Source organism: Homalodisca vitripennis, chromosome X, assembly GCF_021130785.1.
Source record: "Homalodisca vitripennis isolate AUS2020 chromosome X, UT_GWSS_2.1, whole genome shotgun sequence".
Taxonomy (NCBI): domain Eukaryota; kingdom Metazoa; phylum Arthropoda; class Insecta; order Hemiptera; family Cicadellidae; genus Homalodisca; species Homalodisca vitripennis.
Window position 1 is genome coordinate 86,461,382 of NC_060215.1, and position 139,774 is coordinate 86,601,155.

At 35.4% G+C, this 139,774-nt stretch overlaps 1 protein-coding gene across 1 annotated transcript; it reads right to left on the minus strand.

The window, feature by feature from the left end:
- Positions 1-368: 368 nt before the first annotated feature.
- Positions 369-89,745, minus strand: LOC124369309 (ribonucleoprotein PTB-binding 1-like). Its single transcript, XM_046827254.1, has 8 exons — positions 89,289-89,745; positions 16,045-16,339; positions 12,863-13,110; positions 11,683-11,865; positions 10,384-10,477; positions 9,933-10,043; positions 6,592-6,758; positions 369-5,206 (listed from the first exon to the last, which is right to left on the minus strand). Exons 1-8 carry the CDS (start codon positions 89,544-89,546, stop codon positions 4,391-4,393), a joined length of 2,172 nt encoding a protein of 723 aa, XP_046683210.1. The 5' UTR covers positions 89,547-89,745; the 3' UTR covers positions 369-4,390.
- Between the last annotated feature and the right edge of the window lie 50,029 nt (positions 89,746-139,774).

Genomic DNA, 139,774 nt, shown 5'->3' on the forward strand with positions numbered 1-139,774 from the left:
GAGAACAGTAACTCATTGTCAATGGTAATAAGTATTTATTTCATGTGGATATTTTAAGTTTTCTTATATTTTATAAACACAAAATTAAGCATTGAAAAATATTTTACTATCCTGGAAAATATTGCAGAAGGAAAATAAATTTTTATTTAATTCAATAGAATATATTACTTTATAAAGAGTAAATTCGTGCTTTGAAGATCTTGTCAAATATTGAAATTTATGCTTTTCTTTGTCGTAATCCAAGACAGATTTACCAAATGTTGTGAAAGAAAGGTTAACGAAACTGTCTGCAACCTTAGTCTACCACACAACACACTAAATTGTTGCAAACAGTTTTGTTATAGCATAGCTGATAGGATACCAAGAGGTGAAAATCAAAAATGGTTTTCTTTAATCAACTAAAATTTATCTGTATTAAAATAAACAAAAATTAACACATACTTGACAAAGCAATTCAGAAAGTTATAATAATATGCAATCAAGTAATACAGATACAAAAGGATAGTAGTTGCTATGATAATGTACAGAAAGCACATGTGAAGTGACAAACGGAACCGTCCTATGGTTGTTTAAAACTACTTAACTACCCTTAAACTAAACAAAATTATATACAACTGATGAACAATTCTCATTTATTCATACACAAAGTAACAAATGAGCGAATTAATTCTTTGTGCTTAAACATCAGTTACTCTCTCTTTCATAAAGCTACAATCTTCAAACATATTAAACATTTAATGTTTTAAAGTGTTGTGACACAAAATAACTGCACTACACAGTTATATACTAATTGCAAGAGGGTTCAACATTCAATTTTACTCCAGTTAAACTGAATTTAAGAAATATCCAAACAGATTCATATTTGGAAAATTTATTAAATATTAATAAAACTACAGTAAAAGAAATGTTGTATTATACATTTTGGTTCATAGTTACAAAATTACTGATTATTGATTAATAATTCATTGATATTAAACATGTTTCTTGGTGATTTATTTACTTGGTGGGATGTTTTATAAAAAAATTAAAGTTTAAATGAAAATTGTACCAGTCAGACATTCTGAAAAATCATTTGTCAATGGTGTTACATTCATTTATATGAAACTTTTATATTATACGCAAACCATTAGAACTGGATCTTTCTATGAGCAAGAAATATATGAGCGTGTGTAATTGTTAAAACTACTTCATGCAATAAAAATCCTAATTTACTTACGTGTTTATATTTCAGTACACTTAGTTGTTTAATAGTTCTTCAGAGTGTGATGAACAAAGACAAGAAAATATTTAATAATTATAAAAGCCTCCCACTTACTGGAGACAAACATACAGAGTGTAAGTATAAAAACGTAGACAAACATCAGTATAATGTTTAATAGCTTTAGTACAGAGTTAAGACCTCTTTCAAAATTTGAGTCATTTAAATTAGGACCGATATTCTAATTGAACTATGAAACTTTTTATTATTACTAATCCAATCAAACGACCAATATTATGTTTGAGTTAAATGATTGTAACACCAAGAACTCAAACATGTTATGCTCTGTTCAGCTGTATATATGTACAAGCTAGCATGTATTTTAATACTGAACAACCAAGTATTGAAAAAAATATATAGGAAATTCAGCATGACCAACATAATTTTAACAATCTTGTGTGATTATTATTACATTTTTACATACAGTACAGTCGCACTTATCAGACCTATGTGTATCCGAGAGCCCATTTTATTTGACAAGGTAAACTGAAAGGCCGAATAATGGATTGAGTAGAACAACATGAGTCTGTATTCTTAAACAATACTAGATATGTACTGTACAGCACTTTAAATCACCACAAATATAAATTTAATACAGTATAAAAGTATAAGGGAGTAAGTGTGTGACACAATGAGTGTTGAGGCGAAGGCAAGTGAAAGTGCATTTTGTAATTTCCTTCTGCTCATTCGTCTAGCTACACTATTTTTGTCATTCCCACCCTGCCATCCCAATACATTTCAGTTACTGTTGTAATCAGGAGTCAGTTGTTTACTAGGGTAACTACGAGGCACTATTCTAGATCATTTGGCTTCTTATCCTATTTTGTCTGTTAAATTAAAAGTTTTCTTAATTTTATAGTGCCTCTTACATCTTACAGTTGTATAATGCAGTTTTGCCACACTATAATCATATCAAACTTAAAAACAAAGACAAGTGAAATGGTGTATTTCCAGTCTGAATGTTTAAAATTGTGTTTATATTGTATAGTATTTATAAATAAGCACAGTTATACACATCTCAAGAGTTCTAGGCTGTATTACGTTATGATATTTTTTCATAAGATAAATCCTTAGTATCCTACTTAAGGACTTACAAGATTCCATAATGCCTGTTTAGGTTGGATAAATGTGACTGTACTTTATGTATTCGGCAGGTTATAAGAATATATGTTATAATGCTTCATGTCTCACAGTTTAAAAATTAATTTTCTTTCTTATAAGGAAAAAGTAACTATAAATCATTTGAATGTTGTCAATTACAGCGAAGCAGGTAATATAGTGGAGGGTATGGAATATGAAAATTTGAAATATATTAATTTAGTGCAAAGGTCAAACATGAATCAATTTAAATATCTTAAATACAAAATACTGTCAAAATCCAGCAACACATACAAATCTTATCTGATCCACTAATATATCTGTATAAAATATTAACACTCATATATATTAAAGCTTTTGCATTTTCGCATGGCCGCACATTCCAAAAATAAATTTTATAGGAAAATGCCACACAGTAACATTCACATTATACAATAAATTAAATTGCAGAATATATTTTACTGATAGTACAATATCTTTTAATTTATAACTTTATATACGCATAACAATGATCTAATAAAATAAGATAAACAAAAGTAATCTGTAAAAATCAAGAATACAGTGATTGACACAAATGGTCTGTATGTAACAAAAACTATTGAAACAATTAATAACATAATTATTAAAAATGTATCCATAAATAATATTTTAAATGTTGGTCTGTAAATAAAACAACACATTTCTTAATCTATAAATAGGAAATAGTGCATAGTCAAACATTATGATTTATAAAAAAATATTTCTTCCATAAATTATAAATATAAAACTGTCTTATTGTGATTGGCTTAATTTATATACAAAGACGTATCCAGCACAATCAGGCTAGTTAAATCATTGAACCCATTCTTTTACCTTAGAAAAAATGGAATTTATCTAACTGACGATAATAAAAGCACTAGAACGACTTCCAATAATAATAATGGGCGTAATAATACAATACGAACAGAGTAGTGTGACACAAAACTAAATTGTACCTTACACTGCTCTGTAAGTAAATTTAACACTTTAAACACACATCAAATATAGTACAGGTTTTGTCTTAACCATCTTCAACCACTTACAGCCTACATAAATACAATGCATCTTCTTGCCTGCAACTTTAACAATTCAAATAAGAATGAATGAAATTGATTACAATACACAATATAAACAAAGGAGAAATGAATGTATAGAATGTGCGTGTATCTTTAACACATGTCAACTAGGATTCTATTTAAACTAACAGAATATTGAAAGAGTACTAATGCAAGAATTTTAAGGACAAAATCAAACACCTCTTGACAGGAACAGCACAAGTAAAATAGAAGATAAACAGACAGAAAAGAAAATAATAAGGATTTACAAATCTTGTTCAACTGCAGGCTTAAGGCATGTACATAGTGAAGGCTTTAGCACATCTGTAATACACAATGTACAGCTTCCAACAAGCTATGCTTCAAATATGCTTATTAAGGCAGTTACACTAAAAAATATACTTATATCAATATTTTTATAAATGATCAAAAATATCAAATCCTTGTGTAAAACTAAGTTTACACCATTTTATAATTTTAGATATGCTACAAAAATATATATTTATTTCACCAATAATAGCTGAATGAACTTCCCCAACCCCTCCCCTCCCTTACCACTGAGGACAGAATCAGAAGAAGTATACGACAAACGATTGCTAGGGAATAAATAGGCAAAATAATACCGGTACAGCTTTCTGTAACAAAAAGTTAAATTTATTATTGACTCTCATAAATAAATAAATTTATGCAAAGTCCAATACGTGAAAAAATAACAATAAAATGCTATAATCGAGTCGACATCACAAACAAAGAAGGCACTTTACACAAATAGGTACGGATGGTCATATGTTGCAATCGTAAGTCCTACACATTACAACTAAACCGTGTTGATCAACCCTTAATTAAATTAACTTGAGATCATAAAATATTAAGGCCCTTAAAACATTATCTGACTTAATCGGTAGCAAAGCACCTGGCTCAACATCGAGGTTACATACAAGTATGTACAATAGTAAATATTTCAGTTCTTCTTCTTTCTCTTGAAGTAGGAATCAGCATAGTGTCCACCGATGCCTTGTGAATGTTGACCAATATAGTTTCCTTCAGGGCTCGGTTCAGGTGAAGGAAGCAACCGTCGTTTCTGGCCAATGGGAGTCATCATAGGGTTGGGTTGAGGGGACAAAGCCGGAGACTGGGACCAGAGAATCCCCGGGGATCCAAACGGGGAGAACAAAGGTTGAGGAGAGGGAGGCAGGAATGTGGGGGCCCATGCAGGGAACATGTGAGAACCAGGGGGCTTCACCTCCATGAAGTTGACAGGCTTAGGTGTCATGGGCACAGGAATGGGACTGGTGAGCAGAGATCGTGTGAGATGAGGCAAGGGCTGAGCCCAAGATGGATCCTGGAGAGTTGCAAGGGTTTGGTAGGTGAAGGCAGGAGGTGGGGGAGGCACTGGGGAAGGAGTGGCTGCAGGCGGCTGGCTCATTGAATGCAGACCTGTGAGTAACTGTTGCAGATTCTGCGGGTTACTAAGCAGGCTGATAAGACTCTGGTGTAGGTCCACAGGCACATTAGGAGGACTCTCTCTGATGAAGTTAGGAGGGGGAATGTTGTAGGGATGGCCTGGAGGCTCTGGTGGGGGTACCGGGAATGATACAGGAGCCGGGGGAACACCTCGAAGTTGCCCCAGTAGGCCAGCCCAGTAGTTGGGGGAGGGTTCCTCCTCAAGGGGAGGGGCTACAGGAAGAGGAGGAGCCACTTCTCCTGCAGGAGGACTCAGACTCAGACGCCTCTGAGGAGGTGGTGGTGCCATTGTAGGGTTTGGAAGTAATGGAATCTGCAAAGCACATAACACATATGAGAAAAATAATTATTACGAACGTGATAAAATTTCATACTAAATCACAAATTTCAAGTTTCATTTTACAGTGAACTAGTTTTTATTCTTACTTGGTAAATATTGTTTTATCTGACAATTATTTATTTAAAACTAAATCCCTGTCTTTCTCATCAAAACTATCAATAAGTCATGTAAATTTGACCTCAAAACAATAAAATAAATCTTTATTTTAGTCATAAAAACAAAGCTAACACCTGAAAATATATTCTTAGTCCATATATTTAAAACTCATAAAATCCCATATTTCAAACTCTATAATATAGATTAATGTTTAAAGAATTGACTATTGACAAAGTAAACAACACATATAAAGTTGTCAAATTAACTAATGCTTCTAGAAGCTCTTTTTGTATATATTGAAAAAAAATAAAAGGTACAAGTTAAATTGTTTGCTAAATTAGTATAATTCGTATAGCACAGAAGATAGGATTTGAATTTTTCAACAGAGAAAAATGATTGACATTATAAGCTTAAAAGTATCATTTTACATTCACTTAATTATCATTTTACATTTCACTTAAGTAAATTAAGTAGGGTCATAATCAATCTCAAATCAATCAATTAATGTTAGTATTGGTACAGCAATAATTTTGCAAATTTATTATGATGGAATTAGATTCAATATTATTGATAATTTTCAATTGATAAAAATGTTTTATATTTAACTATAATATGATGCAGATATCAACTTATAATATTTTTTGTGTGTATATTAATTCCAGTTACAATTTAAAACCTCAATCAGAGCACTTGAAAATAATTGATAAGATGATTGGATGGAGTGATTGGATTTAATATTTTGTTCACAGCTAGTACACTTTATGTTTTAATGAATTTATAAAATTTTGTAATGCGATCTGTACATAACATGTTTGTTCTCTTGAACAGTTTACTTATTTCGAGGGTAACAAAAACAAATAATATAATTAACAAGTGGATTTTTATTTGAAACAAATTGAATGCAATAGAAAAATCTAAATGGCATTTCAATAGATTGGATCGCTATGTTAATTTTGTATATTTTTTACTTATTATAATCTACTTTTACTTATTATAGTATTATTTTAATCTTTACTGTGAATATTAAATTTGTATTTCATGAGTTTTTATTTACTATAGGTAACTGTAACCAATGTTAAATGTATCTTACAATTTTACAAAACAATCTACAGTTTCATTATTTTAACTTTATAATAACTTCATTTTAAAGTTTTATGTAGATTTATTGTTCAACTGAGAAAATATCAAATGGAAAGTTGTAGTAATAAATTTTTATTAGGTATTCTATTCTAATATACAAAGTGATTTTGCATAACACTCACCTTAGTGGGTGGTGGAGGGGTGGGTTTGAGGAACTGAGTTGGACTGGGTCCTGGAGGAGGAGGGTGCAGACCATTCTTTGGAGGCGGAGGCGGCGGCGGTGGAATCGTAGGTGACTTTCGCAGCTCAGCTACGCCTGATGGGGAGTATATAGGCTTCCTTCCATGATCTGTACAAAACCATCAAATTAAATTACAAACAAAATACCATAGAAAATTAATTAATATTAGGAAGGATAAGTCTGATGCGCTACCTGATTTTCCTTGAAAGCACTACTACTTCTGTCCAGATTGGACATGTACTCTGTAATGAAATCTACAAGCTGTTTGAACTTATGTATATGACCCTGTTAATCTTTTATTTGAAAATAATAACTAACTACGCTTTTCTTAGTTAGGATTTAGAAAGGGAAGATATACGATTGATGCTGTAGACAGACTGCTAAGAGAAATTCTTTTGACATTTGAAAATAGAGGCTTTGCTCATGTTAATTTGTGTGACTTGAGCAAAGCTTTTGATTGTGTAAATCATGACGACCTATTATTAAAGTTGAAATAGGGTATCTCTGGTACACCTCAATGGTTTTTTTTTTTTAATCTTACCTTAAAAACTGTAAAGGTTCACACCTGGCCAGTTTATAGCTAAAAGTAGAACCTATACTGGGTGCAGAAAAAAAGACAATGTAGTTCCTATGTCTGGGCAACTCAATATATATCTAGGAGCAGCACATCACTAATCACAAATGTTATAATGGGGTACAGGAACAACCATATCGATAGGTCTAGTTTACTGTGGAGGATGATTGTTGAAGTAGGTGGAGCTGTATTAGGTTTAAAAACTTGAAAGCCTAAGCCCGAAGAAGAATCACCTCCTTTGACTACCAGAGCCTGAAACAGAGAATGTCCTACTTCCAAGATGGCATGACTATGATGGTGCACACTATCCCCCCTCATCGTGGCAGTCACAGTTCTTTACCTTTACACATCCTGATTATCCTGTCATTATAATAGCTATGCAGAAGTCCTTATACGATTACAAGCAGTGAAAGGTTTCCTAAGCTTCTTATCTTAAGAGAAATAGGAATAAGGTTTAACTAGCCGCCATTTAAAAACTTGATACATTTCCAAAATGTATACAAAATTTGTTTAAAATAATTAAACCAGTTTTATTTAAATAATAAATTATTTTAAGGAATATTCAAGGTCTCTTTGGACTTTGTTTTCACATTACATTGAACACAAGATGAATATAGGATGTTGGTGGAATGGTTTGGGGAAGTGGTCAGATAGTGATGATTTTGTTTTGGTTAGGCAACAGCCAGTCATCCCTGCTAGCTTGAGCAACAAGACAGTTTCAAGGTCATAATGAACTGAAACAACTTTGTTCCACTTTTGTAAATACATGCTTTTCTTAAAAATTCCATTTTTTCAACATTTTTTATTTGAGGAAGTATAAAGAGTAAATTTAACTTTATACTTAAGCAGCATGGCAGTACATTTCAATTTGTTTGTGTATTGCAAATAAAATAATAATGTATTTGCAACGAATAATAATGAAGAAGACATGGAAATACAACAAAGGATAAATGCAGCACACAGAAGTTTATCAGCATGCCACAAGCTATTAAGCTCTCGACCATCACACAAAACCAAACTCCGTATATATAAAACCATTATAAGACCAGTTCTGTTATATGGCTCAGAAAACTGGGCGTTAAGTAAAAAAACAGAAAAACGTTTGATAGTATTTGAGAACAAATTATTGAGAAAAATCTATGGGCCAACCCTTGAAGATGGAGAGTGGAGGATAAAACATAATGTAGAGTTGAGGCAACTATATATGGGCCCAGACATAGTGGCCGAGGTGAGAAGTAGGAGAATGAGATGGGCTGGCCATTTACTAAGGAAGGAGGACAACTCCTTAGTCAAGAACGTCCTTGTAAACAATCCAGAGGGCAGAAGACCACCAGGAAGGCCCAAGTTGAGATGGTGAGACCAGATCAGAAGAGACATAAGAAAACTGGGAAGAAGGGAAGAAGAGGCAATGGATAGAGAGATCTGGAGGCAGTGTGTTGGCGAGGCAAAGTACCACCTTGGGTACCAAGAGCCACAGCAGTAAGTAAGTAAATATTGCAAATAAAACATTAATGGTGTAGTAAAATACAACTAAACCATTATAAGAAATCAAAGTATTTGTACCACTACGTTAAACTTAGATTTTATGGGGAAAAATTTTTTTGGGAATAAAATTGATATAACGAAATTACTTAATATTGTAACAAAATATTGTTTAATTTAAGAAACTGTAAGAAAATATTTGCTATCCTAACTTCTGTATTCTATAGAAATTTATAATATTATAAAATAGTAGGTTTCAGAATTTTTGTGTGTACATTATTAAACCTTATTATAAAGGAACTAAAGCCATTCAATGTACAAATTGTAATTTAAAATTTTGAAATAACATCATATGAATTAAAATTGTTGTTACAATTGATACTAATTGTTATTTATAATATAAGAGTAATTTAACCCTTTTAGGATGAGGAGACTATACATAAGCTGCCTTCGAACATATGCAGGAAAAACAAGGAGATGTATATATAGTCACCAGTGTTTTGTGCAAGTCACGAAGCCACTATTTACGACCCTCCACAGTTTCTTTTGTTGTATAATAATTAATATTAGTTAATGTTTGAAAACTGTATGTATACCAAACGTTTAAGGAGCATATCAGATTAGTTTTTCTTACACTTAAATATGTTACAGCATCATATTTTTAACAGCTGTTAAGCCTACAGAATTAAGCCACGTTGTTGTAGCAATTCAACTGATATGTTGTTTTGCAGTACATATCATTTACCTTCTCTAGTGAATTGAATTGGTTTGGTTAGTTTATATAAGTCCAGTGATTTCAACATTTTATATTCTGTTTTATTTATATTGTTTGTTTATGTCTGTGTACTTACCATTGAAATCTGGTTCCAGGACCTGTTTAGGTCTAGTGCACTTTGAAATGTATTTTTTAATTTAGCTAAGAAGAAAATTTGAGTTTTGTTACCAGATCAATAATTTTTGTATTAAAAATGTAGTTTATGAAATACTGATAACAGTTCACTTTTGACTTAAGAACTGTAAGTGTTGTAGCTATTTCGCTCTAACAGAGCAAACCACACTACCACAGCTGCTCAACAGTGAGACTTTACCTGCTTCAGCTTAAGACTATTCCTTTACTATTATTGAAACATAAGTAAACCTAAAGGTACTCAAACAACAACCACTCTCATATGTTCACATAACTTTCTCTCAAACCGTATCAATCAGACATACACTATTATACATACCCTGGATAGAGCCTGGAGGTGATGGTCCCTTTTTCTGACTGTCTGGAGGCAGTTCCCCATTTTGTGCTGCATGAATCTGACTAGCGATTATAGTCTGCAGGTTCTGAGCAACTGAAATCAAGCAATTCCATAATAGCTATGGCAAATATAAGTACAAAAGGTGATAATGTTTATTATTCACATATTGATAAATAAAGTAGGATATAGATCAAAATGATAAATCTCTACACATGCATTTGAATTTATTCTTTATTTTTTCACCTGGTTAGTTGGTGTTGGCTTTTTGACTTTTTGTATAATGTGTAGTTATAGTTAGTTATTTGGCACCTTTTTTAAAGATACTTAAGGCTGTAATCACCAACCATTGATTTTTGTTAATCAATACAGAAAACTGTACCAAAGTTTATTTCTATTTAAATGGTACAGCTATGAAAAAAATAGTTTGACTTACAGATAGGATTCTGCTTAAACAGTTTCTGCAGATTCTGCATGATAGCCTGGCCGGAAGGATCAGGCAGCAGTCCAGCTGATCTACCTGAGGGGCCCTGCAACAGTAATATTGGCATTCATTTTGTTGCTAAAGCATTAATTTGTAAAGCATAGACAAATAATATCCTATATGGATTTGGCCCTTAGGTAAGGTAACACCTCTAAACGCAACCAGAAAAATGTTAATATGGGCAAAATTTTAATTACCAAGAGTATATCGATAGTGTAAAAAAGGGTTTTATTACTTTGAATTTATAGTATGAAATTTTATTAGATATTTATTGATAATTTTTCCTTACAATCAAGGAATGGCCAATAAAATAGAAAAGATATTAAGGAGACATAATATAAAAACTGTATTGAAGACAGCCTAAAAGTTGAAGAACTGTTTGAGACCAGTAAAAAACACAAAATTCCACTGTGTACACGAAATTACATGTAGTTGTAGTTTATTCTATGTTGGAGAGATGAAACACTTAATATCATAACATACAAGATACACGAAACGTCAAGATACGAAAAAATTAGGGGATTAAATGATAATTATTAAAAGTAATTATTCAAGTAAAATCAGATAAATCTTACAAATAATCAAGAAATAACTTCAACAAAGATAGCATGAAATTGTGAAAAGGCTGGCAGCCTGTGATAATGAAGCCATATTGATTATAGTTGGTTGTTTGTTTATTAAGCTTCAGCCGATGATGATAAAGCGTGTGTCCGATGATGATACCTTTCAACTCATTTATACAGACAAATGCTTTATTGGCATCAGTGTAACACCTGGTCACTGAAGATCGCTCTTCACATTGAGGCCGAAATATTTAAAAAATTAATTGTGTAACCAAGGTGTCAACTGGAAAACTTGAATGTTAGTAATTTAGCATAGTTAATGTTCTTCAAGTGTACTTTCAAGTAATATATCTTCCCATCATAACATTATTTTTTTATTTTCTTATTATAGCGAAGCAAACTTAGAAATGAAAAAAACAAGTTTTTATGGAATATTTACTTGTTAGTGAGAAAGGAGTATTATACTTAGATAAATATGTTTGTTACTTGAGTATAGCAGGTATCTTTTCATGTTTATGAGCTTTTCACAAATACCATTACAGTTGATTATTCTTATGATTTTTTTTAATATTGACATAAGATCACAAAATTTCTTCAATAAAACAAGCAAATGACTAACATCCTATTAAGGAAATCAAGTTTAGGCCAATGAAAAACGATCAAGAGTTGGTTGTAGATGAAGACTCACAGTGTCATTGAGCAGTTTGAGGTAAAGATTGATGGCACGAACGCCTGGGATGTAGTAACTAATCCTAATGTTTTGGCCATGCAAGTTGTAGCCGTTGAGGGAGGTCTGGGCTGCCTCAGCATCTTCCCAGTTGCTGTACTCCACCAGTCCCCAATCTTGGGGGCAACCGTTCTTCAGGGCAATCTGCAAACATAACATAAATATTCCTAAAGTTCTCATAAAATATCTTCACCATTTATGACATGAGCTATTGCCGGTGTCTATTCAACTCAGTTCTTTATTTTATTCATTACCAGCAATGCCAGGAACATGTTTACAATAATGCTGGATATGTGTACAATAATCTTATTAAGTTAAAAATTACTTATCAATTGTATTGACCAAAATAAACCAGTTTCAGATGATTAAACCATGAGTAATGAAAAATATATTGAACATAAAAATTAAGTGATGGCTCCCAACATAAATACTTACAGAATGGTAGTAGTATGAAATACTTTTTGAGATATGGAGCACAAAACCGCCAGGGGTTTAAATCTTTTTTTATTCTAATTTCTTTTCTTTTATACTTGACACTAAGTTGTATTTATGACCTTCAAAAGCAAATGATTTCCTAAATGAAAGGTACTATTAGTATATATGTTTATAAAAACTAACACAAATCTCTAAGACCTACTATATTCCACATATTACAATAAGAATTTTTGTATGATTGACAAATATTATTTACAAAACTTTTCTCTTGTAGAAAAGACTCCAAAGAATTTGTAACACACTTTCTTATACACTGATTTATTGATTTCTCTGAGAGAACTACCACTCATGATAAACTTACCCACTATATTTTAAATAGTTCATTATTTTATGGTGCATAATCAAAATCTAGAGTACATGCTCTTATATAAATTAAATGTATATATTTAGTGCACTAAAGTTGAATCAAGAGAAAGTTAGTTTTTTTACAACAGCAACAGAAACAAATTGTAGGTTTTCATTGAGATGATATGTATAAGGATATTTAAAATAGATTTAGACTACCATTCACACTAATTTTGAAAGATACATTACAATTAAGTGATATCATTATGAAATTATCTTACTAGTAAATATGTTTTTCCAACTAAAAATAGGAGAAACAGTTTTAATATTACATATAGAGCTGTTGAAACCACTGCTTTACCTGACAATAAGGTGGGTTTACAACTGATGAAAAAATCTTGCGGAACTCGCTCATGTCACGGAAGTTTTTTGGAAGACAGTCTACGTAGAGGCACTTGGAATGAAGAGATTCAAACGTTATGTGGCTTGAGTCCAGCCAATCACAGACAAGGGTCCATCCGTTTATTTGTTTTCCGTCAAGAATGTTTTTTGCTTGTATCGAAATTTCATTTGTAGTGTATTCCACAAACCCATAACCTTTGCTTTCACCTGTAAAAGAGCAGATACATTTAAACATGAAAATTTTGTTATGTGTAAATTTAAACATAATGCTTTACTACATTTGAGTAATAAAAATATATTGTAATTATTTTTTTAATTATATTGTGTATCTAAATTAATTTTCATTTATATCTTTTCTATTTACTTACATCAGAAATAAGATTCTCCAAACTAAAAATTAAATAATTATAAAAAAATAAAGATATATTTCTTATGCCTTAACTTTGGTATGATGTAGAAATAAAGTTTTTAAAAACTAACTTATTATTTTCATCATGTAAAGTGTTGCTGTCCAGTGACTATAGACTATTCACCTGGTTAAATACACCAGATAATATATTCACTTTGGTACTTTAATACAACAAACACAGCACTGTACTAATGATGTGTAAACAGAAAAAAGACTGTGCCAGATTGTGTGGAGTTGATAACATCTGGGGCAGCAGTTGTTTGATCACTAGCCAACCCAACATTTGTGTATTATCACTGCCCATCCATCCTGGCCTGCCATTGTTATGTTCTCTTGTTTGTCATCTGCATTCTCTTCTTTGTCATTTCTACTGATAAACTTAGGTAGCAATGAATCTTGTGTCTTAGTTTGTAACTGATATTTTGTGATTACAGGCTGATTATATTACTCAAAAGCCGACTGCCCTCAGACTTTGTGCATAAAATAATATCAAAACATATAATTAATTATTTGGTCAAAGAACAATGCAAGATGTCTTTTAATTTATGTACATCACAAAACTACTGTGCACACAGTAATGCATGTTAGTTTTCTCAATATGATATATATATATATATATATATATATATATATATATATATATATATATATATATGCTTTACTATAAAAACTACACATCTGATGAAAAACTTCTCTGGAGAAAGGGATACTACAAGATTGTTACCACCGCCAAGAGATTACACAAGGTACGATCCTTAGACTATCACTTAACATAAATGTATGGCCAAAATTAATGAAGAAAGCGTTTACAGATCAATACTGTTTTCATGAGCCAAAACTCTTGAGAAAGCAAACTCATAATACAAATTTAAATGAATTTTCAGCACATTTTCATAACTACCCAGTTTCATATTACTTTCATAGCTACATAATCTTCAACAAAACACTTGTATGCTACTACAAGTTTCAGTAGTTTCCACTAATGGTATATAACTTCTATTAGTTGAGATAATAACGGGTGCTGTTACATAATTGTTTCTCTAAATATCTAACACTTATCTCTATATTTAAACACTTTTAAATACTATCAGTATTAAAAGTGAATGAGCCAATTCAGTACAGCACTGGTTACCAAACTAAAATAAAAATCACACAAAACAAGATTTGAACCTATCTTCTCTGATTTCATTTCAATACCCTTCTGACTTAACTTTCTTTATAACCAAATTCTCCTAGTCTATTTCAAAAAGACATTCCAATAGGATCTCAAATATGTTTCCGTTCCTTCAAATCAGCATAGTAAACTATGTTTTGACTTTTTTATATTGTTTTGTATTTATGATTCTCATTTACTTTTACTCTCAGCACTGACAAAAGTACAAGATGGTAGAATGAGGTTTCAGTTTTCCTCCTCTATTAGTGACTCCCCAGTTCCTTCCCTCAAGGGGCAGGATGAGGGGGGAGCTTGGATTACCCCTCTGCCATTTAGGGTGAGGGTGAAAAAGTAATTACTTTAGTCCCATACTCAACATGACTAACACAAAATTGAAATCAACAATGGGTATTGCTTTTCTTACCCTTAGTCAGATGAGACTTTAATATGGAACTAAATTTGGTCTTAAAGCGGGAAAGATTGTCTTATCAACATAAAATCATTTATGATGTGCATTTTTTGTACGATATTGTGATGTTGCTATGACTGTTACACCAGGAGACTTCATAACTAAAATAATAAAAATTACTTTAAATTTATAAAAACACAAAGAAAACATACTTAAAACAGTATTTTGATATTTATAATTGCACAAAGTAACTAACATAAAAACTATCTATACTTTTGACTGCTATGTATTGAATATTAAGAACCACTAACGTTTTGATAAGAATTTCTAGAAGTCAAAAGTGGAACACCAACTGTAATAAGATGTTGACATGTCAATCAGGAAATAATTCAAAGGAAGAGAATCTTTAGATTACACCAGAGGTTTTGAAGTTTAAATGTTCTCACTAAAATAATGGGAATTATCAGATAATTTAATTGCAAAGATTTTACTCAAAATAATACAGTATTAGTTTTGGAGTTTTTTTGCGACACAGTTTTGAACCTATGTATACGATGCTGAGTGGATGTTTTGTGAAAACATTATAATTTGCAATTTATAAGTTTGAGTTAGGAATCTGAAGCATACCAAAGAATACAAACACTATAAACACCCTGCCTCAATTGGTTCTGAAGAAGACTTGCATACTACTGCTGAGCATTACACACTGAACTGCACAAACTACCCATTTCTTATCATATGTCGTATTAGGAAAAAAATGAAATTGTAATAACTTGACACTAACTAAAAGTATTTTCAGCACATCGACAAAGCAAAATGAAAAATATTCTGCGTACAGTTAAACTTAGCATGTTTATTTCAAAATTACAGTATGTTAAGAAGTAAGTTGAAACAAAGATAATGCATACGAATGTACAGTTAAAATAGTTTTATATTTGATTAAAATACATTATTTGATCTTTAATTACAATATTTGTCACTCTTTAAAAAACTATCAAACTTTTTTATTAATTGTTTCAATACATATGAATTCTGCAACTAATCTGAATTTAATTTAGGTATCCTGGCTCCTTCAGCCTTAAAATAAGTCATGTACTGTCGTCAGTGAATTCATCATTGCACATCCATAGTTGAGACTTAATACAACTAGTTGAGGTGATGGAAACTGACCAGTCTTCTCGCTGATCATGAGGAAGCAGCGACGCACCTCCCCGCAGGACTTGACTAGAGTGTGGAACTGTTCCTCTGTGTAGTCTGCAGGCAGCCGAGCCACACATAGCATCAGTTCTGTGGCTGCCGGACACACGGGTACACACTGGCCACGCAGCAGGAAGCTCCTCTCACGATCCCATTCCTCCAGCATCTCCGGGTCCTCCAACTCTGCGCGTGCCATACTGGAGCCTGCTCCACTTGTTGTCACACGGATGGACTGCACCGGAAAGTCACTTAAGAGCTCCCTTATCTCCTACAACATTCGAGCACATGGCCTTTAGTAATTTTGTAAATTCCAACAATTTACTAACTATTGTTGTAAGTTAATTAACAACCAATAAAGATCTAAACTGCTAAGAAAAATTAATAAAATACAGTGCATCAGTTAAAATACATAAAAAAACGGCGTAATACATTTAGTAAATGGCAATGAAAACAAAAATGTTTAAACAGAAAGAAAACATAACAAACAGAGCTAACTAAGCTTCATGCTATGTATAATATAATATAGTATAATTTAAATTTAAACAACAAACAGCCTACCAAGTGTATTGACAACCAATTAAGTTTATATCAACATATTTATCAATAAATAACAATTTAACAATATTTAAGCATTACTAGTTTTTCAGGAAAAAATTATAACTGTTTAAATAACACAGGCTTTTCCTGCAACATTGTATTGTAAGGTTATGTTTAGATTATTGTAATATATTATACACAAAATTAAAATAAACAGATATAACATGACACACTAATAAAAAATAAGACAGGGATTTAGATTCTTTGACCTCGTACAAACTTTTGGTGTAAACTTCTCTCCTTGTGCTTTTGTAAACTATTGAAGTGGATTTTACAACTTTGGCATCAGACATTTTTAATGCAATATTTCAATTCCCTAACTAAAAAGAGCATTAATATAGGAAATAAAATACTCTTTTTGTTCCAGAAAAATCCAGTCCCAAACAAATATCTACAAGATTTCCTACACAGTGACATTTTAGAGTTTTGTATTTTTTCACTTATGAAATGTCTTATGAGAATATATATTTTGTGATCGGAATCGATTTGCAACTGTAAAAGTAGTTCATTTCATAGTATGCTATAAGGAAACATTACTTGTACTGGAAATATACATACAATTATTTATTTTTGAAACTCTAAATAACCCCTTGGGATGTACTTAAAACTTGTCTGGAATGATTCTAGAGCTTTGGACCTGGATGACTCATCACATCACAAGAAAGCAGCAAGTAATACAGGATTACTTCTTTACTGAAAATTTTCAAGGCATTGTTAAGTGTTTGAGGAGAGGTAACAGTAAGTCGTCTCATATCAAAGAATTATATAAAAAATGTATTAGTTCCATTACGACGTGTGTAGTGCGGTAAATATAAACGTTCTAGCCTTGTCATGTGACGACCAAAAGTGACTTCCTGTGTAAAATTCGTATGTCAGTGGTATTGCCTACAGTCGCATCGAAGTGATGCCCATAAAGTCTCTGCGCGGGGAGCTGCGTTGTAAGGTTCGAGGCGATCTGAAATTCCCGCAGACGAATCGAGGTAATCCCTATAACGTCTCTGCGCGGGGAGCTGCGTTGTAAGGTTCGAGGCGATCTGAAATTCCCGCAGACGAATAGAGGTAATCCCTATAACGTCTCTGCGCGGGGAGCTGCGTTGTAAGGTTCGAGGCGAGCTGAAATTCCCGCAGACGAATCGAGATGATCCCCACAACGTCTCTGCACTGGGAGCTGCGTTGTCACATTCCAGGCGCTCTGAAATTCCTGCAGTCGCTTCCAAGTGTTCACCACAACGTTTCTGCACGGGGAGGTGCATCTTTACTTTCCAGGTGCTCTGGAATTCCTGCTGTGTTACCGGAGATAAGTGTATACAACTCTTCATCTCTGGTACTAATAACGTGATTTATTTTTTACATTAAACCACATATAGAGCACTTAACCTGCCTACCTTTTCACACCAATTGCGCGTGTACATATGGCATCAAACATTTGACTTTTTTTCTAAGCTGTTTGTATAGTATCGACTTTAACTACATAAATATTTTTTATGTTCCTATTCCATTATAATTTAGTGCCTACATAGACCTTTACATCTAATATATATATATATATATATATATATATATATATATATATATATATATATATTTGTTTGTTTGATATGTTTTGACGTTTGCAAAGTTTAAACATACAGGGAAAATGATTAAATATATAAATACCAATAACAATATAAATTATAGAAAATATGGGAAATGGGAAATAAAACCATAACAATTTTAAACTGGTGGCATTACAGCTTACTCTGCTTCAACGGATAAGAAAATTTTAATGCGTAATGTAACATGCCCCTAATATATTTGTTAGTTTCGGTGTTATCCTTACAAACAGATATTCTATAATTCTCATTATTGTATACCATAAATCCGTTGTTATCACAGGAAACAATTAGAATTTGTTTTGAATAGCAGAAAAAATAAAGTTCTGTTGTGTTTGCTAGAATAAGTATTTTTGCCTAGCTTTTGTAAGGAAAGATATGTAACAATGTTTTATGATATGCATCCAAATATGTTTAACTTACGGAACTCATATTATTGTTATTGTTGATATTATTGTCATATTTTTGTCATAATATTCAACAAAAGTGAATTATCTTCCCCGTAGATGGCAGCTAACAACTAGGATGAAGCGGTCAGGCTTCTGTCTCCTTAGATGACATCTAATATTGCTGCCCAGGGCGCTCTTCTCATTGCCAGTCAATGAATACGACAACCGTATAATGCTCAGGTATATATAAAATGTTCTTAATTGAGACTATTTTGTTAGATGTCATCTAACAAAAAGCCGGGGGGATTAATGAACTGTCAAAATGTTCTAGTATACGATAAGAATGTGGGGCCAAATCAATTGTAATAATAAAGCCGGAAAAACTCGTTATGGTCTATACAATAACATGTATAACATTCTCCTAACAAGTTGTGCAACAGTTTTAATATTTAGGTTTTTATCGAATCCACTGAAACAATGGTAATGGTGAACACGCGCCATGATATTTTTCTGTACTTGTTTATTGATCTTTGAATACGAAGACAAGAGTGAAAGTCAGTGTCATTCAAGTTTTGGTGTCTCAGATTCAACAGGAACCCAATTAATTGTGAGCAACAATATCGGAGCCGGAGCGACGCGACGGGAGCAACAGGACGTGGGCCACACACCCGCTACTGCGCATGCGCCACCTCCTCCCTCGTCTGCACATGTTACTTCCAGGCCGTGAGTTTCAATAATGAATAATAAAGCTTTGACGAGAAACGTTTTAAAGCCCTCAGATCACTGCTTAAAATAAAGCAAAACAATTGACGTTACACGTGGTCTAACATTTGATGTCTGTAGCAAACTTTTCCTTTAAGCTTTCGGGATTAATGCGTAGATATTATTTTGTAAATATTTATTATTTACCCTTGAAAAAAATATTTGTTTAGTAGTCGAGGTAAAACTGCAGGGGGTAGGTATCTTATGATACAAAATTGTTGCGTGTGGACGATAAGTACATTTTAGAAAAAATCCTGGACTACCGGGTTCGATATACGATACAGGTAAGACCACGTGCTAAAGGTAAGTTAGATACACTGGGTGGCGTGTTCTAATTTGGTAATCTAAAACTACTTAAGATTTCGACTGTACGGCGAATCTTAAGTAGTTCGGCGCTCTATACAAACTAGATCGAGTCACAGCAGAATTCAGCTCAGACGGAATATTCAGCCACAGTGAACGTGTTAAGTTAAGAGTGCAACGATTGTAATACACGTAAAGGTTGTGCTAAGGTAGGATAAGATGTGCTTAGATGAACTACGGTTTACTTGGATAGTGAAAAATACGGTGAGTGGATGAGTGAAGAAAATATGCTGAGTGTGTACTTGTACACCACATGGACCATGGAACATAGTGACAATAGGACAGAGTCAGAGAACCTCTCGATTCTGTTGGAGGACACGGGCAGGTGTCCGAGCCCTGCCCCTGGCCCTGTGTTGCCAGGACCACTCTCTTTATCGCACCTCATCGTCCATAGTTGCCACACCACAGAATACTACCCCTCTCACGAGTACGTGAATCTCCAAAATATGTATACGTACTTAAGTCATACAATTTTATATGACGGTTAGGAATGGTTTTAATGCGAGGGAAACATCAGCCTTGATTGCGGCCATGTGAAAATAATTCACTTATACGAGGTTGTGGTGGGGGGGGGGGGGGTAGAGAAAACACTCGGCGGAGATAGGCGAGTGGTAAATTTGATTGGGCCATGTGTCGACATGTCATCTACCGACATCCATCCACTCCGCTGTTACTACCACTTATAGTAATGGTGAGCTCCTCCATACAAACATTTGCTATAATTAATTAATGTTATGAAAAACGTGTTATCCGTACCGCAATACGCCTACTATTTCAAATAAATCGATGTTTACAAAATAATCGAATTTTTAACTGCAACAATTAAGATTTTACTCCAAGTTTCACAGTTATGAAATATAAAAATACAATTAAGTACACCGTTAATCCTCGTAATTTACAATGATTTAATGACAATTCTTAGCGATCATTCTTAAAACTGTACCTGGACGACTTTTGCGTTTTTGTTTATTAGCAAGAGTGGAATTTAGAAATATTAATGAAAACTTGTTTTCTAATGGAAAAATAAGGTAAATTTTCAAAACCCCATCTATTTATACACTTACGGGAGTTACATCAAGCTCCTTTATGGATAAAAATGTTTCTTTGTCATATAATTTTAAAATCTGCGAAAATCGAAAATAGTACGATCTTGGGTGTTGCTGGGAAGCGAGACATTAATACTGAAATAACGGATAACTGTTTGAAGATCCATTAATAACGACGACAAAGTTATTATAATTGGCCAGACAAACTGTGGAAATAAACTCGTCTACGATGTTGCACAGTGTACTAGTATATCAATCATTAAATGCAATTGAGGAAGAAAGTTCAAGAAATATTTTCAGTTATAACGCAAAAGTTTGTATACACATTTCTAATTTCAAAAAAATGGGTTCTGATATTACAACCACTTTTAATACACTGGGTCAACCTTCAAAATAAGAATAAATGTTAATTCTAATAACGATATTTTGTTGATTGAGTACTGTATATAACTATTAAAACCAACAGCCGAAATAAAAACAATACTGCAGACTTATATAGTACTTAACGTACTGTACTTATACTGTATACATCTGTACGTGTTTATCATAAAAGAACACATTTTCAGACCAACGATATTGGTGATATCTGTGAGGACCAAATAACTGTAAAATTCCTTGATGTTACAAATAAAAATATTTTATATTCGAACTAAGGGAATGAAGGTGTCAGACCTACAGTGACACACCACGTGTTTCCTAGACACCTCCATAAGCACACATCAGGCCAGTGGGGGGGGGGGGGTGGTCAATATAAGACCTACCACCGTGTCTCTCACCTCCCAGCTCTACCGCACAATAGACACCCTATTAGCTTAAGTGGCAAACTACTTTTACACTAAGACTTAATTAGCAGTCTAGAACTATTTTTGCCATTTTGTGCTATTAACATTTTTCTCACTTAAAATCTGATTATACTGGAACCATCTTGATTTTAAACCAAAAACAGTGTTAAACCTTTACCATATCATTCCTTTACTCTTCGTTGTAGTTTTGAGTAATATCCCATTTTAAATGGCTTTTTTGTGTTTCCGACATTACGAGTACTTGCACGTTCAAAAAACAATAGGAAGCAGAAGTTATTTCAACGCTTAATCGCAAAAAACAGAACAGCCCGACAACGGTTGGAAGTGTTTCAATTGTAATTTTTAAATGATACACTTTACAAATCTTTAGGAATGAAAGTAAGGAGGTCTGCTAAAGATTTATCAGTGTTTTTATTATAAAAATCTGAAATTCGTTTCAGTGAACTCAGGTTTTGGTAAAATACTGGTTTATTCATATCATTCTAAAGGTTATGGTTTTTTTTTTTACAAAGAATAAAAATATTGCATAACCGAATCCAAGTGTCGAACACATAGGCTTCAAGAGGGGATTTCGTGGATATTTTGAAAAACTTTAGCAGTGCCAAACCACTGTAGTAATAGATTTAAATATATTCATGACATATTTATGTAGTTTGTTTTAATTTACTTCATGATAACTGTATTATTTAGTTTTGCAATGCGACATTAATTACACACTACATCTATACGGCGACGCCAATACTTAAAAAACTCAAAATAACATATTTCATAATAAAATAAACTCTGTACGATCTAACCCAAGTATGAAATAACGAAATTCCAACGACCATACGTCTTCGGGTACAAAGAGTGTTAAAGGCGAAGCCGGGTTCAAGGACCTTTAAATGGAGATGTACGACTCCATTCATATGTACATTATGTATTGTTTGAGCAGTTGAGTAGAATTCGTAGTTTGTGGCGGCCATCACGGAATATTCTTAACTCAAAGTCGCCGTGCCGTTGCTTGCCGTTACCTGACCGACGCGACGTGTTGTTTCTTGCCGTCACCTGATGGATGTGTTATTTGTCGCCGCCTGTTCGTCTTCCTCTCGCTTGGCGTTACCTGACCGACACGGAAGTCGTCCTGTTGCTTGCCGTTACCTGACCGACGCGACGTGTTTCTTGCCGTCACCTGATGGATGTGTTATTTGTCGCCGCCTGTTCGTCCTCCTCTCGCTTGGCGTTAACTGATCGCCGTGCTGTTGTTTGCCGTTACCCGATCGAAAATGGAAAAGATTCTGTCGACGTGTCACTGTAATCAGGAACTGACGAAAATGTTTCAATAACGTAAACCAAAATTTAGCAAAACCCAAGAAAATAACTTAGCTGCATTTGTGTAAATAATACAGGAATGTTTTTTTTTTCAATATTAATAACACAAGTGGAAATATATATTTTTCGCAGCATATTAAGCCAAAATATTAATCAGATTGACGACTTTTACCAGTATTACTATTAATACAAGTAACATAGTCATGACTAAAAAATTAATAAGTAAATAAAACAGACCTGAGACAGAATCAAGTGCAGCTCATGGACAGACAAGCTTAGGCCTACTATAACATACACTTTCTGTTCCCTAACTCTGGGGGAGGGCATCCGGATGATCCGAGTTAGTGCTACACATAGCTCAAAAATAGAGTGTGATATAAGAGTTAGAAAATCACATTTAGTTTGCAAAGATGTTTTAGCAGTGGAATGGTATAGAAATATACGTGACCGTTACAATGAATAAGTAAAACTAAAATGTTGTAACAAACCAATCTATTAAGTTGCACAAAAACAAAACAAATAGACGCCAACCGAATGTAAGGTCATTTAGTTTAGGGTAATGTTCTATTTTTAATAAATCAATTTTACACATTTAGGAACATTTACAACATCCCGTGTAAATAAGACGACAGGTGACAAATAACACAGTACTGTGAATGTAAATGGTAACGTTGAGTGTTTACGTTACAAAGATGCGTGCTATAGACCACACATGCATTATACAACAAATGCTAGCCGAGACGACACTAGAATAAATTAATAACTGACTGGGTCCGCCTCGGTCATGTCGCCGTCCATCGCGGCCCACAGCGAACAATACGGTGATTTACAATACGTACAGTACACGGTGCAGTTGGTACTCACTTTATTCCACGACAACATGCATATTCTGCAAAGAGACGTGGTGACTGATGAAGGTTTTGCAGATTTTAGTGGCGTTTGTAACCTCTGCTAACATTCATCGAGGCGGTATGGCAAAACCTGAACGGTCATCATTCGGAAGTGCTCACGCATTCGTTGCAAAAATTAAGTGTATAGATAGGGATGCACTTCATGTTGCTGAAGGATGGCATTCCATTACTCTGTACGCTCTCTGCAAAGGAAATTCTCGACGGCCAATCTAACACAGCTAACTCTTTCTCAGAACAGTTTTTGAAGCCCCTTCTGAGTGTGCCGAGGAACAGAGCGTACCCCAAACTTGTAATTTGATAAAATGACTTGAATTTTGAACAAAAGAGGGGTTTTTGAGAACGCGAGGAAGAACGTGTGTGTGCCGACCACAATCTACAAGCGTGTGCCTCGTGGGATAAAATCGGTGATCGGTGATTTCTCAAAAAATGTAAGGAGATAACCACCGAATAGCCAGAGCCAAATTTGTTATTATGTAAGGTGACGTGTGGTGCGGCGTGCTGTAGTGGCAGCAATGACGGCCGGGCTGCAGACGGTTGCGGTGGCAAGCCTGGCCAGAGTCCACTGAACTTGACGAAGGTCACAGGACCCTTCCCCCACCTCTGCTACAGCACCGTCTGTACCAGTGCCATGCCGCTGCCACAGAACATTTGGCTACCCCGTCCTCCAGTCCGCGAGCCCTACAACCGACCGGCAGCGGAGCGGCAGGATGAGGATACGACACGCACCGGTGCTGCCGCGTCCCGCACATACACTCACGCTGTTATAACGGCGAAGTCGACGCAGTGCACAGCCATGACATTCCACATGTGGCCCTCCCCTTCCCGCAAAACCGGAAGGGTCTCTTCGAATAAAATGAACGACTACAAAAAATTCCAGTAACCTTCATATAAACTCACAAAACATTTTCCAAGATTCTAACGCACGCCATCAAGACAACGGTAAATTTTATTGTAAGGCTTTAAAAATTATTATTAATTAAACATATCTTGAAGAATGCTCGGAAAATTCGATAACTGTATGCTGCCCACACTCAACCAGTTTGAGCATTGATCGCTATAGAATAATTATAATTCATTCTAAACAGGTGTTTTCAAAATGTGTTAACTGTTTCTCTGCTCATGTTAATTGTATTTCAGTGAGCTCATGATAATTTCAACGCTGTACCATAAATAAAATTAAAATAAGTTTCGCACGTATTGTGAAGTTGTAATAAAATTTAATAATTTTAAACAATGAATTGTCATATAAAATTACTGTCTATACGCAATAAACAAAGGAAATAATACACAATAATCACCAGAAGCTTTTTCTAAATTTTATGTAGGCCTATAACATTTCCCGAAGTTTATGTGCACATTACACACTGAGTATGCTCGTATAAATTATTGCCTTTATAACGGTCTCTAAAGAGCCAACTATTGTTTCCGCTTCCGTAAGTCCGGTTGTCCAAACGTGTAACAGTTGTAAGTTTAGTTGAAGGCGGTACAAGGGTGGTTGGCTGGGTAGAAGATGGCTTTCGGTAATTTAGAGCCCCATTGGAACAAATGGATGGCCTCCTTTATAGAAACCTACAGCTGAAAGCTTTTCCAAGTCACTGTCAAGGTTTTTTCTTCAAGTTACATTTTGTTTTATCTTTTCTCAAAGCGTCCATCATTAAAGTTTACACAATCAAGCCCTGTAAAAACAACTGAAGCTTTGTGTATTTTTGACGCCTACGTCATGCCCTTTTGTGAATATTAAATATTAAATAACATTCAAACACTGCAATATTTAAAACTTTAACTGCAAAATTAATGAACTTCTATCGGGTTTAATTTTAATTAAATTGGGAATGAATAGTAAAACAAATCTTTTACCACAGGCTGGCAGGATATTTCATTAACTCGTTGTTACAAAATATTAACACTACAATTCTACGAGAATTTTTAACCAAATGAATGTTTTTATTTCACGGCCGGATTTTCTGAGTTTGAAACAGTACGATATCTTAACCTTACAACTTAACACACTGATTGAAGTAACATAAGCACCACAATAATAGAATGTAAGGGTGAAATATAATTGAGTTTGAAACAGTACGATATCTTAACCGTGTAACTTAATCAACCGATCGACTGAAGTTCCATACACCACACTAATAGAATGTGAGGGTGAAATATAATTGAGTTTGAAACAGTACGATATATTAACCGTGTAACTTAATCAACCGATCGACTGAAGTTCCATACACCACACTAATAGAATGTGAGGGTGAAATATAATTGAGTTTGAAACAGTACATTATCTTAATCGTGCAACTTAATCAACCGATCGACTGAAGTTCCAAATACTACACTAATAGAATGTGAGGGTGAAATATAATTGAGTTTGAAACAGTACATTATCTTAATCGTGCAACTTAATCAACCGATCGACTGAAGTTCCAAACACTACACTAATAGAATGTGAGGGTGAAATATAATTGAGTTTGAAACAGTACATTATCTTAATCGTGCAACTTAATCAACCGATCGACTGAAGTTCCAAACACTACACTAATAGAATGTGAGGGTGAAATATAATTGGGTTTGAAACAGTACATTATCTTAATCGTGCAACTTAATCAACCGATCTACTGAAGTTCCAAACACTACACTAATAGAATGTGAGGGTGAAATATAATTGGGTTTGAAACAGTACATTATCTTAATCGTGCAACTTAATCAACCGATCTACTGAAGTTCCAAACACTACACTAATAGAATGTGAGGGTGAAATATAATTGAGTTTCAGAATCGGCACCAAAAACTGTGGCAATTTTCTTGAAAACACTGCCAATTCGTTAATAAATCGTGCATTCAAACATACAAAAACGCGTAAACAAATAACATTTTTAACTACTATAACAATGCATAAATAAATTAAATATTGCAATTTTACAATGAATAATTTTGACCGAACCTGGAATTTAGGACGTAAACTAGCTCAATCCCAAGAGAAAAGTATGCTGAATGGTCAAGTTCCGGTTAACCTTAACAAAAATAAAAGAAAGAAAGAAAACTCTTTCCTTAAATTATAATGTAAAGGACAGCTTGCAAGCGCCGGTAAATATCCCATGGTGTTACGCGTCCCAACTAAAGCACCAGTACCTGTTGAATGTACGGATTTAGACCGGAACTCGTAAATTACGCTATTGAGTGTGGAGTGCGAGTACAACGCTTCTCTTGAACAAAACCAGTTGTTTATTTCGCGAAAAATTCACAAAATTAAATAAGTTTTCACAAAGAGGCAAAGTTAAGTCCGCAATATAAAGCGCGATAGACATCATAGATCAATGAATAGCAAAATAATAAAAGCAAAACAATGTTATAATTTTATACTTTTCTTTCATTATCGTATAGAGCTATTTTGCCTAGTGACAGATTTTCCTATGTTGAAATGCTATAAAACGCATAAGTGTATCACCACTTCTCCGTGAAAAGATACGAGATGACTTTAAGTCAATAAACAGAAAAATATTCGTATATCAAAGTAATAACTTTTAACAACTATAGCATGTGACCGCTTTAAGTGAGAATCAGTTGGATGTGGTCTTGTTTTATAAGTTTCTTGTCTAAGATTTTTTTACATTATTACATTTGACTGCACGAATAGGGATAGCGAGAAAAGCTGGGAACCGAACTTTGTGTGGAAGAGGAATATCCCAGTGGGAATGTCGAACAGTGGGATGTCCACGTTTCGAGAATGAGATGGAGAGTGGGTGGATGGCGGTGGATGGTGGCGGTGGGACGGGGTGGCAGTCACCCTCCCACCCACCCACAGACGCCAGGGCCGGTCGCCGCGACGCCTATTTAATTGGATATCACAAACAACAACATTAAGTGGTGGAGCCTTCCCCACCCAGTCCCCCTCACATCCCTCCCCATATCTCTCTCTCTCTCTCTCTTTCTCTCACTCCTTGTCATTCCGTCGACAGTCGCCAGTCGTTCATCTTGATGTCGATATTCTTTTTGTATACGATAAAAGTTTCAATCTTCTACTTTTTCTTGTATGGCGACAAGCCATGTGAATCTATGTCAGTAAATGCAGTTCCGCATTATGCTTAGCTTACTTCAATCAAGTTACCATCGATAAATATAAATATAAATTTAGTAAACTCGCGGTAGTCCGATACAATCAGACCGCACTGTCGGACTATCGAGAAATTGTACTAGGAGGCCGCATTACGAGTTCTCAATTCTGAGATTTAACTGTCCCACAAACTAACCTCGCCGTCAATGAATGAGCTTGCTCTCTGCTGAAGACACCAGAAATCACAATACACGCATTAATCTCAGGAGGTCGATTAGCTCGATTGCATTATGTCACAGAAAAAATAATGACTCGACGACAACTTACAAATTGAGTGTTTTTACTGTTGCAGCTATTACTTACCTCTTCACAACTAGCGAACTTATCAAATAAAAAAATAGCCAAATTAAGGTGTTATTTCGATTCCTGACTACATTCTAGTTTTCACACTAGAAGTAAAAAATTTTATTTGATTTAATTTATGACAAACAACAACAAATTTCTATTATGTAACGAAGTATTTTTACGAGTTCAAAAAGTAAATCCAAAAACTGCGGACCCACATTTTAACGGGAGTTTAAGAATACACAGAGCGTTTAAGTCGATCGTAAAGCTTCTCAAACCTCTATATCTAAAGATCTTGCAATGAATAAATGTATCCGTAATTTGACGGATTTTAATAATTCAAATACGTGCTCTCTCTCTCTCTATCTCTCTCCTTACTGAGTATAATTTGACGTACAGGCCGGTGATGCTTCTATACATCTAATCAGAGATCCTATACTCACAATCATAGATGTATTAAAACTGATTACTTACAAGGTGGAAAGTAAATTTAAAAAATGAAAAGGAAGAAAAACGATAGCCTACCTCTTGTGTTGGGCCGTGCACAAGTCGTCAAGCCGTTTCCAGACTATTTAACGCTTCGTGTTTGTCGAGGTAGAAAAGTAAGCTTGGGTAGATACGAGATACAAACTACGCGATGGCGGGTGACTATCCAAGCGCTTTAACACCCCGTTATCACAGGCGAGTGGTTACGTCACTGTGCTACAGTGTGCTATGTAGTGCTACACGACTACGACACTTCTTCTGTTGATGCTGTCCGATACATTCCCATCCAGTATTGTCCCACATCAATCCGTTTCCGCACTAATTAACAGCTTGTGTTTGTCGACGGTACGAGATACAAGCTAAGCGAAGGCGGGTGACTATCCAAGCGCTTTAACATCACTTCTCACTTCAGTGATCACACGCTAGTGGTTACGTCACTCGTGTTTTCGGTCAGCCGTATAATTAGAATTTACAAATATCATTTCATTCTATATTACGTTGATACGAATTATCTTATAAAAGTATATTACTACAATTGTTACAAAGCTGCAATTCCTTCTACAGCGTTCTAGGCATTGTATAATTATTTAGAGGGGAGATATTTAAAATTAACACTTAATAGTATGATAACGATACAAAACTATAACAATGAGGATAACAAATGTCGTCAAAGAACCTAGTTAAACCGTGTACAAATGTAAAGCAATTTTAAATTTGTTTGATTTATTTACAGCTAATTTTAAGCATAGGCTACAGCTGTACAATAAACATAGTATTTACTTAAAGCTCGAAGAAGTTAAATTACGTATTTGCTAACATTGATGAATCGAATGGTTTTGCTGTTATTATATACAATTATATTAGACTTTTACTTTAACGTTAATCGTTCCCGTAAGCGAATAACAACTAGAGCTCATACGAGTTCATTCGAAAAGTAGGAGGGTAACAAGAGTATACTCGTACTCCTAGGGACCCACGGTTATCCAGCTCGCGACTCCCGTACATGGCCAAGCAATTGGCACGAGGAACGTGACTTGCCTAAGCGACATTGTATGTTAAAGTTTAACAGTTTTTAATCTGTCAACTGAGTGCAATAATCAATGCTTATGGTGGTGTTTTTTTAATTCGTAAGTCATGGCTCTATAGTATAACTTCCCTTATGGCAGAAAAAGTACAAAAATGTTGTTGTTGCTCCACGAGGAATTGTAAACATTTCAAGTAGGATGTAAGTTTGTAGTCTGGTCAAGAAATAAACTGATCATGATTAAAATGTTAAATTTGTACAGTATGCACCTGAGTTCCAGAAGGTGACATTTTACAATGATTTATGACTAAGATTATATTTTTAATGAAATATAATTTATGAAAAATAAAAAATAAAATCGTAACAATTTTCTTTGGTGATTTTTTAAAACAAATAAAAATATATGAAGCACTTATTCGAACTGCACATACACCCAATAAAAAAAATGTCCCTATATTGTGCCTCAAATTCGACCACTCCCTACTAATGAATTAATCAACAATTTTATTCTATTTCCTTTTTTCAAAAACTTTATTTTTAAAAGTTAATAAAATATATATTCCAACCGGGAAAACGACTGGATCATCTTAAACAGAAGGTGTGTACTTACAGAAGGTTTATTAGTACTTAAAACACGGGTTATTGAGTGTTATTAGTACTTAACACACGGTTTGTTGCGACAAACAATAGAGTACTTAAGACGCGGTTTATTGAGCATTATCAGTACTTAACACAGGGTTTGTTGAGTGTTATTAGTACTTAACACACGGTTTGTTGCAACAAACAATAGAGTACTTAAGACGCGGTTTATTGAGCATTATCAGTACTTAACACAGGGTTTGTTGAGTGTTATTAGTACTTAACATACGGTTTGTTGCAACAAACAATAGAGTACTTAAGACGCGGTTTATTGAGCGTTATCAGTACTTAACACAGGGTTTATTGAGGGTTATTAGTACCTAACACACGGTTTGTTGCAACAAACAATAGAGTACTTAAGACGCGGTTTATTGAGCATTATCAGTACTTAACACAGGGTTTGTTGAGTGTTATTAGTACTTAACACACGGTTTGTTGCAACAAACAATAGAGTACTTAAGACGCGGTTTATTGAGCGTTATCAGTACTTAACACAGGGTTTGTTGAGGGTTATTAGTACTTAACACACGGTTTGTTGCAACAAACAATAGAGTACTTAAGACGCGGTTTATTGAGCGTTATCAGTACTTAACACAGGGTTTGTTGCGACAAACAATAAACAGTATAAATAATAAGGCCAATCAGAATCACTTGAGATGGACAACTGTAGATTGTATCATCGTAAGTATAGTTACTGCCACGTTTCCAGGCATCCATTAAGTAATTGATTGGCCCACCGCCGCCGCTATTCAATACCTTTAACCAATACATAGATTCCACTTTAACTGAGAAATATCTGTCCCGATTTTTCTTTGATTTTCAATACTGCAACTACTTCTTTTAATAACGATATCTTTAAACTATACAAACAATCTACAACTATCAAACCACAGCAGTGCGCCGCGCCGTGCTGAAATCGACAACTCATTTCTGTCGCGACCCAATTCCTGCTGAAACTTGGTACGAAATGTTTACCTTTGATAATCTAGTTTATATTCCTTTTCCATTGTCACGTATGGATGGACGTGAGAACACAAGGAAGTTAGTGTAAATGTTTTGGTTCGCTATGGCAGTGCAGTCACGGTAAAAGCGAAGTAGCCCAATGTACATGACTGTTATTATTATATACAGGACTAATGCGTGTTATTACTACTATACAGTAATCAGTAATCTGCACACCCACAACACAGTTAATCTTGGACGCACCCTAATTAACTAACAATTACTATGCACCCTATAGTATGCTCGCAACGCAGTTAACCCTATAGTGTATGCTGAAAACACAAGTCAACCCTGGAGTGTGCGCTGAAAACACAAGTCAACCCTGGAGTGTGCGCTGAAAACACAAGTCAACCCTGGAGTGTGCGCTCAAAACACAAGTCAACCCTGGAGTGTGCGCCCAAAACACAAGTCAACCCTGGAGTGTGCGCTAAAAACACAAGTCAACCCTGGAGTGTGCGCTCGAAACACAAGTCAATCCTGGAGTGTGCGCCCAAAACACAAGTCAATCCTGGAGTGTGCGCTCGAAACACTACCAACCCTGGACTCACAACACGGTTGCTAGACACAGCAACCTTCTGCCAGTCGAAATACCTCATTGTCACTGCACGTGGAATAATAATATTACGTAAAATACGAATTTGTATACATCGCACCTAATCTGTATTGGACTGACCTCATGAATGTATTTTATTTCTATTTTATATCCGCAGACGCTAAAGTGCATATAACATTTTTCCCGTCATTATTGCACTATTTGAACAACTCAAGCGTTATATGTATTACATTACGACGTGAGCCAAACAAAAGTATACTTTGTTTGGACTGGTTAGTGAATTTTGTTAATTTTGAATTACGACTTGTGGTACTAAATATTGATTTTTAGGGTTTAATACCTAATTTTATTTGACAATATAAATGCAATAGTGGAAAAAATTTCGAATGTGAGGTGAAGTTGTACGTGTAGTCTACGTTCTTCCTCTAGCATCGTGTCTGATTGTTACACGCATTGTAGGGTACAACCACTAGAGACATAATCCATGGACATGTAAAACACGTTGGAACTAAAACAGATGTTATATTAATCACTGAATACAATGCGGAGTTACTATGGATGTGAGCTAATCGTTACGTATACTGCGGTATTATGTAAGCTAACTGTTTCATACAATTTCGCATATTACTATGGGTTTGATTGACTTATTGCATACATTATCGTGACTAATATCGTTGCATACATTATACTGACTATGGATATGAACTGTTGCATATACTGCCGTACTACATATGATGTACGCTACCTTGTTGCATAAATTGTACTAAGTAAAGTTTCCATTACATATATAGATTGACAACTAATTAACTAACACATTTATTAGAGTTGTGCATATGTTTACCTATCTACGAGTCTTGAATCTCATAGCGTATCGCCAACATATCAGTTCTGTACTTTATAAATACGCGTATACAACAGGGAAAATGTAATTTATAAGAGCTAATGTGAGCTAGCTTGTTGTAATATACGGACGAAAGCTAACCGTTGCATACTCTGCTGTACTACTGTGAATACGACCCAACCAACTTGTACTGTAATGGTAACTAACGATACACATGGAGGGAAGATCCAATCACGGACTTGATATTAAGTTACTGGGAGGAAATTACGTGTCAACCCAAACTATGTTACCGTACAATACGTACATACAATGTTGTCTATATCTGTACGCAGGTTGGTGTACTCACCTTCTCCTGACTAGCATCATATAAAACCCAACCTCTAGGCAGAGTAAAACCTCCTAGGGTTATGACCGATACCACAATGTAAAAATGCAACGGAGAATAGCATGTAACAAAATTAAACTGCGTTATTTATTAGATTAGAACTTTTAATTTGTATATGACGCTTGCAATACAATTATTGTTAATTGTTTCCTGCAATAAATAATATCATTATTATTATGTAGATGTGTATATGGACAGCTTCATTTTTTAAATTAAACATACAACCAAAACAACGTGAAGTGCACGAATTTCGATCGTTCATAACTGTCACGAATTTTTGACTGAATTTTAACTAAATCGAGATGTCGTTGATATGTGCAATACATTTGTAACCGTCGACACTAACGTTCATAAATTAGTTTATACTTTGAAAACTATACATTTGCATAAATAACTCTTGTCAGAGTTTGATGTTTAGACAGAGAGTCACGTATAAAATGATTGCTTGTTAGAAGACGAATGCTTTACGTAACCGTCAACTTCACTTATGTTAAGGTCGAGTGATTGCAGGCTATCTCTACAATTATACTTTAAGATTGATCGGGGTGGGAAATAGAAGCGGCACTTTTATTTTAATACGAGAGACAGAGTGCGCAAATGTGTATAACAATGAACAGTAAAGTGTAACTTTCTAAGGTGATGCACTTGGGATTGGGGTAAGTTTTTCGTATTAAGATATCTTTAGTCACAGCCCTCAAATAACTATAATTCAGTAAAGGATCTCCTTAGATTACCTGTGTTCAGACTATCTATAGTGAAAAGTTTGTGACAGAATTAGTGAAATATTAACCCATTAAAAAACCGACTGCACGACCGACGCAATTGTGACACATATATAATCAATATAATATACAAATATTGTTATGAGATTGTTATTTCACCATTCATTGATTTCAGGGTGTGGAAATGCTAGAGGCGGCGAAAAACTTAACTGAATATTGTTGAACAAACTCTTGAATGTTTACAAAAATATGGGTGTGTTCCAGCAGTCTCTTATTTACGTTTAGTCGAATGTTTAGTCACTACGATAAAGTATTCTGTAAATATCCTGACGAACCAGAAACGACACCACTGACTGTTTGCTTGGTAATAGAAATGGGTAAATTACGTAGCCATGGTTCGGCGGGTAATTTTCATCAGTATACCGCGTGTGTTGAACTGGAAAGAGACTTTTTTTTGCCATTCCCACGACTAAAATATTGAAAACTGGTGTTTAAAAATAATAATAATATAATACAAAATAAATAAATAAAAATACTTTGATACATTTCTATTTATAATTTTACCGCAATAGTTGAAACCTAAAAGACACATTTGTATGTATCTAACATGCAAGTAAAAGAATAGTGTAAACATTCCTGAATAAACTTACAGTCCTAAACATTTTTAATTACTTTATATCTTGTGCGTGACCATCTACATACATATTTAGTGCTCTGTTGGTGACCGACTGTAGGCGTTGAGTATGTTGCCATCAACACATACAGAACATTACTGCAGTGTGGAGCTGTTTATGAAATCATCTCCCTTACAGGATTGTTCAAAGTTATTATTTTAAACGTGAAATCAGCGTTACTAACAAAAATTGATGGATCAGAAGCCGCCTTTTTAAAATAGTATTACTGTAATTTAATAATGTATGAAGACTGTTTTTGCCACTTTTTCAGCCAACCAGCGAGTATACCATAACAAACTGCGGGTGCGTAGGGTGAGGGTAAATGAATTTGAGGTTGCTGGCGCGTAGTTAATAGACACTAATTGAGCCATGAGGACGGAGAGGGGATTATGTAGGGAGTGTTAATATTTTGAGGAGTTAGGCTTTGCCCCGGGGGCCGAGTCGGCTCTCTGCGGCAGTGTGTGCACACATCCTGTACACTTAGAAAATGTACGATATCCTGTTACCAATAATATAAGTATATGATCGGTGTATTAATTACTCACCATGGTTATTTTTATATTTTGTAATAATTCAGAAAGTACGATTACATTGGTTTACACCATAATTTCCTTGATGCATTGTGTTTCGGATGTTTTCATCAATAGGGCTCACAGTACCTTTTAATACCGCACAACGTAATGGGGTTTGATTGCTTTAATACCGTACATTGTATTTGTTTACTTGATTTGGTATTGTTCCTTAATCTAGCCACTGTAACCTGCAATACGAACCGAGTGGTCTTTTCAATTCATCGTCAATACACTTTACTACAAATTAAAGAACAAAGTCTATCAACTGTTGTTGCCGTTCAGACAACTCTTACCCTGCAGCTTTAGTACACCCTTAAAACGTTTATGGTACATTAAGGTGGAGTTTATAACTTGCCGGGTGTTATTTAACAATCCGTTTAGGATTCTATTGCCGCAAAGTCGACGAAAGACAGCTCGGTTGTAATGAACATTGACAGGTGAACTTCAGGTCTTAATCCCGCTCGGATTAGAAGATGACTGGCTAAAGCGTGATGAGGCTAACGGAACTGCGGCCGTGGCTCGTCATTACGTTGGCAATATATCTAATGGTCAGTTGGCGATGTGTTGGGCGTGCCGTGTTTACCTGTCCGGCGTGTCCGTGTCCGTGCACGTGTCTCCGTGTTGGCGTGAGCTCCGAGCTGGCGAACACTGTCATATAGCTCACAAACGACTGAAATAAATTGCAATATGAAACGTTCCCCGCAGATTTCACAATTAAGTTTTGAAATGTTACTGACCACGTGTGAACGAGTTGAAATAGCTGCGGCTGAGATATATGTAATGAGTAATTAATTGCGGAGTATACTATGATTGACAAGTACACGGTAACAAGCTGGGTCCTAGGTTGAATTAAAAAAGAAAAACTACGCGTGATGGATATCAGACGTTCAGTGGTCATATATTAGTGAAATACACTTCCTAGAAACTCAATTCTTAACCGGTTTGTCAAGGATATACTGAATAAACTTGTACTGGGATTTCAGGATAAATTTAGTCTACGTTATTATGTAAGTCTCCTTCACGAAATGAGTTGCTAATTCAATTTCAAAAAGTATTTATGAGAACTCTCACTTTGCCCAACAAAGTTTAGTGTTACAAAGTTCCAAGTGATCCTTAGCTCCCCTGGCAAAATCCGAATTATTAATCGTTATTAAAGACTAAGAAAAATATATCAAATAACCCATCGGCGACATTCAATGTTACTTTCCATAAACTAAGTAACGGAACGTAAGTACTGACTTCCTTTTGTTAGTCATCGATTGAACGGTTTTAAACAATTTCAATATATAAAGGTGACGTATACTACATGACTATTGTTTACTAACACCATCAATGAATGGTATAAGACGATGAGTTAACACTACAAGCCAAATGAGCCAACGCTTATAAAGACTTACACGGCGAATACAACGGATGGCTGGTCCAACTGCTACGTAAAGTGAAGGCGTAAAAGGTTTACGATGTTTAACAGTGAGAGTTTCTTGTCAGAAAGTCGATATCTGCTCGTGTAAGTGTCTATCGATTGGCTAATTCCTTCTCAATCTCCCGACACTGTGCATCTTCTAGCAAGCTTGTTCCGTAAAACCTGTACTACTACATTGACCAAATCCAGTAACAGACCGAATCAAAACGAATACAGTGTAAACTAATCCTCAACTATCAGTTTGTCTTTTACGAAGCTTTTTTTGTATGAGTATTTTACAATACTGAATTGGATTACGAAATTCAAGGTGAATGCACGACCACATAGTACACGAAACGCGATCACCTTCGTATGTCAACAATTTCAAAGCACATACGTTTCTGCATTGAATGATCGAATGACTACCAGCAGGTTCTTCCATAAAAAACCTCTAGTGGAGCAATTAGAATGTTTTGTGGGAGAGGATGGGCATGAAATGTGTAGTATTACATGGGATGTGTTTTGGCGGTACACTCTCTGTAATTATTGCAACAGAAAACCTCTTTTAATCAAGTTGAGAAGTCCTGAGAAGTTACTTAAACTTGTCATTAGGTCAATTATGGTTCAGAAGGTTCTTAAAACGAAACAAAAGTTACAGCCTTTGTTGCAAAAAAATATTAGTATTATCAACCGAAACCCACAACAAATTACACAGCAATAAGGGATTTCGCTTTTTTAGGGAGAACTGACCTCCAAGATCGCCCCTTGCATTTACCTCAAAGCAAAAACCTATTTGTTTATCACGAGTTTAAACATACCGTACATTCAGTATCCTAAATTGTGCACTACTAAATACAACTAGACCTAGGTAAGGTATGCCTTGAAGAACCCTACTGACAACTAAACTGTTGATAAATATCTGTGAAGGTGGTCATCATGTAGTTATGTTGTTCAGAGAATCAAAATTAACTATCTGGACATCCAAACGCATGAAATCCGTTATCCACACAGAGGCACGTGAGGCTTTAGCACTACTCTAATGGGTTTTGGCTTTACAAAGATCTTGAGTACCAGCCTCAACATGGCACTTGGCTCGGACATTTTGCAATTCAACACTTTCGGGCCAAAATTGTGGCAGAACTGTGTTTCTGTTGTATAAAACACAAGGGAGTCAGCTCGAGGTCATCCTCCCCCCCAAATTCGTTTAGAGATCTCAGAATGTCCCCAAATATATCGCAATACAGGATATCCAAGACGACTGGACTAGAATGCCACAGTTCACCCAGTTGGCATCTCAGCAGCGGTGGACTCGGCTCGCCGCCGCGCCAGGCCCGACTCCCCACACGACCCATTTGCTCCTCATAAAGCCTCGCCTGCCCATCTGACCGGTGTGCCCGACTCGCAAAAAATGAGGGGACTCGCTATAAATACACGGCTACACAGGTAAGATAATTTACCGTGGAAAGATCATAAATATTCTGCGCCGAGACAAAACAAATATGAAGTTGTTTTGAACACTCCGTAGTCATATTAGTTGTAGAGCAGATTATAACCACAGAAAAGTTCATTTTCGTCCATCTTAATTACGTTCACGTTTCAGTCCTGACCCAAATCCTGATTGTGATGTCGGTTATAAATGGTAATGTTTTGAATTACATGTCAAATATAATGGAATCCTTACGGGCTGGACTACGCCTGAAGAGCAGTACTAACCCCATATCTGACTACAGAGTCGTCAGATACTATCGATACAGATACTGCTAGTTAATCTATAATTAGGTCATGGGATATGACCCTCCTTATACTATTATCAGTTTATTCCTGTTTAAGGACATGCCAAAATAGTGTTTCTCACTGTCCACTACTACAGATATTGTTCAGGATTGCGGATAATGACAAGTATTGAAGTGAGGTTACATATTATATTGCTACGGAAGACGACGGCACGGTCCCATGTGGCGAGTATGGACGGTATCCGGCCACTGTATTAGTACTGCGCTCATGTCTCCAAGGAGTCATTCGCATACATGATAGGAGTGACCGCCATAGTTCCCTCGAGGGCTGAACCGTTCATGTCCTTTCCTCTGGCCGTTGGGCCAATTCCACAGTTTCTTACACTCAACGCTTCCGGGTACACATGTTTTACTTGGCAAAGCTCCGAGTGCCGTTCACCAATAAATGAAAATGAACCGTTCAATTTCTGCACCCCATACTGATTCCAGTCTTTGTGTCTTTAGGTGGAACAGAAACTGAAACCGATGTCCGAAAAAGACGTTATCTTGATTTGATCTAACGCTAATTCAATAAACTATGTGTACTAGTTAGCGTAAAAATAATGTTTTAAACTCGATAAGCGCGATAAAATATGGACAATTCCAGAAGAAAAGTTCAATGCCCGTTTTGAAAGGATACCATAAGTCCAACAATACGGCATATTTTGATATTGTGCTCAGTAGATGAATGGATAACATGAGAGGACAGATGTAGCCAAATTTTTACTAGATTTTATATTGATATATAGATTGTGGGGCAGGTGGTTCCCCAATCAAATGCTGTTGCAGAGATGTTGCTGAAAATTTGCTCACCATTGAGTGGATGTTTTTCTATTTCGATTGAATGCATTTTGGAATATGTGCAACGATAATATTTTTTTTAGAAAGCCGAAACGTTTGTTTTAGTATAAAGGAACATATCCTACCAGATAATGATCAAGCAAATATTAAACATTTTAAATGTACTTTAAGGGACATTCCGGGCCACTTTTTGTTACGAGCATGGAGGAACAGTAATGAGTGCCGTAAGAATGGAAGAGGACGAACAGTACAACGACAAAAGAATTCCTCACCTGGCGGGAGAAAATAGAACGACCATCCCGAGAGCACCGAGGCCATTAAGGATGCCAATTCAGACCAGAGCATAAGTCGATCTGAGTTTAAATACAGATCTAATGGGCATTGGGTTGCCAGCGATCGGTTTGGAGTAGGCGGGCTCGATATAGATTATACTGTACAAGCCATCAAAACCCATTTAACCGATATCCTCCTTGAGCTCTTCTCACACTAGCGAATCCGTCGTCAAATGTGGCTTCTTTTATAAGTTTCCTCAGAATCTAAAGTTTCGTGAATCTGTTGATGCACTGATTGGTAAGGTACTTCACGGCACAGTTGGGAAACATCATCTCTTACCATCTTCTACTTCTTGGTTTTATATACCTGACGAAGGATTGAAATGGCCAAAATTGGACAAAAATATGAAAAGAATACTTTAAAACTGCTATAATTTTCATAAAGATAGATTTCATCAGTCAGGATTTCACATATATATTCACTCAATTGGTACAGAATAGTTTACAGAACAACCATTGTATAAGTTATGGGCTCAGAAGAAGGGGTTCTTTCTCGTTCTACATTTTTTGGTCTTAAGACACAACCATCCCAGAATGCAGAGAATGGGGTTTCTGTACTGTATTAAGGATCTGTATTCCTTTTAAGCCCCTCATAGACCCCAACAAAATTTAAAAAATATAAACCAACTAATCTCTATTACTATTACTTTGCGTTGTAAAGCGTCTGCTCCAGTCAACGTGTTAAATTTAAATTCAGTGGACTTGGATGGAAATAGAAATGTATACACTTTTTAGATTAGTTTTGTAAAACAATGAAAAATAACAAGTTGTCATGTGACATAACGTAGAAACTACATAATTACAAATTGTATGTGTATTTCTATAAAGATTTGTGACCATGAAAGACTTGCATTATGAGAATTTGAAGTGTTAGGACGGCGGGAGTCGCGCACTCATTTGTAAAGCACTCAGCGTCACACTAAAGTGGTCAGGACAAATGAAACGAAGAAAAAGCACTGACAACCGTCAATCCAACAAGCCATATGGCGCGGGCGAGCGCGGGCTGCGAGAGCCACAGTAAACAAATGTGCTGTCTCACTACTAATCTCTTTACCAGAGGAATAGAAAGAGCCTTTGTTTAAAAGATATGAGCTCGTTTCTTGCGAAAATTCTTGGATTATAATCTTCAAAGAGAGTTCTCTAAAGTAATATAGACTAGACTACGCTACACAAGACGATAATGACTGTGTTCGTGACAAGGCCGTATCCTGGGTTACGTGGAGGGGAAGCCAACTATAAGTTAAGCAGTACCAAAAACTAATTGAACTGTTCAGTATTGCTTTCTTTAACATGGTGATTATTGAACAGATACCGTATCACCTTTTAAACTTTAAGTCTACACGAATGTTTTGCATTTCCAGAAGAGGATCGCTAGAACATCTCCGTTACATCATTGGGCAAGCCTACTGTAAAATTGTTGAAGTAAATTTTTATTTGCAAACGCAAAACCATGTTGCTTCGTGTGTTGCTAATGTTTGATCTAAGTAATCAGTTCGTGAGTTTCGTAGTGCTGTTGCTGGCGGAAGTACTTTTATTTGCAAACGCAAAACCATGTTGCATCGTGTGTTGCTAATGTTTGTTCTAAGTAATCAGTTCGTGAGTTTCGTAGTGCTGTTGCTGGCGGAAGTAAACTTTTATTTGCAAACTGACAACCATGTTGCATCGTATGATGCTAATGTTTGTTCTAAGTAATCAGTTCGTGAGTTTGGTAGTGTTGTTGCTGGCGGAAGTAAACTTTATTTGCAAAAGCACAACCATGTTGCATCGTGTGATGCAAATGTTTGGTCTAGGTAATCAGTTCGCGAGATTGTTAGTGCAGGGTCTGGCGGAAGTAACCTTTTATTTGCAAACGCACAATCATGTTGCATCGAGTGATGCCAATGTTTGATGTAGATAATAAGTTCGCCAGTTTGTTAATGCTGAGTCTGGCGGAAGAAGCAAACCGTATGCCGACCGGGACCGGGGACCGGGACCCGGGTCTGTGGAAGGGAGCTGAGAGGGCAGCCTAGGACATTGGCTTGACGGTCAAGGTCGACACATGCTGCGCAGACCCTCACTCTGAGCAAAGCTAGCTCTGCAATAAACACAAGTCGGTCATCAATGCTAGCACCAGCATTAAATACAATCCTATACCGATCGTTTTCCGCCGGTGTTATTGATGTAATTTAAATAATTGTTAAAGATGGACGTATACCGTTGTTTCCTCGACACATCTAAGAATCAGGCACAGCACAGATTCTAGCCATAGTCTAACCAATACTAAGTAGAAGACCGAATGTTTTTACGAAAGATATAGGTAAACTATGTGGACTTGAAAATAGTTTCAAGAACAAAGCGATTGATTTTATTTCCTTTGCTCGTTTGGCCACATAATTTGTATATCACCCACAACACACCCGAACTATAAACATATTTTGGAAGAAACTTATATGATTTGAAGTAATCTGGATTACACTGAAAAGTAGAAGACGTATATGGTATATTAGAAGGGTACAGTTAAGCCCCAAGATAAATAATCGAAGGAACGCGAGTCTCATGTGGCAACCATCAAATTATCTGTTGAAGTTCAAACTAAGTTTTAGCTGAGAGACGACAATATGTTATCTAAGTAGAAAAATCTATTTCAAAAATAAATTAAAAAAGAAATTGATGCATAGTGGTGAATGCGCTACTAGCCAAGTCCAGTTGTCGGACGGACCTACTACGTACATGCAGTGCGGAAGCACTTGAGATGAAAGTCATTACTGCGGTGTCAGATAGTAAAACTGTGGCTATTTCAAGCGCGTGGTCTTGGACGTGGACGTATTGAGACACATGTCCACCCATGCGACGGCCAAGCTATCTTTTGTGAGCTACGGGACACCTCGACCGTCATTTCTCATCCCATAACCACAACTAATTACCTCTCCCACTCTTTAGTGCACACGTCAAACTATATTTCTTTGTCATTCTTACTACAAAATCGTTTAACTGTCGAGTGTTAGTGGCGTTCTACAGCAATTCATTAGTCATTTTCGTATACATATTTTATCACGCATATAAATTAACATTGTATTTCAAGAGTACAAGCATAATATGTTTCCTATTCAGAAGGCACGGATGCTACAGGGAAAATTCATAATTTACTTTTAAACTTTTCAGTAAATCAATAAGGTTACGCATTACACATTTCGTTAATCTTTTTATTTGACCTCCCAAAGCACAACACACTGCGTTTCTTCTACTGTTGACATATTTTCCGAGACTGAGCCTTCAAGAGCTAGCTATAAGGTTACACCGACTTCTTTCCTCCTCCACAGTTCTCGGATAGTGTTGTACCAATGGGTACGGGCCCTTCCAAAGTTATCCAATATGGTGCTCGGATTTGTTCCATTGGACTTTGTGATCAGAAACAACGTTTAAGTAGTGTTTCATTATAATTTCTCTCCCAATTCTCAGCCCACTGTGCCCCCAACATTTAAATTTACTAAATGAGTATTATTATACCAGCAGATATTCTGCCTGGTGTATATATCAGCATTGCTGTTCTGTTCTACAGTTTAGAGATGCAAAAAAATTCATTTGGCCAGATCTTCCTCACATGAGAACCGTAAGCATTAAGGTAATATACTGTATAACCTAAATTCTAGTAGCAATGCAGTAGTTTCCAGACATACAGACACTATAGACATTCTAAATGATAATGGGAGACAGGAGATGATCCTGGACCGAGTAATGAGTAATCGCTCAGGCTTGGGAGGGAGCCAACAAGTAACCGCGAACTAAGGCAGCGGTTTCCAACCATAGATATTCTAAAGGATGATGGGAAACAGGAGATGATCCTGGACCGAGTAATGAGTGATCGCTCAGGCTTGGGAGGGAGCCAACAAGTAACCGCGAACTAAGGCAGCGGTTTCCATACATACAGACACTATAGACATTCTAAAGGATGATGGGAGACAGGAGATGATCCTGGACCGAGTAATGAGTAATCGCTCAGGCTTGGGAGGGAGCCAACAAGTGACCGCGAGCTCGCCGTTTAATGGTCTTCATTAATACATGGCCCTCCCTCATAGTTGTAAAACAAATCGTATAACGCGTGCATCCATATGTCAGCGGTAAGCTGGCGTGATGGCTGGATCTCATCCAAGAGACGGTCCTCTTGACTGCACAATCCTCGATGGCCTCAACGCGTCGTAAGGTGGCCGGTGGTCGTACTTCAGAAGTCCCAGATAGAAAGAGCTTCAACAGGACAGTCTAAGGGGTCAACCTCTGCAAACCTCTTCACGAGCATATAGGCACCCTTAAGCTAAAAGAAGTTATTAACCACATTTCACATGTGAATTAACTGTGAAGATGTATGCGTACATCTACTGTATACAGTGCTGCTATCAGAGGACTAGATCGACTGTGTCAATCCAGATGAATAAATGGTTCCTTTCTTTAAAACTGCACTTCTTGTAAAGGTACTTTGCTTTCACTATTAGAGTAAGAGCTAACACACCTGGTGACAAACAATAGGTTTGTACAAATTTTACTTTTAACAGATCAGCTCACAGGTGACAATAAGTTTTAGAAGATTCTACTGGAGGCGGGTTATTTTCATATCTCATTCTAATACACGAATATTCAGTTAAAAAAACATTATTAAGTATTCTACCTCCATTTTGGCATTTCTGAACCATCGCGTCATTTAAATTAAACGCGTCATCTTAACCTAAGCTAATATACAAAACAGTCCAACAACTTCTGGCAACCCGTCTCTGGTCAGTATTCTACTAATCTATATCCCTATATTTTTCTCTAACCACAAAAACTGATACACAAGCAAGCAAAAGAGTAAAGTATTTTCACACACACTTTTTACGTCTAGTCACTCTGAAATAGCAGAAATCCTGTAATCGAATTGTATAACTTTAATCAATCATAAGCAATTTTGTTTACACGTGACCATGGTTGTTGTGTATATCAACCAGATCTGTCACACCCATACAACTTATATCATGATGATTTAACATGTCTGGAGGACATTGATTAATTCTTGGTGCGTTCTTTGAAGACGCCCGTGGCCCTTTACGTGTCTATATAAAAATAAGCAAAGCAATGGTTCGGAAATAAAAAATGTATGTGGCCATACTCTGACATAACTATGTTTTAAAATAATTAATATTCACAAGGTACAATCTTAGCGAGGTATTCTGCAATAAAACCGACCACAAATACTTATGAAATAGAATGAGACATGGAAAATAATAGGCTGCAAGTGGATTATTGTAAAACTTATTTTCCTCTCTTAAGTTATCTATATATAAAAGTGAGTTAAATTCACCTATTGTTTGTTGGCTCACTTAAAGCATAGTTCCATTACAGAGGTTGAGGTTCTCCAATGGAGGAATAAGGAAAGAATCCATTTGTTTCCATCTGGTTTGACGCAATCGATCTAGTAGTTAAGTGATGGCACTAAGCGATGGTTGGGTAACAGTTGCAGGGTTGAATCGCGTTGGAGAAAAATGTACCAAAACCAATAGTAATGAAACCTTTCATTGGAGACCCACAACTGTGAAGCCACTTTAACAATATGTGTAAATTACGTTTACATACTGAACATGCAGTATATCTTACGGATCTAAGAAAAGGGTATTACGAGTGATTCATTGGAATCCGGGAGAAATATAACGGTTTACAAAACTGAGCAGTGTAATACATACTGGCGTAAGTGATTAACTCATTTCTCACCGAGTCCCTTACATCTATACTATGCCCTTTCGCCTAGACGATAAATCATTGTGTATCTGAAACAGCTTGGCATTTAGAACATGAAAGCAACTTGTAATAGCCAAACACAACATTTAACTAATTTTACAGTTTAGTAACTTGCGCCTTATGACCATGAATTCTACTTACAATATAATCAAAGATAACTTTAGCTAATTTCACCAACTTATAGCGTCTTGCGTCTTTGGAACACGAATACTACTTATATAGTGTAGCCAAATTTAAAGATGGCGGAAAATTTATACACTTTAATGGTAATTCATTTTCCAACAATAACGTTCTGATTATTTTGCCGATTGGTGGCAAACATACGTAGGCAGTTCGTGTCTCTATACCTAACTCAGATATTATTGACCCGTGTTAATTATTTATAACTCTAAGCTGATTAGAATACTGAGCCAGTTTTCTAGAAATCGTGATTTAAACCATAAATCTTCCAAATGCCCTGATCTTTTAAAATGTCTACTCGATTTAACGGATGTGTTGTGTAAAATCAATGTTAGTGCCTGAGAGCCGTACTTATAGTTTGTCCTATGAATAAATTCCCAGAGTGTATCCATAAAAACTCAAAATCCAAACACAGTGTTTTATAATATTTCTTTGTTGAACTTTATTACAGTTGCATATCTCATTTCATATTTAAAAATATAATTTCGCTTTAACTACTGTAGATTAGTAATGTCAAAACTGCACGTCATTGATACACTGTACTTAAAAAGATTTAAATCATATGTAAAACAATTGAAAATAACCATGTGTTGAGATGACGTAATGTGGAGAGTATGTACCACACTTTAAAAGGTAATTATGCAAACGTTTAAGCTATTTACAGGAAATTATAATTATTTTATATATTTCATTGGAATACAAGTCCAGTTTCGTCGATAACTGCAACTTGGTTTAACTGTTTACTGAATGTTCTAAAGGGCGAAGTAACACCATCACGAAATCACAAGTGACTCAAGATTTGCTTGGAGTAATCGCCGCATCGGTCTGAGAATAGAATATTGAAACACATATCGTCCTAAGTGTGAGCTTGTTGCTGCTGGCCTCCGGTCAATCAACATTCGGCATTCCACACAGCAGAGTCGGCTGTATCAGTCATTACATCGCAGATATCATAGCATCACTCTGAGAATAGAATATTGAAACGTATATCGTCGTAAGTGTGAGCTTGTTGCTGCTGGCCTCCGGTCAATCAACATTCGACATTCCACACAGCAGAGTCGGCTGTATCAGTCATTACATCGCAGATATCATAGCATCACTCTGAGAATAGAATATTGAAACGTATATCGTCGTAAGTGTGAGCTTGTTGCTGCTGGCCTCCGGTCCATCAACATTCGACATTCCACACAGCAGAGTCGGCTGTATCATTCATTACATCGCAGATATCATAGCATCACTCTGAGAATAGAATATTGAAACACATATCGTCCTAAGTGTGAGCTTGTTGCTGCTGGCCTCCGGTCAATCAACATTCGACATTCCACACAGCAGAGTCGGCTGTATCAGTCATTACATCGCAGATATCATAGCATCACTCTGAGAATAGAATATTGAAACACATATCGTCCTAAGTGTGAGCTTGTTGCTGCTGGCCTCCGGTCAATCAACATTCGGCATTCCACACAGCAGAGTCGGCTGTATCATTCATTACATCGCAGATATCATAGCATCGGTCTGAGAATAGAATATTGAAACACATATCGTCCTAAGTGTGAGCTTGTTGCTGCTGGCCTCCGGTCAATCAACATTCGACATTCCACACAGCAGAGTCGGCTGTATCATTCATTACATCGCAGATATCATAGCATCACTCTGAGAATAGAATATTGAAACGTATATAGTCGTAAGTGTGAGCTTGTCAATCAACATTCATTCTACACAGCAGAGTCGCTGTATCAATTAATACATCGCACATATCATAGCATCAGTCTCATAATAGAAAATTGGAACATACGAATATATGTCATGTGTGTGCTGTTACTGCTGATCTAATGTGAACGCAGCGTATTTTAGGATGTTAATTACATAACAAATCTTATTCTGTCTACTTTTAATCTTCCTTCTCAATTCAAAAAAATAAATCTTGATGTATTATGTTGAACTTCCTTCTTTTACGATGTAGCATCCACACACATCCCTAAGTTGTCGCCAGACGGTTGGGGGTTTAGTTCAATCATATTCATATATCACGTCCTCTCTCGACATGTTGCTAGTCTTCTACATATTGATATTGCATCTTCTGTCTCTCTGAATACACAAATTCCGAAATCAGTACTTCAAACAGTCTTGTATTATGTCTATCATCCTGGCTTCTTTCGATACGCTGAGAAAGAATATTGCATCTACTCCCTCTCTCGATGGCTGGTTTCAGATACCAACGCAACATAATCACACAAATGTGACGCCTCTGACGATAAATCTTCATCTAGTTTTTTTTTCTTAAGACGTAATTAAAATAGTTCATCATACAGGGTTTGAATGATCATTTTCCGCGCAAGTTCGATGAACTCAAGCATCACTATGGCGTAGAGCTCAGTTACAAACGTGACTACACTAATGTCTGAAACGAAATAAGAAAACTCGAGTGGAGTGGCAGTAGGGGCTGGAGTGTATCTGGTTGAATTGAAGGAATGTAAAGGAACACACACGTATGAAGTCGATAGTGTTCAGTCAAGTGGTATTCATCAGTCGCGTCGGGTCGGATGCGGTGTAGCGGCGCGGCGCGGCGCGGCGTCTGTGCACTTATCATATAAATAGTCCGTAGTCGGCGCCGTACTGTGGAGTGGACGATCCTTAGTGGTCCTGCCCTAGCTATCCACCCCTTCACCGACCCCACACATGCAGTTTCATCTCAGTCATGACGAGATCTTAAAGTGTAATATTTAAGCATTGTACATCGACAAATGCATGAACGTTATAAAAGTCTGAAGATTTTTCACGTTTCGACGAACAGGCCTGTTTGAATGACTAGGTTTGCACATTTTCTTCATTATGTAGACTTCCGAACCACACAGTGACCTAAGCGAGCACGTGAAGCGACTGGAAATCCAGAAGAGATGCCCCACTGGCACTGAGCACATCGATATTCCGGACACCTCGTCTTGTCCGAGAGTGGAGGAAGGCGAACAACAAACATTTGAGGATGAATGACTCCGGGTGCGTATAATATCGCACCGTATCTGCGAGCCGAGCCGTGGGAGACGAGGTCGCAACACTGACCTCCCGAGACGCTCTTCTGCTGGCGGCCGGGGCCGAGCTGTGTCAAGGTGAGTGGGCTCCACCGTCGACCGAGGTGGCCAAACACTCGCCGAACAATGGTAACTACGACATCACACACTGACACAGCATTACGGTTAGTAATTGTCTTGGCGTTGTACGTTGTACGGCACGCATGCCTCTGAGGAGGTCCCACTATTATTTATGAGGCCGCTGCAAGTGCCAGTGTTTATATGAAGAAATCGCTCTCGACTTGGTTACTGAGGTGATGTGTTCCAAAATTATTGTGTGTCGCAGGGAATAGAGAGACAAAAATCATCTCGTCCAAAACAACAAATTAACAACAGCAAACGTCGGTTGTGGTTCACATGAAATGTATTGTTCGGCACCACTGATCAATGGATGTGATGATGTAGCTTCCACCACCTGGAAATGTAGCACGTGGTCTCAGACTTAGCACAGAAGGTTTTAATGGAACTTTGACCAAACTATCGATTATAAACTCTCAAGCTCCACAGTCATATAGGGATTGCATAGTCTGCAATCATCGAACTTGATATGGAGTTAGGTATGATTATGGAAAGTTTCTATACTAGACAAAAGACCGGTGTATCACTGTATAGGATTCTTGAAATTGAATCAAAGTATGTTGCAATGAATATTTTAAAGTAGGAAATTTACCTTTCTCACGTCGCTTCAATTCCGATTACATCGTCGGTGATTGGTTTCTGGACTACGCTACATCGTGTTGATGGTAGACGTAATTACTGCTATTCTAGGACTACAATGAAGGTCCAACTCCATGACGGCAATAGGGTCCAACGTTTTGACGACAATGAGGGTCCAACAAGACTTCTCTAAGAGAAATACTTTGTTATCTAATATCATACTTGCAAACTACGAGTAGTTACCATACGTGCTGCTATCGAAGTTGCCAGAATAAGAAACTGTCAAAAAACTGACGTAATTTACTCATAAACCACCGAAGACCGTGACAGAATCTGCCAGAACAAATAGTTCGCACCACGGTTACAATATTACAACCTGCAAGTGTTACCGCAAGAGGTGCGGGGGGAGTCGCTCTTCTAGTTACCTCACCACGGCCACGACGGTTACCTCAGTTACCTCACAGCCAGAGAGAGACAAAGAGAGGGAGGGGAGGTAGTGCCGTCTCCCTCTCCCTCTCTGTCTGCTGTGGCAGTGAACTCCTGTCAATGGCAACCGGTGTCCTCGGCATAAGCGCCTCGGCCCGCAGCCACGGTCACTCTAACTCAAGTTTACACTCTAATTGATCGCAGTTAAGTCAATTCATCGTCACGATTCTCTAAGTGCGATTTCGTTCTACAAAAACGGTCGTCACGTCGAAGGGTACATATCGGTTTTAATGTAGTTTTAATCACTTCTTAAAAACAAATATTTTATTTAATGTTCTTAATCGAGTAATCCTACAGAATTGTTTACTAAAATGTCGTAATTTTATTTCATTGACTTTTTGGCAGGTTTACATCAATCTCCTTTCCTGACATTAAAACTAATAACAAAACATTGTAGTCAACATCGTGCTATTTAAAACTAGTACAATTAATTCACAAATATTAGTTATATGGCAGTAAATATAACAGTTTTACTTTAAAAATCAGCTGTTAAAAATCTAAAACAAACAAAAGTAGATTGTGGTTAAAATATTTGCTATATAAACTGTAATGTGATGTATTAGAACTTGTATTTAAATGCGCGTTTAACTTTTATAACGTGTGAAAATAATCGGGCATAACACTGAGGAATAAAATCTGACTGTATTTGTGAATTCTGTAACTGAAAACCTAATATGCAATCTGTACGGATGCGATTGATGCAAAACTCCGTGACTTCATAGACGATCATGTTACCGCAATCTTCCATTCCATAACGTCAGGCTAGGAAGATCCAGGTTCTTCAAAATCGCAACTTCAGGAAACATGTACAGCTGCGATAGGTACATAGCATACCTTCAAGCAATCGTGGTTACAGTTTCCATTTTTATGCGGTATTAAACCACGTCAGGAGTGTGTTATGCAGGCTCTTACAGTATTGATATAAGGAAATTGCAGAGCGTATTTCGAAGAGCAAAATTAAATTTTATTCACATGGAGATGTGTCCGGTAATGAATCATTCGAAAGCTAGTCTTCCAAAATATTTTTGTCACTGAGACTAGATTGATGCAACCATAATCACAACATTATTCATCCCGAGGGTTTGCATGGACATTCATTCATTTCAGTAAAAACAGTAATAACTTACTGTCCCCCATTTTTATTAAACACCAACAAGGGTATTACAATTTTTAAAAAATCACTTTAAAATGACAAACTTGTTAAAATGGTAATGGAATAATGTCTTAAAAGACGAAATTTGACTCGTATATATCGGCTCTCATTCAGTGCAAAATAAATTAGAGAATAGCCATGACTAAATTGTACATAAAATCGTGTAGTTCAGGTTTTAATTATTTCGTTTAGTCAATGGAAATCGTGCAGTGAGAATGAATAATGCAAACGAACACTCCGGAAAATAAAACACCTGTAAATTATGTAAATAACGCGGTGAAAAATCAGCAGGAACGCAGATAACAGTTTCAGGTTGACATAACACTTTCAGTAATAATTTCAGATTTGTGTGAGCCTTGCGTAACTAGGTGCAGCGTGAATTGAGAAATCCAGGAATAAGTGATAATTGTTCGGGCTCATCTAATTTCCTAGTGTCATAATTGCTTGAGTACAATACGAGTCGTGGCTACCTGTTGCTAAGTCCTTGTACGTGTTTTCCATTACAGCCGGAACAAAGTTATATCTTTCTCTTGTTGATGTCATGCATTCTGAAATACCCGTGCAACGGCATTGCATGATATGATTTCGGGCCTTTTACTTATCCATACTGGCGTAAGCATAATATACTTGAGTTGAAAACCGTAAATATAAACGATGGTTTACTACTTACTATGGTAACATGCAAATCAATTTGATTCTCAACTCAAATCTACTAAATACGCCAATCAAGCCTGGCGGACAATCTTTACAATCTTACTTCAGGAGATATAGTAATCATTACAAGTAAACATTTGGTAACACAACACATCCAGGCTGTATTTTCCATTTTACTCCAGCTAGATGCTTATGGTTTTTAAGAGAAAGTTTGGTAACACAGTCCTTCCGGATTGTTTTACCATCTTACTCTAGCTATATACTCATAACTTATAAGACTATATCTTTTTATTTTTGGAGGAATCCCACTTCTTATAAGATTAAGTTTGGAAACAGTACCCTTTCCGACTATCTTTTCCAATGTTATTCCTGGAGATACTAACATATTCAAAAGATTAAACTTTAGTAACTCGATTTGTATTGATCTTAGGCAATGGGTCTACCTAGAGATATGATTTGAGTACAAACCATCGCCACGAGTCAAGGCCGAGTACTGTTCACACGCCAGAACTTAGGTACATATTTACACCACTACCAATATATACAACAGTGTTTAACCTCGAATTGGTTAAGATTACCTTGTACAGTAAAACTGAAATTGGGAATAAGTCGAATAGTCAGCTTCTTCTTGTGAGTAGCTGAATACAAAAACATTCAAAAGATAATACACATACAGATGCGGCTAACATACATAAAAAAGTAAAAAGACACAGGAGCGGAAAACAGTTATTTAAACCGTTAAACCATTTTGTCATGTGCAGCCATCCGTGATACGTATCTGACGGTATGTGCCCAACGTGTTTGGGCCATAATAAATTCTAGGTTTGATACATGATAGCGACTTCGGTGTAATGACGCCCACACGATCACAGCACTAAGTCACGGTGTACGGTGAGCTATTCGGCACACGGCCTCCGGAACGATGCAGACCTCTGGCGCTCAAGTCGGAGATGTACCGCTTGGATACCTTCCAACTGGTGGCAAATTGTAAATTACACTAAACGCTCCACATTTCTAGCGTGTAGCGTGCACCGAGCAGCACTGTCACAACATCTATCACTGCCGAATCACTCCGGCCAGGTCCGAGAACACGACGGTCCGACCGGTGTAACTCCTTTAATAACAAATGCAGATGCATCTCGGCCGCTGACTACAGTTGGTGCCAAATACAACAGGTCTCACTTGTAGGACGTGTGTGCTGCCAGTGTGTGCTCCTGCGGTGGTTCATCACTCGACACTAACTGGATTAGGCTGGCCAATCCTAACACCAGCGGCACAACCCAAATACAACAGGTCTCACTTGTTAGCGTCACGACCAAGAGATTGCTAGTTCTGGACTTCGCTGGGCTCTTTGGATGTAAAACAGAGTTTCAAGAAAACATTGCATTCATATTTAAATAGGACATACCAAAGATATCTTTCAGAAACAAAAGAATAATCGAAGGAATAGAGTAGCGAGAGAGGCCTATTGTTTACTACAGACTATTTTCTCAAAATATACAAATTAGGTCATCAACGCCCTCACATCTCATTTTCGTACGCCAATACGAATTCATTGAATAAGCGTATGGAGGAAACGTATAAAAAATGAAAAACACAGAAATCTACGTATAGATTCCTGGAATCACAAGAGAAACACTATCAGTTTAGATTTCCTGGAACAGTGATGTAAACATACAGCTCCGTATTATCATTTTGCAGCCACTATGGCGTTTGATACTTATAATACATTCGTTATATCCCTACGTTTTCTTAGAGATATACGTTTTCTTTTCAAAATATAGGTTACGCTGCTCACATTATTAATGAATAAACTAACATTTCGTTTGTGATTCCACAGTAATTCGGAATAATATTAATAAACAGATGAGATCCGAGGGAAGATAAAATAGAATAATGGTGCTTACAGACAGCGTTAATCTGCAATCTGGAAATGGCATTTTGATCTTCGCAGGAAACCTTTGTGTTGCTGAATAACGGAGTCCTTTCATCAATGAGTCCCATCGTTGATAGGAAAGATACTAAGGGGAATTAAGACAATTCTCAATTTACATTCGTGGATAATTCTTAACATTAAGTATTGTGGATGTTCATTCCTCAAAATTTCACCTTTCTTTAAAATTCCCTGTGACCATTGGCGAAAACATGATCACAGTCACTCAACGTTATGAATGCAGCTGTTACGACTCATTTGTCAACGTGCCAACATGATGTAATCGCACACCATCAGAACACATCTCCTGAACAGGTACAATGCATCAATGCAACCAATCAATAAGCCTATCAATTTTCGGTAGTTTAATAAGAATAAAAATACACACAGTAGATAACTTCCGGGGAAAACTTTTAAATATCTTTGCCGACTTATACATATAATTTTCAATGAGAAGGGAGTGCAATCGTTTTAATATGTAACACATGTGCTGTTTTATGTGACGAAGAGTTGGAAAATACTTCATAAAAGAGCTTAGCTAACCTTTAAAACCTTTGAATGATCTATCAAAATTTGCAAAAGAATTGTTTGGGAGTAAGATGAAGACAAATTTTGAGATCGTTTAAACCAATTGGTCCTAAAGTAGCTTGCAAGTGAAATTTAATTATTATTATAACTGTCACCCGATCGTTGTATATATAGTGGCAATTCAAAGTATTTGCAATTTTGTTATTCTTGATACTATAAATATAACGTGAGGCTGATGGGAGGGGAACCGTCATTATGAACAGTATCCCGTGGGCATTTGCTAATACAGTCCAGGAAATGAGAATCAATTTACATTAGATGGTAGCATAATCTGCACAAATCGACGTAGCAACCCCCTTGTAGAAAGATTTCTATGGCCAGTCGTTCTGGTTTTGTGGTATAGAAATGAGAGGATAGCGAAAGAGGTAAAAATACTAAATTATAAATTTTAACGAACCATTTTATTCCCTGGACACAATTGGAACAATTAATCGGGTAAATAATAGCACCATCAGGTACACCCAACGAGAGATCTCGTACATAACCGAAAGCGACCATTCCATTTCCTTATCTCGTAGATAAAGAAAAATTATAATTTAATATTTTTAACCCTTTCACTACCCCCTCATTATGTTTCCCACCAAACTAGTGCGATTGACGACCGATTTCTTTCTCAAAGGAAATTCCCTCTATCACGAAAAACTAGTTTGTATCCAGAGCTAGTACAGTAACGCTTTATTGTCGAGTTGTGGCGAGTCTGTCTACTCGAGGCTCGAGGCGGCAAGCAAGGCTGGGGCTGTTGGAGGTCTGAGGTCGAGCGAAGGAAATCAGACCGAGATAAGCTTATCACTATCAGAGCACACAGGGGGGGATGCGACATCCCGCCACCCAGACAGCTTTGGCAAATACGAGAACACACAACGCGTTTGTTCCACTGCCTCCACACCGCATCTACCACGACTACTAAGTATATCAACTACACCACGATACGTGACCTAATAATTGCGTGTCATTATTATTTTTGTTGTCAAAGACTCAACTGATGTTACATTACTTAAGTCTTCTTCTAGGTCTGACTCGAGCGGTATTAGGATATTTAGAACCAATGTGTGTCAACAGCTGCAACAGCAACATCACTCTACCAACTCTGTGGTCTGGATCAGGGTCAATCTAAGAATGCAATAAAATCCGCTGTTCATAGGCTTACATTTTTTATAAATAAATTGAGGCATACATTACATAACTCAAAATAATTATTTTATTTGAACTGACGTTTTAATTTCCACTATCATCATACTGAATCATGCTACACTTTTCCATGTGATGTGAGTCCAACTATTTAAACGGGGTACTGAAAGGCTACATACAAGTTAATAACGTAATCAATAAACAGTAAATAAATAATAAATATATTAATAATATGAAAAGAACACAATTGAAGAACGTAAATCTACAATATTCCATCCTTATAAAGTTGTATTAATTTTTCTGTTCATATTAACTATGATCATTACTCCTAGGCACTTGTGTAAAAGTGTATCTAATATTCGTTATTCTTTGCACATAGCACTTTGATTGTACTTATTTTAATATCAGTCTAGCATTTAGTAGGCCTACGTCTAGCATACCTTGTGAATTAACGTCAAACCTGTCTGTACAGACTCCTCTAGCAACTAACTTATATATTTATTTCATAAGAACAATCAACTTTCAGGAGAACAGTGGTCCTGAAGGAATAGTATACGAGGACCTTACCACAACACTCACAGTAACATAAGTAACACGGTTGGCCGTCGCAACTCAATTGCCTGCCCTGAATCATCCAGTGGTACCGTGGCGTAACTACTTTAATAAAAATAAGTAAAAACAAAAAATTAGCCGTAACACACGGCAGCGTGACATGTTGAAGGAGTGTAATGACAAAAGTTAGGCCGACAATTACGGTTGTGAGTTCGCTTGTGAGATTATACTTAGTTTATATACACCCACTTGCTGTAATTTATTAAATGTAAATAACCTTGATTATAAGTGGGATAAATATAGATCAATACTATAGATTACTAGTCAAACAATTATACTCGTATATAGTGTTAATACAGTGGATGGGCAACACAATAGTATGTTAAGTAGATACCAAATGTCAGGGAAACATCCACGCTAAAGATACACGAAATACAATATTTCAAGAGGACGCCAGAGAAATATTGGTGAAATTGGTCTTTCGCGTTGTTTACAGTTCACGGCTCGAGGCTTCCACAAAGGAGACAAGGAGGCATGAATATTCCATAGCAGAATATCCAACGTCAATCATACTGTCGCTTCGCGTCCTGTAGTATCGAGTTAACTGCTGGACGTGGATAACCATTTATTTTGGACGCGAGGAAAGCGCAGATGAAAAACCAGCAGAAACTGAATTTTTCTTTTCAGTGTCATCTAAATACATTTTAATGAGCACGCATAACACTTGAACGAATTCTTTTTAGTTAAGTGCTCGTAGTCAATTGTAAAACATCCGTTGGAATTGTTACTGCTAACTATAACCGTTACTAAAACTACACTATTAAATGGCACCATCAAGGTTGTATAGTTTGGCCAACCCCTATAATAGCCTTTCATGCTGTTGGATCCGTTTCAACCCTGACAAGTACAGACCGAAACCGATAAAATAACATTTTTAACGAGTTCTTGTCGCTTTTTACGAGTGTTATTTTCAAACAAGAATGTTTTAAAATTAAAATGTGTAATTAATTTTACTGGAACGGAATTGGATATGTCTCTCTAATTTGGACCAACTTGGCTTCTAGCTCGGATCGTACACGCCACATTCAACATTGGCGTTAAAATAAGGAAGCCATAGGCAAAACTAGTAATGTCACTTTTAACTGTAAACAATGTCTTCATTACTTAAGATTGAACGACCCGTTTAAAGAGATTAGAGAAGAAAATCTATTCAATGAGCGAACAATTTTAATGTCCGAATAGATATCTCAATTCTTGTTAATTCGTTGAAAATTTGTAAAACAATTTCAAAACATGCAACCAGAATATGTTATTTGTTCAACGGAGCAAATCTATATCACGTGGATGCCCGTTACGCGATATGTAGTGGGAATATTGAGATTTCAGATCAGTGTGAGAGGGAACAGACACGCGATTCCCCCCCTCAACCAACATACACCATCACCAACCCCCCCCCCCCCAAACAAACAATATTCTACCCAAATAATATATACAACACAATTCTCGTGGCGTTTCTCTCCCTGATTACAGTGTCGTTGATCCAGCTAAAGTACACCGCAGGCGTGATCTATATATTATTTCATAAAATACATTTCAATTTAAATTTATAATTTACTTCACGGAATGGAAAAGTAAATGATTTTCAATTATTAAATTTTACTTAGCATTTCAACAACAGACGTTTAAAAACAAACTCGTACTAGTTGGTTGAAAAGTGTTATATATTCTCATTCAAGTGAGTAAAATAAATATCTCAAATGTACATTAAACAAAAGACAGCATGTGTGCTGCTACACAACGTTTCGTGGACTCACCAAAATATAAACTAAACCGGTACGTTATTACCCTTTCCTGTGCAAATACAAGTGCTCTTGGCACGCTGAAATAGTAATGAGGACGTTAACAAACAAATGTAACACTATCAATGTTTCACTAAAAAGGAACAAGATTCGTCTAGGCAAAAAGTGGTTGACTATTGAAAATATTTGCCACTGAGAAAGTATCAACCGACAGATGAAGAAGAGAGCCAGATCGGTTAGACATGTCCTCCTAGATGTCCTCCTAGAGGGAATAAGTTGAAGTTGCTCTCTAGTTGGTGCCTTCCCAAGTTAGTAAAAGTTACTTGAGTTACTTGTCTTTTCAGTACGAGATTTATCTAATTCGATTACTGATCGGGTATAGGGCAATATCAATCATTTGGTTGTGACGGGGTGGCTTTCTTTTTATTTAAAATTTTAATTTTAAATGTTGTATTTATAATTTTAATCATTTGGTTGTGACGGGGTGGCTTTCTTTTTATTTAAAATTTTAATTTTAAATGTTGTATTTATAATTTTGAATAAAATTTCTTATTCTTAGTAAGTAAGAAAAAAAATTATTTTATAATTATCATTTGTATATTTGATATATGTGACGGCCAATTCTATAGAACACTTAGAAAACCTATATTTAAGTCAGCCGAATCAATAAGAAATTTTATTCAAAATTATAAATACAACATTTAAAATTAAAATTTTAAATAAAAAGAAAGCCACCCCGTCACAACCAAGTGATTGATATTGCAGTATACCCGATCAGTAATAATTTTTTAAAAGATAAAAAAATAATTTTTTTTCTTACTTACTAAAATAAAAATTATTTATTTCTCTTTTAGTTTATTAAATTAAACAATGTTAGATTCAAATTACATGGATTACAATATTACGTGAATGGTCATAGCAGAGACCAGAGCATATGACATGTTTAGAATCTAGTTTGTTTCCTGTCCCACGGAATCCCAAGGAAAAGGAAGTAGTGGAGAAGAATGTGACAAAGAAACTTAAAATAAATATTGATTACAACTCTAAAATAATCACACACATAAAATGGCAGCGCTCAAGGTATAGTTATGTGATAGAAGAGCTACGCCCACTAGTACAGGAGTCAAAGATTAGTGTTTCAATCAAAACAATATAGGTATATAAGTTTCCCGTTTATCTTGAACGTAAATTACTGGACGTAGCTGGATGTAAATTACTTTACTTAATAGTAGGTTTTACCGTAAATTATACTCGTCGAAGCAAATACAAGGCATACGATACCATCTTAGATCAGTCAGGAAAATGCACTTGTAGTTGGTCTGTTTTGGAAAATATTACATAATAATGAACGTTTTTATAGTTTTCCTGTTGTCGAAGATAAATTCAAACAATCCGTGAGTAGTTCGGTTTAGTTTAGCTACTACAGAAACTCTGCCTGAAGGTGACCCTATTTCTTACCCATCCCCTACACCGATGTATGCTGTAGGCACAAAGGCGGGATATATCCGAGGGGCAGGTGGCAAGCTGGCCCGACGATGAACACCTGTGGGCCACATTGCTTGCTTGTCTTTGTCCGTGTCACGGGTGGATGGGTGCTGCCCAAGCCCGACCGTGTAACGCTAGGACTACGATAAACTTGCCCCACAACGCATTTCTTTATGAACAATAACTTGGATGGAAACAACAATTTTTACTCTCTTTTTGATTAGATTAGTGATTAGGGGCGGACATCTATCATCTTTGTTTAATCTTTTTAGAACTAATTTTACACTAATCGCCGTTTTTTTAGTGTTCAATGTGCTGTTCAACTGATGTAATCTGATTAATTACACACGTGATGATGTTATATCATGTAAGCAGCATAATTGTAAATGTAAAAATTCACATAAAACAGATAGTGTGTATGGAGGATGATCTCTTTTCATATACTCTAAGTTACACAAAAGAGAAACACAAAAATACAAATATTTTATTATATGTTATATCTCATGTTGTGTCGTATTGTTTAATATGATAGATGTATATAAACAAATATCATTTCCAGATGTATATTTCTTTTTATGAACAATTTCATATCCTGGTAATTATTTAGGTGTCCTAATTTTTATATTTCAGGCCTTCACCTGCAGTTGCCTGCCTCTTACTCTGAATATTTGTCCTAAACTAAACTAAGTCACTTTTCAAGCAGCTAGCCCGATGAGCCTAAGATCTTTCAGGGCAAGAATTGATGGTCATTCTCAGTCAAATCCCCGACTCTTATTATTGATCAGCACTATGTCTGTTGAGTACACTGCTTTTGTAAGTAACAAAACATTCAGGAGACAAGGACTTCAAATCCCAATTTTGAAAGATAAACAAATGTGAGCCGCGAGCCTCTGGAAGAAATAAATCAAAATAGAGGCCGACGTCATGGCGTGTGTACAGCAGTAGCTATGGTGCTGGCGGAGAGATGGATAATGGTAATGGTATATGCCCGGCTGGACCGTGACCTTCTACTCGACCTGCTCCGGTGGTTGTCGGTTGCCGAAACCCAAGGTCTACTTGTAGGCCTCTACACTAGCGCCTTTGTGTCGCATTAGTTCTGCACTCCATTGTTTGTAATATCTTCTTCTTGTTCCGTACTCATTACAGAAATGCATTATAATTAAGTAGTAGACGGTTCGGGAGTGATCACTAAGTACAGCAGAATCACGCACAAAGTTACTAATATGCATCTCATTTATTTCGTTAAAATAATTCATTCAAAATTACAAAAAAGTCATGGACGATTCTCGTCCCAAAGTGGAGTTCTCAACAAAAATATGATCAATTGACGATATGAAACCGACCGACTTCTCTTGTACCGTTGCTTTTGTAATCGCGTGACGAGCGCAGGGCCGAAGTCCATGGGTACATTGCGAAAGTCACCGGTAAGGACCGTGTTAATTAGTGCCACCTGTTTACGGGAGTCGCCAGCTCGTAAATCTGTCGACCCAACAAAGTCTCGTACCCCGCCACGAGATTAACTCCCCGTGTGTTATTTCTGCACTAGGCTTGTCTCCATCTCTACATATCATCACCACATATTTTATCCCGTACGTAAATCACTTAAGGTCGGCCGCCGACACTTTTGTTTAAAAACATTCGGTATCCCAGATCAAACGACTGATTTATGGCAAAAAAACTCTAATTATTTATTATACTTGGGAGGAATCTTGACTTTTTTACATGTAAGACATTCTAAAAAAACATAATTAATGTGCAATTGTGTCGTTCTGTCTTGGATAAATATTTTTACCTGTAACATCTGAAAATAAAATTTCAAATTCAAATGACTTAATTTGTATCATTTATAAATACAAAAGGGCGAATATAGGGACATAAAGCCCTGTCTTACAAGTGACCCTAAAATAATACATAAAAAGAAAAAATAATGAAATGTTCAGGAGTTGAATTAAAGTGTATAAGAGCTGCAATACACGTTATAGTTGTCCAATAAAATTCTACAGATTTGCACAGTGTACACATTAGATAGCCAAAACACGTACGCATATTAGCTATAAACATACAAATAACAACTTACTGGCGATAACGACACCACTACAAGACGCCTGATTCGATAACGATAAACGATAATTTTTCGATAACGAGTTTAGTAAGTTCAGGAACATAATAATCATGTTTGTTATTTTCTCGACTCTTTTAAGTCAGGCACATTTTGCCTCAAGAGAATCATCCTACAGCCTAAGCCCTATTGTGAACTTAGGGCTACTCGCCTAAGCCCTCTGATTGCCTGGCGAGAGAAGGGATCGGCAAGGTTGTGGTAGAAGAAAGCCTCATAAAAGAAATCAAGATCGTTATAAGAGATTAAAGAAACGGCACCCAAAGGTTAAAGTAGGTCTGACCTGTCTAAGTTATTAAGGGGAAACCTGTTAATGATATTTACAAAGTTGACGGGCGCGGGCGGTTCGCGATTAGTTCACTACACGCAAAGGCCGAGTCCATCGGGGATTGAGCCGTACAGCCCGCCATTAGAGTCGCTCTTGCTGTCGTTACCGTCGCTGCCATTCTGGCCACCACTTCAGTCTCTCTTCAACACCGACTCATACCAATAGTAATAATAGTCATACATTCAATTACTAACTGAAGCCACGCTTGCAACCGAATAGAACATGTGAACAAATGTTACGAACTTTTACAAAACATCGTTGAGAATTTGTTGTTAACAATGTTTGGATCACTTCTTCCACTTATCCGCTCATATGTATAACTGTGATACACAGGATTTAAAAATTGTGATACACAGCTCACTCGAAAATAGGTTATCAGAAACTATTAACAACATTTATCTAGGTACCATAAAAACGTAGGGTCCAGTTCCAACATCTGTGCCCGTATATGAACTTCACATTAGTTTCAATGCATGAATGGACAGTGCTATGTTGACATGTTCTATAAATACAATGGCGATACATGACAAATGCAAATGCAAATCACGAGCTGAAAATAGCGAGATTTATAAGGGCTCTTGGAAACTGGGTGACTATAAACTGCCTATTACACAGTAAACAGAAGACAGTAGATCTTCTTTTTCACTCGATTCTGACCTCACAATTGATTAATCAAATGAAAAACGATTAATATAACTCACATCAATTAATTGTTCAGCCTTTTCCAAAGCAATGTTTACTTAAGAGAACACTATTTACTTTCATACGTACAACGTACTTTGAAGAATACAACGAATTAATTACAATAACTAGGTCTATTTAACCACTAGAACTCCATGAACTCACTAATAAAACACATTATGGACCTATAAAACATATTTGTAATTTTGAAACATACACATGTCGGAGAAAATAAATAGCAACATAGTTGACAAAATGAAGGAACTCCTTTGCAGGCTCTCTTGGCCGACTTTGAGCACAGTGAACTACTGCAGGAAAGGTACCTAATGAGGGTCATTGTTATAAAGAAGCATTATATAAAATATATCCGGCTCGTGACGTGCCTAGGCTTTGGCGGTTTGGGAATCGTCGAAAATTACTAAATGAAAAAGTGAACACGATAAAAAACGGATTTCTAAGTGAGGACAGCCACCAATCACAATGAATTAGCGAAAAGAGTCGAGTGGTGAATGGGCAGTTGGCAAGAGTACAGGATAGAACAGGTGTCCGCGACAGTCACCATTTACTGACGGTAAACCCATGCCGGTTGGCCCGCGGCGCTTGCCATCGCTACAACCACAACATGACTGCTCACAATACTACAATAGGCACCTTCATTGAAAACTATATGATACTGGCAAAAGAATTGTGTAATATATAGAAAATAAACAAGGCATAAATTTTTACTTTCATCTGATCATGTCATAGGTTTTACTTTCGCTATTAAATTACGAAATGGCATCTTCTCAGTAAATATTACTCGATTAACTAAAATGTATCATTTGATTGTGCTTATAGCTTATGTATTCCTTTATCATGTTATTGTGTTGTTAGACTACAGGGATGTTCAACACTTCAGAAGTAATGTTGAACAAACCTTGAAGAAGTCCAAGAGAATTTTAAATGTTGGTCAGTTTCCATCTATTGATTTAATAATAAATCGTATCTAGGACCTATGGAAAGGTTCCTTTGAAACAGCAAATTAAAACAAACTGCAGAACCCTCTAAACTTCTAGTTTTTATAAATTAATTTTCCGGACCAGAATGGCAACGGAACGCTATACCAAAAAGTGTGAACGTGAAGCTAAAAGGTGTGTATTGAGTAAAGCAATAGAAGTTAGTAGCATTGCACTTGATCTGTTGACACAGGGAATTGCGTAATACTACATTGTAAAAAAACAATTTTAATAGTAATACTTCTAGACCTATAATTGAGGGCAGTGGAGACTTGCTCTGATATTTTGGAAAATAATATCAGGAAACGGTTTGGTGGATACTTAACACTCTGGTACAGATGTTGCCACAGAGACATCACTGATACCTGTCTTTGGCATGTTTACGCTATCCACATAGATTATATTTGTTGACAAATTTGTGAAGTCTGGTATAATAGTTTGTTTTTTTAAACAAGAAGCTCGTGTGACAAAATATATTAAACAATATTTGTCAAGACATATATAACATTGTATATTTTCTGAAAGTACTGATTGGCAGGATAGTTTGTCCTTTTTATTAAAACTAAACAAATCCGTTGAATAAATATATTTTTAAACGTCTTGTTAACTCTCTTAAATTACTTATTGTGTCAGGGACATCAGATTGTAGCTCTAATGCAAACGTTTTACACAGATCCAACTGAAGGTAGTATATCGTGTAAAAAGCTGGCTATTGTGTATTAACCCCAGAAGTGTAAAACCAGCGCGGAGTAGCAAAAGCGGCAGAGATGAGAGCGACAAGAGTTCTTGACTCGTAACTCAATTAGACTCGCCGGCTTACAGTTTATTTACGTCGCATTGTCTCGGTACCGTGCTAGTAGCTCGGTCGAGGTACATCCCAATAATTGGGCGATGCCATAAATCAAAAGGAATTAGCAATCCCTTTGTTACTTTCCCAGAATAGCTAGAACCTTCGAATATTACATGAGTGAGTAATCCTCATCTATATAGGGATTAAAAGACCCTTGCCAGGAGAAAGTCGGTCCAAGTTGCTTCGTGCTAGAAAACTATTTACCTCTTCGAAGTACAAGTTTTAAGCAGCAGAGTATATCAAAGTTAATTTTTCTTACACTACAGCTACTGTTGTACATTTTTCGTAGTGTATTTCATTTTAGACTTCGTTCTGTTTGTGTAGTACTGAAATAGACTAACTGTGGCTTTCTCCCAGAGTACTAATTGCTCTTTAAAATACTCTTCTACTATGTAATTTATCAATTTGAATTATGTGTTCTGTCTTCGGACCAAAATTAAAACGGCTTACATTAACAGGCTAGTATCTGAATCCTGTGCATGTTGTTATCGTTTTGTAGAGAACGTGAAAATGGGCAGACCATTAACGTGACAATCAACTATACTGAACAACCATTTACAACCAATAAATCATTGACAAAAAAATAACAGTAAAACATTTACGTAGATAATTTCTTTACAGAATAGTTTCTATATATTGTAATTAAGTGCATTACTTACATTAAGTGTAGTTTCCTTGTGATACATTACATTATTTCCTTGGTAAAATGTTCCAGTAATGTAATATATATTGACTAGTTTATTCAATGTGTATTTAGTGCACGATATTTACTGCTAGTATTCCGCCATGACAATGTTGCTGCGTATTCATTCATAAGTTCGTTTGTAAGTTATTTATTTTATTTATTTAATAAGTTTATTATTCATTTCCTTTCTTTGTTCATATCCAGCTTTTTCTAATAACTTTGGTTTGGGAGGGCACGTGGAATACATTCATCAATGGGAGAACAGTATTAGAAACTGGGTGCAACTTTTCTACTCCCCACTTATGTAGTTAACGAGTAGGTTTGATGTTATCAATATTACATTTCTTTTCAGGCGATCGTAAACCCCTCTTTCATCTCCTGGGTCTTTTACTGTACACAGTACACATGTTAATGGACAAATCTGCTTTATTAACCAAATATCCCCAAATCTTCTTCGCTCTAGTTCTATCAGGTTAGACGTCACATAATCATGGTTGCCTTAATAATGCAATACTATGGCACAGATTTAAAACGCAATATTTACTCTATCACACCGTTCACCTCATCGCCTCCACTGACAGTCCGTCTACAAAAAGATTAAATTGTCCAACAAAGGCAACGATGGACAGCCAAAGCGACAATATCAGAATTTGAATCGAATCGCGTATTTCATTTAGAAACACGAGATAGCAGAAAAAGTCATTCCCTAGGATCCAAAGGTACACAGAAGATGTGTAAAATAAGAGGAAGTAAGGGTATGTCCAAAACCGGGGCCTGGAAAAGTAGACAATTATATCAATTTTTTTCTTGTAACCAATTTTCTAAATTTAAAAATATAACCTCTTTATTAAAATTTTTCAAATAAATTGTCTTCCGAAACTTATCTCCTGAAGATATTTAAAAAATACTACCGAGTGATTGTCAATCTTAGTTTTGTAAAAACCCTGGGAATCGTCGGAATCTAGCCGAGTTGTCGATATTTTGAATGTGGCTACTAAATTCATCTCCTTTTAAACTATGTATACTTCACAACTGTTTTGTATAGTAGAAGTTATCCATTTGAGGCTTCGTCAAGTCGGTTTGTCCAACTCAGTTCTGGTTTAAGTACCTCGACACGTCAACCCTCGACTACAATAAATCTTACGTCAACCCCACGCTACTAATACTATCTGCTTCCTGGAAACCTTTTTCCCTTTCCCCGTAATGGCTTTCTTACTAATTTCATATACAGTTTCAGTCCGTGTTCTAAACATAAACGAACGATATGTTACTGCGGATATATACACATACCACGGATTTGAACACAACCATTTTCTTTCCTCTGAATTTTTATATTTTGTGAGTGTACGTCCGAACACTTTGGAATGACATTTTCTTTGGAATGACATTTTCTAATTCTTTGATGTGTAAAAATTAAATACAGGACCCGTTTCTAATGCTATTTGTTTCAGTTATCCATAATAACACTACCGCGACCAAATAGAATATACTGATCATCTGACAAGACAAGAACGAAGATGTTGGCGGCTTTGACGCAATATGTGACACCGGTATTCTAATCTGCGACACCGGTACGCTAATTGAGCTGGCGCGATATAGCGACACCCCCTGTCCGATCTGTTCTTTCGCGGGGTACAATTACATCCGAGACCCGCACCACTCTCAGGAATACGCACCAACCAATATATGAATGCGGGTAACGTGTGAAGGTGTCATTCTCGGGTGTTAAATTCACAAGTAACACGTTCACATCTTAGCACCAATATGTTCGAGTCTAGCAGTATCTTTAGGTCTATCCAGAAAAGATTAAAGGGCTCAACCTCAAAAAATAATCACACATTTGTTGATTTAAGGACATTTCCCACAGATTTAACGACTGTGGATCGCTTTTCTACAGTTACTATTAGTTAATCGAACCTTTTTTTTAGATACACTGCAGATTTCGTGTCATAGTATCAATAAGTTGGATTACTTAGCAATAAAACTTACTGGTTTTTTCCGAATATCCAAAAAGGTGAAAAAGGAATGTAGAACAGAAAACTCGCATTTCTAACGAAACTAGCAGCTTTATTAAAAAGGAGCTAGAACACATTGGATTTAGGATATGTGAGGACTACAAGCACGTCGCAGTTAATTGTTACTGCAGGCATGTTGCAGTTAATTGTAAAATACGAATAGGATGGTTCGAGATTTCCTGTTTAATTTCTTTCGTGCTGTAAAATTGGAACTTAATAAAGAGAGAGTTAGTAAAGTACAAGTTATAAAGTACTCATGTCAGTAAAAACCCAGAATAATCTACACAAACAATTTTAATTAATTAATTCATATATATATATATATATATATATATATTTATTAATTAAATGAAATATGTATGTAAATTAATTAAATTATATATATATATATATATATATATATATATCATGCTACATGAAGGGACATACGAGTAAAAGTACATTAATTAAAGTACATTAGTTTTGAATGCCAGTGACAGTCCACCATGGTTCTGAAGAAAGAAATCCAACAATTAAAAAACTTTAAAGGGGGTTTAAACCTGGTTGATGGGATCGCACGGTTTGGACATTTATTTGACATTCATTGCATAACATTTCAGGAGAAACCTGACAGCGAAAAGTAACGGAAGTTCTATTTCCGCTAGTTAATGTTTGTAGGCGGTATTTTAACGCAATTCGTGACCAGTTTGGACAAGCACATCACAAAAGAATAGACTCCCATGGTGCAATAAGTTAATTCAATATTTACTATAGTCCAATAGTCCATTACTATTAACTACAGTACAAATATTTCATAATAAAAAAATACAATAATTTACTCAACAATATATATGTATTATACGAGCGAAGTTTGTGTTGTTTCAGAAGGAGGTGTAATCTTGTAGATTCTACTTCTTACGTTTGGAGGTGTCCATAACTAGAAATACATCATATAATAAAATAAAATACAATGATTATAATTATATTCGTTTAGTAAAATAAATATAAATCTATTCTAGATGCAGTAAAAGCTACGATACATACGAAATACACTTACAATAAATAATAATACTATATATCTTTTAACTGAAATACATAAAGCGTTTTCGACATAACTTTTATCCTTTAAACATGGCAGAACATTCGTTAAACGAACAATCTTTGATATGAATATAATTTTCCTTAATCTAATAACACACCGTTTTACTTTGCAACAAGTTATAATAATTGGAGGCACAGGATAATGTTTTATAACAATACAAATAAGAATGTTCGAATTCACAATAACCCGTAGAAAATACATCACAACAAAGGAAACTCAAGACAATAAACTAGTATAGAGCGACAGTGGTGAATCCGCTCGGGTCTCTAGCTAAACTTGTACATGTGAAATTGAAACGTATGAGGAAACTAAAGCCAGTTGCGCCAGTAAAATTCAAGGACTGCAGTCAATTTCCTCGAATTTTGTACTTTAGTTTGGAAATGTTGGAGTCGTCGAGCGAGTGGGCACTCAGAAATAATCCGCTCGCTCGAGCACGGGATCCGAGTACACCAAGAGATCAATGTAAATCAACTGGCAAATAGTAAATTCCAACCGAGGGATTCACCACTGTCGCAGTCGAGGTCAGGGAACAGCTGACTTAGCTGCATAGAGTAAGCCAACAGCGGCAGATATATGGCTAGCAGCTGGGCACAGACATTTACATAGAGTAACAAGTTCACTCGACAACGCGAATAATCAGCCGAGTATCTGGTTCTGGTGGAACGTGGAACACAATGGACAAAGGGACCCACGATACGCCGCGCCGGCCGATTATTGGCTGACTAATTGTGCTCTCTGGTCAGTAGATGAATCATCCAGTTAAACTGCGCGATCTCTAGACGCTATACCGGCATGCACTGCTGTAACTACTTGTGCTTTACGGTCAGTAATGAATCATCTTGTTAAACTGCGATCTCTCGACTTTATACAGGCCAACACTGATGTAAATGTAACACACAAACACTGTTCAAACTGTAACACTGACGCCGCGCCCGCTGAGCATTAAATGAATCCATATTGTGGTGATCTTCGATCTGTAGATTAATTATCTCGTTAAACTGAGCGATCTCTAGATGTTGTAGAGACTAACAGTGATTTACGAGTAACTCACTACTTATGCACTGCGGTCGGTAATGAATCTTCTCGTTAAATTGAGCGATTTATAGATGTAATACGGAACAACAGTGTTGTAACTACTTGTGTTCTATGGCCAGTAATGAATCTTCTCGTTAAATTGAGCGATTTATAGATGTAATACGGAACAACAGTGTTGTAACTACTTGTGTTCTATGGCCAGTAATGAATCTTCTCGAATTGAGCGATTTCTAGATGTAATACGGAACAACAGTGTTGTAACTACTTGTGCACTACGGTCAGTAATGAATCTTCTCGTTAAATTGAGCGATTTATAGATGTAATACGGAACAACAGTGTTGTAACTACTTGTGTTCTATGGCCAGTAATGAATCTTCTCGAATTGAGCGATTTCTAGATGTAATACGGAACAACAGTGTTGTAACTACTTGTGCACTACGGTCAGTAATGAATCTTCTCGTTAAATTGAGTGATTTATAGATGTAATACGGAACAACAGTGTTGTAACTACTTGTGTTCTATGGTCAGTAATGAATCTTCTCGAATTGAGTGATTTCTAGATGTAATACGGAACAACAGTGTTGTAACTACTTGTGCACTACGGTCAGTAATGAATCTTCTCATTAAACCGAGCGATTTCTAGACGTTATATAGGCCAATACCGTAACATTGACTCTCTTGCCCAGAAGCTCGCGCCTTGACGCCGCACCCGACCTGTTCGGATACGTTACTACCGGTAAATAAACATCTCAGATTTACTATTTGTACACAATCCGTGTTCTAAAACAGTTTGTACTAGTGTTTAAGAATAGTACAAACAATACTTAAAGTTATCACATCCGAAATGTTTATTTATAACAAATGTGCCGAGCTATTTTAACATCCGCATCAACACAAACAATGTCACTAAGCAAACAGTCCTAATCACATTAATATTAACAGCGGTTTAATTCAAAACATATTTTATCCTCGTGTAAAAGCTACTTATTAATTACAAGAGCATAACACATTTAATCACTTGGCGTTACAACTAATTCTAAATACAAAGCATCGTAGTTTCATTTAAAGAGAAGAGGTGAATAGCCGGAGAGATACATTATCTGCCCGTACACGACAATGTTCTATTTAATGCTTTAACCATTACAGTATTTCATTGGATTAGTACAACAGATAATTAATTTCTTACATATGAGGCACTTACTAAAATATAAGCAAATTAACACGTATTTTGCCACTGCATAAACTGCTACTAATGGCGCCGCGGCGCTAAAACTCGACTTGAAAAAGTGTGTCAATGAATTTACAATTCGCTTGTTAAAAGTAAATATTATAAATTTTAGTGGTTAGTTTTTAAGAAGAAGCATAATAGACAACAACATGTCTAAACCTGAAATGTGGAACTTTTATCTTTTACAGTGTTGTATTTTTTAATATACTTTAAAAAATTACACGTTTAATGGCTATTTTTTCTTTTAGTAATTTTAAACAAGCGCTAAGCTTTTATTATTGGTAAAGAATATTTTATGAGAATTTCGAAAAACTTGAAAACAGCTATCGTAGAGTTAAAATGACAGAAATCGTCTGGAAAAATTTAACTGAAAACTGGATATAGTTAAATAAACTTTTAAAACAGAGAATAACATCACACTATCACATAAATTTTGATGAATGAAGCATAATTTCAAAATCATTCTTCACAAGTTTCTAGGAAAAATTCCATCACGTAAAACAAAATAATAAACTGTTCAAAAAATCTTTGGTGCAGAAGATAAGTATTACAATGGCACGAACACTTTCAACAAAAACACAATACGCATAGCGTCACTTTGACGACTGTATAACAGCGCGGAGGTAGATCTGACGGCTATAAAACAGCGCGGAGGTAGATCTGACGACTATATAACAACGCGGAGGTAGATCTGACAACTGTATAACAGCGCGGAGGTAGATCTGACGGCTATAAAACAGCGCAGAGGTAGATCTGACGGCTATATAACAGCACGGAGGTAGATCTGACGGCTATAAAACAGCGCGGAGGTAGATACCTGTATATCGGCTATGTAAAAGCGTGGAGCTACTTAACAATCTTACAGCTACATACGGTGTAGATGTAGAGTACATCTGACGGATACGTAACGTCACGGGGGTATCAGTAGATTTGGCGGGTGTATAACAGCGCGGAAGATGTGGATCCGACGGAAATCTAACAGTGCAGGTAGGATAAGATGTAATTGCCGAGGTTATAGTTGTGATAGCGGTGAAGGTCGCTATAGAGTAAGACACGCCCCACTGCCGATCCGTCATGTCGTGCATAGAAGTCGTGCAATAAACCCCGTTGCAACCCTACCCCCACCCATTCCACATGCACTAGCACCACACGGCTCTCTTAATTAAACAGTAGTTATAGTAACGTTGCCACCGCTCCCCCTTTTAAACATAAAAGTAAGACTCAGCGTGGCGGGGACTGATTAGCTGAACGATACCGTTGCAACTAATCCATTCGTGCATTTGCTTCTGTCGACCTAATCTCGTAGTTACATGTTTTCTGTATTTTAACACGCTTTACCAACCTTGGAATGAATCATGCACACGCAACGTTATCGAAACAACAGTCGAAACTCCACATCTACACAATGGGATTTATTTCCCTCCCTTAATATAGATTAGAGCGTTTGATGGACGTTCTAAACACAGCTGAGATAGCAGTGTGGGTGGACTTTGTCCGGCCGGAATGACTCATCTTCTCTGCTGACTTAAATTTCCCGATGAGCCGATTACTATAGCAAAATACCCCATCCTCCAACACTCCAGCTTTTGTAGTACGATTGTCCATTACACTCTCTATTGTTTTCCATGGCGTATATTGACTTTATTTTGATAAAGTATTATTTTAAATTCAAAGCAAATATATTTAGGCAATTTATATAGTATATATATATATATGTGTGTGTGTGTGTGTGTGTGTGTGTGTGTGTGTGTGTGTGTGTGTGTGTGTGTGTGTGTGTGTGTGTGTGTGTGTGTGTGTGTGTGTGTGTGTGTGTGTGTGTGTGTGTGTGTGTGTGTGTGTGTTTATGGTCGAAGGGTTAGTCATAACTTTCTAACTTATGACACTACGTACTTAATTTTGCACATAAATCGTTTACTTTCCAAAACCCGAAACTTTTGACACTTATTTAATAGACAAAATGCCGCAAATTAAAATTTGTTTATTCTGTATTTTATCATCTTATTACAAACTCAATTTAGTACTATTGAATGCTAGATTCCATTGTTTAATCCCAAAGAAATCATAAATCAGACATACAAGTCGGCTGTGCCATAAAACTGAAACCTAAGCACACAATGCTTGAAGAGCAAGGGCCAGCCTTCAAAAATAGTCTAAGAGTAATTTGGGTGTCAAGTTTGACAGTCCTGCTTTTGTTAATTTCGGGGAAAGCTTTCCTCGTTCTGAAGGGTAGCCGACGCCTCAACAACCAGACATCTTCCGGGAACTGTGCGGTGGTCATTTCGCAGGACCGACCTACCCACGGCCTTCACAGATTTCGGTTTTCTCTTAGAAGCGCCCCGACCGAAAGATTTTGCAAAGAAGCATACAAATTCGTATTACAAAGCTTAGCTTAATTCCATCTTCTGGGCGGGCTTTACTGGTGGCTATCTTGATTATAGCCCATACGAATGGTGTTCAAACTTCAAACCCTAATACTATCTTATTTCTTATTGTACACTCACAGCTGGTGTCTCATTTTAAAGATGTGATCAATATACATTTAAATGAGCCACCCCCCTCAACACTACGGTCAAGAGTAAAGGCGTGAATGTGCATGAAGTTTAACATTGTCGTATGGGAGAAAACTTAAGGTTGTTTATCGACAGCCTCAAGTTTTGAGAGATTATTTTTGGGAAACTGTTTCAATTTGTAATTTGTTATCTGTATGTTCCATTAAAACAATCAGACAAAGAGCAAATTCTGTAATAATATTTGCCGTTAAGTTTGGATGATCTTTAACTGGTTTATCTTATTATTACGTATGCTTCTGGAAGTTTAACTCCTCCCTGTCCGTATGATTTCGCCTTAAGTCAGGCCAAACAAGAATAGAATGGCAATAGTTGGGGGTACAATAAAATTGCAATGTCGCTAGTACAGTGGTCCTCGAAAACAGTTTACCCGTGATAACAAGGTGGTAATACAGTAATAGATTTTAGAGACGGTAATGAAATAGTATTATTGGTTAAAGTATTGTTGCCAAGTAAAGTAATATGCATGCTTATAACGACTCAAGTGTAATTTCTCATTTGGAAGACGTGCCGTTATATGTAACGGTCAGTTATTCGTAATCCTCCAGCTGACTGTGAATACCGCCAGGAGCGAACAAGTGCATTACGGACGGTGCCACGGCCGACCGGATGGGGTAGGAATTTTGCTGTTGGACAAGTCTAGAACTGAAATAGCGCGCATTTCACCCACCACGCGTAAAGGGCACTAATTGACGGGACGGAGCTTTCGTTTAGCAATTGTCAGAGTTAATGAGGGTATAAGTGAACCAGCTGGCCTGTCTGGCTTTGCTCCAGTCCTTTTTGACCCATTTACGATATTGTTTAACTCGACTTATCTCGCCTGATCCACGGCGCCATTTAGAGATCTAGTCGAAGATGACCAGAAATGCAGCCGATATTTCCCCAACAGATCCCGATGAGTGGCGATAATAAGGGGAGAGATTTGTAAAATTGCCATGGAGTGACACAAAATTATAAATTTTTACTATCCACAATTTCCGTAGCACTGTATTTTCTCAATACAGTAATGTTTTATCAACATCGTAAAATCTATATACCTTGCAGTTAGTAATGTTACATTTGGAACTGTGCGTTTGTTCAATTACAGAAAAATGTGCTAAAAATAAAAAGAGAAATAATATGTTATTTTGAGTTAAACTACATGCCTGGTGTGTTGCTTAGTAAACTATTTGTCAGAAGAAATATGGTATTTTATTACAGAACCCGAAACTTTACGTCAAAAACACTCAGTTTTTGGTTGGCCAGGTAAAAAAATCTAGGGTCTAGTAAAAGACGAGGGGTTATTTTAATTTACTAAAAATAATACAAAATAAATACATTAAATTTAAACAATTATTGTACAAAATAGTTTTGAGTCATTTACGTTTCAGTGAAGATTATTTAATTACTATAAAGACTTAACACTTAAATCATTGCTAGAATGTCTCCATGGAACTTTAATTTAAAGTGTATGAAACATTACTTTACACTACATTATATTTAATTTATTTATCTCGCACACGTTAGTTTATTAAATTCTTAAACGCTCCTAAAACCTGCACCGTTCACTGTTATTGCATAACTTAATCCTAAGCAAGTAGTATCTGCTGTTCTTATGCCTTATCTATTTCATAGGAATTTTATTAAAATATCTTTTCACATAAAATCTCTTAGTTACTAAGGGGGTTCGGTATGCCCTATCCTTCCCATGTTAATTTGGCCAATTGTATGTACCTTTTTCTCAGAAACCTTTAAAGCTATCATCATCAAACTTTAGGACACTACTATTTAGACCTTTGTTAACATTTAGAGCGGAACAGAAGTTAAAAAAGAAGTTTTTATTTAATTTGTTGTAAATAAAAAATTTATAAATTTTTTGTAAAATAATTTATAATTATAATTTTTTTAATAAAAATTTAAAATAGATTTTTATAATGTCTTCCGCTCTAAATGTTAACAAAGGTCTAAATAGTAGTGTCCTAAAGTTTGATGATGATAGATATAAAAAAAAGAAGTTTTTATTTAATTTGTTGTAAATAAAAAATTTATAAAGTTTTTGTAAAATAATTTATAATTATAATTTTTTTAATAAAAATTTAAAATAGATTTTTATAATGTCTTCCGCTCTAAATGTTAACAAAGGTCTAAATAGTAGTGTCCTAAAGTTTGATGATGATAGCTTTAAAGGTTTCTGAGAAAAAGGTACATAAAATTAACATGGGAAGGATAGGGCATACCGAACCCCCTTAATAAAAATAACTTAGGTGTTCACCTTTTACTTTCAGGTTTAATTTAGTCACTTGAAAATAATTAAATATTTGACACAAAGTATTTAATTAATAATATTGCCTGCTTTGATGTCAAAATGTAAGTACGTAAAGCATGAACACCGAATCAAATCTGTGAAGTTGAATTGTTACTTTCATTTATGCGTGTAAAAATATTGCCCCACTATTATAAAGTAAATTTTAAGTTTCAAAGAGATTTCAATTTAATCCTATTATTAGCTTATAATGGGTCCATTACACGTACAAAAATGACTATTCTCATAATCGACTAACGAATACTAGTAATGTTGTCCAACCAAAATATCGCCACTCACTAACGTAAATTACAGGGGCTGATATAAATATTTAATATAGAGTGCAATGTAGAGGGGGACGTCAAGCGAGCGAGCGCCGTCCGTGCTGGGTATGCAATACAGCTACACATCCTGGTCACCGACATCGTCACTTCAACCACTCGTTCACATCTAATTCTTACCAGTACATTTTCGCTGTTATTTTACTGGACGTATGGCACCTGTACTGAATGGGCCTCGAGTGTTGTTGTCTCATTAACCATACACCAATTTATTCTTTATTTTGCGTACAAGATGCCATAGATTGAGGCATGCCTTATACGCATACAAGAAAGGTATTTTCCTTTTGGTGTTGTAGTAAAATGACTCGTTTTTCATAATACCAGAGTGTTTCAGTAATCGACAATTTTAACGTCAAATAACTAACTAGTAAGATATTGGAAAATATTGGGAGATTGCATATAACAATCTATATAGATTTGGATGCGTATAAATCAGATTTTTATATTAATACTTAACAGGAGGGGTTTGCTGTTTAGCATTGTTCTTAAGAGATAGAAATCTAAATGACCGCCAGGAGCCCGACTCCTGGTAGTTTATTACTTGACGTTATAACGTACAAGTAATACTCTAGCTCTGACAAACATGTTCGGAGGAAGATATTGATTGAACAACTCGAGAGGAGTTACTTTTCACGTATATCTGGACGTGGGCACAGTTGGCAGCGAAAACTGCAGACTGGCAGCAGCGACAGCAGCAGCAGCAGCAAGCAGCAAGCCAACAGAGGCCACTAACCCTGTATAACGGTTAGTGCCCCGCCGCGCCACGGCCTCCTGTGTTGCGCCGCAGGCATTGCAATTCTCGTTCTATACACCCCCTCATTCATGACACCGATGGCATCAAATTCCTCAACTGGGCAATCTCTTCCGTATCAGGAATTGGTTTCTTAGCACTTAACTATTATCCTCAATTTGCACATCTACTTCTCGGTTTGGGCAATATATGTCGATATGTTATACCCAAACGTAATACAGACAATACTAATACGTAATATTGTACAAGGAACAGACGCCCGTTACCTTTTAAATTCTCTTTTATAAAAATGCCATTTTGAATTGAATGTTTTAACACATATAATGGCTTTAAGAACAAAGGCGTGAACAAGTACTTATTACGTATTATCCATCGTACAGAAATATATAAAAATTCCTTTAAATCTTTGAATCAAACACACACACACACACACACACACACACACACACACACACACACACACACACACACACACACACACCACATATATATTTGTGGTGAATTCAATAGACGCTACAGATAATTCAACTTTTTTACCAATCAAACCGAAAAAACTATAGGCCTTATATAAAACTCTAAATTCTGATATTTTTGAATTGAAGTGACTTAAAATTATTAATACAAACAGTAAATAGACGTGTTGCAATAAAACATTATTTCCAACAGCAAGTACAGAATTTCAGAGTTTACCTTACGATCACAGTCACTTCGGTCTAAACATTGTAATAGCAGTCAAGGACAACTTAAAAGGAGATGACAGTGAAACTACTTGCAGAGAGGAGGAGACCGACACTGTACTCGGTTACAAATATAAACATTCTCCTGTTTACTGTTGTTATTAAAACAGCTGGTCCAACGAGATACTGCTTATCTCTTGTTGGAATTGTTGATACGGACTGAACCGCTTCCGCCCTTCCTCCGCCAACCCCATTGTTGTTAAAACGGAACTGAAATCATCTCAAGATGTGCAATTGCTGAATCACAAGAAATGTTTTAAATGTGCATCTCACTACTTCAATGGCCTACAGTAGTTGTCTTTGTACGCGCATAATTTCATGAAGAATATTTTTACTATTTGCAATTACATTAGTAGCACACGGCATACATACGAATATATACAACGTAAAATATTTGCAAAGAGTCACATTTATTCTTTGCCTCGATAAAATTACGCAGTTTTATAATGGGGTGGTTCTATAAAAAGTTCAGTTGCATAAAAGTCTCATAAACGAACATATTCTTGCGGTTACGTGAAAAGAAATGGGGAAATCACCACAAAGTTTTTTATTTGGCAATTTTTCAAATAGTGATATCTTAAAACCCATAGATTCAAAACTGGAATTATGTATAATTCAGCAGAATATAACTGTATACTACCAATTGTATATGCATTTACTGGATCTATATTAACATATGGAATTTTCCTGATGGCATTCAGGTAGACAAAAGAAACAAAACAGTTTCTATAAATACATTGGAATATTTATTTATAAGTAAACAGGAGGAGAATGGCCTAAATCAAGGGCATCGTCGCTGTCTGAACACAGGCGAGGGTAGCGCGGTGGGGGTTCCCAACCCTTGCAGCGATTGTCTCTGGCCGTTTCGGGCTCTGGTAGACAAAGGCTTAATACCTGCAGAATGAGGACACTAGCCACGGTCATCGAACTCAACAAGAATTCTACGTCACCGATAGCCTGTGTGGTGGCGACACACCCTGTCAGTCGGCGACAAGCATGTTCGGTGGTGAAGAGTGTCGGTAGTACAACAGTCAAATTTCTCAACTGAAGTGTAGTTAAACTATAAATCAAATAGCCCCTCTCCTCCATATATATATATATATATATATATATATATATATATATATATATATATAAACGCACAATAGTGTGTGATTTTGCGACGAATTACGCATATACTCGTTTTTTTACACATTAATAATTATATTGGCATAATATAAAATTACATAATAATTAATATCATACGATCATAACCTGTGACTTTTTAAGGTTCTTATTCAGTTGTGAGATTATTTTGAGAAGAGAAAGATTTTGCCCTTTGCCCACTGCAAAATGTTATATTTACAAAAGAAAATATGAAATGTATTCAATCTATAATGGCTGTCGATGACCACGCTTCATATCAGCATTGTCTATATCAGTTCAGACGATTGGACTATGACCGGTTTGTTGGCTGATCATTGCGATAAGATTCGTAAACCGGACAGGATTCTGCCTGCAGTTCCAGAAATAGACAAACGTTGCTATAAAATTTGTGCTTGTAGGCTGTGCAACATTCATTACAACACCGGCCTCAAATTGGCGTAACATAAATAAAAAAGAATCACACACGGTTCACCATTTATGACTTTATAAAAACAATTATTTATTGTTTTCTGAACGAAAATCAATCAATTTAACGAAACACTGCATCGCAATAGTGCACCTGGACGTTCACAGGATATCCCAGGCCTCACTATTGTTTAATTTGATTGAACAAGGGACCACTTACCGGCGGTAGAGAGTGGTTGGCTCTGATCGTGATTGGATTAAAGTGGTGTTAGCAATAGAAATCCTATGCATCTCACATTTCCGTTCCACGGCGCGGCGAAACTTTTATCACCCTGACGTTCTTCAAATACAAATTTAACGAGGATGAAACGAGTAGAGTGTTTTTACATCACGTAAAATACATGATACATAAGAAACCATCGATCGCGAGTCGAATATGACGATGAACTCCCACCGCATTGAGACATTCTGCAAATATTGTACATCGAAGGAAGGTCGGATGGTAATATCGCTCCTCCCCTATAAGCTGGGGCACCCCTCCGTCTCGTGGCATTATATACGTCGTGTTGCCCGGGTCGCAGTGCCGATCCCCCGCCGGGGCGAGGGGAAGGAGGTCGGGGATCGCGGCATGTTACAATGAAGGATAAACCACATCGTGTACAATACTATGTGTACTAGTTACGTAATCTACGACGTGCAATGTAAAGGCACGCGGAATAAACTGTGCAGGGACTCGAGACAAATTGCTAAGCGGAGAACACGTGGGAAGAGTGATTTAATTTGGAAAACACGGAGACTAGTTTGGAATAACCTAATGTTATACTCTGGAAAACATTATAAAACGTATAATGACCCCTGAGTTCAATTCCCTATGATGCTATTACGGTAGAGTGAAAGAAACCGATCGTATTGTCGTAAAGAAAAAAATTAAAACTAATAAGACTAGTTTCATTCCATCGGATAGTTAAAATAAGGGGATAATTCTTAGTAATAACACGAAAGAATATTTAATACTTCCAACCAAGGAATACATTGTGGTGGATAAAACTACGCTGTTTTAGAAAGCTGACGCTGAGCTACATATCGTGGCGAGGCATGGGGTAGCAAAAACATGCTTGTCTCCCTAAGTAGAAGGATATCGTAGTGGTAGCAGAAAGCTTACGTGTTGGAGTTATATATATATTGGCGATGCATGAGGTAGCAATAAACATGCATATATCCGTAAATAGAAGGATATCGTGGTGGCAGCAGAAACCTGACGTGTTGCAGTTACATATCGTGGCGATGCATGAGGTAGCAATAAACATGCATATATCCGTAAATAGAAGGATATCGTGGTGGCAGCAGAAACCTGACGTGTTAAGAGTTACATATCGTGGTGAATAGGGAGGCAGCAATAAGCATTCATGTCTCCTAAGTAGAAGTATATCGTGGTGGTAGCAGAAAGCTGACGTGTTAGAGTTACATATCGTGGCGAGGTAGAAGGCAGCAATAAGCATGCATGTCTCCATAAGTAGAAAGATATCGTGGTGGCAGCAGAAGTGTTTTGTATGAATCATGTGATCAATAACCAACAGTAGCACAGGCAGTGGCGTGTGAGTCACCATTAGGGAGTGACTCAACCGGGGTGGATGGGCTGAACCGACACCTCCCCATCTACAGGCTTCCGTACAGATAGTTGTCCAACACCCAGGGAGGCCAGGACTGTTCAGTCCAGTGATATTGGGAGTGATGATCTTTTAGGAGGGAAGTTATTTGTTATGCACAGTATTGTCTCTTGCGGGAGAATAGATAAGCGACGTAAGGGTATTGCCAACCATTGCTTAAGATGACTCTCCGTATAGTAACAATGACTCACCCAATCTCATATAATATCCGAAAGTCTATAGGGTAAAGTTTATCTCGACGTAAAACTACAATGACGTCACTCATAGTTTTGCGTATTTACCATTGTAAGTTTAAGAAACCCCTTCTCCTCAAACAAACAACTGATGGTTTAGGCTCACCATATGAAGCCGCAAGCCAATGCCCAAATAAATATCGACAGACTAGGTTTATGAAATATTGTTCTTTTCTAGGCATTATTTTTCGACAGTAAGGCCGTCTAAGCATTATCTTAGAATGTCGATGTCGAGATTTGTTATCTAGAGTTGTTATGTTATGATTTCTAGAGTTTCTGTTCATCTAGTTTCCACAAAATACAGATTTTCATTTCAGTTCCCGATCAAAAAGAGTCTCGTATCGAAACAAACTGCGAAAAATGTAACGTATTACATATATTCTACAACTGTCACAATGTTTGTTAGAACACCGGGCTACTAAAAGCTCAATAAATTAAGTAACTGGAGGCAAAGTAGTACTAGTCGGTCTAAGCACAATTATATGACCCTTGGACCACCGCTTTGAAGTTTAATATGTAGGCTACTCGTCTGTCAACAGATGAGTGGCAAAGTAGTCCAAAGCTCGGTTCAGTGAGAGACATAAAGTAAAACGCCAATTGGCACCCCGTCGCTGACTCTTGCTTAGAGGCGGACAGCTCTGCAATTCTAGACGGCTGTTTTGACCGACTTCACGCGTCAACCGATATTTGGTGTAAAAATAAAAGCGTAATATGAATTTGTATTGGCCCAACGCCTTCATGGCTTCCCAATGGCGTATTTACTATTATGGAGTGAGGCATTTCAGAATCGAATCGCGAGTGGCTATTTCAAATAACAGGAGTCATTTAGCCCTGGATCATTTAAAAACTATCTATTTATGGTGTTCGTTTGAGTTTTGAACTATATATTGATTTCGGTTGAGGTGAATAATCCAGACGCAGAGGGGAGGGGGGATTAAACAAGTGTTAAGGTATAAAAACCCCTCGGCCCCCAATCATAATTCTCAAACTACAAACCTATACATGTGAGAACACCAAATTTTAAGGATCATATAAACAAGCCTATAGTCCTTCACTTTTTTGTGTTTGTGCTTTAATAAAATGTTTTGTGTAATCCCATTTAATTTTTATGAGACTATCAATTGTTCCAGAGTAAACAACATTTCTGTCCTGACTCCTGACATGTGTTCAGTTTCAGCTTTTCTTACTTAAGTACTGTAAGTATTTTGAACTGTTAAACCATTTTACTGCCTCTTTTCTACTATTTTACGCCTATGAAATTAGTTTTCAGCATAAACAAAACATGTTATTTTAAACAGTACTATTATATTGATTATAAGCCTTTAATTTTGTTACTTTTAAGCTATCTAGCATGATTTACGATTATTAGAGAAAATTAATTATGCACAAATACAGAACCTAAGTGTAATCAGATTATTGTATTTTTTCAGTGTGCTCTTAAAGAGAAACTGTCATTGAAAGTAATTTTGCATTATAAATCCATATAGTACATAGCGAATATAAGAACAGATTAAAATTTGTATTAATAACAACTATTATGTTGAATATTATACACACTGTGGGATATTATTGAGCCTAATTTATTCAGCTGAGATGAGGGGTTTCTACTGAGGGCATTCTAGTAACCTTCAGCATTCCCAGTGCATCCTAGTGCGAGCAGCGACAGCATTTAACAGGAAATTGCGAAAACGGACACCTGTGAATGCAGCAACGCTGTGCTGAGGCGAGCACGGGCGTCAGCAAGCGAAGACAGCTCCTGGAACGCAACAGGGGTCGTGTGAACCGGCCGATCTTCAATGTACCATCCACACACATACGTACAGTGCAGCATGGAACATGGAACAGTTTAGTAAGCTTACAAAGCTTGACTTTATTTCTCTACGCTGACACAATACACCCTATACCCATCTCTAACGTATCGACAGTAGTTTTGCTGCACTAACTAATGTACTGAGAGTTACACCAGAATCAACCGGTATAAAGAGCTGTTAATGAAGCAACAAAGATAAATATAGCGGGTTTGTTCATTTACCCTGTTCAAAAACTGCTCATTTAATTGCTCAAACACTGTGCCTTATCTGAGAGGTACTACTTCAATTTGATCCAAACTTGCAACACTTAGTTTTTATCCCGGCTAACGTACGGGAGTATGACAGATATGATATCGTATGATCACAACTGTATCACATTGAACTACTTCCATATTAGTTTATATACGATGGCTACATCGATAAAATTAACATATAAATATTCCAGGAAATGTCATAATACTTTCAGAAATAACTACAAGAAAAATAGAGGATGCAAATATTGTTTTAATTTCCCTTTAGTTTATATTTCAAGAAGAGCAAGCGGATATCTTTCGTTCCTTTCTCTCGTACAATAAATTGGTAGGCGAGATACAATTTCCTCTTTAGAAGAACATATTCTATTTTTCAAGACAGAGGAAATAGATCATCAGCCGCTCTATTTCTGATAGGGGTCTAAATGGAAGGGCGATGAAAGAGATAAAAATAACAAACGATAAATATTTCCACAGGTCATATCTTGTTAGGCTGACACATTAAAGCCAACAGTCATGCACTTAATATAATCGTTTTAATCATCTTCAGCCAAGAGACTGAAACGCCTGTGAGACTTTTTAAAATCGTTCAGGTTACATTGAGAAATCCAGTATATTTTTTGGGAGACTGAAAGATTTGATGATGTGGGTAGTTGTTATAGTGAAAATTGAAAATCACATTTAGGCCCTACCGATATTATTTGAAGGAGGTGCTGCTGTTTTTAGAGATAACCATAAAATTTGAACGGATTACTTTACAATTTCGAAAAATAATAGTGATATTCTACGTAATACGCTGCAATAAATATAACCCAGTAGTGTATCAATATTTCAACATCCTAACGATGAATCACTGTAGATAAAAGTCTGTAATTTCTAAATAGTTTTTCGATAATTCGGTCTACGAAAATACAACTGTCTAATTTATGTAACGTGACGCGTTTATTAGAAACCGTATTTTAGGGTAGAATAAATATACATACAAATATTAAGTAATACAATTTTACTATGGGCTGGGCTGGAGTAGGCGAAGGATGAGGTTTCTGTTCCTCCTTATCGCCAAAAGATAGTAGACAGGAATTTCCCTTCTTGTATCGAAATAACTAACTTTCTCAGAATAGATAAGCATTTCTACCACTTTATTCCAACCATGTCACAATTTTGTATTCTTACCAAAAGAAATATAACCTCAACGTACGTATGATATTATTGAATATTATTGTGAAGTGTTAAAATTGAAATTTAATTTATTGTACTAGACTTCCTTACCTTTGTACCGTGCTGTAAATTGCCGACAAAACAATTTTATTTCTAATACATTTAGCTGAGACAAAACTAAAAGGTAAATTTCTCACTAAGGCGAACGGATTCCACGTAATTTACGACCCACATATGAAGGGAAAAATATTCATTACAGTACTAACAATACTAAGTTCGATCAGTGAACATATAAGTGCTGTTATAAGACAATAAGAAATAATATGTAGTTTTTATTATCTTGCCTAAGCGTATATACCTAGAATCGTTAGTAATTACCATATAATCACACAAGTAAAATTTGAGTACTTTAATTTAGCCAAAAATACGCAGACCTAACGATAACACGCGAGTATAAAAACAGCTACAGAACTAACGTAGATTTTACGCCTACCATAATGACCAGCATTTACCCTTATTGTGTTGTTTTTTGTAAAGAATTTTATCAATTTGCTAATCAAAATGTATAACATAGTTAGAGAGGTTTTAAGAAGTTTTATTATTTCTGAGGTGGTTTTTTATTTATTAATTTTTAGGTTTCTTTTTCGAAAAGATGTACTCAGCATGTACTGCAGCACGTCCGATAGCAATCTAGTGATCACCGTGTTACTGAAATAACCAATCGTAGTTGACTGCAGACAATCGTCACAAATCATCAATTGGATTTTGTAGTGCATATTGAACGAAACAGGAGCATGTTTCGTCAAGTCTGCAGGTTGATACTCATTCACAGCACCAGCTGATAACAAAGATAACGCTCAGTCCGAACGAACCGAATGGCCGGACTGGCCAAAATCAATACTCTATACATATCCTCAAAAAATTTGGACATCTAGTGTTTAGACTGGACGCTGTTTTTTTACATACGTGATCTCATTTACAGACGTATTAAATCTGTAATGGTAGTAGCAAGAAACTACTTTTTGCGGCATTATATAAATAAAATATTTATTAATGTCAAATCTTTCAAACATAAATTTATACCATATTAGCTTCGACATTAAGTGGCACGATTGAATACTTAAATACGTAGTTAAATTAGAACTCATTATACGAGTTATAGTTTTTTCTCAACGATAATATATATATATATATATATATATATATATATATATATATATATATATATAAAACCGTATTGATCATTAAAATTTTTTTCGGGCATTTGATAGTAACAAAGTTTAATGATGGTTTCTACACACTGGTAACTTTTCAATTTTTTTATTTTTGAAAAGAAGGGTTCTATCGGTTGGATTTCCACCCGTTGTTTGAGGGAAGAAACGCCATGGCTAAATATCATGCAAGAATTATATCGGGAACATACTTAACATTTCCCGATCATATAGTTGAATGGACAATAAGGCCGATTAATTTAAGTAACGAAACTGTATTAAATATATGGTCTTGGTTCTATGCATGAAAGCACAGGTTTAACTGTATCTAGATCTACACAGTGAATTGAAAGGAGGGAAGTTAACGTGTTGACCACGGCAGACGCCTTGTGGTGAAGAATTGTGTTGAGAATGCCCGGTGTCACTAGTTTAGCGCCGAGTGAAGGTGTTAACTCCTCCATTTCTTTACACCAACATACGAGTAAGACTATATTTCAGCTACTTAGTTTATGGTGCAAACGCCCCTTGTATTACAGTCCTAGTCAAATACACCACTATCGGCCGTCTATGCATTTCCGACGTAACAAACAAAGGAATCGAGAACCAGTCGAATACGATTGAAGTTGTTATCGCACATCTGCGGATATGGCGTAGATAACCACACTGGAGGCGTACCACAACACGGTCACTGCTACACGGTCGTCATTCTGTCTGACTTAAACGGTCGGTTGCCTTGATTTTAGTCCATTATAACAACGTTAGACCTCACAACGTGTTTACACCTTATTTTTGACCCTATAATTATGACAGGATGACTTATTTTGAAAGATGTGTCTTTAAGAAATAATTATTACACATTCAAAACTTGTTTTTTATTATTGGACATTGAAAAAATATGTTACACATATTACTATATTAGTACTTAATCCTTTAAATATTAAAAAAGTATACACTTTGAAAAAAGAACACGATAAAAAGAGTTTAAATGTGTTTAATATTAACTTAAAAATGAAAAGGCATCCACGGTGTTATACGGCCTAGAGCGTTAAAGGTGTTTTCAGGTTTACGTTATATTCTTATGGGGTAAAATTACGGTCGCTCACTAAAGTCGGCTCTGAACACCAACAATCACATTCAATGTAGACATCACTACAATAACAATATGGATAGTAAACATTACTTCTCGACATGAAGAGCGAAACGGACACAACAAACCCCAGAATTTGTACAGAAAGTGGTAATCTTTCAAAATCGGTAAAAACATTTTTTAGGACTTACGGCCAAAATAGTCGAGGGGTACATAGGATTGGTAGGGTACAGTAAAGGCCTAGCTCTGCGAGGCTTCAAGAGTTATGACCTCTTCAAGTCGGCTTCAATTAGTTTAATTGGAGTTGAAGGCTGTTCGGCTTGACGGGAGAATACGGCAAGCTATAAATAGAACGGTCCTTGTAGTCGTGGCTGTGGTTGAAGTCTAGGGGTTAGTCCCCTCTGCCTGTAGCAGCAACCCCAGAGAGGTGTAGCCGAGCCTTTGCTTAGCAACAGGGTGGGTACTACTCGCTCTGAAAACGTAAACCCACCCTTACAACTGCTCTCACACTCCCACTGCCCACGACATCTATTGTCACCAATTCTACGGTAGTGCAACCTCTCCCGCTCTCCTTCCCATTGTCTCATTTTACGTTCCAGCGTTCCCTTCCGTAGTATTCCATCTCCGATATATTTTCTTCATAATGATAGCATAAACGAATTTACGAACACAATATCAATGGCACGACAGTAAAGCTACTTAATACCTCGAGATTCCCGAGTAACCTACAGCTTCACTTTAATCGAGTGTATACTTTGTTTACATCAAAATAGACTGCTGTATCGCATGGTTTTAACGCTTTTCTTCGCACGCGAAACACTATATAGAGCGACACTATCGATCGCGCTAAGCGTTAAAAATAAAGAACTGCGCAAAACTGGGCCTGGTAAACTCCGGACGCTATGAGGTTTCAGAAGTAGTAATTAACACTTCTTCCGGCCACTCAGAAATACTTCGTATACTAAAGCTGGGGAATACTCTATAACGAGAGTGATTAGCCGAGGGCCGTTAAAATAATGGCTTTTTGATGAGGGCTATCTTAAGCAGAAAGATTTGTGAGCGTCTTCCAACGAGAAACGACGCGTCATAGGCGTAGTGTTCAACTGCACTAAATGCCTGTTTACTGCTGTAGCATACGGGCAAGAGATCATAGTGTTATTGTTATTCTATAAAGCAACTAAACAGCCGAACGTTGACAAGTAACAATCAAAATATTTCATTTTTGATGTACGAGTGTTTCAAACCGAAAATAACTTAATTCCCGATTTAATGTTTTCCACAAAAGTAGCACAACACTGTTATTTTTAGTAATTATCAAATCGTGGCTAATCATCTTCAGAATATTAGTATGTACTAAATTTATACTCACTGTCATTTAAGTAATACGGTATATTAATTTAATTAACACTGTCGCACCGATCAGTGAATAATTTGTCTTAAAAGTTTCAGAATATACAATAGGATAAAGGACATATTTGCTGAAGGCGAGCGTCACTTGGCCAAACAATTCCAAACTAAATTTAGAGGGCCCTAACAAAGAGGGGAAACGGGAAAAAACAAAAATCGATATTAGAAAGCCCCAGGGCCCAACAAGTCAGCCTTGGTGAGGCCCCGTCATGACGTCTACCGGCGATCCTGAAAACATTCGCTCTCAAGAAATACCATTGAGAAATAACTTAATTTACAGCAATACGTTTTATACCACGAATTAACGTTAATATCACTAATTAAACTTAGTACAACTAGTAAGCCTAGTGATACTTGCACTTATAAAAGTCTTGTAATTGAACGTTCTGTAAATTTGATGTTAAGTTCGCCATCTAAGTTAGGCTTTCAGGATCCAACAATTAATAACGTCTGGTATCAACAGCTACGATATTAAAAACGAAGGAATGTAAAAATCTTTACGTACTGTACGGATAGCTGTAGAATTTATCACAATAAGTGCCTCCTCAAACTTGTGGAACAAAATTCAAAGTATTCTGAATTAGACTTTGGCGGCCGGTGTATAACACATCATGTATCCAGTTTACACCACCTCGAACCACTGAATCGGATGTTTAAATTTCAAATATTTCACGTATTGATTAATAATACGATATAATGTTCTGAAAACAAGTTTTATCGACACTTCAAACCTCCTCAATTTTACACAGCAAACCCTACAATATTCCTCAATATTAATGCTCAATAACACTGTTAATCTACCAAACACTAACCAATGTCGACAGTATTGAATTGTGAAGAGGATCTTGTGTACAGGTAAATACACAGCCCATGTTAATAGTGCGTCTATAGTTTTCACTATGTTTCGATCTCTATAAAAAAAACGAATAACCAAGACTGTACCAAGAAAGCGCAGACACGAGAAGCCCTGAGAGACACGATTGGATACAATGATAATAATTGAGGCTAATTGAGAAGCCCAAACTTCTTAACTTCCTGCCGTCGCTGGACTAGGGGTGCGGGAAGGGTTCTTACAGAGGAGCCTGAGTTGTGTAGATGCGAATTACAAGTATGAAATCGCAAGGAAGTATCCAGTGATTTAGCAGAAACAAAAAAGAATTAGGCTTGTGTGATTACATTTTATAGAGAAAGGAGAAAATAGTAGAGTGAAATATTAACAAATAAAAGTTTATATTGTTTTAAGAAAAGTTAACTCAATAATTTATGCAAGGATGGCGGAAGCTATTTATTCAGATTATTGTGTATAGGTCGTATTTGTATATTGCAACTTAAAACTTAGATTTCGGCTAGAAACGAAAGCTGTAACTTACGAGACCTTTTACAACTAAATACTTGCACTTTTATATTATTATCCCCTATGATAGCTACTGTACAGATTATTAGAAAACTCTTTTAATTATTTATTAAGCGGTGCACTGCATTCCGGCACATCGCATTTATTCTTAATTTTCAACCGCTGCAACAATGTGGAAACAAGCCTGCGTATTGGTTAATATAAATTAGCATTGACATCAACCATATACACTACATTTACAAAAATTGTTCAATTATAGTTACACAATCGACTTAAAACTAATTTTATTAAGTATAAATTACAATTTACAGCGTTTAAAATTTACAAATAAATTACAACTATACAATTCCCTACATATACGACTACATTATCAATCACCTCTATCACTTACTTGCATTAATTTTATCAGCATAATCACATTCTATAAGAACACTTGAGTACTTTAGAAATAAATAAATTGTTATTGGTTTTAAATTTAAAAACCAAGCTACAGATTACACTACGACTAATTGATGTAATTAATTACAAGCGCCCCTCTGTTCGGGCATTAAGAAAACATTAAAACATAATAATACTATTTATTTAAGGAGCATTAAAGTACAAAACTGGATCAATTATTAATACTACCATTCCTGTGAAATTCCACAGGAATGATGGAAACCAGAACCCAGGCTATCTATCACTTGCCTTCTTGTTCTGGTACCATCTTCTTCTTCTCCGAGCTCCGTGCGGGAGTGAAGAGATGGTTTCAGATAAACCGTGAAGAAGTATCTCATTTAAAATATATATTTAATACATTATATGTTTTACCTTTCGAATACTATACTATACAATAAAATAGTTGAAAAGAAAACCTGTTAATTCAATTAGTTGAAATGTTAGCTAACTTTGTTCTTAATTACTACGACGATTATATACGTACTTAAGTTTAAGTTCCAACTAGTCTAACTGTATATGCACACTAAAAACAATCGAGTATTATTTAAATTGACTTACCGCTTCGGTAACATCCCTTGGTAAGTGTTTGATCTGAAGCGACCGCCCCATGTGAAACTGACTCTTCGACGCTAGAACTTTCTTTTTGATTTTTTCTTCCGGGTCGTCTTCCCAAAAACCTTCAGTAGAAGTGGTCGCCAAGACCTGAGGTGCATTCCAATATTTGTTGGGGTCAGACTTTAATAAGTTTGAATTAAAACAAGGCAGCGCTTGTGTAGTGGTCGAAAAAGCCGCTTCTGTGGAACCTGTAGCCATCATTGCACAAAATTAATGGTACAAATGCTACACCATGAAATAAATTTTTGTCACTATATCACAAAACTAAACAATCACTGAGATAATATCACACGGCCACAAAAAAGCGTAACAAATTTAAAATCGAAACCGCACACAGCCATACCGAACGTCGATACAAGACTGAACAACGAGTGCGGCGCGCACCATCAGCGTCCCTGTTTGGGCGTCCTATACACTAGCGCTGCAGCACGGCGAATGTCGGTACTAATTTTGAAACCCATTGTTTGATTCTACACAACACTCACTATCGCTTGATTGAATCGTTGATTTGTCTTGCTCTATACGACCCTGAAATAGAATATACTCATGTATATAAGGAATCGTATACATATCACTAGCAAAATACACTTCAGTGATGAAACATGAAAAAACCCCTATAAGTGGCATTTATCGGATTTCCGCAAATCTTTTTTGTGAAGTGGCAGGCATTGGTTATCCGACGATCGTATACTAGTATCATTTAATGTTTAAAAATACATTTAATCCAAATATAGCATATATCAATGAAAAGACTAAATGCTGGCCTTTCATTTTCTCATATACAATATAATTGTCCATTCTTTATTTGTCTATGAATTGTAAAAGAAAAAGTACAATAATGTGTAAAAATCACGATTCACTGTAGTTGACCAGTTGCATTGACGAAATTCTGTAACTTTCGATAAAAAACTTTGATAAATTTCATATGCGGTATTGTTTTTTTTTTCAGATACTTCAAAGTTGAAGAAATGAAAAGTTTCATTTATGGAACAACTTTGGTCAATTATGTGTTTTTATGTAGCCTAGTAGTTATAGATTCCATGCAACAGATTTTTGAAATTATGTCTTTATTTGAAAAATTACAAACAAACAAAAGTTTCAAAAATCTGTTTGATGGAAACTATAACTACTACATTAAAGACTCGTAATTGACCAAAGTTGCTCCATAAATGAAACTTTTTATTGGTGCAACTTTGAAGTTTCTGCAAAAAACAATACCGCGTATATTCCATCAATGCAACTGGTCTACTACAGTGAATCGTGATTTTTTACACATTATTGTAATTTTCCTTTTACAATTCATAGACAAATAAAGAACGGACAGTTATATTTTATACGTGTAAATGGTAGGTCAGAATATCGTCTTTTCATTGATTGTATGATATTAAATCTAGCTATAAACATGAAATCATGAGTTTAAGAAGAATAGTACAGGACTGTCGGAAAACCGATGGCTGCCACCTCACAAACAACAATAAATCGTCGAAAATCCGATTAATGCTACTTCTGGGGTTAATAAATTTCGTTGTTACACACTCTCAGGATTACATTTTGATTAGCCTAGCAGTAGATGGTAGTACAGTTGATAAAAGCAATAGTATAGTCTTGAAAAACAGTGAAAATATATTTTCGTTCAACAAACCTGTCAGATTAGGAACAAAATCTATTTAAAAAATTAATTTTTAAATCAGAAAGTAGTCAGAAAATTACATTAAGCATTTATCCAGCACTGTCATGGAAAAACAATAAGTTAAGTAGTCTTTATAGTAAGACTACTTATAAAGCCTCGCGGCTTCACACGCAGTTCTAAAAAATGAAGTTCTTAGTATAAGCACTTATGATGTAATATAATGGAGTCACATAATAATTTTCAAATGTACGAGTATCCATACAATAGGTAGATATTATTTCAGTGTTCATGGTTAAGAGTATCTGAGTTTAACCAGAATCTTATATCATGTTTTGCATGTGTAGGTGCATTTTTGGTTCAAATTAATTATATTTCTAACGCAACAGGATCTGCCTTGTTTCGCGTATCAAAAATACAGATACATAGGTTTCGGAAACCTACTTCGGTCAAAAAGCGTTTACTCTAGCCTTTGTCATGCAATTCCGGTGTAAGATACTTCCAGTGCCATAGTAGATATTGCCTTGTTGTTCCGACGAAGAAACAATATGTACATATCTACATACATATGTCTGAAAAACCTACTTCGGGTAAAATATGTCTACTTCTGACCGTGTGAAATCACTTACGGTACCATAGTTTAGTTTGCCCAATTAACCCGATAAGATCGCTATACAAGTATGTACTCTTCGAAAATCTACTTCGGTGAAACACGACTACTTCCGGCACTTGTAGTCTACTTTCGGTCTAGGGTACTTCCAGTGTCATAGTTGAGTTTAATTTGTTTTCCGACGAAGGAAATATACATACATACATCGGACTGAGAAAAAGTACGGTCTGGAGGGAAATGCTCTCTATCTAATACCTGCGTCATATCTACGTTGAGGCATGTTATTGTTTATTTCTATGTTTTTTCCAAAAGCTACTGTTAAAATGCCATATCACAAAGTCAAGGAAGCCTATCAGTTTGCAGTACCATATGTAAAAAATGCACAGCATTGTTTATTACGGTTGGATTTACAACAGTGTTTAAATGGAATTTAAAATGCATTGTAGATGTTTTAAATTCATTACAGGTGCAACCTGGACTAAAATTTAGATATCCTTTTTCATATTCTAACAATTAGATTTTTATCTGCTGGATTATACTTACTACTCATCACTGTTCAATTAACATTTTATAACATTTACACGTTAATAGATGTTTTGGCCAATTTGTCGAACTTCAGATGAAAGTGTCAACAGCTGTTTAGAGTAGGGTTAAATGTGGATTATAAAACATAAATACTACAATTTTTTTCAGAATTTTAAAATATTCCAAGTAACTTTTATAATCTTTCTCTTCACATAAACCTTCCTCGGATTTCAATGAATATTTTACAAAAAGAATTAGCCCAATCGTGCCAGCCGTTCTCGAGTTTATCGCTTTGTAACGTATTTTGCGATTAAATTTTATTTATACGATCTATACGATAATAGGCTAATACGGATTATGGTGTTCAAATCACATATTATGTATTCCTAGTAATTTAGTTGAATGGACATTCTCAATCATGTTGTCATTCAACTGCACTTTATGTGTTTAATATTAAAAAATAACAAAAATAAAGTGGTAGACGGTAGTTGCACCCATTTACATAAATAATACAAAACTTGTAGAATCGATTGATTTATGCCTCGTGTTTTATGATTATTATTAATATGTTGTGAAAAAGACATATAATATCAAGGCACTGAAATATACGCCAACAAATAACCTGGTGAATATTCCAAGTAGTTTAAACACAGTTTACCGGGCACCGTTCCGATTAATCTCAATTAAATACATTTTTAAAAGTTCTCAGACCTTTCTAAACCAGATAATTATACGAAACAAAAAGTGTTTTTAATACATATAATCGTATAAATGTAACCCAGTTACATTATTATTATTTACAACAAACGTAATGTGTTAAAAATAATAGTTATATAAGTTACAACATGGCACTTAATAAATTTTCTGTGTCCTGTTTTGGAAAAGTAATGAATACATTCACGAGAGAGTGAATGAGCTAGTACAATGATGTTAAAATCGCATGTATGTGATTAAAAATAAGGCCCGGACGACCGTTTGAAATTAAAACTGTTTATATGGGGGGCTAAACTCAAGATCATCGTGGGGTACTGGCGTCATCGTAGCGCAGTACTAATCTAATTATTTTATTACAACCCACGTTATTTTTGTTTTAAATAGATTTGTGAGTATCATAGAAATCTGTAGAAAAATGATATTAAACATCATTTCAAATCTTGCACTATTTATTGCCTAATTGGTGAATATAACTTGCATATGTTAGATATAGCAAGTTCATTGTATCTAAATCCAAATCAGAAATATTCCTGAATCCGTCACTTATACAAGTATCAGGATAAGGGAAGGTAAATATATTCATTTGTGCACATTGTCGACTGCTACATAGCAGAACGGTGCACAACTTCATACACTCTATTAAATGATAACAAGGTACATAATATGGTTGAAGAAGTTCCCAAAGTGATCAAGTTCAAGTTGGCTACCCAAACTCAAATCCCGAGTAAACTCTTGTGTAATTCTATATGGTATTAATTTCCTCCCCGTTTTCCCCTCACATGTTGATAAGGTTGGATGTTTACATTACTGACAGAAGTATTATTACAAAAATTAAAAATAGTTAGTACGAAAAAAGTAACATTATGGACGGGTTATAAAAATGGAAGAGGCAGTGAAGGGGTGGCGGATTTTTGGTGGGGGGGGGGGCACTGAAATAATGATCTGTTCGGTTCGAGTTTCCCTCTCGGGCCGCCCCTGCACAAAACTCCCTCCCCATTCGAATGAAAACCATCGAACACAAAAGACCAATAGAAGGGGCTTCTAGGCGTTCCTCGATCGTCCAAGGCGGCGTAGAGACTAGCCTGTTCAAGAGGTTCAGCATTCATTAAGGAACAGAATACAATATCTTTATTGTTCAATGAATATGTAAAAAGCATGGAACCTGGTCACAATTCTAATATCAGTAGATGCATTAAATGCATTAAAACATTATTTGTTAAAATCAACATCATAACACTATTAAAAACTGTTTATGATTCACGCTACTGAAGTTATTACGGATCATAATCAATCTAGTAGAACTTTTGTTTAACCAGTATGTTAATTTACGCTGTAAAACGACGAGAAGGGATTTAAATGTTAAAATAAACCACCTAAACTTTGGCAATAATTACCCAAGCTGGTATATGGAACTTGAAGGATAATAGGATTTCAGACATTTGTCATCGTTATGTTACAAAAATGTAACTGAAGAATCGTATCAGGCCGGTCGCACATTGATACGAGGTAAAGGCGAAGCGAGGCCGACGCGAGGAACAGCTCCAACGCGGAAAAGACGTTTCATGGCCTCACGGTTCAAAACGAAAAGTCTCTATTTTATTTCAGATTGGTAAATATGTGATATGAAATCATACAACTACACAACTCCCAGGTTTTCATTTATAATGTTGTAACAAGTACAAAAAGAGTTGCATAATGTAAAGGTTCAAAATGTAAAGCGTGACTGACTGTTGCATGTTGGTACAGTGACTACGCAGTGCGTATTTTCAGGCGTATTAAATGCATTATGAATGCAGGATCAATCGGAAACATTGTGCTGCAATGTTATACATTAAGACCACTGTTTTTGTATTGTAATCACAACGTTTTATCTCTCAGAGCGTATTTGCTTTTTATATATGTGCTGCCGAGGGACAGTTACGATCCGGAAAGAGCTTTCTTGGTAGGACTCGGATATCGAAAGGATCACCAGCAAGCAATCGCAACGCGAGGGGGGGATCCTCTCTCACAAACCCCTCCATACCACCCAAGGAGGAACTGGCGCCTGGCGGAGAACTACTTTATATAGTATGGAAGACACCAAATAGAATGAGGGTAGAAATAGCAAAGATAGAGATAAGAGCATTCAGCGCGAGTGTGGTGCTTTCCAGGACCCTGGCCACCTGTTGGTTTACCCACTGCTGGACCAGCCTTGCAACATGAAAGACCTTTTTGAGGCAAATGACAAAGCTGTCTTTGTGGCTAATTTTTTGAAGAAAGAAGTTTAGATCCGGACACGTAAAGTAAGTATGTGCATCTAAAATGGTTAGTCATAGAGAGGACACGATAAAAACATATTTCTAGTTACCACTACTGTATTATATTACGTATAGTGGTGAAACATTTTCTTGTCATAATATAAACATTTTACCATTTTAATCATATGATTTAAGAAACACAAACATTGTTACTTTACCCAAAAATTAAATTTGTATGTATTTGTTTTTGTCAACCTAACACTACGATATACGACGGTTACAAACATCAAGTTTACTGAATACCATACGTTTACTTGATTTATCAGTTCATTATGAGGCATTTCCCTTCATTCCCCTATAAAAAAATGAAAGGATTGTAGAATTCTTTAAAGTGACCTTGACGCAGAAGAGCCGTGTACTCAACGGAACTCTTGAAAAGATTCAATCATGAAAAGATTAAAGATTTGCCTCAATTATAGGAATAATAACACACGTATCATATTTGTTTCGTTTAAGACATTTAAGTAATATAGTAAACAATGCAGCATCACTATAAACTCTGTTTTAACACTGATACAGGCCTCGGGTTATATTTGATTCTGTGTTTTTCTATTATAATTCACTTATCTACCGTTAGCTAGTTTAAGATGTAACCTGAAAAATACTCATGTTACTAGTATAGGAGACAAACTACAATGTCTATATCTAAAAAAAGCGTTTGACTTTTTCTATACTCAGGGAGTTTATCTTAAAGCGCTATAAATTTAATATGAAGAATATTGTATGAACCCAAATTGATTTCACTGCTTTATACTTACAATCCAATCATTTTAAAATGGATTAGGAGATTGGAATATATTCCAGTAACCATCACTTATCTTAGTTGTGTTTCATGTGCCATTAAAAACTGCCTATGGCTTCCCTGTTATTCAGCAGAAAATTGATATCGAAGCGCTGGTAATTACTAGTATACGATGATAATCAAATCGCTCGTGACTTTAACTGCAGTGTTCCAGGATTCTTCAAATTATGAGCGATTATATTGTCTAATCTAATTACTATATTACTTACATTATTTTTCTTTCGAAACAGACTGGTTTATCTTCTATTTATTTAGAAATAGTTCTAAATTCAATTATTTTTACAAAAAGAAAAAATCTAAGTAATACTAATACCATCTAATATCATCTTAATAAAACACAGTTTTATTTTGGTATTATATCTAGAAAACTATGTGGTTTGAACAAAAGCATCATTTTTGTACTTAAGTTAGTTGTGTTTATATTATTTTGTAGTTTCTGTACTACCTCAAACACAGACTACATTGATCTCTGCTCTAACATAAGAACCAATACAGTAGAGTGCAACGTCTCCCTGGCCTGCTTATATGCGTAAATATGCGAGATGCACCATACAGCCTGTTTTAAGGTTGGCATTCTAAAGCCAATTTATAAATTATAAATAACGCTTTGTAAATATGATTTTTTGGATAGAAGAGAACTAATCATCATGAAACTTTACGTTTTGAAACGGCTACGTATGGTTCACCTTAAATTAAAAACTTAACGATTTGAAACTGGAGGTCTAAAACACTTTTACTTGATTTTAAACAGTCCTAAATCTTGACGTTATTAAACTTGATGTTTTGAAACGCACCCTCCGACGTACTCGCATGGAACTCACTATCGCTGCATTTGTAGTCGAGTCAGTTTTTTCTCTCACTTTTCTGCGACACTTCAGCCGAAAAATGAAACTAGGGTTCCGAAGTGCACATTTATTTTATCGACACTTGGGGTGTTTTATTAAGTATTTCTCACTTTAATAATGGAACAACACTTACTCATCAAATTGTGGCTGACATTTAGAATCTATATCCAGCATTAAACAAGTGTTTAAAATCAACCTACTTAAATCAAATAGAACTTGCTTTCGCCTCGCGGCAATGTGCGCCTGGCGTGGCTAATGCCTTGGATTCCAAAAGATAATAAATATTTAGGTTATGATGGATGTGGTGAAGCCATACAATTTACTAGAGTTCCTGATAGGCTTCTAATTAATCAAATTCTAGGAATCGTTTTGGTCAATATTTTAAGGAACCTATTAAAAAGCAACCTAGAATATTTTACGGAGGTATTTTTCTCACTTATGATGAAATCTCACGCTGTTTATGTTCAAGTATACGGAATATGTATATTAAATACTAATCTATTGCATCTATAGTTGTCTTTTTCATCCGAAGTAATACTGTGCAATTTCTTAGGATGGGTTTTTAATTTTCTAACTTTTAATATACGCTGTTATATGTTATGTTAATACTAATAATTTCTGTATGAACTAATCATACAGAGGGTTATTTAGATAATTAATTTGCATTCCACATTAGTAGTAATGGTTTTTGTATTGGCAGTCATGCAATTGCATTAGTCAAGTAGCAGAAATCTTTACCTATCCACAAAAATAAGTTAGGCATGGACGAAAACTAAACAAATTGGTTTTGTTTAAAAACTTATGAGTACTCATGATTATTTAATTTTAATAATATTTCGTAATCAGTTTAATTCTAAGTATAATTATTACATAATTAGTTGTAGGATGTTACTTATTTCTGATAATAATAATGAATAATTATTATTATTCTTCATAATAATAATTATTATTAATGTCTAGATAGGCCTTTAAAGGTATATTGAAGATAATTATTTAGAATAATATACAATGTCAACATAAAACCGCGAATTAATCCGTCATGTTTCCACGCAGTGGAGTACGCTGACACCTCACTAATGTGGTAACACGGTAGCGTATTCGCTGTCGGACCAAATTGTCGCGTGTATACTTCGTAAGGTTTGTATACTTCGACATTCCAAGGACACAAAATATTGAAATAATGATTTTATTTCATTCAACGCTGAGATATTTGTGTAATCAAATAATGCATAGCAACGCGAGTTGATTTGCATTTCAAAAACCCAAATTGGTTAATAAATATAAATGAACAATGAGACATAAATTGTATCAACCACTCATTAACTATGCTCTCAGATATCTTACCGAAAGATGGAATATACTAGAAAACGGCCTTAAAATTCAATTTCAACTTCGAAGACGTTTATTCATATTTTGTCTGCAGGAGTTATATGCTCAAGTATAAAACGCCAAAAATGTTATGCTATATAGCATCGAAAGTAACAAGTTACTTAAAATACTAATTTAAAATATTAATTAAAATATTTGAAGCTTTGTGTGAAAGAAACTTTATATTGCATTTTTCTTTATTCTTGTTTAAACATCCTCATCCGTGTAGTAAGCCCAGTCTAGAACATGATGGTTTTAAAAAAAACTTTCAATTTGTCATGGGAATTTTGAGGTGTGGGGGATACTTGTTATTCAGTTTCAGAGCTGAGGAGTAAACTCAGGTATTTGTTTTCTTTTGTTGGTTATTTTATGTACAGACAGAGAATGTTATTAATATCTAAGGAAACCAAAGTCAGAACTCTAAACTGGATAAAAAGGATTTACAGCACTGTCTGTATTTCAGCTGAAACATTGTCCGAATAATTCTTTTTCTAATTCTGAAAATCTTATTATAGTGCACAGAGTTTTCCAGGACGCCACTGCATACTTCAGGTGCGAGTAAAAATAGGCGTAGTAGACAGTCCCTAAAGTCGCAGGACTGACAATTTCTGAAGTAACCCTGATAGCAAAGCAAGATGAGCTTAATCTTGAAGCAGATGATATCACAGGAACATATATGTATGGAGGTGCATAAACTTTATGTGTTGACATTGTTTTCGGTTCAGAGCTAGCCCATTTGATATAAACCAACTAATCGCTTCTGTAATAAGTTATTGAGTTCTTAGACATTACTGTTTGAGGCAGTTAATGTAGTGTCATCGGCTAAGATTACCACCAAAGAACCCGTGAGAGATCATTTATGTAGATCAGGAATAAGATGGGGCCTAATATAGATCCCTGAGGCATACCAACTTCAACTACCAAAGGAGATTGCCTACTGTTTTCTCCCAAAAAGATAAGAATACAACCAAGCTTTACCGCACATAATATTCAAACGTCTTTAAGAGAAGAGCATGATAGATGAATTCGATTGCTTTAGATCTTTAGAAAGACCGTGCATAAAAGATATTACGTGTTTCTGTCTTTCTATTGATTTTAAAAATGATCCATTGAATGAAAACACTGCATCTATTGTTAAGAATTTAGAATGAAATCCGAATTGAACGTTTGTAAGAATTTCAAATAGTTTAAAGAAAGTTACTAAACGGGGAAAACATTTTTACTTTGGACCATACAGACTAAAGAGGCATTGGACGGTAGTTTGAAGTATACATTATGCTGTTTTTGTACAACGGTTTTACCATAGTATACTTCATGTTTTGTGGGAAAATACCTCTTTTGAAAAAAAATCTTATGTTATCGGCCAGAGGCTTGAAAATCAAATTTGCGGTAGCTTCTATAACGGCTGCTTGTGTACCATCGCATCCTGAGTAGTTTGTGTTTTTGAGTGACAAAATTACCTTTGGCACTTCATCCGAATCAGTATAAAATTAAAATAATCAAGGTGAGTCTGGCATTACCTTTACAAGATAAAAAGTTAAGTGTGCCTTCTTTTTGGACTGATACTTTTGGCTATACTGTGAAAAAATATTGAACTAATCAACAACTTTTAACGAATGTGATTTGTTTACCGTTGATGACTAATTTGATATCTTCACAGTAAGGTTTTTATTTTCACTTGCTTCACTATGCACAACCTCTCACTTGGCCTTTGACTTGTTCACCACACCCGAGATATACTTGTTCTTTGCTATTCGCTTAGCATGTTGATTACTTTTTTAAATACCTTAGAGTAAAGGTATAAGACGTGGCCTCTAACAAGAATCTTTTTCTGTACAAGAGGTTTTTATCCCCAGACTCATCCAAGAGGGAATGCTCGATTTTTGTATTTTTTTTATAGGCACCAGCGGAAATGCTTTAAAAAAGACTAAAGGTATGTAAGAACAGATAGAATTCATCGTCTGTACTAGTTGCTTCAGAAATACCAATATTTTCTATTCCTGATTCCTATCAGAATCAGCCTTTCAAAATGCGTAATTTGTCTGAGGGAAATTTCGTGAGTCTTTAGTGTTATAAATAACCTGTAGTTATTAGAGACACTTGTTACGGCCCACTCAAGAACTAGCAGAACCTTGGAAAACTTTAAAATAGTAGGGAATATACCTTGGGAAATAGAAGTATTAAATATAATTCATTGCTTAAGAAATTATGAAGGCATAATCTTGACGAATCTTGGTAATTTGTAATATATACATTGCAAATAAAGCAATAATTTAACTTTAATATGACTCTGGGAACCTAATACTCAGTAGCAGGTGTTAATAAACGAATTTAAATATTAAGGTACATTATTCTACTGTTCTTTAATAGTACGTAGTAAGTAGTAAATTTACAAGATGACTGGATTTAAAAAAAATCATAAAAGCAGGTGCAGTCAAACAAAGAAAAGAAAGCATTGATCCTTGCTAACTTATTTTCTTTGTCATGGACTCTTAACGGTTCCATCCATCCTTTCACTATTTACCAAGCAGTTATTGGTGATATTTGAACTTGTACAAGTATTTGACTTCGGTTACAAAGCATATTCGGTTAAAAAGAATATTTTAAAGTAAAAGTTTGCAAGTAGGCCTACACTAGATTTTGTCTAGTCACTGGCTATATTAACATCAACTCACTTTATAAAATACACTATTAATCATTATCGATATATGCTTATCGTAAATATTACATAGTTGTTTAATGAATAATATTTTTATCTTATAATTAGATACTGTATAGTTGGATTTCAGTTAATGTCTAGTAAATTAATTGTTTTCTTGAATAAGAAAAAATTTTGCGGCTGAAATTATTTAGAAGACTACATTTGCTGATTAAAATACGCGCAGGGAAACATAATTATATAGAAATAAACATCATATAATACTCATATTACTGTATTGGAAATGTGACATTTAGTTTGGATGGATGTTTAAAATATTATGTTTCTTGACTGACCATTAATAATTGCACTAGATTACTCAAATTTTCTAACAATTTTAAATGTTACTTCCAGTCTGCCGATATCATCTTTGATGTTGAAATGCCTTGTGCAATAAACTTTGAATTCTTAGACACTTTGTGTATTTTCTCTTCTGGAAAATAAATCTCTTCAACGCCAGGGTGGAGATGTTTATAAGACGATCAGTCTTTGTTTAGAGATGGGAAATGTGTCGAGGATGAACTTATAATACCTATCTTGGAGTCAAGTTCAAATGGCACTTGTAACATTTGGTAACATGTTGTTTTCAGATGGGAAATGTATCGAGGATGAACTCATAATACCTATCTTGGAGTCAACTTCAAATGGAACTTGTAACATTTGGTAACATGCTGTTTTCAGACGGGAAATGTATCGAGAATGAACTCATAATACCTATCTTGGAGTCAACTTCAAATGGAACTTGTAACATTTGGTAACATGCTGTTTTCAGATGGGAAATGTATCGAGGATGAACTCATAATACCTATCTTGGAGTCAACTTCAAATGGAACTTGTAACATTTGGTAACATGCTGTTTTCAGACGGGAAATGTATCGAGAATGAACTCATAATACCTATCTTGGAGTCAACTTCAAATGGAACTTGTAACATTTGGTAACATGCTGTTTTCAGACGGGAAATGTATCGAGGATGAACTCATAATACCTATCTTGGAGTCAACTTCAAATGGCACTTGTAACATTTGGTAACATGCTGTTTTCAGACGGGAAATGTATCGAGGATGAACTCATAATACCTATCTTGGAGTAAACTTCAAATGGAACTTGTAACATTTGGTAACATGCTGTTTTCAGATCCTTTCAAACTAAAATACGACTGAAATTTCACTCAGGCTAAAACATTGATTCATTCTAAGAACATAGGTGGATTCGTCCTTCTGAAGTTCTTTGTAAATTCTATTAATATTACATATGTATAATATAATATTATTAATACTGTCACTTACGAGTAATGAGAAAATTTATTATAGTGAGTCTTTGTCAGGAGACTAATTAGAACAGGAGCCAGGCCAAAACCATTTAGTCTTGCTAATGAAGGTCTTATGTATAAAATATTTCATGGTGAGACTGCAGCATCGCTCAAGAACTGTCACAGAACCCTTCAACAAAATCAAAATTAGAAATCACATAACTAAAACAAGAAAGTTAGTAGGTGATTAAATGAGTTTATTAATAAATATAACCTTCCAATTGGTTAACCTGATTGAAATAGTTTTGTTATTTCTGTTTCGAACAAAGTTATGATTTCTGTTTAACATATTACAAGTTATAATTTACTTCAAATAAAATATGTATGCTACTTTGCTGATTTGTATTTTCGATAATTTTAAAAATATATACCGGGAAAAAATTTTGGAACTTTCACATTTAAAATCACATGGAAAAGCCAGTCAACGTAAATTGCAGAGATGTGTTTTTTAAAATACTGCAAATTATGTCAGACGTTCTAGGAAACATTACTTTTGGTGTTTGGCTTCGGGATGATGCTCCTATTGGAGGTAACATAAAAAATTACTGCCTTGAGTAGTGGGACAGGATTAAGTGAGGAGATTGGAATTTTGAAAATCACTATAAGTACATCAGAGTAACTATGGGAAGCTTCTTAGTCTATATGAGGGAGATCCTATAGGAAACTTTTGAAACTTGAGATGGAGTAATGAGACGGAAGAAGTTGCCGAGATGTACTTCGAACGATCATCAATTACCCCATGAGTGCCAGGAAACATTTCACTGTCCGTACTCGTGTTCCGAGTACGTATCTGTTGGAGACAACGTGGAATCTATCCTAGAGCAGTGAGATAAGTGAAATTGCTTTTTTTAGAATAATGTTTTTTTTTTAAACATAGCTTACCCCAGATACACTTGGAAATGTTTATATTCATATCAGGTTCTATGAGGCCTTTGAAACATGACCGGCAATAACGAAACGGAATAACTCACTGAGTTCTAATTTTCTACCTATTATCAGGACTTATCCTAGGGATTCATGGAAAATATTCACTTGTTATGTTAGCGTTCGAAGTAATGATAATTGATGTGGCAATTGGTGGGTGTTTTAGTTTGTTAGATGAGGCGTACAATCAATCTTATCCAATGTTCTATTTAAACCTGTATATGTCACTCATTTTCTACACTCTCTACTCTTCTACTACATTTGTTTCAAGTTATTCAAAACTCATAAAATTTCTGCAATGCTAAAAAAACTTTTTATTGATGCTGATGACATTTCCAAAAACGTAGCTATGGTGGGAAGGACTAATTCAATTTTTTAACCTAGTTTGTAATTATGTGTTAGGTTAGTTATTTACCTGAAGACGAGATCAGATTGCAGATCTCGAAACGTAGTGTGACTGATTTTTTGTTTCACTGAACGATGGCAAATGTCCGGAAAAATCCTGTTTCCTTCACAATCCTTCCATTGTCAAAAATAAACTTCAAACAAAGAATGTGGTATGATGGTCAAAAATAGTATAATAAAATATTAACATTACATACATTTTTTAAAAACGACATAGCATGAAAATAGAACATATCTGACATATCCACAACTAACAAAATAACATAGCACTTAATATGTTGTTTTTGTTATATGTTAAAAGGAAAATCAGGCCGAGCACTCCCAAACTGAGAAACTGAGAAGCATCCTAGAGCTAAATGCTCTCTTAATCTCTTTTTAAACAGGGCTTGTTATCCAATACTTTTCAAATAATCAGGGAGCTTGCAAAAGAAACTAGCCCCGAATTTTGTAACAGACCACCTGCTAGAGCTGAGTGATGTTGGGCTTGTTGTAGGTCCAGTAAACAGCGATGGAAAAGTGAATTTTGTCAGAAACAAGAAGTAAATAATAGATGTTCACAAATTGAGTGTGCACAAGCCTTCAGTAATTTGTTGGCAATGTAAATGTTGAGATTAGCTCCAGTTCATCTTCCTCTTAGTGCAGCGTCTGGAACCTGATGCTGTCACAGACCTGACAATGTAAAGAGTTCATTTTGAGATTATTATTCACCTACTTTTTTGGATCTCTTCAGATCAACATGACTCCAAATTCCTAGATTCAAGTCTGTGACAGCGTTTGATTCCAGATGCTGCACTAAGAGAAAAGTGAACTAGAGCTAAACTTTACATTCACATTGAATTAGTCGTTCCCAGCATAGCTACGTTTTTGGAAATGGCATAAGGATCAATAAAAAGTTTCTTTTTTCATCATGTTTATGGCATTTACAATCTCAGCCTCACTCACAGGATGCATTGAAATGGGATCTACTGTTCTAGCAAAAGGGGTATCAAGATTAAATGGAGATTCCGTTGATCTCGATTTAATTTATACACAACTTATGCAAATTAGTTCCTTATAGTACTGCATATCCCTTGTTTATCCGTTGATACTTTACCATTTATATATAAAAAAATAATATTATGGACATTCTTCTTCTTCTTATATAGGGCGGCCTATTGCCATGCACTTAAGCCTCAAAGGCCTTTTGAGCACCCCGAAAGCGCACCATGAGGCCGACCAGTCTACAGTTTCAGCAAACCGTACGTTTCTACAAACCGCCGAAAACAACCGATCAGGTCCTCCTGGGGAAATTCGCCATCCTTGTCCAAACTACCAAATATGGCGTACCGCTCCCTTGTTATTGCACGGCAGTCAAAGAGCAGGTGTTCAGCAGCTTCTTCCTGCTGGTCACACATTCTACAGAGCGGATCCTCCCGAAGGATACCGACTCTGTGAATGTGCTTCCTCAGGTGACCATTCCCCGTAATCAGACACACAACCCTAGAAGACACCGATCTACTTAGTGAGAGAAGGTCAGACGCCACTCTAGGGGAAGGCGATTGTAGAACCATTCTGCTCATTCTCAGACCCGGATGTAGCGTCCACCTTCTCTCATGCTCAGTGTAAACCCATTCCGAGACAGCCTCAAAGTATTCACACCTATAAATACCACAAAACGGCTGAAGTCTCATCATATTGGACGCTAAGCCCAAGTTAGCCAGGACATCAGCTGTTTCATTCCCAGAGATCCCCTCATGTCCAGGAACCCAACAAACAGTAAAAATGTTGATTCTAATAAGGGAAGAAACGACTTGATAGTAGTCCCAGACAAGTTTAGAGTTGAATACGCAAAAATTCAGCGAGTTCAATGCTGCCTGGCTATCTGTGCAAATGCTAATCGTCTTATTCTTATACCGCAGACGAAGATTCTCATGAGCACACTCCATAATGGCTTTGAATTCTGCCTTAAAGACTGTGGGATAAAGACCCATATAGGGACTACCAGCTCCCTACATGGTCTCACCCCTACAATTCCAGCGTCTGTGCCACTTTTGGTTTTAGAGCTGTCTATAAACCATTCAAGTTGCGCTAGTGGAGGAGGTTTCTTTCCCTCTGACCAAGCCTTCCTAGAAGGTATGACAATCCTGAAGGGTTTGTCAAAAGAAAATCTTTGTGGCATATGATCCGTAATCATGTGCAGAGCATTTCGCTGAATCAGGATGCTAATTCTGCAGTGCCCCCTGCTGCATCCCGAGGCCGACCAAATTACCGCCTGCTGAAGACAGTAGGCACTCCTCCAGGCTCTAACCCAAATGACAACGTCCAGGGGGGCGAGGTTGAGGTAGCAGTCTAGAGCTGCGCCCGGTTCACTTGGAAAAGCCCTGCGATAGCAGTATAAGTCAACCTTTGGATGCTAGCTAGATCTGCTACCGCTATCTTGGGCTCTGTTTTGGCCACCAGACAACTGCCCCAAACATTACTGCAGCTCTAACCACGGAGACATAAAGCCAATACAAAAGCCTCGGTTTAAGTCCCCAAAACCCACCTATCACACGTCTGCATTGATTTAAATACCACTTCCCACTGGCGATAACCCTTTCCAGATTGAGTCTCCAGTTTAGGACCCTATCAAGGAATACACCTAGGTACTTAACTTCGGACTTCAACTCAATGAAAGAGCCTCAGTAAGAATGGACCAATACCCTCCAACAGACGCCTCCTAGTAAAGGCAACTACGAAAGCCTTGGTGGGTTTGACGCTAAGACCCATCCTTTCACGTCAGTTCCCCACCATGTTCAGAGCAGCATTGGTCGGTTCCGTGACAGTTGTGTTGAATTTCCGCTCACAAGAATCACAATTTCATATGTGTACCCTTGTGCAAAGACACCACTGTTGTTCAAAGACACGAGCAGGTCGTCCGCAACTAAGTTCACAGAAGAGAAAAAAGGACCCACCCTGGGGACAGCCTCCCCGTAGTCCTAGCACTGATGCTTGCTCCCATAAGAGTGGTGGTAACCATCCTGTCTGTGAGCAAGGCCCTAATCTAGTTACATATTTGACCATCAATACCACGCTTTGAGACCGCATTGACAATCGCCTGAGTGCCCGTAATGTCAAAATCTCCTTCATGCCCCGAAAGACACCTTTGACTACTTCACTGCCAGCGCCTTCTCAATCCTGCATACCAGTTGATGGAAGGCTGAGTCACATGATCTTCCTGGAGTGTAAGTATGCTTATTGGGATGTAGAGGGCACTCCAAGAGAGATCCCTCCCAAACAAACCTAGCAACCATCTTCTTAATGGTTTTGAGAAGAAAGGAGAACAGACATATCGGTCTAAAGGACCTAGATCGATCCATGCTAGACCTCCCCTGCTTCGGTATAAATATTACCCTGGATACCCTCTAGGACAGAGGAATATGCCTGAGAGCCACAGAGGACCTGAACAGCCTGCACAGCAAGAGAAGGAGAATATCCAACCCTCGCTGCAAGCAAACCAGCCTTACTCCATTTCCCCTAGAAGCATTATATGGACTAAATGAGTTAATCGCCCACTCAATCCTTCTGAAGGTTACCACACGACATGCCAAACTCCATTGTGAGTGAGGGACATGCCCCGCAGGTCTCCCTCCACAGTTGAGTGGTTGATCCTTGTCATAAAGGATACAGTCCGGATAGTGTTTCCATCGTGACTTTTAGAACTCCCTCTGGTTCAGTAATATTTTTTGCTACTCCATTGTGAGTGAGGGACATGCCCCGCAGGTCTCCCTCCACAGTTGAGTGGTTGATCCTTGTCATAAAGGATACAGTCCGGATAGTGTTTCCATCGTGACTTTTAGAACTCCCTCTGGTTCAGTAATATTTTTTGCTAATAACTTCTGAAGCCTTGGACAACCCTGCAAACTGTCAATGTCAGAGTAGAGTTTCTTCCAGGCTTATCTCTTAGCTGTACAGACGTTGCCAGTACAAGAGCCACGTGGTAGGTCCCCAAGTACCCCAAGTTTTTGCTCTCCTGAATAGAGCCCTGACTCTCTTCCTCAAAGAGGCCAGTTCAGAGTTCCACCATGCTTATGGAGATTACTTTTGTTGTTTTTTCTTTTATTAATTCCCAAGCATCTTTGCTTTTATTTGCTGATTGTGACAAAATATTTGTAAAATAGTTAGCTTTATCCTGTTTAATTACTCTTGAGTATATTTTCTTATATTTTCTATAATTGTCTTTTATCCTAGAAAACTATTCATTTTTAACTGTTCATTTAAATATTTCAATGTATGAGTTGAAATTTTGATATTAGTTGTTACCCATCCTTTATCCTGAGGCTTCTGACATTTCTGAATTTTTTTCCAAGGGCAAACCAAATCAAGAGCACAATTTAAAACATAAATAAAAGAATGAAACTACTAGTCAACTGGTGCGGCATCATTTACAGAGTCCAAAACTCCCAACTTAACAATAATTTCTGAGTAGGCAATTTTTGGATGTCAAGCTGCACCCAGTATTAACATGTTGTAAGGACTCTTTTACAAGGTCTAAGGAGACACAGATATAAGCTGAGCAAAATAGTCTCATAATCTAGTAACAAAGACACCAACAATCATGTCATCATCAACAATGTTATGATAATCCAGTCCAGTAGTGATTGGCGACCCATAGCAGGATCCATTCGAGTTTGGGAATTTACAAGCTGCTTCAAGATGGTGGAGACAAGCAGGTTCTGTATCTCAATTTGTGCAGTTGGATAAACCAAATAATGAATACTATCTCCTGCAATTATGGTGCTAGTTTTTTATAAAGCACACATTTTTGAAAAAGTGAGCAATTTTGCGGGTAAACTCTTCATGATTGCAACTTAATGAATAGTACACACCAAAAATATCAATCTCTAAAGAAGGTCCATAAAATTTAGCAAACACTGTTTGAAATGTTATTTCCTCAGCAAAATAATGTAATTCAATAATTATATGTTTATAATTTGACTTTTGCAAGTATACAAGGACTTCACCAGATTTATGATGAACTCGACTATAATTTTTGTTAGTTTATGTGTGAGTTATGTGTAACAAACTTCACCATTTCATAACCAGCACTGCAGACAATCCTGAGTTTTTTTATGAACACCTTGACAAATTGTTTGTACAAGTAAATATAGCAGCAATATCCTTTTTTATTAATTTCTTGGACATATCACTTGTGTTTTTAAACAAGACATGAAGTGGAATATTTGAATTACAACAAACACAAACATTTGTGCTGTGGGTGATTTCTGATGTATTGTAAGTATTGAGAAATGCTCTTAGCATGACTGTCCTCAAAGACATATACATTATTTTCTGCATTAGGCATAAAACATAAGATATTTATTGGTAATATTTTTACATATAAATGCATTGAGAAGTCAATTAAAATCATACATATTTGTATATCATCCGTTAATAGTGCTCCACACACAAGCTGAGACTGGGCCTTTAAAGTATTATAAGTAATGCAGTGATCAATGGTGACGTGACAAGCATTAGTGACTAGAATAATAAATAATGTTAAAGGTAAACATTGTACTAAAAACATGCTACAAATAACTAATAATTGATCTAACTACTTTCTTCTGTATTAATAGTACTTCACTAATTTTAGGAGAACAACCCCAGTAAATCAGACCATACGATACCACAGACAGAAAGAGTGCAAAAAAAGCGAACCTAACTTATGCTAAAGGCACAAAGTGAGTAAGCTAAGATAAAAGAAAGACTATTCTAGATAGTCTAGTGGTGAGGTGGTCGATGTGCAGAGCCCAAGTTTACTTTTGATCTAATAAACCCACTAAAATCTTAACATGAACTTGAGATGGAAAGCTATCATTATCTAAGCTAAGGCTAAAATAATATTTTTAGTTTACTCATGATTTAACAGAAAACAGTTGGCTGCAAACCAATATTAGACAGTACTTAAAGTGTTCTTTACTTGTACATTGAATATATGAAGACCTAAACTATGCATTAAAAAAGTTTAGTCATCAGCATATAAATAAAAGTCAGTTTGAATTCTACAAGGCAAGTCATTTATGGAAATTAAAAACATAAAAGGACCGAGAATAGACCTTGAGGTACCCCGCGACCACCTTTAGAATGGACAACCACTCACCCTTAACATAAACTACCTGCCTCCTATTAGACAAGTAAGATTTGAACAGGTTGTAGGCGACTCCACCGAGGCCATAGTCAATCATTTTATACAAGAGTATATCGTGATCAACCCAGTCAAAGGCCTTGTTTAGATCACAAAAGGTGACAAACAAAACCCCTGTCTCCAAAAATGTTGTAAATTTTGGCAACAAAGGCACCAATAGAATCAATGGCACTGCGTGACTTCCTAAAACCAAACTGAGAGTCAGTAATCAAACCACAAGCTTCAAAACAGGTACTATACCTGTTCAAACATAATTTTCTCTATGGCTTTGGACAGTGTTGGGACCAATGAGACCGATCTATAATTAACCGGATTGCTCCTTTCTCCACTCTTGTGTATAGGAGTGATTTTGGACATTTTGTAGCATTCGGAAAAATATGAGTACCTTCACTTAAACATGCATTTATGATAGGTGATTAGGTGAATAGCTTTGCAATATCACCAACATTCTTAATAACCCAGTTTGAAATATCATACTAGTCAACAGATTTTGAATTTTTCAAGCCGGAGATAACCCTAATACCATCTAAGGAGTTTACTGCAACAAACTGAAACTGTTCAACAGAAGTATGTGCACTCATTAGATATTGATAATACAGGATGTTAATCTTATTGATAATAGGTCTAATTTTACATACAGAGTCAATGAAAAAGTCAATTAGACTGACTATCAACGTCAATTGGTATTTCATTGCTTCAAGCTCCCCTTATCCGTTTTATCACTGACCAGGCTGCTTTGTATTTATTACCTGTTTTTTCTATTAAAGTGGCAATGTAAACTGGTTTGATTTCTTTAATAACTCTTTTGCAGGCACATTTAATATTAACATAACAAGTTTTATCAGCGTCTTTACAGGTACATTTAAACATTTCAAATGCAATTAAAAGTTTGCTCTTAAGATTAGCAAGTTCATCATTAAACCAGGGCTTGTTGTTACTAGTTTTACAAATTTTTTACTTTTCTGATAGGAAAGCAATTTTGAAAGATTGAATGGAACTCAGAAAAGAAATGTTCAAAATACACTTCCACCAAATTACCATTCATATTAACATTAACAAGCCCATCAATACAAGAATTAGAAATACCACTAAGAACTAAATTACATTTGTTTTCCCAATTAATTTTGGAAAGTTCTGATCTGAAATTCACCAGATTGGTGTTTGTGAAGCTTCTATCTGTCTCTTTCTACACATTGGTCTAAGTCACTAATCAAAACCAAAGTATTGAATGGTCAGAGTAATGGAACGGTTCAACATAGGAAAAACAGTCTTCTATGTTGGCATTAGAAAAAACATTATCTAAACATGCATAAGCACTGGTCGTATGAAAGTTGTAACAATACAGATTGTATTGCTTCAATAATTTGATTAAATTATCACTGGTATTACTCTTGTGTGTAATTCACATTTGGAATTGACGTCGCCACCAAACACCACAGTAAATGAAAACCATTTGGGTTTGTTAAACTCGATTAAAAGTCTCTCAAGTGAATCCAAGAAAATTCCTGTATCACCATCTGGCATGCGATATATGGAAACAACTACTATATTGTTTACTAATACAAGTATCACACAAGCTTCAAAATGTTTATCTGTACAAAAATCACTTAAGTCCACTGGTTCAAAGTTAATTTTGTTTGATACAAACATAAGTGTACCACCTCTCTGGTTTGTTTCATAATAGATTTCAACATCAATGCAATGGACATTAATCATCCTTCCACCAAACGCTTTGTTGACTTGTTAAGATCATTTGACCTTGAGTTGTTAGTCAAAACACCAACGCATGTGACACATTCAACACAGTCGACAATCAACAATATCATCTCCAATCTCCAAAGTGTCGCAGTATCCGTGGTGAATACAGCTATCTCAGACCACTATGGCCAAGAGGCTATAATTAGTGGAGTAAAAGTCGAGAGGGAACTCAAAATCACTTAAACAATAAGAGACTTAAGGTCAGGAAATATCGCTCTCCTCAACACTACCCTTTCCAAAGAAAATTTGAAATTCCAAGAGTCAAGTCATTCAGTAGAACAGAATTTTATAATGTTTAGTGATACACTAAACTTTCATGTCAACATGTACTGTCCTTTCAAAACCATACAAGTTTGTCCCAAAATGGTAAACAACAAATGGATCACTAAAGGAACTCGATTAAAAAAACAGAATTTCTTTTTAAATTGAGAGTTTGGCTTTTTAGTTTAGATAATATTGAAATTTACTTGTAACTAGGTACTACATAAATTATTTTGTTTTATTTTTTCGCATACTTCCTTACTATTGAAATTTACTTGTAACTACTACATAAATTATTTTATTTAATTTTTTCGCATACTTCCTTACTTAATTTTTATGATCTTGAATTATGTTATTTGATTTAAAATGTTATTGTTATAATATATGCATATGTTAGTACTCCATTTTTATCCTAGAAATGTACAGTGACCTTAAGTTTAAGTATAAAAATGCAGATGTAGGTATGCGTGTCGTCTTAGAGTATGTACGTGATTTGTATGTATATGTATGTTATAGCCTATGTATTTTTCTTTTCCTTTATTAATGTAGCACACCTTTGACCATTATATTTTGTTTTTTGTAAAGTTTATATACATATTTCTATTAAAGTTTAAGTATAGGGAGTCCATCAAGAAACTATAACAATAAAACCGATCAAAAATATTCATTTTTAATTCAAGGATGGGACCTCATTACAAGCTCTGCTTTGGAGGCCCTGTATCTTTTTTAAAGAAAGTTAAAGTTTATTTTATTAAATGCTATTATTGTTTATATTTGTTACAACATAAATGATATATTTTAAATATTGTTATGTGTTTTATCTTAAGGTCAGACTGAGCACGAGAAAGGCTTTTTTATATTCTATTTTGTTTTTAACATCTTTGTTTTTGTATTTTGTTTACATTTAAAAGAATATTTTTAAGAAAAGAGGATTATTTTTGGTTTGACTGTCTAACAAGAAAAATATCAGATGTATATATTACTTTCTTTAAGAAATAAATTTCTTTCTTTCTTTCAAGTTTATTTTCTAGAGAAAAACTAGAGTTTTCTCAGAAATTTGGAAGACATCCCAAAATGAAGAAGCGTTTTTTTTTTTTTTTTTTTTTTTTTTTTTTTTTTTTTCTTTTTTTCTTTTTACTAATTTACAGAAAATTGATCCAGGCAGCAAATGATATTTCTAAATCAATTATATCTTAAAAAATTTTTGAAAACTGTTTGGGACATCATCAACAATAAAAACAAATCATGCAACACACAAGTCAAATTAAAAAATGGTAACAGGCTTGTGGAGGACGCGGTTGAGGTTGCGAATAGGCTTAACACATTCTTCAGATCTGTTGCTTGTGAGCAAGGTCCTTGCCCATCACTCCCACAAGGAATCTCAAGACGAAGGCAGTGTCCAGTAGTCTCACTGGTACTAGCACCTGTTGTTGAGGAAGAGCTTGAAAATATAATTCAGCAGCTCCCAGCCAAAAAATCAAATGATTAAAATTTAATATCAATGTGGCTAATAAAAACACGTTCAAAACATATTATGAAACCATTAACCCAATTAGTAAATTTCTCTTTTGAACAAGGAGTTTTCCCCTCCTAAAAACAGTGAAAGTAAGCCCGATTTTCAAGAAAGATTATCCCCACTCCCCACACAATTACCGGCCTGTCTCAATTTTGCCAGTTTTGAGCAAAAAATTTGAAAAACTTTTCTTGGTAAGAATGCTTCAATTTTTGAATGAGCACAACCAGCTATCTGAAGCCCAGTTTGGCTTCAGGAAGGGTAAGTCGACAACAGATGCAGTTGTAAGTCTAGTCGATATGGTTGCAGAGGGGCTAGAACGTTGGGATCCCACATTGAGTGTTTTCCTGGACTTATTGAAAGCATTCGACTGTGTTGATCAAGTTACAATGCTTGACAAACTTGAATCTCATGGCATCTAAGGCGTGCCTCTCCAGTGGCTCAGGCCATTTTTAAACCATAGAACTCAAATTGTCCAGATCTGAAACAAATTATCTGAACCTTTTCACCTGAGCAATAGTGTCCCACAGGGCTCAATCCTCAGTCCTATTCTCTTCCTGATCTATGTTAATGACGTAGGTTCATTACTTCTGCACGGAAAACCAAATTCGTCATATCTTAACGGAAGCTGCAAAGCAATTTCCTCATTCTGACTGATATTTTGCTGGAGCACAATGCATTTTTCACAGACTATAACAGACATGTCCATCTGTTATAACATGGTGAAGTCCGATAACCGTATACCCTCGCACCCAACCGCCAAATTCACAAACTCAGGAGCTTGGTGAGACCCTCAGTATTTGCATTTCATTGAATTTAGTCAATCAGGTCTGATTGTATCTTTGTAAGCTGGGCAATTCTGGGGCTAAAAGACCATCTTTGAACTTAAGGCACTCATCATCAGTATGAACATACCTCTCTTTAAGCATAACCTTGTTTATCTGTTGCAAGATTAAATACGAGAAAGCGAAAGCATGTGACCCAGGAGGCGGTAATTCCAAAGACATCTTCCTCAGGGCCTGAAACAGAGGAGACACATTACGATTTGTCTGTGGATGTCACCCCCTGTAGAAGTACGTTCAAAGTTAGTCTAAACAGATGCCTTATACATGCAACCAAGACATGTCCACTAGCCAGCACACGTGATTCTCTATACTTGTGGCTTCCAAAAGCCAAACATGGTTTACTAGTGGTAGACTGGTCTATCACTAAAAGTCATTTCAACACCAATTCAAAAGTTAACCAGATACACTAAATAAGCATTATGAAAATATCTATAAAATTATTACTGTATTGAGCGAGAACAGAAGCCCTAAAAATAAAGCCACAAGTACCTCGAGAGATATCTCTGTGATGTATTACTAAATTTCTAGCTACTTTCAAATTCAAATAAAAAGTTCATTGCATCCAAAAGTAACGCAATACAAATAAACAGCAAAAATGTAAATATGTAATTTAAAAAAGGGAATAATCAAAATAAGTGTGGTTTTAGAGTATTCAACTACAAATATTTAAATTGTGAAACAATCAGTTATATACTGCAATAATGTTTTTAGTTGGAAGCAAAAGGTTTTGTCCTTCCAATAGGAACTCACAAACAGCATTCCCGCACATTACCTCTAACATGAGACCAAGTAGCGCTGAGAATATCACAATAAGATGTCATATATAATTAATTTGCTTCTGATGAAGATAATCAAAGATCGTGGAATAGTATTTTTGTTTACGATCACTTGCCTTTCTCAGGTTATGGTTATTGCCAAAATTGCAAATGTATACTTTTTTTTAAATATGGCAAATAGTTGGTATATTTTGAAAAGAATTATAAATCCTTTAACATGTTGAATTATATGGCATGTAAATCACAAATAGGCACTAAATAATCAGAGCCAAATACACACATTTTTTTAAATGATTTGCCAGAACCCTATTAATTTTGGGGTCAAAATTCCAAAGAAAAAATACATTTTTTTTTAGTTCAGTGTATGTGGTGAACTCATCTTATGAATATCTACAATAACAAAGAGTTTCATCCTTCCACTGGAACCGATTGTACAGAAACTCACAATTAGCACGTCTGAAATCCTGTCTGCTGTCTGTCTATCTAATAATAACTCTTGATAGAAAGGTCCTTGAGATTTGGGACTTCCTCTTTGTCTAAGGAAGAACTCTATTGATTTTAGGGGTAAAATATACAGTTCGTCTGTCTGTCTATCTGTGCGCTACCTCTTTCTTTATGTTCTGTCAGGTTCTTTGATACTCTGTTACAGCATTTATTATTAAAAATAAAATGAAAGAATTGAATTTCCAGTACTAAGGGCCAACCATATAATATACGAATTAAATGGCAAATCTTCCAATTGTTTTAATGGGTCAAATTCATATAAGCACGATTCCCGTATGTTATATTTTTTTTCTATAGCGGCTTATAGACGGGGAAAGTAGAGACAGCAAGTTACTGGCGGCCAGTTACTGCCTCTTCAACTTACCGCTTACTTCCCCTGTCTAAAGGGGTCCTTTCCACTCCAGCGGTAAGTAATTACTTGCGGCCAGTAAAAACAAACCTGTTTGTTTTTACTGGCCACTCCACGGCAAGTAGCGGGTCACGTGGGCGATCACGTGACCACTGGCGGCCAGTACTTTCCTGTCAAAACAAGCACTTCCCCATACTTACCGCCAGTAGAGCAGTGGCAAGTAAAGGAACGGATCGCATTGTGATATGTTGTTGTGGTGTAGTACGTTGTGAAAATGTCAGGAAATTGCGTTGCAGAAAAGAAGAAAAGTGCAATTAAGTGGAATAGTGATGAAATTTCAAAGTTTTTGGAGGTTTTTCAGAGCTACGAGCTGCTATGGAACTGTCGTCATCGTGAATACGTTGACAAACAAAAGCGTGAATCTGCTATGCATAGGTTAATGACCGACATTCAGAAACAAGGTATACAAGTACCGGATATTTGTTTTTTGCGGAACAAAATTAAAGTGATAAAAACAACGTACAGACAAGAACGTGTCAAAGTTGAGGAATCTAAATCAAGTGGTAAAGGTACGGAAGACCTGTATGTACCAAGACTTACCTGGTACACTCTTGCTGACTAGTTTTTGAGAGTTGTGGCTTTAACACTCCCTTCAAAATCAAACCTGGCGAAGCAGGTAAGTTCAATTATTTTTTATTATATGAACCTATTATTTACAAGCATAGTCGTAGCGTATCAGAAAGGGGCCCATTAGGGAAATTTGAATACCCTCAATGGAAACAAAAATTATATACATTATTTTTTAACTGTATAACTGTTAATATTTGTTTTTAGATTTCATACTAAGAAGATTTAAGTTTATAATTATTAATAATATTGTAATGTTGAGTCCCCTCCAACGTTGCGTTTTTGGTTATCAAGGAAAACTACAAAAATGTACAAGGTAATGAAAGGATGATAGGATGTTTGACATTTGCCATCGTTATATATTACAATAAAAAATAACACTACGTTTCGAGGATTGAAATCTATCCTCTTCTTCAGGTGATTAGAACTAAATTAGAACTAAAAACGACGAGTCAGTAAGTTGGCCAAAGTCGAGCAATCAATTGCAAAACTACAAAAGATAGCAGAAAACCAACCAAAAAGTACAGCTTCTGCAAGTAAAAAGCAAGACGAGTATGATGCGTTTGCTCAACACATGGCTACCCATTTGAGGACCCTCCCGCTCAGAAGCTTTATTATCCTGCAAGAACAATTTCAAAGCCTAATAACTAAAGAAAGGCTCAAGACCATGAACCCACCCCCATCTCCAATCATGTCGACAGGCAGCAGCTACGATGATAATGATGACAGCGAACTGCAACCTTACTCTCAGAGTATTTTTCAAGATCATGGCACGTTTTATACAGAATTAAACTAAAACTGTTCTACATTATTTCAATTTTTTTCATTCTATTCACATTTTGTGTACGTTACAAATCAAACTTTGAATACATATAATTGAAATATATATTTCATACAACATTCCGTTCTTTTAAGTTCACCTAACAAACTAGTGTATGATACATTTTTAAATAAAACTTTTACATTGCAAAGTGAGTTCTACTTTTAATAAACCTTAAAGTTTGTAGGTATAAGTTACGTAGCGAAGTAGGCCTACGTAGGCTTAAGTTGTGTCAAATTTGTATATTTTAAATTGAAAATTGTATGTTTTTACTACATTAAGTAATTTAAAGAATGCGTTGGATCTGCTTACCTCCATAAAGCTCTTCAAGCAGGTCATAATGGCTTTCATAACATCAGGTAAAAAAATCGAAATTGTAGGTGCTGGTATGCGAAATAGCAATGATAGCGACTGCAAACTGTCAACTGTAGCCAGAAAACGCAGAGTTGTTTCAAGCTTTTGTCTGGGGGTCAATGCTTTACGCATTGGAGTACTTTGCTTACGAATTATGGGTTGTACCATATGTAGCAGCTCCTCAAACTTTTCGACACTCATACGTAAATGTCTTTTAAAATCCAGAGGATCTTCCATTGCGAGTTCACTAAAAAGAGTTGCAGATGCACCAAATTCATGTCTCCTGTCGACCCACTTCTTCACCCAAACTCTTCTCCTATTCAAAACAGATTGCAATTCTTCACTTAAAAGTACAACACAATCTTGAATTGCTTCATTAAAAGCTTCGCAATATTCTTCATCACAATCCGACATGATTTCACAATAGACTGGCCTACTGGCCGACAGTACAACCGATATACTTGCTGCCAATAACTTTCCCTGTGTAAATGGAAATTGGTGGAAAGTGACGTATTGTCAAGTACTGGCCGCCAGTAACTTGCTGTTTCTACTTTCCCCGTCTATAAGCCGCTTATAATTTACATTAGGGTACAATCTAAATATGGATAAGTAGAAGTACCACATGTCGCATAATACACTTTGATGAGGTTACCTGCATCATTTCAAACCAGTTACTTTTTTCTGGTTATTTATTTGTAAATATTTATTTACTTATTACCTCCTTCTTCTTCTCCTAAGGGGCAACCTATAAGCATGCACTTAAGCCTCATGGGCCTTTTGCACATCCCAGAAGTATACCATGAGTCCAACCAGTTTACGGTTTCAGCACTTCTACGGACCGCTGAAAACAACCGATCAGGTCCTCCTGGGGAAATTCGCCATCCTTGTCCAAACTACCAAATATGGCATACCGCTCCCTTGATATCGCAGGACAGTCAAAGAGCAAATGTTCAGAAGTTTCCCCCTGCTCGTCACACCTTTAATGCTGTCTGGCTATCTGTGAAAATGCTAGTTGTTTTATTCTTATACCGAAAACAAAGATTCTCACGAGCACATTCTATTATGGCTGTGGGAAAGACGGTGGGATAAGGACCCATAAGGACTCCTCTAATTCCCTATATGGTCTCACTCCCACAATTCAAGCACCTATGCCACTTTTTGTTTTAGAGCCATCCGTAAAACATTCAAGCTCTACTGGTAGAAGAGGTTTCTTTCCCTCCGACCAATCCTTCCTAGAAGGTATAACAATCATGAAGGGTTTGTCTAAGGAAAACCTTTGTGGCATCTGATCAGAGATCTTTGTGCAGAGCATTCCCCTGAATCAGAATGCTAATTTTGCAGTGCCCCCTGATGTAGCCAGGGGCTGACCAAAGCCCCACCTGCTGAAGACAGTAGGCTCTCCTACTGGCCGTAGCCCGAATGATAATGTCTAGGGAAGCGAGGTTACGACAATAGTCTAGAGCCACGCCCTGCGCACTTGGAAAGGCCCCACCGATAACAAGGCAAGCCATCCTTTGGATGCAAGCCAAACAACTGGTGCCATCCTGGCTTTAAAGTTTGGCCACTAGACGCCAGCCCCAATCATTAGTGCAGGTCTAATCACGGAGACATAAAGCCAATACAAATACCTTCGCTTAAGTCCCCAAGACCCAATTATCACACATGTGCATTGCATCAAAGACCATTTCCCGCTAGCGACAACCCTGTAATCACATTTAAATACCGATATAAAGGTTGATATTTCTATTGGTTATGGAATTACTACAAATTAAGTTCTTTCTTTATTTCTTAAGTAATTTTGTGTAATTTACACATGGTTAATGGTTATGTTGTATTTCATGGTTTTATATTTTATAACCAACATATAACACATTACATTAAAAGCAAAAAACTCATTTTCTCCACTTGAGAAATACTTTTCTTGTAAAAATTAAAATAAAGTATTTACACCTAATGAAAACTAAATAAAAATCATAAATACAATTGCATGTGTCAATAACATACATATTTATAAAACTTTACTAGCAACGTTTCAAAATGTACCTAAACATAAATAATTAATATTCTTGGTTATGAAATTCCTTTCAGTTAATTAATATTCAAGTTCTATTATAACATATGTTACAAAATAATAATTGTAACACATGAGACCTTTGTAAAATCTGAACATCAAGGTCTGGAGTGTCAGAGAGGCTGTAAAATGGGCACTCATTGTTAACAATCCACTTACAGCTGCAGCTCACTGTGTCACTGGGAACGCTTCGTGGCCATAGTGGTACAGTAATTGATAAAAGGCATACCCTTCAAATTTATCCCTAATATCTCTTATTACTATTTAACATTAAATATATTACTGAAAAAGTCATTAAAACTTTTGTTAAATACGTAAACATAATTATGGGTTATTCGCATAACACAAACTGGTACAAATAATATGCATAACTTCTACAAAAATTATTTTCACTGTAACAGTGTCAAATGTTGTTCATTTATTAGTTTTAATTAATTTACCATAAACTATTGTAGGTGGACTATAAACAGTAATAAAAGTGTAAAATTAAGATGTGACTTGTGTTTTGCAATGCAGGCCAAAGTAAACCTGTAAAGTATCTGTATTGTAAAAGTAACTTCAGCAGTAACCAGACCGGGTACTTTCGGTTTGCGGTAACTTGTACCTACTCTCGGGACAGACGAGTATCCAATACAAGTATCTGTTATCGTAGTCCCTATGTGATCAGCTGTCACAGTAGTGACTGAGTTTCCTGAAAGTTAGTTACAGTTCTGTACTGTGTTAGTTTGTTGTCATTCGTTATAACTACGAGGCAATACCACCCTTGGAGCAGTCTGGCGATTTGTACATTAAAGCAAGCAGTACCAGTAAATTAACAAAACCTGCTCAATTTAATCTGTTAAAAATTAAATGTTTTAAATAGTGATTTATAAAATTGAAAACTCAAGTTAACTCAGCTCCATAACGTGACCAGTGCCGAATTTTGTGAACCATCCGGTCAATAATAAAAATAAGATAGTAATTTAATAACAACTTTATTTTTATACTATTATAAATTATAAAATTACATACTGAATTACAGTACACTTGTATTCATCTTGTACAAACATTTGATCCTAATCAGATCAGAAGCTTTCGAATTATGAATGTTCAAATTTGCAGTTTTGTTGAAAAGCACCAAAACAGGTATATTGTTGTTGTTATCGATATAGAAACTAGAAGTTATTTTTAGTGAACAGTTTTATATGTAGAATCGCAGAAATAAGCTAACTAAATTTAATATAACTCCCGTTATTGTAGACTATTAAGTATTTTGTGGTCAACTTTCAAAACTCTGATATCTATTCTTTTTTGTCCGAAAGTAGACATCAAGATTTAGCCTTGGTCTTGATTTGTGATTTAAACTTAACTATTTTGTTAATTTTATACTTAAATTTCATTTTAATTATACATACTTCATATAAACTATATTTGTTTCAGAATATTTTTATTATTCCTGTTCAAACTTCCTGGTGCTAGGTGGTAAAGTGGTTATACTGTAAACTTTATACACTCTTACCTGATCATTGCCCTCTTTTTATTAGTTCATAAATACTATAAAATAATGATAAATATATATCAAAATATTTTTAGAAAGAGTTCCAAACCCCGAACTCTATTGATATTGGGGGTTCCATGCTCCCAACTCCAGAGTGTTCCTGACACTCCCCAGAGAAGATTTCTGGGTGCACCACTGGTATACCTATATTTGTGTATATTATTACAACATTAATTTTTTAATAAAAAATAGGATTAAAACCCCTCCAACTGAAAGAAAAGAAAATATATATTCTTATATCTGTACTCCAGAGATAAAGAACACCATGTCTACTTTTTTATGAAACTGAATTAACACTGTGTACAACCATTATTAATAGCGAAAATATGCAGTAGGAAATAACACCATGTGTACTTTATATACTTCTGAACATTTTAGTGGATAAAACATGAACTATTCTGTTGACTTCTGCTGTGAATTTGTAAAACAAGCAAGAATAAAAAATCTGTCATTATATTGTCGAAATCACTACAGTAGAATATTTTATTTCGTAGATTGCTTTGAAGTAGACAACACTATGTCCACATAATGTTTTATTCCTCTTATATCTTTAAAAGTATATAAAGATGTAGGTGTCCACATAGTATCATAATGTGATAAAAAATGTTACAATTATTAGGAATGTCTTATTGCAAATAATAACTTTATATAGTATGAATTACCAAAAACAATATGTAAAAATTAAAATTCCTATGACTCAACGAGTGGTATGAAAATTTTGTTATAAATTTGAGAAAAAGTGCTCTCCTGAAAAATTAGTTTTGTAACATGGTGTTCTTTACTTCTGTGATACAGATATATACTGAAGATGATATAGTCAGGACCGTATTTAGACACGTGCTACTCTGAGCTCACAAACAGAGCAACAAGATTTGTGGGGCGGTAACATTTTTAAAGTTTCATATTTTTAATAAAGTATTTACTGAGCATTAAAACAACTAATTATAATACATTATATTACTCACAAGTCATGCCATTATAAGGTAGTCTAAATAAGGGCGGTGCATCGTTATGTACATAGGTTTCTGTATATCAACAGACATTATTCTAGAGGGAATTAATAGTGTGACGCCTACTGATCTACTCTTGGATCAAAATGTACAGGCACCTAAGTTTGAACATTAACCACGGACTAACTCTAGTAGCAGAGGTAAAATAAGGGAGGTTACATTAAAATTTAACTAGTTTATTTTTCCGTTTGAATAAACTCACAATGAATAAATATTTATTTCCTCATACATACAAAGATCTCAACATATATGCAAAAACAGGAAATGATCTCCACATGGGCGTAGCCTGTGTGTGGAGATCGAGACGCAATCAGCAGCATGAATATATACTCATTAACATAATAAGTAGTGTAAAGTCTTTGTATGGAAAAACAACGTAATGACAACATGAAATGCAACTTATGTATACTCGTAATATAAGAAAAAAGAAAAAACAAATACATCATAGCTACAACAAAGCAAGTGTTTGACAATAAGATGACAACCAGATAACAACAGCAGAAATGATAATGTGGTAATGGATGATTAATAAATAATAATAACAATATAAACTCAATTTATCCAAAATAAAAACATTATATCGGTTTATTAGGAGGCTTGGAACCTCTCACACACTTATACACTCATGCCACACATAACCAACATAATCTCTCTCTCTCTCCCCTTTACTTTATCTCCCCCTTCCTGTCCCTACATTTACCACCATCAAAAGACACTCTCTCAATACTTATGGCTATCTATGTTTAGTAGCCATAAGGTTACTTTCTTTTTATAAGTGACGGATTTGTAAACACTTGGTAGCTTAAGGCAATCTGGTAATTTAGGAGGAAACATTATATTTGCAATGTAGTGTAATTTTTGCAATTGATAGACTTCTCTAATTTCAGGGCAATAATCCTAGAGGACACTGCCAATCTGGTCAAGTAACTATGACTTACTTGGTTAAAAATATAACTGTGGTTTTTGAACATGTACATTGTAATGTTTCTAATATATAAATGTCTAACGTTAAAAACCTTTAATTCATCAAATAACAATTCTGAAGGATAAAAACGTTTTTTTTCAAGGCATAGACATAGACATAGACATAGACATAGATATTTATTTGTACAAAACGTTCTTTACATGTTTTTTTACAATAGTGAACTGGTACATTGTCATAATATACAATACATACTAAAGCCTTATAGTAATTTTATTATGTTACAATAAAATTTAGTCAGAAAAATAACAAACACTTGATTTTTATTTAGAATTAACTAAGGAGGTTTAGCTGTAGTTCATCTATTTCATATATAGCTTTGTCAATAAGAACAGTCTTTAATTCATTTTTAAATTTTCCTATGGTCATTGACTTAAATGTTAAGGGTAGGTTATTGTACAATATCAACCCCGAATACAAAGGGCTTTTTTCATAGAATGTTGAGCGATGGAGGGGTATTCTAAAATTAGCGTTATTTCGAGTGTTATAATTATGTTGAAATCTTAGATCTTCTATTAGTTGGTCTTTGCTTAAATGGATATAAACCAACAACTCATATATGTACAAACTGGTTAAAGTTAATATTTTTTTATTTCTAAACAATGATTTGCAAGGTGCTCGAAAATGAGAATTTGTCATTATTCGGATAATTCTTTTTTGTAATCTGAAAACTGCTTTAATGCCAGGAGCTAGACCCCATAACACAATCCCATAACTAAGAATTGATTCCACATAACCATGGTAAACAGATTTTAGAACGTCAAATGAAACATTTTCTCTTAAGTGCAAAAATATAAAAGAAATGGATCTTAGTTTTGACAAAAGGTCATTTAGATGAGCTTTCCATTTAAAATTACTATCAATTTTAATTCCCAAGAATTTATGTGAGTCAACTAAATTTGGGAAGTTAAAATTGCCATTTTTATTATTTCTAATACCAAATTTTATTACTTGGGTTTTATCTATATTAAGTTTTAAACCATTGGAATGAAACCAAGAATCCAAATCATCCATCACTTCTGAAAGAGTGATTATTAGTTCTTCACTAGTAGAGCTTTTGATAATAGCTGTTGTGTCATCAGCAAATAATATTAAATCTTTGGTAATAGATCTAGGAAGATCGTTTATAAAAATTAAAAAGAAAAGAGGACCCAAGATAGAACCTTGTGGCACTCCCACACTATTACTTTTCCAATTTGAATACACTTTATTGTAGTTCTCTTGAATAACTGTTCTTTGTTTCCTTTTTGTTAGGTAAGACTTTAGAAGGGACAAACAATTTCCACCAATGCCATAGTCATGTAGCTTTAACAGTAAGACCGAATGATCTACACAATCAAACGCCTTAGACAGATCACAGAAAATACCGGCTGTATTCCGTGACCCGTCCAGACCATGTAATATGCTGTTTGTAAATTCTGTCAAAGCTGATTGAGTATTCATGTTTTTTCTGAACCCGAATTGTTTATCGTAAAAGAGTTTGTTTTTTTCAAAGTAATCAACTAATCTAGAGTGAATAATCTTTTCAAATATCTTTGAGAAATTGCTTAGAACTGAAATAGGTCGATAATTATTTAAATCTAACTTCGAGCCCTTTTTAAAAACTGGAGTAACTTGAGAATACTTTAATCTATCAGGAAAAATCCCTTCATTTAAACATTTATTGATTATTTGTGTCAATGGTTCTGAAATGATATCAACAGAGATTTTAATTAGTCTTATTGGTATCCCATCCCACCCTACAGAAATTTTATTTTTAAGACCTAAAACACATCTCCTGATCTCATCAACTGTACAAGGTTCAAGATTGTGCAATGCAACCCTCTCTTCAGTACAAAAATTTCTTAATGAATTATGAATTCCTTTTACAGTAGCCTTTGGAACACTAATTTTTTGTACAATGTTAGAAAAATAATCATTAAAAAGTTCAACAATTTGAGCTGGATTACTTATTTCCGTGTCATTTGAATCTATTAAAGTAATTTTATCTTCTCTGTTTTTATTATCTTTACCGAGTACTTTATTCACAACATGCCAGGCAGCCTTGCATTTATTTTCTGAGTTCTGTATAAACGAGGAGTTTGCCCTTTTCTTTGCCTCAATAACTACTTTTTTGAAAATCTTTTTGTAGGATTTAACATAACTTAGAAATTGTATACTTCTACTGAATTTTGATTTCCAGTGAAGTTCACGTTTTCTTTTTGCTGATATTTTTATTCCTTGTGTAATCCAATGTAAAACTACTTTTTTTCTTTTCTGTTTAACTTTAACAGTTTTTGGAACAAAAGCAGACTCATAATGTCTTAAAAAACAAGTTAGAAAGTTATTGTAGCTTTCCTCGGCATTTATAATTGGGCTTACTGTTAAATCGTCACAATTTTTTAGTGATTCCATAAAAATATTAATTTGTTTACTAGAGAATATCCTTTTCCTTACCAGTATTTCTTTAAAGCCTTGCTTTTCTATTGTATTTTGTGGGATATTTAAAAAAATCGCATTATGGTCAGAAAGACCTAGGTCAATATTCATTTTGGCTATAACATCATATCCTTTTCTAGTTAATATGTTATCTATACAAGTTGAAGTATTTACTGACACTCTAGTTGGATCACCAAACATACACTGAAAACCATTACATTCAATTATTTCTAAGAATTTGCTTGTTATATCATTTTCTACTAGTATATTTACATTAAAATCACCCACTATTAAGATCGATTTATTCTTTAATACTTTTTCAATTATTAAGAACATTTTCTCAAGTTTGGCAAAAAATATTTTTCTGGCATTATAGTCTGGTATAGTGTAGATAGAAACAATGACTACGCTATGATCAAGAAGCTCAATGCACGAACATTCAAAAATAAAATCTTCATATAAATCAATAAAAAGTTTAATTGGTATATAGGGATAGTGTTTTTCTATTAAAAGACAAGAACCTCCTCTTTGATTATTTTGTCTTACATAATAATCACCTAAAATATAATTATTTAATGAATTTAATATATTTATACACTCATTGTCAAGCCAATGTTCGTTCAGTGAGATTATCTTTATTTTTGATTCTGATAAAAATATATTTAGTTCTGAAATTTTGTCTTGGCTTATACCTCGGATGTTGTAGTGCATTATTAAATTATAGTTTCTAGCATGCATATTATTACTAGCTTTGGAGCATACTAAGTTAGCCTTATGAAGTTGATTTTGCATGTCTTCTTTTGGAAAATTTCTGCTAATTACATTTGGAATTAAAGGCTGGTCTAAGTTTGCCGAGACTGTGTCGTTGTCAAGAAGTTCTAGTTTAAATCTACACTATTACCAGTTACATTTGTTGAAGATGTATTAGTGGGAGAGACATTTTGTAACTTTGTAGGTGTCTTAGTGAGAAAGGTGGTTTGTGAAGATGTAGGAGAGTCAGTGAGAGAAATATTCTGTGAGAGTGTAGGTGTGTCAGTGAGGGACAAACAAGATGCAAATGTATCTACACTGAGACCTATATCACTGAGCACAACAACTTCACCGGAGAGTGGAGACTGCGATGAAGGAGAGATATCTAGCTGCTGTTTCTGCGCCTGGTGCTCAGCTAATTGCTTCCTCAGGGTTCTGACAAATTCGTTGTGTGTGAGGCCTCTCCACAGTTGCCTCTGTGCTGTTGGTTGTTCATACGAGACTATGCAGACTGTTGCTCCGGTAACCTGCTGAAACTCAACAATGTTCTTGGCGAAATGAGACACCTGGATCAAGTCTCTAACACATCCGACTGCAGAACACACCAGTGTTTTGAGATCTTTCGAGATGAAGTCTTCTTGAAGTTTTAGAAAGGCAGCATCATATTCTTGTTTTGTTGGTTTTCCACTGTACTTGTCCTTGGTAATTAGACTATACACTGATGGACCATTGATTACTTTCTGATACGCCAGGTGTTTATTTACCAAATCAGATGTTTTAGGCCGGCCAAATCTTTTCCTAAAAACAACGGCAATGCCAGCTGACATGTGTTTCTCTGTGTTTTCAAAATCGGCAGATATGGAGTGTGCAAAAACCCACCGATTGGTCATTTTGAAAGTGGTCCATCAGTTGGTTTATGTCTGTTTCAAGAACGGTAATTTTACATGATGGAATAGAGAAAGGATGTGTTTGATTTTTAGGTTGTCTTGGCACATTATGACTTGTGCCCTTCATTTGTTTCAATTTAGAGACCATATCTGCTATCCTAGCTTTTCCTTTCATGTTAAAGTGGAGTCCGTGTGCTGTGAAGACGTGCCTTGGAAGCAGATGCAGAGGCAGAAGCTGTAGGTTTGGAAAGTTTTCAGCTAACCGTTCAATTTTGGAATTGATTATAGATATCTTTAAATCAAGCTGAGGCAGATCGTGTCGCATCGGTATTGTAGACAGAATAAGATTGATGTGTTGGAAATCATTTACTAATTTAGTGATATCATTCATTAGTGTATCAATGCCTGTAGTCTGGATGTTGTTAGTACCAGCCAACACTAGAAGGTAGTCACTGGGTTCCAGCTCCGCTGTAAGATCTTTAACTTCTTTTGTTACCTGGCTGAACTTTGCTCCAGGTTTAACAAACGAGCAAACATTTAAGGTAGTCTTTTGTTCTATAAGACGACCTAGGTCCCTACCATGGCTGTCTGCAAGTATTATTAGATTAGATTTACTTTTCTTAGTTGCTTTATTCACATGTACAGTTTGGTCTCGGGTCTTAACTCGACCTTTATTTTGGTTTGGTGAATGCTCAGCAGTTTTATTTACCAGTGGCAGGGAGCATTTGAGACAATGCTGACCTACTGACTCAGCTTTATATATTTTGTCCTGTAACAGTTTTTTATCACTATGAAGAATTTCAACAACACTTTGAAGATTTTCATTTTCATTTTTTAATTTGTTTAATTCTTCCTTTAATATTTTGACATGTTCCTCATTCGGTTTATTTTCCTGTCTTTCAACATTTGCATGGGTCTCATAAGTATTTATTTTGGGTAGGTCTGTTTTGATGTCACTTTTTCCACAAAGAATCAATTTCTTTGCAATACCCTCTTCCAGCTTCTTGTATTGCAGTTTGTATATTAAGTAGGTCATAATAGAACGTTTCTGGATTATATCCAATTCGTTGATCTCTGAAGAACCAAAACACTCCTTAAAGTCAAAACCCACAAGATCCTTCCGAGTCAATAACATCCCAATCAACCTATCCACAAAAAGGAGCACATACACACCACAGTCACTGCCATTTCTTTGTTGAGGACAGCTTACTTCAGTGAAACAACTTGGACCTGTTGAGCACATGCGCGACTTCAACCTCGTGAATACATCTCTGGCATGGCCAAGATTGTAATTATTCATCGAATCAAAGTAATAAAATGTATTTTCAGTTTTGGTATAAAGCATCAGACTCCAATGAGAGCCACTGACTTCCATTTCTCCTTTCGAGTCATTAATTGGTATGAATACATAGGATTTATTAAAAATCTCATGTTCCAAAAGGACATCAACGTTTTCCGCACACTTAATAGCTTGACCGATGCATGGCTTCATAAAGTAGGCATCCTTCATTATACTGCTTTGAAGAAGTAAGTCAAAATACAATGAGATCAAATCATCCTGAATCCATCCATTTGCCAACAACGTGGAACATAAAGTAAAATCATTTCCCTGTGCAGTCACACTACCATCCTGTCCATCTAAGCTTTTACCTTTCAGATTACTCAGTTGCTGTTTCAATTCTACTATTTGTTGCTTCAGTGTGTTTTCCAGACCCTTAAAGTCATTGACTTGATTATTGAACCTTGAATTTACACTTTCTGCAATTTTATTTAGTTGAATAATCCTACTGTTTAGAAACTCATTGTCTTTCCTTAGCTGGTTTAGTTCATTGTTTAATGAGGCTGTGTTAGCAATTTGCTCCTGAATTATATTATTCTTCACTTTAGCGTCTTCAATATACGTTGATAAGTCTTGAGTTAATGTTCTTATAGTGTCTTTGTGTTTTTGTACATCCACTTCAACATCCGCCTCCATACACACAGACAACTCAAGCTCCTCCAACCGAACTGATTTTTCCTTTTGCAAGGCTTTTTCAATGTCAGTACATTTACTTTCTAATTCATTATTTTGGGATTTTAATAAACTGTTTGCTATTACTGTTTCGTTGTATTCTTCAAGAATATTTGTAGTCACTTGCAGAATTTTAGTGAAATCCTCCGGCCCATACCTATTAATCAATATTCCAAATCTATTATGTAGCTCACAAGCGTGTTCAGCCACTCTAGTCTCCAACTGGCTGTTGATTAAATGGCTCTCATTCACTCTATTCTCATTTTCTATGTTTAATGAGATGCCTTTGGAATATTCATTTATAGATTGTTCAATTTCCTGTAGTGCGCTGTTGAATTTTAAATTTCTCATTCTGGGTTTACCAAGTTCAGCTTTATTTTCACTGTAGAAGCACAAATCCGAAGATTTTAGTTTTGCCCGCTCATGAGTACCATAAAATTCAACATCGTAGTAAGTATTTGTATCTTGGTGTACGATACTTTTTATTTTAGCCGGCCAAGGTGGGTAACCCTTGACTTTTCCAAAAACATTATCTCCAGTGGCAAAATGCATTTTACCGAAATTATTGCAAAAATTATTTAATTATTTGCAAAATCATTCAACAAAATATTTTCATTGTCATAGATTAAAAAATAAAATTAATAATAAGAAGGTAAATTAAACTATGGTTTTGAAAGTGGTATTGATGGGATGTTTGTTTATAAACATTAGCAGAAGACAGTTCAGTTAAATTGCACAAGATGGTCTATTGGAAGCAGAGTGGTTGACCTTGACAAGACAAAACAAGAGACAGCCACAGCTGTTTGATAAACCAAGCTACCTCTATTCAGTGCCTGTCACTACTGGAGTCAATCAAGTGCTCACTTCCTGTCCCTTTTCATTCAGTCACAACATTAATATTATTTCAGCTATGCTCCACAGAACAATAAAAACACATCAGTGTACAAGTTTGTTAAATAAAATCAGTGTTCCAATAGATTTCGCCACTGAAAGCAGTTGTAAATATTCTTAAATTACAGTTCTACAGTGTCAGAGAAAACATGTGGTTCCAAGTTTGACAAATGTAAGTAAATGTTAAAATAGTCCACTTGCACAAAATAATTCACCAAGAGTTAAGCTTTATGTCTTAACAGAAGCTCTTTTACCTGTACCAATGTTATATTACGTTTCAATAAGTTAATTTATATATTATAACATTAAAATTGGAAAAAGGTGTCCCATTACTGTCATCACCACACCACTCAACACTACACTGTGAGAAGTCAATGTCACCGATTGATACTTAAAGGCAGCTTTAATAATTGCTTTTTGGACGATTTCTAATGGTAACAGCGAGCTCTTAAATGTCCCTCCCCAAGCAATAACTCCGTACTGCAGAATAGATTGTACGAATGCGTAATAAACCATTTTTAGTAAATCAGATGTTAATATATTACAAAGTTTGTTAAAAATAAAAATTTGTTTCCTTAACTTACTTCTTATATACTGGATATGAGCTGTCCATTTCAACCAATTATCAAAAATTACTTCTAAATACTTTAAATATTACTAAATATTAGTAAAAACACTACTTTTCCAAATTGTTTATTTTTTGGACGAGGCCTTTCGAAACCAAAGGTTTCATCTTCAGGCAACTCCACAAATAAATATTTAAACCATATGTTATTTTAATATTAATTGTAACAAACAAAATGTAAATATTTATTTGTGTAGTTGCCTGAAGATGAAACCTTTGGTTTCGAAAGGCCTCGTCCAAAAAATAAACAATTTGGAAAAGTAGTGTTTTCATTAACATTTAGTAATATTTAAAGAATTTTCCAATTGCTCCAAGAGTCTTCCTAAATACTTGTATTCAGATACACGCTCTACACATTCACACGACATACAACCAGTCACTCTGCCAGAAGTGTGAAGCCTCAGGTGTAAATTGTCCGGATTATGACCCGTTCGAAGTGCCACTGCCATGCACTTTGTTTTTTTGACGTTGATGGCGAGTCCATTTTGGTCAAACCAGCGCTTTAGTGTTCAGACCACGCTCAGCCGTCCCATACACCTCTGGCCAGCTGGACCCCTCGAAACAAAGAGCTGTGTCATCCGCATATAAAAATATTTTACCATTTGCCATATTTATTTTACCTAAATTGTTCATATATATCAAGAATAATATAGGGCCTAAAGTACTTCCTTGAATTACACCGTACTGTATGGTCTTCCTCGAACTCAGCTCCCCTGAATTGTGACCATCTGACTTCTGTCTTGGAAGTAGTCTTTAAACCAGTTCAAGGTTGTATCATGAGCTCCCAAGAAATTTAATTTCTTAATTAATAAGCCCTGATTAATTGTGTCAAATGCTTTAGCCAAATCAATAAATACCAACAGAGCCTTCCTGTTTTTGCCCACAGCATCATTTAACTCTTTAGTCAACAGAAATAAAGCATTATTCAAATTCCTATCGCTCCTATATCCAAATTGGTTTTGATAAATTATATTGTTAATTTTTAAATAATTCACAAGTTGGTTTTTAACACATATCTCTAAAATTTTTGCAAGTACACTGCATATAGTAATAGGTCTATAGCTTACACACTCATGTTTGGTACCCACTTAAAAATTGGAATAACTTTACCCACTTTGAAAACGTTTGGATAAATCCCTTTTAAAATACTACAGTTAAAAATATGTAACAATGGTTTTACTAGTTCGGTAATATTATCTTTGACGATCTTAGCGGGAATCCCGTCAATCCCCGGGGCGGAGCCCCCCTGAATTCAGTGACACTCCGAAAAACATCATCCTGAGTGAGGGGAACCAACAGGAGGGCCGAGTCCTCAACCAGTCACCGTCATCAACAACAAGCTCAGTCACAGGAGGGTCAGCACTGGCCAGCCCTGCCCCAACACTAACATAATAATCATTGAAAGTGTCCACAACCTTAATCACGTAACTTTTATCAGGCTCCCTATTCCTTCCAAAAATGGGTCAATTTTGAAAGCTTCTTTTTGTTTAATATTACCGGTAATTTCGCTAATACTTTTCCATAGGAATTTCATGTTATTCTTGTTGACATTAATATTATTACGAAAATAGTCTTCTTTCACTGTTTAAAAATAGGGGTACGGCGGTTATCGCAAGATAACCAGATCAAGCAACGCCGAGCGTAGCTGCTGCTTGGACAGGTGACCGCTGTGCGATCCTGTCCTTGCAAGCGGCCCGCCTGCCCGGCCATTGGTGGTGGTTCGGAAGTCACCTTTAAGCCGTTGGTCCCCAGGTTAAGTGTTAGAGAGGGCTTCTTAGCCCTAACTTCGCCTGGTAAAATAAGACATTCTTTACTTTACTTTTTTACTTTTAAAAATATAAAGTAATTAATTTATACAAAATAACATTTACTTTTTGTTTGCTTAACAACAACAAAACTGTACCTGTTTTTGGTGTTTTTTAACCCAACTGCAACTATGAAAATTCTAACTTGAAACTTGTGATCCAATTAAGACCAAATAAAAAAAGCAAGTTATAAATGTAATGTTTTTGAGTATGTAATTTTAGGATATTTTATTAAACAAATAAAAATTGTCATCCAATTATTCTTTTATACTTTTATTCTTGACCAGGTGGTAACATTGAATAGATTTTGTTAATATACCGTGGCTGGCGTCTCCTCATTGAAATGCACAGACTGCTGGCGGTGATGTTGCAATATACTGCATATCAGGTGAAAGAAACACAACCAAAAAACCCATGGCAGTTTGAAAGACGGTCAAAGCGTTATAAATTTAAACCCAAACACAAAATATTTGCTGAAAGGGAAACTGCCATCTCAACATCAAATAGCTTCCATGTACTTACTGAAAAAAACAATTTACTACGGATAAAGGAGTCTAATAAAAATTATGTATACAAAACTAACACAACAAGCAAAAAAAGGACAAATCATGTTCATGAGTATCACCATGACAGCAACTATGAACTTTCAATTGACAAAATAAAAGTAGAATTGTATGCTGACAGCCAAGGTAAAGGACTACCAGAGATTATTGGTTCATGCAGTAAGGGAAAGATTTATGTGGATGGAGTAGTTAAATCTGGAGCCGATGTCCAACAGGTCTACAACCAAGCAGCTAAATCTCTACAACGTCCTATAATAATACTTGCAGGAACAAATGATATTTTAAAAGGATCTCCTTAAGTTATATATGAAAAAATGGAAAATGAATTACAAATTCTGAGTAGGTCTAAGCCAGTGTGTGTAACAACAATCCCCCCTAGACATGATGTATACCATGACAACTCAATACACTATGATCTAGCCCTGACTAATAGTTACATAAGAGAAATTGTTTTAAGAATGGACAATGTTTACCTCATTGATTTGGATTCTTTCCAGCGTTATCACTTCACACGACAGGGTCTGCATTTAAACTATAAAGGAAAGAGAAAACTTGGTTTTATGATAGTTGATTTTGTGAATAGTGTTAATGGAAAAAAACATGAAATAGATCAAGAAAACTGGGCAACTGGGCCAAGAAAAGTCTTCAGTCATCCACCAAATTCAAGCTCAGAAAGTAAAGGAGGTACTTGGACCAACTCTGTCACTGACGTCACAGACGAGAGCCCCGTACCTGAGGTCAACACTCCGTCATCTTCACAAGAGAAGTGCCGTGTCAAAATGAGAGCATTTCAAGTGATCATGTTTCTTTGGTGAATGTCACAAGTGATAATAATCAGTGTCCTTTGGAGCACTCTGTGGGTGTATCGGTCTCGTGTCATTTTTTGGAGGGGGAAAGGGTCTAATTATAGAAATTTAATTAACTTAAGACCAGGTAATTTGCACTTTCGTCATTTTGAAAATTATTCTAACACATCACGTTTACAAAATAATATTATAAATATAAAATTGCTATTTTTAAACATTCAAGGTCTTAATGGCAAAACCACTGTTCTAGAAACTTTCATACCAAATGAATTGAACCTATATGTCATTTGCTTATCAGAGCATTTTCTTAAACAATCAGTGGTAGCAACTTCTTTTCCAAATGGTTTTTACTGTGCGTCTGCTTTCTGTAGAGCAAACCGGATTAGAGGAGGAACATTAATATTTGTCCATAATAATTTTCATGCAAGGTCTCTTGATGTTGCAGAATTTTGTATAGAACTTCATTTTGAAGTAAGCGCTGTATTGTTGGTTAAATTCAAGTTAATTATTGTGTCATTGTACCATTCAACTGATGGTGACCATAATATTTTTCTCAATAAACTTGAAAATCTTTTATTATATTTAACTCAATGGGCCAATTATACAATAGTCATTGGAGGCTATTTGAACATTAAATTTGATATTACAAAAAACAAACCATCTGTTAAATATTTTTTTAATTTATTAAGGGAGTACAATTTTTATTGTCTGAATCAATCTCCTACACGAGGTGCAAATTGCCTTGACAACATTTTTGCCAGTTGTAAGCAGAATAGGGTTAACTCTTGTAATATTTTTCGTTTCCCCTTTTCTGATCATGATGGTGTAATGGTTGACCTTAATGTGCTAGATACTCAAGCTCTTGCTCCACCAAATGATAAAAATGGTTTTATTGGAAAAAACATGTACTTACAAATTGTCTTGCCTAAACAAGAAATATGCAACTTAATATCTAGTTTGAATGCTTTTATGACTGGGAACACTTAATTAATGAAATTAAGTTCAATGACGCTGAACAATCTTTTCGGTCCTTTTTTCAAATTCTTTTAAATAATATAAATTATTACTCAGTTATTAAGAAAAAATCATTTATAGCTAAAAGCAATTTTAAGTATAAATGGTACACTAGTGAATTAAGGCATATGAAAGAAAAGTTCGTTATGTTTTGACTCTTTAATCAGAAGTTCTAGGGAGCCTTCGAATGAACTTCTTCAACTTTTTAACCACCTAAAAAAAGAGTATAAATTATCTATTAAAAACGCCAAACTTAATCACAACACCAATCATATTAAAACCAGCAACAATAAAAATAAAGCTGCATGGGAAATAATTAAAAGCAAGAGTAAAAGTACACCCCATAGGCTTCAAACTGATATTACTTCAGAAGATTTTAGTAATTTTTTTATTGACTCAATAAAAAAAATTAAAGTGAAAACCGGTACAGTTATTAATAGTAGTTTAATTTCATTAAAAGCTAATTATATTAATTCATCATTTTTATCATTTAAATCAATCAAGCCATCTGACAATTGATGCAGCTAAAAGACTAAACAATTCAGATAGTAATGACATCTACAATATATCTAATAATCTGTTAAAGAGATTGATTTATACTTTTGTTGAGCCACTAACACTTTGCTTCAATATGTGTATGAGTCAGGGTATTTTTCCGGAGCAACTGAAGGTGTCCAGAATTTGTCCAGTCTTTAAAAAAGGTCCCTATAATGAACCAAGTAGCTACCGCCCAATTTCGGTCATCTCAGTCTTGTCTAAATTACTAGAACTACTGGTCTATGACCATTAATAATAAATAAATAAGTGACTATTTAGAAGAAAAAAAAATTTAAGTCCATCACAATTTGGTTTCAGAAGAGGTAAATCCACTATTGATGTCACTGACAAGCTAATACGAAATATACTGTCAACTTTTGAAAATAAGACCTTTGCTCAGGCCACTTTATGTGACCTGAGTAAGGCCTTTGATTGTGTAGAACACAGTACTCTTTTAGCCAAATTAAAGCATTATGGAATTCATGGAAGTGCCCTTGATTTTATAAAATCATACCTCATCAATAGAACACAAAAAGTATATGTCAAAGGAAATTGGTCACAGGAAGTCAAAATAGAGTACGGTGTCCCTCAGGGATCTGTGCTTGGACCCTTACTTTTTATCCTATATATAAATGATATAACATTGGCTGTTGATGCTAATACGCTTCTCTACGCTGATGACACAACTTTTTTCAATAGTAGTATTAACCTGAATGAACTAAAGAAATTAACCGACACCACAATAAACAAGGCATCAATATGGTTTAAAGAAAACGGTTTTTTAATGAATGAAACTAAAACTCAAAACATTTAGTTTACTTTAAAATCAATTCCTGAAAATAGTATTAATTTTGAATCAAGTAGTGTAATCAAAATTTTAGGAATTCATATTGATAATAATCTTTCATGGGGACCTCACATTGATTTTCTGTCTACTAAATTATCTAGAATTATTTTTTTATTGAGACGTCTATCTTGCTGCATAAGTGAAAATTATGTTCGGACAGCATATTTTGGATACTTTCAGTCAATTTTGAGATACGGATTAATACTGTGGGGAAATAGTGCTAGAGTTCAGGAAATACTGGTGCTTCAAAAGAAAGCTGTTAGAATTGTTGGTAAAGCTGAATATCTTGATCATTGTAAACCTGTTTTCATTAACCAAGGAATACTTACAATAGTTAATTTATATTTGTTAGACCTATCTATTTACATTTTAAATAATAAAGACTTAATAAACCATACACAAACACATAATTATAACACACGAAACAAAAATAACATTTTAATTGAATATTGAATATACTGAGCAAATCTTTGAATAGTCATGTTATAATTGGCTTGAAGGTGTATAACAAACTGAAACATTTGATAGAAAAATACCCTCTTAAAATTTATAAAAATTAACTTTATGAATGGCTGTTAAAAAACCCTTTATATAATATTGATGAGTTTTTTTCTATTAACAAAATAGACTTTTAATGATTTTAAGATAAACTCATGATATAACTAGTATAATGTTCAACTAGACAATTAATGTCTTATATTGTTATATATAATATTTATGTATTATACTTATTGAATATTATTTAGAGACAATGATATTTAGTCTGTAGCTGAATTAGACTTTGTGAATGCATGTAACATGTTTTACGACAAATAAACGAATTTATTATTATTGTATAACAATTGTGCCCAGAACTGCAAGAAGACATAATAACTGTTGTTTTAATATATTTGACCATTTCTCATTAGGGCTTTCCACCTTCAATGACAGTTTTAAATATTAATAGCTTGCTATGAATCAGTTTCAACACAATATTTACATTTGATCTGTTTGTGAGGCAGTATCTAGCATTGAATCATACGTAAAATATAGTTTTAATGATGTACTTTACGATTTTGTCCAAAGGCAAGCTAGAAGAATATCAACACTTAATTAATGTAAAGCAATTTTTTTAATTAAAGAGATTTTTAATCCAACAAGAATTGTTTTAAAAAAGGAAGTATGAACCTTAGCGTCAATTATTTTATAAAAACATGATATTTCATTACTATGTAACTACCTACAAAGAGCAATAAAAACAATCTTTAGCAATCAGTACTTTATATATCATAGAACAGCTGTCATCCACGAATAGATGCACTGCAATGCACAAACATACGCATAAATGGAATATACAAACATCAAATGAAATACCTATTTAATATTTACAAAATAATACCTTTGATAACCATTTAGTTTTTCATATATAAAGAACAAAAAAAGTTTTAGCAATTGGTAGTTCGCTTACTGATCAACTGTCGTCCGTGAACAAATGTGATATAGAAATTGAATATATGAACTTCAAGTCAAATAATATTTACCTTACGTCTGTTATTCATAGTTTTTAGTGAACATTTAGTCAAAATATGTTATGAAATAAATGTAAACAAATTACTGTATAACTTTTGATATATCAAAAGTTTATCTTTAAATGGTAGATTCTTATTCAACTTAATGCCTCAATTTTAAGGATGTGATAGTTTAAAGTAATAAAAGACAGAAATTTCTCTTTTGCAACTTGGTAAATTCATAAAAGTGTTATGATTAATTATCTTATACAGTTCTAAATGTTTCTATTTAAATGTTGAATTTAGCTCCAGTTCACCTTCCTTTTTATTGCAGCATTTGACACTGTCTCATACTTGACTCTTGGAATCTGGAGGTATGTTTGTCTAAAGCCTTTAGGAACCTTTACAAGATTTTGACATCAGAGACATCTATAAGTAGGTGAAATTGCAGTCAATTGTTCACTGATCACTTCATCTATTTATGTCGAAACGTTCATTTTGAGCTTTTTCCTCGCCTACTTTCTTGTGCTCTTCAGACAAACATGACTCCAGATTAAAGGAGTCAAGTCTGACACAGCATCAGATACCAGACACTACAATAAATTCAACATTAAAATTTAATCAACCCTCCTTACCATAGCTAAGTTATGTGTGTTTTTACTTCTTCCAACTTTTTGTTCGGTTTGATTTTGCATTCAGTAAACTATGAGTGAAACTCAAATAGTTTGAGTAAAAATAACAATAATATAAAGAACAGCACCAACTCCTCACTTAATGGCAGATCGTGGTTTCAAAAATTGATCATGGGGGCATAAAAGATATTGAGGAGAAACAATTTTACAGATTAGAATTTTTAATATATACGTTTTAATTGTTTGCTTATGAACTTATCTGTTGTAATAATGCATAGGCCATAAACTTAAAACTATTGTGGATCTGGGATGTGAAGAACAAGTACTAAGTCTATTGTGAGAAAATTTGTTGATGTATTTTGCACAAAAGTTTACAGTTTAAGCTTGATTTCAAATGTATTCAACATATATACAAATAGACCAGACAACAAAAAGAAATAAAATCACATGACGTTTTCATGTGACCGGGCTCATCACATTATTGTAGTATTATGTGAAACATCACATTTTGTATATTAACAGTATCAGATAAAACCCTTGAACATACCTAGGTAAATAAATACACACTTAAATAAAATCAAACGGCTCTTACCACTAGTTTCATTATGCACTGTATTTAGAATTTTATCAAGTAAGTTTAAAAATTCTTCTAAAGAACCTCAAATAGTAAAAAAGCACATTAATAAAAATAAACTACATTATTTTAATGATAAATACAATAACACTGAAAAACTATAACAAAAGTTTTAAATAAAATAATCTGATTACAGTAAAGTGATACAACCCTTGGCTTTTTTACAATATTGCTACAGATATTGGTGCCGACCGCAATTCTCTTCAAATATCAATCAGTTTAAGTATTTGCTTCACTTTTGTGTCCTGGATTTTTATATGTTTAATTTCAGCCCATGTTTATGTTTCAGCACCTCTGGTAAAAATCTTATAATTGTAGTATTATATATTTAATTAGTATTAATCTGCATTAGATAAATATAATGACATATATATACACACACAAAAATTCAGTACTTAACTGTGAATTCTAGCCATTGTTCAAATCATCGAAGCATCATTGATGATTTATGCATTAAAATAGTTAGTAAATTATAACTATGAAATTTGAGTTACTCAATTATAAATAAATATTTTATTAGAAAAAACAAAATTATCTCATACAAAATATAAAAGTTTTACACAGATAATACACTTTTCTTAATACGTTATCTGTTTTTGTAAATATTTACAATGGCAAATACCTATAACGTTCTCATCATCTATAGCATATACAGTTGAAAATAATAATAAAATAATTTTGTGACAATTTCAGAACACTGAGGGCATTGTGTGATTCATTTAAGAATAATTAAACCTTCATCTCTAATAACTTAAATATTTATGAATGAACAGTGGTATGAAAGTAGGTATAAAATTTACACATGTAGTGTCGAACATTTATTAGT

Coding starts and splice junctions, on each gene's coding strand:
- LOC124369309 (XM_046827254.1), bottom strand. CDS start 89,546: ATGATGGCTACAGGTTCCACAGAAGCGGCTTTTTCGACCACTACACAA. Junction 16,340..89,288: donor CAAGGGATGTTACCGAAGCG/GTAAGTCAATTT, acceptor CGAATGTTGTAG/GAGATAAGGGAGCTCTTAAG. Junction 10,478..11,682: donor TCAAACTGCTCAATGACACT/GTGAGTCTTCAT, acceptor TTACTGTTGCAG/GGCCCCTCAGGTAGATCAGC.